At 40.6% G+C, this 144,179-nt stretch overlaps 3 protein-coding genes and 2 long non-coding RNA genes across 11 annotated transcripts; 3 read left to right on the top strand and 2 right to left on the bottom strand.

Moving 5' to 3' along the window:
* Positions 1 to 16,178: 16,178 nt before the first annotated feature.
* Positions 16,179 to 31,682, top strand: LOC124261341. Its single transcript, XM_046695650.1, has 8 exons — positions 16,179 to 16,484; positions 18,896 to 19,181; positions 23,540 to 23,897; positions 25,137 to 25,342; positions 28,349 to 28,488; positions 29,049 to 29,334; positions 30,565 to 30,636; positions 31,043 to 31,682. The coding sequence occupies exons 1-8, from the start codon at positions 16,212 to 16,214 to the stop codon at positions 31,675 to 31,677; spliced, it is 2,256 nt and encodes a 751-aa protein (XP_046551606.1). The 5' UTR covers positions 16,179 to 16,211; the 3' UTR covers positions 31,678 to 31,682.
* A 7,657-nt stretch (positions 31,683 to 39,339) lies between these two features.
* LOC124261331 (follistatin-related protein 1-like) lies at positions 39,340 to 84,910 on the top strand. Its single transcript, XM_046695642.1, has 11 exons — positions 39,340 to 39,592; positions 52,638 to 52,715; positions 53,848 to 53,863; positions 62,769 to 62,984; positions 64,510 to 64,664; positions 66,574 to 66,698; positions 69,225 to 69,340; positions 71,340 to 71,403; positions 72,381 to 72,454; positions 80,368 to 80,546; positions 82,461 to 84,910. The coding sequence occupies exons 2-10, from the start codon at positions 52,638 to 52,640 to the stop codon at positions 80,544 to 80,546; spliced, it is 1,023 nt and encodes a 340-aa protein (XP_046551598.1). The 5' UTR covers positions 39,340 to 39,592; the 3' UTR covers positions 82,461 to 84,910.
* A 2,327-nt stretch (positions 84,911 to 87,237) lies between these two features.
* On the bottom strand, positions 87,238 to 90,814 carry LOC124261332. The gene is made up of 2 exons (XR_006894293.1): positions 89,020 to 90,814; positions 87,238 to 88,705 (listed from the first exon to the last, which is right to left on the bottom strand). It is a non-coding gene; the product is annotated as an uncharacterized LOC124261332 (long non-coding RNA).
* Positions 90,815 to 94,380: 3,566 nt separating this feature from the next.
* On the bottom strand, positions 94,381 to 138,873 carry LOC124261329. Of its 7 annotated transcripts, none has more exons than XM_046695639.1 (11): positions 138,680 to 138,834; positions 119,429 to 119,518; positions 118,183 to 118,488; positions 117,542 to 117,675; positions 115,482 to 115,635; positions 113,281 to 113,455; positions 100,144 to 100,194; positions 99,386 to 99,433; positions 98,404 to 98,501; positions 98,192 to 98,331; positions 94,381 to 96,885 (listed from the first exon to the last, which is right to left on the bottom strand). In XM_046695639.1, the coding sequence occupies exons 2-10, from the start codon at positions 119,502 to 119,504 to the stop codon at positions 98,213 to 98,215; spliced, it is 1,161 nt and encodes a 386-aa protein (XP_046551595.1). In that variant the 5' UTR covers positions 119,505 to 119,518; positions 138,680 to 138,834; the 3' UTR covers positions 94,381 to 96,885; positions 98,192 to 98,212. The 7 variants fall into 7 exon arrangements, with proteins under 7 accessions (XP_046551595.1, XP_046551596.1, XP_046551594.1 ...); XM_046695640.1 differs by having other exon boundaries at positions 98,192 to 98,295; XM_046695638.1 differs by having other exon boundaries at positions 98,192 to 98,501; positions 138,758 to 138,873.
* LOC124261333 lies at positions 121,441 to 129,712 on the top strand. The gene is made up of 3 exons (XR_006894294.1): positions 121,441 to 121,590; positions 121,900 to 121,905; positions 129,702 to 129,712. It is a non-coding gene; the product is annotated as an uncharacterized LOC124261333 (long non-coding RNA).
* Positions 138,874 to 144,179: the final 5,306 nt, after the last annotated feature.

Below are 144,179 nucleotides of genomic sequence, written 5' to 3'. Positions count from 1 at the left end.
AAGCTTCACACCATGCCATTCACTCAGCCACAGTGTCATCGACTCACCCACAGTGTCATCAACTCGCCAACAGTGTCACAGACTCCCCCCACAGTGTCACTGACTCCCCCACACAGTGTCACTGGCTCCCCCCAGTGTCACGACTTCCCCACACTGTGTCACCAACTCCCCACACTGTCACCGACCCGCCCCCAGTGTCACTACTCCCCCACACAGTGTCACTGACTCACCCAGTGTCACCGAATGACCTACACAGTGTCACCGACTCACCCACACAGTGTCACTGACTCCCTCACAGAGTCACCAACCCGCCCACACAGTGTCACTGAATAGCGGACTTGCCCACACAGTGTCACCAAATCACTCGCACAGTGTCACCAAATCGCCCACACAGTGTCACTGACCAAATCACCCACACAGTGTCACCAAATCACCCACACAGTGTCACCAAATCACCCACAGTGTCACCAAATCGCCCACACAGTGTCACCAAATCACCCACACACTGTCACCAAATCACCCAGACAGTGTCACTGACCGACTTACCCACAGTCTCACTGACCGACTTGCCCACACAGTGTCACTGACCGACTCACCCACACAGTGTCACTGACCGACTTACCCACACAGTGTCACTGACCGACTTACCCACACAGTGTCACCAAATCGCCCACACAGCGTCACCAAATTGCCCACACAGTGTCACCAAATCGCCCACACAGTGTCACTGACCGACTTACCCACGCAGTGTCACGACTCTCCGAAACAGTGTCATCAAATCGCCCACACAGTGTCACCAAATCACCCACACAGTGCCACTCACCGACTTACCCACGCAGTGTCACGACTCACCAACACAGTGTCACCAAATCGCCTACACAGTGTCACCAAATCGCCAACGCAGTGTCACCAAATCACCCACACAGTGTCACTGACCGACTTACCGACACAGTGTCACTGACCGACTCACCAACACAGTGTCACTAAATCGCCCACACAGTGTCACCAAATCGCCAAGACAGTGTCACGACTCACCAACACAGTGTCACCAAATCGCCTACACAGTGTCACCAAATCGCCAACGCAGTGTCACCAAATCACCCACACAGTGTCACTGACCGACTTACCGACACAGTGTCACTGACCGACTCACCAACACAGTGTCACTAAATCGCCCACACAGTGTCACCAAATCGCCAAGACAGTGTCACGACTCACCCACACAGTGTCACCAAATCGACCACACAGTGTCACTGACCGATTTACCCACACAGTTTCACTGACCGGCTTACCCACACAGTGTCACTGACCGACTTACCAACACAGTGTCACCAACTAGCCCACACAGTGTCACCAAATCGCCCACACAGTGTCACCAAATTACAAACACAGTGCCACTGACCGACTTACCCACACAGTCTCACCGACCGACTTACCCACACAGTGTCACCAAATCGCCCACACAGTGTCACCAAATCGCCCACACAGTGTCACAAAATCGCCCACACAATGTCACCAAATCGACCAGACAGTGTCACCAAATCGCCCACACAGTATCATGCCTCACTCACACAGTGTCACCAAATCGTCCACACAGTGTCATCAAATCACCCACACAGTGTCACCAAATCGCCCACACAGTGTCACCAAATCACCAACACACTGTCACCGAATCACCCACAAAGTGTCACTGCCCGACTTACCCACACAGTGTCACCAAATCGCCCACACACTGTCACCAAATCGCCCACACACTGTCACCAAAATACCCACCCAGTGCCATTGACCGACTTACCCACACAATGTCACTCACCGACTCACCCACAGAGTGTCACTGACCGACTTACGCACACAGTGTCACTGACAGACTTACCCACACAGTGTCACTGACCGACTTACCAACACAGTGTCACCAACTAGCCCACACAGTGTCACCAAATCGCCAACACAGTGTCACCAAATTACCAACAGTGCCACTGACCGACCTACCCACACAGTGTCACTGACCGACTTACCCACACAGTGTCACCAAATCGACCACACAGTGTCACCAAATCGCCCACACAATGTCACCAAATCGCCCAGACATAGTCACCAAATCGCCCACACAGTATCACGACTCACTCACACAGTGTCACCAAATCGTCCACACAGTGTCACTGACTCACCCACACAGTGTCACCAAATCGCCCACACAGTGTCACAGACCAAATCACCCACACAGTGTCACCTAATCACCCACACAGTGTCACCAAATCACCCACACAGTGTCACCAAATCGCCCATACAGTGTCACCAAATCACCCACACACCGTCACCAAATCACAGACACAGTGTCACTGACCGACTTACCCACACAGTGTCACCAAATCGCCCACACACTGTCACCAAATCGCCCACACACTGTCACCAAATCACCCACACAGTGTCACTGACCGACTTATCAACACAGTGTCACTGACCGACTTGCCCACACAATGTCACTGACCTACTCACCCACACACTGTCACCAAATTACCATCACAGTGTCACTGACCGACTTACCCACACAGTGTCACCAAATCGCCCACACACTGTCACCAAATCGCCCACACAGTGTCACCAAATCGCCCACACAACGTCACCAAATCGCCCACACACTGTCACCAAATCACCCACATAGTGTCACTGACCGACTTACCCACACAGTGTCACTGACCGACTTGCCCACACAATGTCACTGACCGACTCACCCACACAGTGTCACTGACCGACCTACCTACACAGTGTCACCAAATCGCCCACACAGTGTCACCAAATTACCAACACAGTGCCACTGACCGACTTACCCACACAGTGTCACTGACCGACTCACCCACACAGTGTCACTGACCGACTTAGCCACACAGTGTCACCAAATCGCCTACACAGTGTCACCAAATTGCCCACACAGTGTCACCAAATCGCCCACACAGTGTCACTGACCGACTTACCTACGCAGTGTCACGACTCTCCCACACAGTGTCACCAAATCACCCACACAGTGCCACTGACCGACTTACCCACGCAGTGTCACGAATCACCAACACAGTGTCACCAAATCGCCCACACAGTGTCACCAAATCGCCCGCACAGTGTCACCAAATCACCCACTCAGTGTCACTGACCGACTTACCGACACAGTGTCACTGACCGACTCACCAACACAGTGTCACTAAATCGCCCACACAGTGTCACCAAATCGCCAAGACAGTGTCACGACTTACCCACACAGTGTCACCAAATCGACCACAGTGTCACTGACCGATTTACCCACACAGTGTCACCAAATCGCCCACACAGTGTCACTGACCAAATTACCCATACAGTGTCACCAAATCGACCACACAGTGTCACCAAATCACCCACACACTGTCACCAAATTGCCCACACAGTGTCACCAAATCGCCCACACAGTGTCACTGACCGACTTACCCACGCAGTGTCACGACTCTCCCACACAGTGTCACCAAATCTCCCTCACAGTGTCTCCAAATTGCCCACACAGTGTCACCAAATCACCCACACTGTGCCACTGACCGACTTACCCACGCAGTGTCACGACTCACCCACACAGTGTCACCAAATCGCCCACACAGTCTCACCAAATCGCCCACACAGTGTCACCTGTATATTAATGCAGACTTGTTTTCGTCACTATATGGCTTGAATAATGCCGATGTGACGTAAAGCCCAACTCAACTCAACTCACAGTGTCACCAAATTGCCCACACAATGTCACTGACCGATTTACCCACACAGTGTCACTGACCAACTTACCCACACAGTGTCACTGACCGACTTACCCACACAGTGTCACTGACCGACCTACCCACACAGTGTCACCAAATCGCCCACACAGTGTCACCAAATCGCCCACACAGTGTCACCAAATTACCAACACAGTGCCACTGACCGACTTACCCACACAGTGTCACTGACCGACTCATCAACACAGTGTCACCAAATCGCCCACACAGTGTCACCAAATCGCCCACACAATGTCACCAAATCGCCCACACAGTGTCACCAAATCGCCCACACAGTGTCACTGACCGACTTGCCCACACAGTGTCACGACTCACTCACACAGTGTCACCAAATCACCCACACAGTGTCACTGACTCACCCACACAGTGTCACGACTCACCCACAGTGTCACGACTCACCTACACAGTGTCACTGACTCACCCACAGTGTCACTGACTCACCCACACAGTGTCACCGACTCACCCACAGTGTCACCAACTCACCCATACAGTGTCACTGACTCACCCACACAGTGTCACGACTCACGTACACAGTGTCACGACTCACCCACAGTGTCACTGACTCACCCACACAGTGTCACTGACTCACAGACACAGTGTCACCAAATCACCCACACAGTGTCACGACTCACCCACACAGTGTCACTGACTCACCCACACAGTGTCACTGACTCACCCACACAGTGTCACTGACTGACCGGTTGGGTAGAGCAGTTTCTCTTGACGACTGACTGAAGGAAGCTTTGAAACGAGAGTAATGTCATTTCTTTCGATTGAAGGATGAATAAGACAGAAATTACTTTCTCCTAGTGGTGTAGAGCTTTGATGTAAGTAGAGTAGTCTGCTCCAGTAGGTGGCGCTAAACAGGAGTATTTTAGGGGATTTAGATTTAAATTGTTCATTCTCGCTCTAGTGCAAGCACGGCCATGACGTCATATTTAATAAGGACACGGACGCCAAACTGCAGCTGGATGCAATACTTCAGCAATTAGAGTCCCGCAAAGCACAATTCGAACTGTCGCATAATGACCGCATCGGAGCGTTGAGAGAAGAATTTCAGCAGACTACCAAAGACGTCAAGAAACTGCGTGCTGAAAGAGACTAAGTAACAAAATTCAACATAATTTCAATGAAGAGACTATAGATTCACTAAATCAAATTCTGGCAGCTATTCAAAATCAGCGTATCGAGGACTGATACGTTGATCACGTCAGAAATCACAAGGCTTCAAAAACGCAATAAACTGATAAAATTAGCAGATTCGTCTGAGGGCGGTTGGGAGACAGTTCGGAACTAATGTTTCCAACGAACTGGCGGATGATTCCGATGACGATCGGAAAACTGCGAGGGCCGACAACAAGGCTGTGCGTAAATTACGCCAGAAACGTGCACGCCAAACGCCCTATGGAAGTAGGCCAGCTAGGCGATCGGCAACCTATACCCGTCACGTGCAAACTGCTTTTTGCCTGCTTCTTCTGTTCAACATATTCAACCAATCACCAGTCAGCATTTTCGAGTCAAAGGTCAAAAGAAAGGCGCGTGTTTCACATGCGGTGACTTCAGTTACTTCAGGAGAGACTGTCCCCAAAACATGTCAACCCAGAGATTGTCGACGGTCACAGCTTGAGAATCAGCACAAGGGAATCAATAGTTCACAAGGCTTGTCAGTTGAGTATAGTCATGACGTTGTCGATGATTTGAGTTTTTCCAAGACTCTAACAGATGATTATTATGGGCATGAACAGGGTACATCAGAAATTGTGGTTGAAAGGCGTCTCAGAAACAGTTAAGGCTTTTCTTTTTTAGCTCATCATCAATGACTTGTGATACAAAATCTTTGTGTTTGAAAGCTGACTGATTATTTTTTACAAACATTAGAGGTGGCTGAAAGCAAAATGGGATTTTATAACCATTAGCAATCAAATCTACAACAAACTGTGAAGAACCAATGTTTATCCAAAATTGCAATATGCGAGTGCGATACTCCTCCCACTGTCGTCAGTCCACTGTCTGTTTCAGTCCAGTCTTCTGGGAAGAAGATATTGATCCTGGATCTTCATGGAAGTAACAGCTATGTGTACAAACAGAGTGTAAAATATGAGGATTGGCATACAGCTTTGAATTACATCAGAAATAATGATTGGCTCATAAAATTTGATATCCATTCCGCATATCACCACATCAATATTTTCCACCTTCATACAGATTATCTCGGATTCGCATGGTTTGATCAAGCAGGAGTCGTTCACTACTATAAATTCCTTGTACTCCCGTTTGCGTTAACATCGGCTCCATATGTGTTCACCAAAGTCACAAGACAGTTGGTTAAGAAATGGAGATATAAATAGTAACTTTCTTAGATGATGGCATTATTTCAGGTTCTAAGCAGGACGAAGCTCACATGTCAGGTGCAGCTGTTAAACAGGACTTACTTAGGTCAGGTTTCGTTCCCAAGGTTGAAAAGTCTCTTTGGTTGCCGTCGCAGTCAATAGAGTGGTAAGGTTTCAGGATTGACACAGTATCTATGATCATGAGTGTTCCAGACGGGAAAAGGAATAAGGTACTGAAGGACATTACTGTGTTATTGCAATCTAAACACAGGCGTTTTCCAGTTTAATACATAGCTTCTGTTGTTGGTCAGATAATATCTATGAAAATTGTGATGGGCCCAATGTCACAGCTGATGACAAATTTTTTTAGTATTGACGTGGTTGCAGCTCCGTCATGGCAGAGCTTTATTGAGTTCTCTGATTCGAGTATTAAACAGTTGAAGTTTTGGTCAGATTGCATAAATAAGTATTGTTCCAGATATTTATTTCAGATAACAGTATCGAAGAGACTTGTATATTCAGATGCCAGTGATACTAGATTCGGTGGTTACTGTGTGGAACTGGATAATGTCCCTTCTCATGGGCTGTGGTCAAGGGATGAGGCATTGCGTAGCTCGACGTGGCGGGATCTGAAAGCAGTGCATATGGTTTTGCTAAGTTTTGTGACTAGTCTATCACACCAAAATATCAAGTGGTTTACAGACAACAAAAATGTTGCTACAATTATTGAAATATTTGACTTGTGTGTGAAGAATGGGATTAACCTACAATTACAGTGGATTCCACGTTATGAGAACCAAAAAGCAGATGACCTAAGTCGGATGGTCGACTATGACGAATGGGGCATTGCCAATAACATGTTTGATAATGTAAACGCCAAATGGGGCCCTCATGAAGTTGATAGGTTTGCAACCTATTACAATACCAAACTAGAGGTATTTAATTCTCGTTATAGCAGCCCCGGTTGTGCTGCTGTTGACTGCTTCACTGTGAACTGGAAGGGAACAATGAACTGGATTGGTCCCCCTATATGTCTGATTCCCCAGACGATCAAGCATTTGGCACAGTGTGGTGCGATTGGGACGCTTGAGGTCTACGAGTGGCATTCTGCATGCTTTTGGCCTTTATTAAGTTCAAATTCAATGTTTATTCCACAAGTTTAGTAGGATTCCAGGAGGAATGTTGGAGAAACTGATCTGCACTTTAACATGCTTGTTCTTCTTGTTGATTTCCGCTGATTGAGGTTTTCAATGCTACAGATGTGTTCCTGTGTACATATACTGAGTCAAAAAAGAAACTTCACATTCTTTCTTCAGGGCACTATAAAAGAACAAGAGATGGTTAAATTGTTATTATTTCATTGCTGAGATCTGTGTAATGTACTCGATACACTGACAGTGCCATAATCAGTTCCATTAGGCTACACCGCCGTTCCAAAACATGGGTATACAGAATGTCAAGTCTCAAGAATAAAAATGTGAAATTTCTCAGTTCAATATCGTGTATGGCCGCCCCGCGCATTCACCACTGCCAAACACCGTCTCCTCACCGACTGCCTGATGCTTGTGAACACGTGGTTGGGGATTCTGCGTCATTGCTCTTGCAAGGCAGCGCCAAGTTCCTGCAAATTCTGAGGTTGGTTCCTAAGACCAAGAAGCCTTCTCCCAAGTGCATCCCAAACGTGCTCTATTGGATTAAGGTCAGGGGACCTCGATGGCCAGTCCATGACGTTGATTCCAGCGTTTTGAAGGAAATTTCATGTCAACATCGCGGTATGCGGCCGAGCATTATAATGCTGGAACTGTAGACCTGGGCCATGAGCCGCCATGAAAGGAACGAGTTTAGGGGGTGAGCACCTGGTCGCGGTAAGCAGCTGTGAGGTTTCCACGGATGACCAGAAGTCGGGAACGGTTGTTCCCACAGAAAGCACCCCACTCCATGCAACTTCCGCCCCCGAATCTGTCGACTTCCTGTTCACAACATTGGGCATACCGTTCACGACGTCGTCTCCAGACTCTATGCCTGCCGTCCGCGAATCTGAGGGTAAACCTGGATTCATCGCTAAAGACGATTCGATTCCAGTCACTCTGGGTCCATCGGAGGTGACGTTGGGCCCACAGCAGACGCTGACGCTGATGAAACGGCGTCAATATTGGCCCACAATATGGACGTGGAGAATGGAGATTGGCAGCCCGCAACTGATTTCGAATGGTCTGTGAGGACAGTCGACCTCTAAACATCTCAGCCCTGGTTCGTGTAGCCGGCAGAAATCTGTCACGTAGGTGACGTAGGACGATTTGACGGTCTTCTGCTCGTGACGTCACACGTGGACGACCCGACCTTGGGCGATCAGAAGTGGTGCCAGTTTGTTGTAGACGACCTCACAAGTCATACACAGTACGACGGCTGCATCCCATTGCTCTTGCGACGTCAATAACTGATCATCCCGCTTGCAACATGCCAATGGCACGTTCTCGTTGCACATTTGACAATCGTGGCATTTCAAGTACCGTTAGAACTGTGGTTTAAAAAGTGTTTTTCAATTCTTGAGGCCAATGCAAACATGTGCATATGAAGAAAACTTTGATGCGAAGATCACGTGATCGACTGCACGTGCAAAACCTGATTTGGCACTAACGTCATTTGCACGACGAATGGATGGGTTTGGGTGGGTTTTGCTAACGTTTTTCTAGAGTCGAAAGATAGGGATCCCATTTCGGATACATAGATGTATCATCAGAGAAAAATTATTCATTATTTTTCAAATTACATTTTGTGAAGTTTCTTTTTTGACTCAGTATATAAGAATGAACTTGATCAACTTTCTGTTGCTGTACGCCAGTTGGCTAGCAGTCTGCCAGATTTATTGTCGGAGTCGAGAGCCGAGTCCACTGTAAGGAAGTATACGTACGGTTTTGCTGCATGGCAAAGTTGGGCAAAAATGAACAATATGCCTGATGTGTTACCGATTTCGCCCCTGCATTGTGCCATTTATCTTTTATCTGTTGTCCAACAGAGTGATACAGTGTCACCTGTCATTTCAGCCTTCTGTAGCATAAGGCATGCACATTGCAGTGTAGGGGTTGGGAGTCCGACTGAAAATAGTCTTGTAAAAATGCGTTGGAAGCAGCTAAACGGAAACTAGCAAAGTCCGTGGTTAAGAAGGAGCCAGTTACTGTTGCTATTCTTGAGAAGTTGTATGATACAAGAATTGTAAATGCATTCTTGTCTGATTTGAGAATGCTAGCTATGTGTTTGTTGGCTTATGCTGGATTTTCAAGGTCTTCTGAGATGATTAACATTTCTCGTTCTGATTTAATCTTTTATAAAACTCATATGTCTGTTCTTATTGAAAAGTCTAAAACAGATGTGTATAGAGACGGAGCTTGGCTTATTATAAGCAGAACTCAATCGAAACTGTGTCCGGTTGATTGTTTGGAGAGATACCTAAAACTTGCATGTATTCCATCAGATTCTGATCAGTTTGTGAAGTCTCAGCAAATGTTCATCTGATTACGTGCTAAGAAGAGGCAACAATCATCTGTCTTACACAAGATTAAGGGAACTGTTCTTGGATGCATTGTCTCCATTTGTTACACATATTAACAGTTATGGTGTGCACAGTCTACGTAGTGGTGGTGCTACAGCTGCAGCAAACAACGGCATACCAGACCGCATGTTTAAGAGACATGGAAGATGGAAAAGTGAGAATGCTAAAGATGGTTATATTAAAGATAGTATTGACAACAGAATGAAAGTTTCTTTTTCTCTTGGAATTTGACTTTCTTTGTAGCTCTCGGCCGTGCAGCGCACACTGTAAAATGTGTTATGTTGCGTAACGGTTGGTATAAGAAATGTCATTTCTTTCGGTTGAAGGATGAACAAGAAGGAAATCACTTTCTCCTAGTGGTGTGGAGCTTTGCTGTAAGTAGAGTAGTCTGCGCCAGTAGGTGGCGCTAAACAGGGATATTTGAGGGGAGTTAGATTTCAATTGTTCATTCTTAAGAACGGCCATTACGTCATATTCATATGCAAAACATGTAGTTTTGAGTATTTTAACAATGTGTTGTATGTTTCAGATTTGTGGCAATGGGACTAAGATCTGTTGTAATCCACGTGTGTTGCTGTCGCTGGGTTACAGGGCCAGTGCGATACTAATGTGAGCTACTGTATGTGCAGACATACGATGATGTATGTTGCTCTGGGCTGAAGAGCCGTGATATTACTAATGTAAGGTGCCTTACGCGCAGTCGGTATATATATATATATTGTTTGGACTGTAAAGCTGTTATAGTAAATAGAGAGGTTGTGTTTTAATATTGTATGTCCACGCATGTTATTGTCAGTACAAACGATCTGATTAAGTGACGCAGTTTTAAAATAAACTATATAGTATATTATTTTAGTTACTTGTGTACTGTATTTAAAGTGTGCAGGGTATGTGTACTAGATCATGTATACTGTAAACCCTCCCGTATAGTTTGGCATGAAATGCATGTAGACCCGTTTTTTTTGTAAATATCTCTTCATCCAATGATCCAATCGATCTCAAACTGTGCAAGTGCATGTTTTGTCAGACAACCTAATCTCATTGTAAATCACCGATTTTATGCATTTGTATTAAAGAATCTGTCTATGTAACTGTCAACAAAATAAACAGCAGAACGCAGACAAGTGTTTCTGAATATCTCGAAGACATTGGCAAGCAGGAGCACATCCGGTTTCAAGTAGATAAATTCTGACAGCCTAGTTTCTCCCACACGTTAAGGGCGCGGGCATAATCGTCCTCGGTGATATTGGATTCGGCTAAGCGAATAGAGAGGGTGTCAAGCTATTTTGGAAAGACCTGCACATTTCTGGACCCATCTGCCAAATGGCAAAACCTGATATGCTTGCAAAATAATGAAAATGCGAGGGAAAACTTACCATTACTCTTGCGTCACATGTTCTTCTTTCACTGTCCAGCGGGGAAATGGAATTGCTTTTGCGGCAGCTCCACATTTCGCGTGGACAGCGCTTCCACCCTGTGGACTGTAGCTCTGATCAGACTAATAATGTTGAAGGAAGTATGAATTTACGACTACTGTCCTGTACTTTTACCTACTTGTACTGGAAGCGAATAAATACCCAAGATAGTGTTATTTGTAACGGTGAAACTCACTCCCTGCTTGTATGATTTTACGTACCCACCAAACCGTTTACCACTGGTACCAAACAAACAGAAATAATACCAGTCCCTAGAACGTACAATAACAATCCCCAAAATCCCATGTTCCAGGGAATGTAGTTTGTTTGTTTGTTGCTTATGCCACACTCACCAATAGTATAGCCTGTTGCCGCAGTCTGTAAATAATCGAGTCTGGACCAGACAATCCAGTGATGATCTGTAAAGCGCCGTTAAATCCTCTTTGAATTCATTTAAGTGCAACAATATTGTCAGTGAATATCATATTAGTGAGTGAGTTTAGTTTTACGCCGTTTTCAGCAATATTCCACCAATAAGACGACGGGCGACACTTGAAAATGGGCTTCACACACTATACCCATGTGGGGAATGGAACCGGGTCTTCGGCGTGACAAGCGAACGCTTTAACCATTAGGCTACCCCACCGCCATTAATATCATAGCACGGGATACAGGAATAAAACAGGACCGGGTTCACAAAGCGACCGTAGTGCTAAGACGGTCGTAACCTTAATATAGACTTACGATCGCTTTGTTGAACTGGGCCTAAGATTTTAATGTTAATGTATGGCACTTACTCTTCTTAGCGCTAAGATAGTCGTAAATCTAGTCTGTGGTGTCAAGCATGGCAAATCGACGCTTGAACACAGGTAGCCAGCAGCCCCGCATCAATAATATTAAATAACAACGACATAACATTTACCCACACAAGTGCTTGTATATAATATTCACGACGTATCAAAGTAAAGGATTTGGCGTTTTCTGGAGGTAATGGTACAAACGCATAAACTGTTGCTACTAACAGTGCTATTTAGCATGCTGTTTGGGGCGACAGAAAGCTCAGTTTTGCAAAACAATCTTACGGCCGACAATTTTGTGAAAATCTGTGTTGGGGAATACTGTACATCTCACAGTTTCTACAAACACAATCTATTTTTTCACGTGTCTAGTGCGAGCGCATTATCACCATCTTGAGAAGATCTTGAGAAGATCTCAGTTATGTGAAACACATGACGTAATATTCAGGGGGCTGCGGAACCAAAGGGAATTAAACCCTTTGACCCCAGGTTTCTTTCATCTTCGCCTGTCGGTGACCCTACATCCAGCTGCTATCTCATGGTATGACTGTAATACCGTTATGGGCAGCACAATGTGAGTGAGTGTGGTTTTACGCCGCTTTAGCAATATTCCATCAACATCACTGCAGGGGGACACCAGGAATGGGCTTCACACATTGTACCCATGTGGAGAATCGAACTAGGGTCTTCGGCGTGACAAGGGAACGCTTTAACCATTAGGCTACCCCACCACTCCTCACACAATGTGATCAGCTTGCTTAAGGAACTAATCATTCATAATAGGGAACTAAGCCCTGGAATCCAGTTTCCTGAGATAATATTTTTGAAAATTGGAAACAACTGTTTTATCTTTCCTTTTTATCAGGGCGTTTTGTGTTACAAGATCAATGTCTGGGTCAGTTAGAATTGACTTGAATTTCTTAACCTGTGTTTTTTTTAGGTATGAATCGAAAACCCTATTTACAAACTGAATGAAACCGCGTACGTTATTCAGCTGAATACTGACGACTGTGGATTTATACAGCGATAACTATTGCCTCTGTCCGAAACCAAGTTGTCGGTCAGAACATTATTGGTCTTGTAAGAGCTCTCCGATGGACAGGCTTGTCTCAATATATGTCTCGGATGGACAGGGTTGTCTCAATATATGTCTCGGATGGACAGGGTTGTCTCAATATATGTCTCGGATGGACAGGGTTGTCTCTGTCTCGGATGGACAGGGTTGTCTCAATATATGTCTCGGATGGACAGGGTTGTCTCAATATATGTCTCGGATGGACAGGGTTGTCTCAATATATGTCTCGGATGGACAGGGTTGTCTCTGTCTCGGATGGACAGGGTTGTCTCAATATATGTCTCGGATGGACAGGGTTGTCTCAATGTATGTCTCGGATGGACAGGGTTGTCTCAGTATATGTCTCGGATGGACAGGGTTGTCTCAATATGTCTCGGATGGACAGGGTTGTCTCAATATATGTCTCGGATGGACAGGGTTGTCTCAAAATATGTCTCGGATGGACAGGGTTGTCTCAATATATGTCTCGGATGGACAGGGTTGTCTCTGTCTCGGATGGACAGGGTTGTCTCAATATATGTCTCGGATGGACAGGGTTGTCTCAATATATGTCTCGGATGGACAGGGTTGTCTCAATATATGTCTCGGATGGACAGGGTTGTCTCAATAATATCTCGGCAAAGTCACGATAATTCACTTGACCTCAATATCGAAATTGTAATGATTAACCTATTTCCGTCTGCCTCCAATGCACTGGGGCCGCGGGGTAACCAGTGGTGGAAATGTATACTTGACAACACCCTGGTTCTATTTCCAACTTGGGTAAAATTTGTGAGGCCCATTTCGTATGTCCCCCGCCTGGTATTGCCGGAATATCGCTAAAATCGGTATTCATGAAACTCAATATTCCTGGTAACGTACTGCAACATGTTTTGCAAAGGAATTATCACGAAGGTCGCTAAGAACAACGTTATAAGAAGAACTTTTTATGTCCCTTCCTGCCAATTAATCTTTTGAAAGTTTATAGCTAGTGAGTTTAGTTTTACGCCGCTTTTAGCAATATTCCAGCAACATCACGACGGGGGACACCAGAAATGGACTTCACACATTGCACCAATGTAGGAAATCGAACCCGGGTCTTCTGCGTGACGAGCGAACGCTTTAACCACTAGGCTGCCCCACCGCCCTGACATTTTATACTCGAGGCTACACACATGGAAATGTAATCTTAGTGAGGTCATTCGATTAGATAAACATGTTATTTGACAAGAAAATGCCAATATCCTTAATTCATCATGGCAATCCTTAATTCATCATGACATTATTTAAAGGTCACATGCAACGTAAAACACAACTTTGCAGATTCTGATACCTTTCGGTATGGAAACAAATCGTCAAAAAATGCAAATTCAACTTATAAAGTTGAAAAATAACGCGATGAAAAAAAACGCGCGAAATCGGAGTTCAAACGTTTCACTAATTTTCCCCAGACTTTTCTGGGGGAAAACGGGTTTCAACAGCTGGGCTCCGCTCATAGCACGTGCGCAAGTAAATAGGTTCGCGCAGCTTGGAAGCGGGTTGTCGGGTGAATACTCGGTGAAGGCTTTGGTGTGAGCTATTTTTCTAATGTTTTGTTGATATCTCACAGGCGCGAGCTTTTTATATGTTATGACAGTAAATTAACTGTTTATATAATTTCATTTGTCTATTTCACCACACGTTCTTCTTACCGAGACACTTTCTCAGTTCGATACTTAAAAGCAATGTCATTATTTAGCGTTGACAGAATTTCTAACTGTGATATAGATATGTCGTTGTCACAGACAAAACTCAATGTCTTGTTTTATTGACACCTGTGTGTCTGCCTGCCTGTCTGCTAATGACAATATTCAATCCACAGCTGCTATCACTGACCACATGCAATTTGAACTTAACACCAATCAGGCTATACACCATAAACAAAACGCATTGATTTATGGCCCGAGTTCGGTCTCTGTCACATTATGTAATTACACAGACAGGCAGGTGTGATACTTGAACACATGACATGTTATGATGTCTGTTGATTGCAAAATGTTATACACAAAAAATGAGCATGTATTTACAAAACCCAACATCTCTATATAGTCTATACACACACAATGAGCCGTGAAGGCTGCATCTGCAAATGAACCAGCCGTTACACTTGAGTGCACACCCACCCGCTCTGACTGGGTTCGGTATCCCGGCTGCTTCGTTTCTTGGGAAGTAAACCGAAGTACACAATATTGCACTTTTGATTAGCGATTGTACGCTTATAATTTTGTTTATATGTTTTTTCATAACCAGCAATGTATATTATATGTCATGAATAAGTGATAATTGTGTTTTAATTATGTTTGATTTTTTGGTTGCATGTGACCTTTAAAGAATCTTTACTACATATGATCATGAAAAATAGGCATTTCGGTTCCTGATCATTGCCATGGGCTCCAACTCATGGCCACTTGTGCCACCATGGCCAAGCCGTAGGCTACCGAATCCTACTCGGTGTGTGGGAAATTCAGCAGCCGGATTGTCAGGCTGTTTTTAGCCGAACAGTTGGATGAGCTCATGTGATCACGTGACACTAGAGGTGCAAATCAGTACATTCGAAACAGATGTCACGTGGTCGCAGAAGTTCCGCCCAATCATGAATTTTTTGTAAACTAAAGAAGAACACAGGTTTAAGAGCTCTCCTTCCTGAAAGTTTGACCTGAAACTAAACATAACTTAACCCCTTTCAGGCAGCCAGCGGAAAATCACCGGTTGTGCATTCTGAAAAACTGAAATAGTTGTAATGTATTCGATAACACGCAGACTTAATGGGTGAATTTAACCAGAGTAGATAAGGAACCCCAGTTAAAGGAAACATCCGTAATCCACTGAACTAATTTTAAGTAATTTAAACAGCTCTGTTTAGGATATATTTTTAAATGAAATAGTCCTCTGTAATCGTATCAGTCAATTAATTTTCTTACTAAATATATATTTATATAACGCAAGAAATCTAAAATGATTGCTTCATATATATTGTTTTTCCATGACAAAAGCTATTTGTCGTTTCAACATGATATCATTCGAATCACGTACCTTCCAGTTCAAAGGTCACGCGCCTTGTCCATTAGCCGAGGAGGGGCGGTAAAGGACCCTTCACACAAGACTGTCGGGTATATTTATCAACAAGCCCCTCAATTGCCCATGAGCTATGCATGTGACGTCATTGATAAGAAATGTAGAAATCTTACACCTTATACATTGACAAGCTCGTTTAAGCGAGTTAAGATAGAGAATTCGTATGTCTTCGACAGTTAATTTAAACTACACGTTGGTAATGTACACCAGGCTGATTCTCTTCTTTCTCTACGTGGGCGAAAGTGTGCGTGCAGATCAAGCACTTTACGATGGCGCACGTGGTAGCGAGGTCGTAACTACCGTGGTAGATCGTATACGTAATGCGTGCATCTTCCGTCGAGATAACTTGTTCTTACGACGCCTGGCCTACGTGGAGAGCGCAGATGGAACAGACCCGAAGACGTATAGACCGGGCTACTATGGTGGAATCTGGCAGGTGAGGCAAACAATGGTGTTATGACAAATGTACACTTGTCAGTTATCATCCACCTGAACAGGGATAAAATAGAAGACCGCAAGTTGTCATTGTACAAACCAGCCTTAGTGAAACGGCTGTCATGTCAATGTTAAGGTACTGGAGTTTCGATCACCTTAGCGATGAAGTCGCTTTGTATATGGACACCCAGTTGTCGTAGTACAAAGCGATCTTAGTACTAAGACTGTCGTAAGTCAATGTTAATGTACAGGGCCTAGATTTTCGAAGCTCTCTTAGCGTTAAGATAGTCGTAACTGCCATACACTAACATTAACTTGCGACTATCTTAGCGCTAAGAGAGCTTCGAAAATCTAGGCCCTGGAGTTTCGATCACCATACAGATGAAGTTACTTTGTATATGGACACCCTTCTTAATACAAAACCAGTACGACATTGGTGTAGTGCTCAGGACTGTAGTATCTTTAATGTGAAAGATCTTTGGCAGTAACCAAAACAAGACATTTGTATCTACAGTACTCCCTTGTCATAAAACTGTTCCCAACTGTTTTAAGAGATAATTCATCGTGTTTGGGTATCGTTCGTAAACCGGGACGGTGGGGTAGCCTAGTGGTTAAAGCGTTCCCTAGTCACCCGAAGACCCGGGTTCGATTCCCCGCATGGGTAAAATGTGTGAAGCCCATTTCTGGTGTCCCCCGCCGTGATGTTGCTGGAATATTGCTAAAAGCGGCGTAAAACCAAACTCAGTCAGTCAGTCAGTCAGTCATATCTACACGAACGGGAAAAGCAAGTACCTATTGTTATTCAACGGCAATACATTTGAACGGGTATTCGACTTTATATTATTGGTGTTTCGCAGTCTTCAGCCGGGTAGCTCCGATACCTCGTGATCGTGCCACGCCCACCAATCGTCACATGTTAGAGGACAATACGCAATTAAAGCAAGCGAAACCACTTTATGTATGTGGATAGTAATTCTGTGTATCTATATAAAATCGAATGGACCTGACCCAAGGCACGACCAAGGAAGACCGTGATAAATAAATAGTAGTAAAATAAATAATAGATAGCAATAAAATACATAACAAAATAATTGTTTCTCGTCAGATATAACGTATCTCACCCCGTGTGCAAATCACTTAAGTATTAACTTTGCCAAAACATTGTGCCAAGCATCTCATTGGGGCTGGATATTGGGTATATTGCAGAGATAATAATTCAAGAGATATTGCAATACATATTGTGATATATTGACTGCAAGGTTTCTGTCCAAGTGCGAACATCAAAAATTCATAATAGCTCTCTGTGTGCGACATCATCTTCTCAGTTGCTGTTACACCATACTTTCAGGCTCCCTGTCCCCATTGTGTATAGGTGTATGCCAGTGGTGTACAGATAAATGATATAGAGCCTTAATGTGGAACAAGGTTTTGCGAACATAATGATAAAGGTAATAGTATAACATGATTTTCATGGTCAGTGCTGTTTGCTTCAACAGAATGCATTTCAATGCAGTATGTAATTATTGTCACTGTTTGTCAGTGATTCATTCAGATTCAACTCCAATATAAACATGTGTTAATATGAACGGTTGTAAAATGAAACAAAAACATGATTTAGGTAAACTACTTGAGCTTAAAATCTCATGTGACCTCCAATAACTAAGATCCTTGACTAGAATGTCATTATACAGTCCTACAAAATGTATAAAACTTAGTTAATTGATAACATATGCCCCATTAGGAAACAAAATAAAAATAATAAATAATGTGAATTGTGAAATGGTCACTCAGGGCCAGTAGCTCTACTTATAACTCCAAATAAAAGATTGGTTAAATCTTTGAAGGGCATTTAGAAGTGGAATGCATGAGAAAAGCAAAATTTATGGATGTCAACTTCTTTATTGTGAACATTCATTACCTGATGAAGGAGCAAGCATACACTCCGAAACGTTGTGGTATTCACAACAAGAAGTTGATATCCATTACTCTTGGTTTTCTTAAAAGATTGGTCCATTTGAGGCCACTTAATTCCTGCAAAACGTCACATATGAAACCATTCAAACCCCAAAACTTAAAACATTTGGTAGAATATTTGGCACTTTGGGAGCCACTTATAAAGACACTTCAACTTGTACAATGTTACACGAAACAGAAAAGAAACAAAAGTATATTTGGCACTTTTAGAGCACATTTTGTTGCTATGGAAATCAAGGGAAGATAATTCACTACGGATGACCCAATATATTGCAGAATCTGAACCATATCGGGAAAATCGTATTGCGAGATACTGTACCGGTATATATCGGTTTACCGGTAATATTGCACAGCCCTATATCTTATTGGACATATCTATATCTGTGCATGGGTCGTTCACTATAAACATTTTCATAATCGATTTTGAATAACTTTCAGATAGACGAGCCCAAGTTCCTCGCTACAACTAACTGCACAGGCCGTTTGTTCCCCAAATGTTTGGACATCCTTCGCGAGTTCTCCATCGACTGGAAGCGGGTGCCATGGCGCGCCCTTCTGAAGCCGCTCTACTCAGCCCTGGCTGCCTCTCTGTACACGCTGCTGACGGTTGGGCCGGGCGGGGTGCCCCCCGACCTCACAGGGCAGCAGGTCTTCTGGAAGGACGGCTTCCATGACGGCATACTACCCTACAGCTACGTGGACACAGTGCACGACATGCCTAACGGTAAAACTCCATTCTATCGACATAAGCTCTGTTGTCAATCACTGGCTGGTCTCCTTGCAATCGTGTCTGAAGAATAAGGCAAGATAGTCATAGGCAGGCAATTTGCCCATGGCAAAACAATTTAGTATGAATCTATAAATACATCATTACAATTCTTCACTCCACAATCCGTTCTTCTACCATATATATTATAATTCAGACTCATTCGGGAGCGGTGGGATAGCCTTTAAAGCTTTGGCTCGTCACGCCGAAGGCCCGGGTTTGATTGCCCACATGTGTCTCACTGACCTACTGGCCGGGTGATGTATATCTTAATTTGTCCTGTCTGTATGTCCATATGTTTGTATACCGCGAGACACGAAAATAAAATACTTACTTACTTACTTGCTCACTGTGTACAATGTGTGGAGCCCGTTTATGGTGTCTCCCGCCGTGATATTTCTGGAATATTGCTAAAAGCGGCGTAAAACCATACTCACTCAGAACTATTCGACAACTGATTATCAATAGTAAGATTGCCGTGACTTTAGCATCAATCACATTGAGACTTTTACATTAAACATAAATGTTTCTATTGTCATGAGAAAATTTTCCATTCAGAATTAATATTCAATGTCATTTTGACAATTTCGTTCCACCAGCGCCGAAAATATTCTGTCCCCTATATACATCTTTCCTCATCCAAAGACTAATACGGGTTAAAATTGGTCTTCAGGAACCTATGCTTGTCGTAAGAGGCGCATAACGGGATTGAGTGCACGTGGTTAGGCTCGCTGACCTGGTTGACACATGTCTATGTCATCGTATCCCAATTGCAAGATCGATTCTCATGCTGTTGATCACTGGATTATGTGGTCCAGACTCGATTATTTAGAGACCGTTGTCAGACAACTGGAGTACGGCGTAAAACTAAACTCACTCACTCACACACTAACCCGGTTAGCCACATTTTCTCAAATAATTTAAGATGACTGGATTTTATTACAAAATGAAGTTTACTTCGTCATGACATGAACATCATGTGAACACAATGTAAATATGCTTTTGCTCACGTGAGTAAATATACTTCATAAATAGATTTATTGCATAACTATATTTTTATCAATGTGAATGAGACGACTGGTGGATTATTTGCAGATGTACAAACGCAACGTAACTGTGGTCATACTCTTAGCCATAGCAATTCACATCTTGTTGTTAAAGGAACTATGCTGATCTGAAATGATCCCGGCCGGTGGGCTTTCACACTCTCTTTTTTTAAATTCAGCAGAGCTAATCTTACATTCCTTCCACAGCATATGGTAAAATGTCCGTTTGTTTTCATTCCTTATTCGAGATGAACAGTCAGTGAACAGAAGTTTAAGAGGGCAAGAACATCTAATTTCTTCTTCCTGTATGTCCAGGGACGGTGGGGTAGCCCAGTGGTTGCAAAACCGTTCGCTCGTCACGTCGAAGATCCGGGTTCGATTCCCCACATTGGTACAATCTGTGAAGCCCATTTCCGGTGTCCACCACCGTGATATTGCCTGAATATTGCTTAAGCGGCGTAAAACCATATTTACTCACTCACTGTTTGTCCGTCTTTACATGCTGTTTCGAGGTGTTCACAGCAAAATGGCTGACTGTCTTTTTTGCCGTTTAACGCCGGGCTTCCAATATTCCAGCTTTCAAAAATGGAATTTTTAACTGACAATTTAGACTTGCACAAATCTCTACGGTAATAATTGATAGCTTAAATGATAATTTCTCAAAAGAATAAATACATTTAACACATGGTCTCTCTAACAGACTGGCATCTAGACTTGCCTCTTTAAAGGATAGAATTACTATACATTCATAGGCTTAGCATATCAGCACAGCCTTGGAGCAAGGCCACATGTTACAGACAACCAGTGAGGTCATTACTTGCTCTGAATACCTTTATTGTAAACCAAACAGTCGGTTTCCACAAAGTTATTATACATGTATATGTCCAGTTATCAATAAAATCATACGGTTAATTATGTTTGCTTTCAAGTAAACGTACTTCCGGACCGAAGCAACGATGATAATGGCACCCTCGTCTCTGCTTGTGTTTGATTGTTTAGTTTGGACAGGAGAATTTGATAATTAAATATATTCATCGAGTTATACTAAAAGTCTTGAAGACATAGTCACTTAATTAAATGTATCTCGCAAAACAAACATTTATTAGAGAATACACGGTAGTGCCCCGAGATTCGCCTTTTACGGGATTGCTATTCCTCTTCCCTTGGGATACCCAAATGTTTGAGTTTATTCTGAAACCAATTACTAAACCATGCTTGCATGAATATTGGGAAACAATACATACTAGTAGTTTATCGTACTTTAACGCGGAATGAAAATGGGTATGTTGAGACGTTTACGCTCTTCGATGACAATGTTATTGGCAACAATGCTATTCGCACGACTTTGATTTCAAGTGACATTGTTGGGTATATTGCAGTAGCAGAAATGTTAAGTCTCATTTTCACGTCACTACCTGCAGTGACCACTAAAAACGCACACCTTATTGCCTTGAGTATATTTTAGCAGCCTTTGGCGTTCCTTGATGGCTGACCGCCTCCGTGGTGTAGTGGTTAGAGCGTCCTCCCGGAGAGCGGAAGGTCGCGGGTTCGACCCCCGACCGCGTCATACCAAAAGACGTTAAAATATGGTACTTGTTGGTCCCTGCCTGGCGCTCGGCATTAATGGGTACAACAAGGACTGGTCGGCTCGGAGTCAGTATACTGTGTCTGAGTGGGGTATTCATGCTTCACTGCGACATGGTATCTCAGTGGGCTAGCACTATAAAAACAGCTTCAGTCTGGGCTAGTACAAGCAGCCGCACTTACAGATACACACGCATGCACGTCGTCATATGAGCGAAATATTCTCAAGCACGACGTAAAACCCAATTTCACCTCACCTCACCTTTGCTCACAATATCCATCACTAGGTCCAGACTCCATTATATACAGCGGACGCTCTAACCACTACACCACGGAGGCGGTTTGTGAGCAAAGACAGCCAACACAGTGTAACTCATACCTAATGTAACTCACCTTCACTGCAGTGTTACGGTTACTGCATGCTCGGGGATATGGTCACCCTGCTAGTTATATTTTTGTATGTTGTTTAACGCCGCAATCAGCAATGGTCCTTCTAAGCGTAGGTGGTCGGTAAATAATCCGAGTGTGGACCGGATAATACAGTGATCGATGTTATGATCTGAGTTTTCGATCTTCACAGTACGATACGGATGTCCCCGTCCTATCACCGAACCAGTTCCTTTGAATTTACGAATAGTAGCTGACTAATGGGATGGATCACGGATGTAGCAGTGTCCGAAATTTACGCTGGTCCTGTGGCCCCTGACTAGTGAAAATTCAACAGGACAACTAAATGATAAGTAGCCTTGGTGGAAAGTGAGTTTCTCCCCATCAAATAATTAAAATTGTCTTTAAATTAAACAGTGAGATCGTATAGGATTCAAATAAAGTAATACTCGCAAGTCGAAGTAACTTAAAGTTAAAGTAGATGTACGAATGGTATTTTGGGCCAGTGATGTACAGACAGGACCACTAATCATTGTCCACGCACTGGTCATGTGGTCGAGTGGGAAATTTTGAAAGGTTTCTAACACTTCATAGTGGCTTGTTGTGCTGTACTTAGATCAAATGTATACTGGGGCGGTGGGGTAGCCTAGTGGTTAAAGCGTTCGCTCGTCACGCAGAAGACCCGGGTTCGATTCCCTACATGGGCAAAATGTGTGAAGCCCATTTCTGGTGTCCCCCGCCGGGATATTGCTGGAATATTGCTAAAAGCGGCGTAAAACTAGACTCACTCACTCAAATGTATACTAGTACATATAGTAGCTTCCTTCCGATCATGCGCAGAAAATACGTTTAGTGGTACCGGTTAAAGTAAATTTACCCCACTTTTGTATTCAGGGCGAGATGTACAGATCTTTTAACAAACAGTCATTTAAATAAACTCAACAGTGTTAATCGCAACATGCTAGTGTCATATTAGACTGACATCTAGTCTCTGACATGAACATATTTTACAGAAAAGGGTTTTTAAGTTAAAATAAAATACAATCAAAATGACCTCAGACTTTCATCGTTTTCCTGAAACTGAGGTGATCTAGACTTGCCACACATTCTAGACCTGCATGTGCTGCATTGGGTATGTATACCATATGTCATATTTGAATACTTTTAATGAAGTAGTCCTCGTTTAGTGAACATTGATATTGTGCATATTTTACATTCTGTCCATTTTGGCATCTGCCAGGACGGCTACTGCCTTGTTTACAAGGGGTTACTCTGTACTACAGTATTGGGTACTTATAGTGTGCTCCAGTACCCAGCTGGACGTGGCATTCGTGCTGGACAGTTCAAGCAGCATCGACAGCATCGACTTCTACAGGACGTTGGACTTCGTCAAGGACGCCGTCACAACTCTCTTCCAATCAAGTCCGGGCACCAGGATCGCCGTGGTCAAGTACAGCAGTTTCGCCATGGTGGAGTTCCACCTGGATCGCTACCACACGGCCGCACAGGTCAGCAGCTACCTCGACAACATGGTCTACATTCCCGGCGGTTCCAACACCGCTGAAGCCATCAATGTCACCATCCATGACGTTTTCAGTGCTTCACATGGCGCCAGGCGGGAGGCGTCTAAGATCGCCATTCTCATAACAGACGGAAGGTAAAGCGAGGGAGAATGATGAACACGCTTTGAAAAGTATTTCGCTGATATGACGGCGTGTCAGCCGAAAGAGGCAGGAAGGCCCGAAGTGATTCGTTTCGCAGGCGCAAGTCGATCATAGGGGGCGATTATGGTACTGACGAACCAAGAATCAGGTGGTATTCGCTAGTGGTGTTCCGATTATTTGAAATAATCGAAGATTGGTCGCAGTGACCAAACGACCAAGCAATCAATCACATTTTCTCATAATCGAACGCAAACGATTTTGTCACTACTGTTTTTGTGTTTAAAACACTTGACGATGCAACATATCTTAGAAGTTGTCAGGGCTTGAAAACATGTTTAAATCTTAGAAAACTCATTTCACTTTCTGAAAAGTCATGACTGCTTATTCTTGAAGACTCCAGGAAGTTTATGTCCATGATATATTAGCAAGTTGCATCGTTTTACATCAGATGTGAAGTTTGCAAATGCAATTTGCACAGTTTCTAAATATAAAAACAACAACAGAGAACCACGTTATAATTTTCTGAAATAACAACCTGAATAGAACAATCTGAAAATGACGCCAACCATTTTTTAATGATTGCTCGTTGGTAATGAACCAATCATCAATTGTGAGATTTCAACCAATTTCCCAGCACTAGTATTCGTATTTATGCTCTAAGGATTCTGGCACGCGGAAGACGAACAACTCTGCATGTATTTGTGGCGTCATTAGAAATTAAGATCTCTGTTCATGGGGCGAAAAGTCACCCAGATATGATGAACTGATGTTCTGAATGCTGAATCAGCGAATGAGCAATATCACTGCATGTTAGTATCGGAAACTAACAAACCAGTTGAGTGAATGAGTTGGGTTTTACACCGCTTTTAGCAATATTCCAGGAATATGACAGCGGGCCCCATCACAACCAAACCAGTGGATGATAGCATGAGGAACGATGCAGTTGTTGCGATTTCACGATGATGTCATGATGTCCACCACACGTTTGTTGGGTGTAGAGAGGGTTAGCCTAGTGGTTACGCGTTCGCTCATCACGTCGAAGACACAAGTTCGATTCCCAGCATAGGGACAATGTGTGAAGCTAAAATATTGCATAAAACGTTATTCACTCACCCACTTATGGGTATACAGTGGGCAAAGGTCACATGATCACTGCTGCTAAAGACCACAACTGTGCCCGAATTTTTTATATTAGGACTGGTAATTTGTTTCAGTCTGTTATTCTAACACAGGTCGAAGAGCTCTAACGCCACCATTGCTGTCGGCCAAGACGCTCACAGAGCCGGGATCACGGTCTTCACCGTCGGGATCGGGGCAGTCAACACCCGTGTGCTGAACGCACTGGCGTCGGTCCCCACGTGTAACCACGTGTATGTGCTGCCCACGTTCGCTCACATTAGCGACATCGTGTACGACATTCTGCAGGGATCCTGTGAGGGTATATAACATTGAGTATATTCATTTAATTCTATAAACGTAAAGGTCACATGCAACGTAAAACACAACTTTGCAGATTCTGATACCTTTCGGTATGGACTTACAGATACAAATCATCCAAAATGCAAATTCAACTTATGAAGTTGAAATATAACGCGATGAAAAAAACCCCGCGAAATCAGAGTTCAAACGATTCACTAAATTCACCCCAGCGCTTCGGGTGAAAAGTGGTTTCAACAGCTGTGCTGCGCTGCGCTGGGCTGCGCTCATAGCACATGCGCAGTGAAATAGGTTCGCGCAGCTTAGAAGCACAGGCCCTCGTGTAAAATGTTGTTTTTGAGATGATACACCATGATGCATTGTATTGTGAAGCATTTCGAGTGGGGGGTCATCTCAGATTTTTGTATATATTTTATAAAATCTTTAATCCTCGCAAAGACACGAGGGCCTGTGCTTGGATGCGAGATGTCCGAATTATATAAGGTCGTGAGCAGGAATAGTCTAATCAAAACAAATAGTAAATAATTACATAAAAGAACCTTGTTCGGATCTAGATCTACTCAGCTATGTGTCAACCAGTGAGGCGTTCGACATTTCAAGACAGAAAACCTTCGCTGGCGGTGAATACTCGGTGAAGGCTTTGATGTATGCTATTTATCTAATGTTTTGTTGATATTTCACAGGCGCGAGCTTTTTATATGTTATGACAGTAGATTACCGATTTAACTGTTTATATAATTTCATTTGTCTATTTCACCACACGTTCTTCTTACCGCGTCACTTTCTCAGTTCGATATTTAAAAGCAATGTCATTATTTAGCGTTGACACAATTTCTAACTGTGATACAGATATGTCGTTGTCACAGACAAAACTCAATGTCTGTTTTATTGACACCTGTGTGTCTGCCTGCCTGTCTGCTAATGACAGTATTCAATCCACAACTTCGATCACAGACCACATGCAATTTGAACTTAACAGCTATCAGGCTATACACCATAAACAAAACGCATTGATTTATGGCCCGAGTTCGGTCTCTGTCACATTATGTAATTGCACAGACAGGCAGGTGTGATACTTGGACACATGACATTGACATTTCATCTCAGTTAAGAGGCTCACAGATCGAGTATTGGGGCCGCGCGCTAATCTGAAGTACGGTAATCCGATGTTTTCATAGCAATTCGCTTTCGCGAAACTTCTAGCACAACTTTGATTTTCGCTTTACCGGGAATAGGGAATATTGAAATTTCGCTTTCCCGGGCCGACACCGAGAGCACAGCAGCCAGGGTGCCTGGACTTCGGAGTATATCCGGTCAAACTGTACGGAACAGGTAGAGAGAGATTGGACTGAGATCCAGGAGACCCGACGTCGGGACCCTGCTACGTCGTCACCATCGCGCTCAACGTCTCTGTTATTTAAAATTATCCACTTGGTTGTATAGACATTATTTTCTTCTAAACTAATTTAAAAATTCATGAACTAAAGTCTATTTGTGGACGAGTTATACATGTTTGAAAATACAACAGTTCGTTATGCGTTTCTTTTTTTATTAGTATATTATACTTAATGGAACGCTGATCATAATGAAAACATCAGACCAAATCTGTGATTTTGTTTGTAGAATTTATGTCCTAAAAATAAATATAAAAACTTGTTTAACAAACTAAGCCAGGTGTACGTGAAGCACGTGCACAAGCAGTCTAAGTAAACTTAGGCTCAGTATCAGTATAGCAGTGTAACGAATAATACTGAGCCTAAGTTTACTTAGACTGGAGCACAAGTGCCGACAAAGTTATTGATTCATTTACCTGTGCTGTGCCGCCTCCATCCTTTCTCGCACACCTGGCTGTTCCTCTCTTTGAACTGTATCTAAATTTTAATGATAATTTGTTATTTTTTGGGACATAAATTCTGCAAAATAAATCACAGAGTTGGTCTGATGTTTTGAGTATGATCAGCGTTTAGTACCGTTGCGTGTAATAGCATATATATTAAAAAAACATGTTGATTGAAGCCATTTTGTCCCTTTTTCATACCCCCTTGTTTATCTTTACAAATCAAATTAAATACACTAATGTTGACAATCATACATGAAATACATTTACACGCGTGATCTCCGTTACGATGGCGTAATGCACTCGTTCTGTAAGTTGCATTCTGACATATTATTTTGCTAATGTTGGGTGAGTAATAAATAAAATACTAAACGATGTCTTGTGTAATACCATATTATATAACTCGTGAATGGTATTGGTATCTATTACACCCAGTGATCGAAATAATTTGCAAACTCAACCATACAGTCGGGCAGGTGACCAATAAATGTTGCCTTCCCATCTTGAAAGTTGCCTGCCCGCACTTTTGACTCATAAATTGCATTTATCATTGTTTCAAATGTGAATTAATTCAGAAAATTAAAAACAACAAGCATGAAATTAAATACTCAGACATCCTCAGCCTGTGACATTTGAAAAGAGACTGTTAATTTTGCAATTCCCCTTATCGGTTTACATCATCAAAATTATATGTTTTTAGAAAAACTTTGATTATGAAATTTTAGAGCGATACCCGCCTCAAATGTATCTTCTCGCGTGTTATTCATACGAAGCTTCCAAAAGGGATGTATTTAAAAATATCTGCCAGACATTTGGGCTTGTGGAGATTTTTTTCAGGCAGCCCGACACAAAAGCTGCCAGCCTCGGGCAGGCGGGCAGGCCGCTATTTCGATCATTGAATTACACCGGACATCGTTTAGGATTCTCTGAATACCAAGTTTTGGTTTTCTTCGCCGTGAGTAAACACGGCACAGCATAAATTCTACTCAATATGTTCGTTTTCTACCTTTTACAACAATATGAACCTGTATTATATGTTTATTTTCTACCTCTTACAACAATATGAACCTGTATTATATGTTTATTTTCTACCTCTTACAACAATATGAACCTGCATTATATGTTTATTTCCCGACTCATGTCATGGGTACATGTGTTGTGTTGTTGCAGCTCCGGCTGTGCGGGTGTTGCACTGCAACACGACGACGGAGATCGTGCGGTCAAGCCTGCCTGACCAGGGACTCAAGAAACACTTCTATCTGAAGAGAGACGACATGAACAACTGCAGCGACACCAGCAACTACTTACAGGTTTTACTCTCACTGTTTGTTGCTTAACGCCGTACTCAGCAATAGTTCAGCTAAATGGAGGAAGTATGTAAATAATCGAGTCTGGACCAGAACATCCAGTGATCAACAGCATGAGCATCGATCTCCGCAACTGGGATACGATGACATTTGTCAACCAGTCAGCGAGCCTGACCACCCGATCCTGTTGGTCGCCTCTTACAACAAGCATGGGTTACCGGAGACCTATTATAACCCGGACCTTCACAGATTTATATACCAAGTCACTAAATATGACAGTTCATCCGCCATGTTGCCTCTCGGGTAGTGCCGTCTGGTGTTCATGGTGTAGGCTTCACGCATGTTGCACCCATGTAGGGAATCGAACGCGGATCGTCGGCGTGACGTGTGAACGCGTTAACCACTAGGCCACCCCACCGTCACAATGGCAAACCGAGCAATCGTCATTGAAATTATCAACTTTGTTAGGTCACTTAATCAGAAGTGATATAAGCTGACAAGATGAGTCAAATGCCCTGTAAATACTACGTAAGACTATAACTTTCACTTGTTTCTTTCGTAAGGTGACTGTCGACTGCGGAGTCGTCCGCGTATACGGCTCCTACAGCAGCCCACGACCTAGTGAGGCTTTCAACGACTTCTCCTACATGGTCACTGGGCCTCGTCAAAAGCAACTCCTCCTCCAACACAACCAATCATTCTACCTGACTGTAGAGGCGCTGAATCTCGCCACCTCCAAGATGGCGTCGTGTCCGTCTGCTGACTTCACCCTGGCTGTGAGGAACCAAGTTGACAGTGGTTTCAACGACTCTATGCCGACGAGTTTTCCTGAAGTCTCAGTGTCACCAGGTAGAAAGTAGCCCCATACATTATTTATACTATCAATATTAATACAGTGTCATAAACCGCTGTGTCGAACAAACGGTTATGTCGAAGTAAAACTTGGTCCCTGCCTGAACGCAACGGTATTTGCTTCAATGTTTGTTAGCTGACTGACTGACTGAGATTGGTTTTACGCCGCTTTTAGCAATATTCCAGCAATGTCACGTCGGAGGACACCAGAAATGGGCTTCACTCATTGTACCCATGTGGGGATTCGAACCCATGTTTGTTAGAGTTGAATATACAGAAATCCGAAATATAGACGGTAGTTATAAGATTAAAACCAAAAGAGAGTCAGGCAAATGTACACAACTGCCAGTAAGGATGCGTTACAAATAATGTTTTAATAACAGACCCGTGAAGGTCCGGGTTTGAATATTGACCTTCAGTAACCCATGCTTGTCGTAAGAGGCGACTAACGGGATCGGTTGGTCCGGCTCGCTGTCTTCGTTGACACATGTCATCGGTTCCAAATAGCGCAAATCGATGCTCATGCTGTTGATCACTTGACTGTCTGGTCCAGACTCTATTATTTACAGACCGCCGCCATATGGCTGGAATATTGCGGCGTAAAACTAAACTCACTCACTTAATAACAGTTACTTTATAAAACGTGAAGTTACATAGCGGATTCAACTACATACAATATGGTATAACGCCATTCAGATCACATCACTGCTCTGTAAGCCAGGTTTTACTGTGACAGTGTAAATGAGTTGAACATTTCGACTAGTGTTTCTACTGCACTGTGGGCGGTGGGGTAGCCTGCTGATAAAGCGTTCGCGCGTAAGGACGAAGGTCTGGGTTCGATTCCCACGTGGACCGTGGTACAATGTGTGAAGCCAATTCCTGGTGTCCCACGCCCTGATATTGCTGGAATATTGCTAACAGCGGCGTAAAACCATACACACACACACACACACACTCACTCACTCCTACTGTACTTTATTTCATGCCATATCAGAGTTACTTACCAATATCTTATTCAGTACGACCCGAGAAGATCCGGGTTAGAATTGGTCTTCAGTAACCCATGCTTGTCGTAAGAGGCGACTAACAGGATCGGGTGGTCAGGCTCGCTGACTTGGTTGACACACAGAGTGCGTAGATCGATTAAGTACTCATTCGTCGTTTACTCTCAGACCTACATGTGTCAGTTTCTAGTGCTGTTTGTGTGATGTGTTTTTCTGCAATCAGATAAACATGGGTGTCAAAGTAAGGCCGATGGTTGTCCGCAGGTACAGAAACAGCTTTGTACACCAGAACAAGGTAAGTATGGCTACAATGAATGTGATTCTACAACCTAATGTGAGATGTGTGTGTGTGTGTGTGTGTGTGTGTGTGTGTGTGTGTGTGTGTGTGTGTGTGTGTGTCTGGATGCTGGATAGTGTGTGTGTGTGTGTGTGTGTGCGTGCGCGCGCATGTGTACGTACGCCAGTTTTCAATGTACTATCAAGCATTGCTATAGTTTTGCATGCATAACAACACGTGAAATCCGAGTGAATTCCAATCTAGTTTGCTTTATTAATTATGCCTTACACAGGCAAATGTTCTCCGTCAGTTATGACACAACCCGCTTTTCAATTCATATGAACTCTTCAGGTTCAAGGTGGATGGAAAGTTAAACTCTCCTTTCCGTGCATATTCTAAAGAGATATGTACCAATGTTTTTCAGACACCAGTCTGCCTGCCAACCCCTGCCCAAGGGAAAACATCCATGGCCACGCTCTGTCCTTCACCCACCCTTTTGATAAAACCAGGTTTATTCAGTGTGACCTGAGCGGGAAGATGTACATTACCCAGTGTCCTCCAGGAGAAGAATATGACGTCATATCTCATGGCTGTGGGTCCGCCATAGCCGCCACGGAGCTTCCAGGCCGTCATATCCTGAGCGAGAACATATCCAACCCTTGTACTGCGCGCGACATCAGGAACGGACTGTTGTACTTCACCCACCCTAAACCTGACAGATTCATTCAGTGTGATACATGGGGCAACCCATGGGTGCAGCTCTGTCCGAGCTCCTTTGTCTGGGATCAGACCCAACTCACTTGTGTCAGTTCCCTTCTTCTTTCCTCCAAAACGACGACAGCTACGTCGGCTAGTGTCAAATCCACTGGAGCGCAGATCCAGACGTCGCCAACGACGACCCTAGATCCGGACATCTGCCAGCACCCTGACGGGGTTGGGATATACGCTCATCCCGACCCCACGAAGTATATACAGTGCCTCCTAGGACGGAAGCTGGTGCAGCAGTGCCCCCCGGGGCAGTTATGGCGCGAGGCTCTAATGGCATGCGTTATGTCATAAGTTTGTGATGTTCATCGTTTAATGCGGTAATGAAAATGTCGTAATGTAAGATAATAAAATTGAAATGTAACTGACGCAAACAGTCTTAATTTTTTATGTGGCAGTACCCCTGTATTCCACCAGTGAAGATCCGGGTTAGAACTGGTCTTCAGCAACCCATGCTTGTCGTAACAGGCGTCTAACGGGATCTGGTGACAAGCTTAAGGCTCTCTGACTTGGTTGCCACGTCATCACCCACTTGGCGAAGATCTATGCTCATGAAGCCAGTCACTGGGTTGTCTAGTCCAGATTCGCTTATTTTCAGACCGCTGGAACAATGCTGTGCGCGGCGATATATAAAAGAAAGCTAAATCTTTTATCTTGATAACAAAGCTTCCCAAAATTGATGCAGACTGCCGAGAGGTTTTAACCATTTCCATCAAATGGCACTATTCCCGCCGTTCCTGGAACACTGGGTTCTCCGTATCCCAGGGGCGTGTCACGCTTAGAAACGGCGTTAGAAAGATATATAGGTATACAGACCCTACCCTAGTACTATATAAAAAAGGAAAGGGACGTAACGACGGAACCACCCCCTCCTCAATCTAAGTTAGATTTCGGCACGTAAACTATTTTTAAGGCCCCCGTCGAGGCCTACGGATCAAAAGCGAGATGATTTCCCTACAAAATGAGCTATAAATGGTCACAAACGGATCATTATTTCAAAAGTTACACGCCACGACTCACCGAAAACAGCTACCTCAGCAATTCCAAGCCAAAATCATGGATCACCCAAGACAGTGAAAACTCACCTTTTAAATTCGTTTATTAATTCCAGCCACGTTGACAGCACCTATGAAGGGCTAGATTCGATCGGCAGCGCCATTCCACGGGTCTAAAATCTTATTGCAACATCTACAAATCATTTCCTGGACAGTAAGCAGACATTATCTCCAAAACCATCGGCAATCATACTCACTTGTCGGCTATAAATGGCCTTGACATTCAAGTGATCTGAGTAGTAAATTTGTAAGAATAATTTTAGAGGTTAAATATTTATAAATATGATTTCCTAAAAATGAATCAATATCGAATGCATTTTTTCAACCTTTAAAACTATTCTTAACAATTTACTGTTCCGTACATCATCCAAAATATAGGATTATTGCAAAGTTCATTTTTCGCGCCCATTAGCAAACAGTCAAAATCTTACAGTATATTATACTTTCCACCAATCGGATTGCCCAATTTCGTTTCTGCGGATCTGCTCAGATCACTTGAATGTCAAGGCCATCTATAGCCGACAAGTGAGTATGATTGCCGATGGTTTTGGAGATAATGTCTGCTTACTGTCCAGGAAATGATTTGTAGATGTTGCAATAAGTTTTTAGACCCGTGGAATGGCGCTGCCGATCGAATCTAGCCCTTCATAGGTGCTGTCAACGTGGCTGGAATTAATAAACGAATTTAAAAGGTGAGTTTTCACTGTCTTGGGTGATCCATGATTTTGGCTTGGAATTGCTGAGGTAGCTGTTTTCGGTGAGTCGTGGCGTGTAACTTTTGAAATAATGATCCGATTGTGACCATTTATAGCTCATTTTGTAAGGAAATCATCTCGCTTTTGATCCGTAGGCCTCGACGGGGCCTTAAAAATAGTTTACGTGCCGAAATCTAACTTAGATTGAGGAGGGGGTGGTTCCGTCGTTACGTCCCTTTCCTTTTATATAGTACTAGGGTAGGGTCTGTATACCTATATGTCTTTCTAACGCTGTTTCTAAGCGTGACACACCCCTGTGCTCCGTATCATGTATCAACAGTCGCACTAGTAGACAGCGTGGCCACTACAAATCACAGTGAGTCGTACATGTAGTGACAGTATCATGGTGACATCGCAGATATATTGACTAAACCTAAAATAACCTTAAAACTAGGTGGTTGTACGCAAGAACACATCAGAAACAAATACAAGGCCCATGATGGTTAGGCTTAGCAAACAGCTACGCGTATGCATGCTTCTGACTTAAGCACATTCAAATTGTATTTCCTCACAGTTAAAATGTGTTCCTACATTTAGAGTTTGACGGAACATTCTTTTGAAAATTGTTTAAAACATAAATCAAAACCATCCTTAAAAGTATATTTACTGAAACCGCGCTTGTGCTGTTTATTTAAAACAGTTCTTTAGTTACTACCCGCGGCATTGTTTTATAAGAAAAGAAGAATAGTATGTATTTAAATAATGTTCTAATTATACTTTCAATCTTGATGTAACTCATGAGTAAAGCATGAAAGTGATTGTGTTTCCTATGAAAACAAAATTAATTTAAAATATTACCCAACGGACGAGACCTCTGAATGCCTTTATTAAAAAGCGTCTGTAATTACTGGAGGGAGTCTTCTAGTTTTGTTGGCTGATATTTTTTTGTCTGTTTGTATCTTAGAAAACTAAACCGCTTTTGATATGACGCACCTTTTCCTGACACTGGTACGAGATTGTTATATTTCAGATAAGGAGGGCATAACATAGACGATATATACGGCACACGGTAACAGTTTGGAAGGATTCTGCGGGGAATATGAAGTTTTACCATCTACCCATATATTACATCGTAAACGGAGGGTTAGTTAAATGGGGTTTGCTGTCCTTAAGAAGCACCATTAGAAAACAATAGACATTCATTCTCTAGATCTGTGCCACTGCCAAGAGCAGATATATGAACACATGTGATCAGGCTTCCTGACGACCTCAGCTCAAACTTCAAATGCCTTTCTACGGTAACTGGGGTATCATTGGGTGTGGACAGCACCCGCAACTCATTCTTACACTTCACCATACATGCGGAATGTTATACTTTTCCCGCTACTCGGAATATTTTGACAAGTAAAATACACCCCCTATATCTACTGACAACATTCTTCACAGGGAAAGTCCAATATAGCATGGCTTTCTCAGAATGGAGCCCACATGACAACGGACAGTTGTAGCGTGTAACCCATGTCCAGGCACCGAGGTCGTCAGGATATCACTCACTGGGACAAAAGGGCATGTTTACATCCTACACAGTCAGCGAGACTATTGGAATGCATGTAAGCACGTTCACAGACAAAGTTATTTATTCATTAACCTGCATCATTGTCTGTGAACGTGCTTCTCGAACACCTGGCTGTCCCTTTCTCTGCACTCCTCCCTCGTAACAAACAGTGAACTGCGTCAATATTTTAATGATAGTTTGTTAAACAACTTTTTTATTTTTAGGACAAAAATTCTGCAAAAAAACTCACAGAGTGGGTATGATGTTTTGATTATGATCAGCGTTTCATTGAGTATTTTATGTTTATTAGTTTTCGAGTTAGATTGCAATTCATCGGTCCGCTTTTGAGCCAAACGGACTATAACATCCACGGACACGGAAGGGCAGAAAATCGCATTGCAGGAAACCTTATGGACCGTTCATAATTTATGGCTGAGGGGCTTAAATATATGAACAAAGTAAGGTATTACTTTTGAACGGTCCCTCACACGGCATATCCTTGCCGAGCGGACGTCACAAATCTAAAAATCAAAATGAAGTTCATAGTGAATACACAGAGATTATTACACGAGCAAGTGTGTCATATACGAAACGACTTATACGAAACGAGTGTGAAATTTTGTATTGCCCGAACGACGTAATAATTTTTTTATTATCCATTTTATTCATAAACATTTGTGCAGTAAAATACGGTAAGCAAGTGTGACTGCCCTGTTCATTGTTCAGTTGTTTAAGTGACGTCACAGACGACGAAAAACAGAAACAATGGTTGCTAGGCAAACGTGATATGTACACATGTGTACATATGATATATATGACACTGGTTATGTTTCACCATATGGATAATAATCTTCTGTATCTTTTTATTATATGGGTATATATAGCGCTATAGTCCATCCCACATGCATGCATGTATAGACACGAAAAAAATCATCTATGGTCATATTTGAAACGAATTCTCACCAATTTGTTGGAGCTAATTTGACGGGCACCTGTATAATTTGCTCACGTCTGCTTCTTGGCATCTGAAGTTAACGCGTATTAAAACCTCGTGCAACGGAAATGAGCCTCGATTGGTTGAAATCGTAACCATGACATCACGTGATGTCCAATGTTGGCGACACCTGTGTGAAATTGACAACACCTGAAAGCTGATTTGACATTTGTTAATTATGTAAACAGACGGAAACGATGTTAATTCTAAAGTTTGACTGGGGTGGCGGGGTAGCCTAATGGTTTGGGTGTTCGCTTGTCAGTTCGATTCACCATTTCCGTTCAGTATGGAAGCGACGTCTCCGTGTCTATTTGCGTTCAGTACTAAGGCTCAGACTTTCCGAAATATGATGAGTTTGAAATTATCAGTTTCGCGTCAGAAATAAGATAATTCGTTTGTTTCTTTGTTCATTTGTCGACCCAAATTTCACAACCGTGGCAAATACACGTCAAGAGGGTATTTACATCGACGAATCTAAAAAATTAAAACAATTGTTACCAGCACATGTTCGTATTCCAGATTAATATGTGTAAAATGTTATGCTTGCAATATATATTCTTTCCGTTTCATACTGATACCGGATTGTTCAATTCCATAATTTTAATTTACTCGCCGACTCTTTACTTTTTCTTTTTAAAATACAGCGCGAAGAACTAAAGAGACGATTTAACAAAGGAAGATTCAGAGGCCACGGCTCGAACATTAAATTAGCGCATACCACATAGTGACTTCTTTGATGGGCATTTTAGAAGTTGAGTTGATGAAGAATGATGACACTTTTTATGGATACAGCTTCTTTTATTGTGAAAGGCGACGTTTCGACGTAGATTCTAATGTCGTTGTCAAGCAAGTGGTACATGAGAAACAAATTGAGAGAATATATACATGAGTTGTTATTACAACAGATGTCCTCCCACTTTGCCATTTTCATTGTCAAGCAATTAATTAAAGTTAATGGTGCAACAAGAAGAAGAAGAAGTTTATTCAGTATTTGAGGCCACATGGCCAAGAGTACAAACTTATAAGAGCAATATTGTGCGGATGGACAGACAAAAACAATGTAATTAGTTCATTTTCATACAGGCAAGTTACGCTTTAGAAATAATGCTATTGACTTCAATAGATGTGCATTTGTTGTTGTTAAAAGTTGTTTAAATTTTAATCTTGATTGAAATGTATGGTAATAACTAGGTAAGTACAGTTTTCTGTGTACAGAATAGAATGGACACACAAGTAAAAAATGAAATTCATCCTGTGTAACATTAAAGTAGTCCGTCTTTGCAGCGGACCAGACAATCCAGTGATCAACATCACGAGCATCGATCTACGCAATTGGCTACGATGACATGTGTCAACCAAGTCACAAATTTTGTTTGTTTGTTATTCAACGCCGCTCGCAGCACTATTCCAGCTATATGGCGGCACTCTGTAAAACCTCGGGTCTGGACCAGACAATCCAGTGGTCAACATCCTGAGCATCGATGTACGCAATTGGCTACGATGACCAAGTCATAGAATCTGACTGTCCTATTTGTTAAGTTGGTTGGTTGGTTAGCTTGTTATTTAACGCCGCACTCAGCAATATTCCAACTATATGGCGGCGGTCTGTAAATAATCGAGTCTGGAACAGACAATCCAGTGATCAACACCATACGCATCGATCCACGCAATTGGGATACGATGACATATGTCAACCAAGTCAGCAAGCCTGACCACCCGATCCCTTTAGTCACCTCTTACGACAAGCATGGGTTACTGAAGATCAATTCTAACCCGGACCTTCACGGGTCGAGAAGACGAAGAACAACACCAACTTTTTGTTGCTACATAATAATAAATAACATATCTTTAACAAACATTGGTCGTTTTCTTAATTAAAACAATTTGATAATTGGTTTTGTTTGATTGCACATGTTGCCTTATAAAGAATTCATGTCAGCCCCGACAATATCCATCAAAGCGCCTGTAAAAGAATCAACTATTACATGTTCACGTGTTCACTGGATGCATATGTTCAAAAAGTAATCCTGAAATATTCCACATTCACCAGACAAACGATATGGCTTTCATCTGTTATTGCAATTTTAAAATCTAAGGTTGAGATATTTACGATAATGATGAAATCTTATCCATGGACTGATGCACACGAACAAACGAATAGTTAAACCAACGTCAGTGTTCGCAGCTAGGGGTTTGGGGAATGTTGCTGAAGGTAAGTGAGTGAGTGAGTTTGGTTTTACGCCGCTTTTAGCAACATTCCAGCAATATCACGGCGGGGGACACCAGAAATAGGCATCACACATTGTACCCATGTGGGGAATCGAACCCGGGTCTTCGGCGTGACGAGCCAACGCTTTAACCACTAGGCTACCCCACCGCCCTGCTGAAGGTTAAGCCCAGCGACATAATTTACAAAAGTAAACCCTATTTACTGAAAGAGTGTGAGTTTTTATGCCGCACTCAGCAATATTCCAGCTATATGGCGGCGGTCTGTAAATAATCGAGTCTGGACCAGACAATCCAGTGATCAACAGCATGAGCATCGATCTGCGTACTTGGGAACCGATGACATCTCTCAACCAAGTCAGCGAGCATAACCACCCGATCCCGTTAGTCGCCTCTTACGACAAGCATGGGTTACTGAAGGTTCATTCTAACCCGGACCTTCAGGGGTCATTTACTGAAAGAAACTGTCACTAAGTAAGTTTTAATTACTTGACTAAGGATATAGATTTGACTATGTGACTGTCCACCAGTCATTTGTAAAACAGAGGAATTAATTAATTCACCAATATTAAACTAAACATAGTATTTTTAAAAAGGAAAAAAAGCAACTTTATAACATCTCACGACAGAAAGGTATATTTCAGTAATGTAAAATAATAATGATAACGTTCAAAATGAAAGTTTCACAGATAAAATGAGCAGAAAACTGTCCCGCTTTCTGGATTGTATTTCTATGTTACCCATCTAACCACACACACACACACACACACACACACACGGCGTGAATAATATCGATTTGTCTTACTCCAGTTTTACCCATCGCTGTGATGAAATTCCATGCCCTGATGTGTTAAAAATATAGTCTGACCCTTGCACACTTACAAACAGTTCTGCTTGATCTCACTTCATCTGCATTTATTAAAAAAAATTCCTGAATTCCTGACTTCATCTGCATCATGAATTAAATTAAAGACTATTTAAAAACATATTTATAAGCAACACAAATTAGGGACCGTTCATGATATATGGCTAGGGTGGTGGTGATGATTTTTATGGAGAAGCATGTACGATGTGAATGCAACGGTCCATTAGCGAAAAACTTGCTTGCATTTTTTCAAAGGCATTATCTTTACATTGTTTAATCATCAACAAGAAAGCTGATGAAAAGTTTCTTATTCACAAAGTTTTTTTGAATAGTGCAGACACATCGTCCTTCACAGAAATTAAATTCCCTTTGCCATAGCAATAATTTAGGCTACACTTTCGCATTCATGCGACAGAAATTCTGTGGCGACAAGAATTCTGTTTTAACGGGTGGCAACTAAACACCAGCGTGGTTTACTCCCTTGATCAACAAAAACAACCGGCTATTCCCTTAGCCTCCCTTTAGTAAGCTGTACCTTTAAATAAAATATATTAGGCATAAATACAAAGTGTCCAATCTTAATAGTAACTAACAAAGACTTACGTCGACATATTACACCAACTTGAGCAGTCGTAAAGACTCTCAGATCACAAGTGAAAACTTTATACCAAACAAGGGTGAAGAACGTAACAGCCGTCTCGAAACTTTCGTCGGTCGCTGAAACTGAGAGAGGCGAGTGATTGATTCACAGCACTGAGCATACTGTGGATAAGTCAGAACTGCACCGCTGCACGGGACGCCTGTTGGATTTATTTCACAGTAAGTTTGTGTTTGTTCTGTTTGTTCTATAATATTGTTTCCGATCAGTTTCGTTATTCAGAAACAAAACCAGCTGCTTCTCAGCGCATTCAGAACCAACTGATGATAACCTTATGTTATAAACAATGAGAGCTGTCACTGTCAACGTTCAGGAATTCACGTCCCCAAAGAGGATTCGCTGTGACGCTCTGACGTTGAATATATTAGTGTGTCAGCCCTGTTGTTTGATATTAGATACTTATACAGTTTATTATATCAGCAAGATAAAAGTAATTCTATGTTCATCAAAGTGAACTTAGCTTAAATTTCACTAGGTTCTCATTCAACATTTAATCGATTATTAGATAACAATATTTAAATTACTTGCTCATTAAAATGTCACAAGCATATTCAGTTCACAAGATTATTATTATGATTCTGACAAGCATATTATATTATCAACATTGCACAAGAAATCTTCAATGCCAATTTTATTAAGTTTTGAATATTTCACTCAGTATTTGAATAAGGCCCATTGATTGATGTTTTGTGATTCTGCCAGATGTCATCCAGTGATTTTTTTCTGTAACTGTCAGTGACAATTAATCTCTCAAAGCCAATACATCTTGTTAGTCTTGATGAACAATTAACTTTAAGGAATCAATAAAACCAGTATTAATCATTTGGCTCAAAGCTAGAAATCAGATTTTCCACTGTTCAATGAAATTTCAGTCATGCTTCATTAAATGCTATAGAACCTGGTGTGCAGTTTGGCAGAGAAATGTCATTTATTGATAATACACCTTGCACAAAGTGAAATCCCTGTTCAAACCCTTTCTCCAACATATCTGAAGGCAGCTTATAATTAAACAAATCTAACTTTAATATTCAATTCTAATAGAATTAGTCGAGCACCGTTGTCTCGATATTCATGGGACCAAGAAAAATATCGAGTTACAGTGTCCATCTTGAATGATACGTCATCTCGCCCTTCATCTCTCGATTCCACAAATCTTGTGAACGCATCTGCCGTTCTCAATTGTGATTACACAAAACCCTCATTGGATTCTCAGTATATTTTGTTTCGAAACTATAATCCGTTATAAGTAGTGTTTAGTCGTAACAGTGAGTACTTCCTAATTAATTCCTTCTTAATTAATCCTAATTAAATAACAAACAAGTGACACCTTCAATTAATTAACCCTAATTAGTTTACACTATCGCATCCCTTTGATTCATGCCGCACCGTGTCTAAACGTGTGGAAACAACTCAGTTCAGAGGGATACTTGCCCATGAAAGATAGGTGAATATCGAGTTGCTTTGTAAATATCCAGTTAAAAGGGTAATTTTGCTTGTTGGGACCATGAAATTATATCGAGATATCTGAAATATCGAGACATCCGTATCGAGTAAAAAAGAGCTTGAATAATGATAAATTAAGAAGGATTCTGCCAAGACCGAGATGCTATATCGAGACAACCAAGATTTCGAGTTATCAGAGTTTGACACAACGGTGCTCGACTGTATATAAAGATTATGTTGTGACTATCTTATCACAATCAATAGATTAATTGTATTACGGTGCTCGACTGTATGTATAGATTATGTTGTGACTATCTTATCACAATCAATAGATTAATTGTATAAAGTGAGTGAGTTTGATTTTACGCCGATTTTAGCAATATTCCAGCAATATCACGGCGGGGGGACACCAGAAATGGGCTTCACACATTGTACCCACGTGGGGAATCGAACCCGGGAATTGTATTAAGAGTCATATAACAATAATTAGAAATAAGAGGAATTATCATCTTTCTCATTAGGCTGAAATATTCTGTGATGCATCTCTGATGAAATTAGTTATATATGCCTGTGTTGCTTTTGAACAGAAATCTTATACCTTTGAGATGATATAAAAGTTAAAACTAGCAATTCCTCGTATGAAAGTGGTCATGATGTAGTTAAAATGAAAATGCGTTCATAATGGCCTAGTTAAAATATTTTCTTGGTGTTGTAAGTCATGACACACTCAGAAGTAGTGTTGGGAATTGGTTGAAATCTCACAATTGATGATTGCTTCATTACCAACGAACAATCATCGAAAAAAATTGGTTCGCGTCATCTTTCAGATGTTCCTATCCAGGTTGTTATTGCAGATATGTATAAGATGATGCAACTTGCTACTTTAAAGTGATGACTTATATATCATGAACATTCTGGAGTCTTCCACAGATATTCAGTCATGACTTTTCAGTTAGTGAAGTGAGTTTTCTAAGTATTAAACAAGTTTTCAGGCCCTGACAACTTCGAAGATATGTTCCATCGTCAAGTGTTTCAAAGACTAAAACAGCAGTTCCAAAATCGTTTGTGTTCGATTATGAGAAAACGTGATCGAATGTTTGCTTGTTTGGTCACTTCGACCAATCTTCGATTATTTCAATTAATCAGAACACCACTACTCAGAAGATATTAAGTAAACAAACATGGAATATTGTGATTCAATGTGAACATGAGGGTATTCTCTGTGAACAGAATTACCGAATTCCAAATTCAAATTTTCACTTTGGACTGAAAATTATTCTGATTCTTTTGAGTGGCACACTTAACTGGAGTGCCCTGTGGCACAATTGAAGCAAAATACTAGTACATTATTACTTGTATTCATGTAGAAATTTTGATGTTGTAGCTAGGTGAGAGGTCATTTAAAATTTTGTTCATTAAAATTACATTGAATAAAGTGAAACGAAATATTAAAGCCTTTCCATGTTAGTTTGTTCCGATTCTAGTGCAATATATGTGAATCGATCCCAGCTATCACATTGCTGAACAAAAACGTTAAGGATCATGACTAGTTTTTGACGTGATACTTTCTTGTGAAGACACAGCCTCTGTCCTGTGTGTTGTGAAAATGTTTCATGATCCGTAACTTTTTACATTCAGTATAAGGAGGCCGAGGTCTATATAAATCCTGAGATCCTTGGCCCCATTTTGGGGATTGAAAAATGTATTATTTTGCAAAAAAGTTAAAGTATTGGTTTTGGTTCGAGTTGTTTAGAGCTCAGATGAAACAGACTTATTTTATTGATTGTATCACTGTATTCCTGGTAGGTGCATATTTTGTTGAAGGTTGTAATGAAGTTGAACTCAGAGCTCCAGATAAGATTTAGCTAATGTGGGTACTGTACCCACTGTATTTTTTTTGAGTGGGTATTATGAATGATGAGTGGGTATTTCATTTTCCGTTACCCACTGCTTTCAAATATGTACGTATTTCAGTCATTTTACACACCTAAGTATTTTCATTAAGTAAGTTTACTAAGCAGGTATGTTCTGCCTTATGTCATACCTTATCAAAACCAACTTAAATGTAAGGGAAATGATTTCATAAAAAATCAGTTATCCTATACTGAGAGTACAACACTTGATAGCAATCGATATCTTTTTCATTACGCTTTTTATAAATATATTCTGTACGCATTTGTTTTAAATTTTAAACTCTTTGCGTAATTATATAAATGCTTAATTGGTACGCAACAATTATTTTTCAGTGCGTAATTGGAAATTTTCTATGCGTATTTTACCCGGATACGCAGCTTATCTGGGCCTCTGTGAACTTTAAATTAATCGCTGATATTACAAGTGATAAGCCTAAAGGCTGTCTGCATAATTTATTTACGATTGTGTATTCTGATGAATGTTATAACAGTGTATGAAATAAGGCCCGGCTGACCGCCCGAGATGGGCTAGGTTTCTGATGGACGGTCAAAATTGACAGCAAACCAGCCCGATGGTCTCGTAAAATTTTTAGATGTTCCATACACCTGAGTAAATTCACCATATCTGGTCTGGTTAAATTCCATTTGGGCTGGTAACATTTTGAAGTTACCAGCCCTGATCTCTGGCTGGGTTGCTGGCTTATTTCATACACGGGTTATAGAGATCAAGTGTTCACGTATCTATGGTAACAGGTAATGAGAATGGTGTGCACTGAAATACAATCTAATAATCACCGCTGTTCCTGAAACTGAACAACAAACAAAAACACGACATTCACTGGCTTCAGCAAACTTGAAAATAATAGTCTTGCGCTGACTTTGAACTGATGTGAGAGAGTGTTTCCTTCAGTGAAAGTATTTAACGGTAACCTGAGATGGAACAAACGGTGTGAATCAGGATGATATTGGCTTGGGCTCAACAAGATTCAGGTTGCAAATTGCTCCTTTTAACTCTTGACTCAACTTAAGATTCAAATACCTGACATTAGTACCCAGAGGCCTCCACTGTCTCATATGTAACATTGAACCGACAACTTGTTATTTTGTATGACAGTGATAGCTAACCTTTGTTAATGTGTGTTTGTTATTAATGTTAACATGTGGAAAGTATCTCCCGAAGAGAATGTGCAGGCAGGTTTTATTTACCATTATCTAAATGTTTTGCAGGGATAGAAATGCAATTTTTTCGGACAGTTCTCTAGAGCACCAGACAGATAATTTAGTTGTTCCCTTGTGAAAATAAATGTGCCCATACCTTTTGATGATTCAGTTAAACATTACATCATTTCAATGTATTGTTTAAAAAATCAGCAAACATCATATTAGCCTGTAAACTTGAGAGCTGGATTTCTTGACCAATCGGGACTAGGGCTGGGACGGGTACTCGGGTACTCGAATTCTGGGTCGGGTACACCCGGAATCGAGTCTTATTTCTAGGAATCGAGTACCCGGAAAGGGAGAGAACTCTGTAATGACAAGGGCAGATAATAACTTGTCTTTTTCATAATTGTCTTTTTCATAATTGACGTAACACACGTATTTACATCATTTGTCCGATTAATGAAGGTTATTATTAACGACTGTAATTTATCTACGCATGAGCGGCGGGAACACAAAGTTCTGTGTTTTAACGAAGAATGTAAGTAATGCTGTTGCTGTTTATATTGGTTAAATAGACGTAAATTGAATAGCCTAAAATCTGTTTTAATGTCTGAATGCCATCCTTTCAAGTTTTCTATAATAATCTCTGCCAAATCGTGATTGAATATTCAGAAAGTTGACGGAAGCGCTGTATTCCTTACATTCTTGGGTACTCGATTCCAATTCGGGTAAGTACATGCGGGTACTCGATTCCATTTTTTCCTACCCGTCCCAGCCCTAATCATGACTGCAAGACTATAGTTCAGCTTCATTTGTCCTGGACCCGTAGACTAACCAAGACTCTATGTTATCATCCAAAACAGGATATCCTGTTATGCGCACCGGCATACAAAATGGCCACGCCCATGTTAAGCTCTGGGATTGAGAGTGTCAGCGATAAACAGTTTCATGGTTTGCAAAAATAGGTTTTTATTCATTTGGATTGTCAAATTTATCACATGTTCCATTAAATGAATCATGGTGAGTGTTAGTTTTTAATTTTTGTCATTCCACCAGGGCATAGTGAAACAACCAATCCAATTTTGGCGGAGTTACTCCGATTTTCAAATACAAAATCTACTCTCAGATTTCTCTTTAAAAAAGTCCGATTTTTGAGAAAAACTTCTGAATTTAATTTTATGGTATACATTTTCGTAAGTCACCGGTGATTTATTTGAGTAAACACTGGTAAAAGCATTCAGAAGCTTAGCGTGTGATCCTTTGGGTGTCGATTGTGCACATTGCGTGTTATTGACGATGAAGTTTCAGAAAGTTTTTCCCGAATGCATGTCATAGTCCATATGAAACTGAAACAAAATGGCAGAGCTGACCACGAGCTCATCCCCATGTAGGTGTGATCTAACACTGGTTATCGCCTGTCGAAGAAGGACAAACCTGTCTAACATGTCCGGGGGCAGTCTGAGGTAGCCTTGTGGTTAAAGTGTTCGTTTGTAGGGATGAAACAGTACAGCTCTTACCATGGTACGGTACGTATTGCGATACAAGGCCTTTGGTTCGGTCCGTTTCTGTTCAGTTTGTGAGATAGGATCATAATGCAGAAAAGAAAAGAAACGCATAGATTTTGACAAAATGATTCAATTTCTAGACATTTTAGAAAAGGTTAAAAAGGTTAATAAATGACAATACGAAAACCCAAAATACTGATTTTGTGGATTGCATTACAGTATAATGAACTGAAGGCAGAATACCGTGGTTCTGCTGATATCGCGGTAAACCGTTTCATCCCTATTCGTTTGTCATGCTGAAGACCCGGGTTTGATTCACAATGGGTGCAGTGTGTGAAGCCCCTGGTCTCCCCTGCTGTGATATTGCTGGAATATTGCTGAACTACGCTCCGCTACTGTCCAATGGCTTTCACGGAAGCATTCACAGATTCAGGATGTGTTGAGGTGCATTTATCACAGGCCTAATAAAATAGACATTATCAAACAGTTTTTGTGTGTATTAATTTTACCGTGAGAATGTAAAAGAAGGAATTTGAAAGTCTGTGCATTCAGTGTCTTCAGTAACCCCAGTTTGTCATCATCAGTGCCAGCGAACTGTGGCAAGGCGGAAATGTCAGAGATAATGAGGATGCATGTAATTGTGGGATTGATGTAGAGATACAGGCTACATATGGCCAGCTGACTTCACTGTTCTCCCCTACAGACACAGGGGCATATTTTGTAATGCAACAATCACCCATTCCCTTCTTATGGTGGTGTGTGGTCCTCTGCATAGAGCCCAGGTCACAGATCGGTCCAAGTCAATAACACTGTTGGTCACGGACAGTCCTTGGATGGGTGACCGCGTGTGACAGCTTAACTCCTGAGAGTTTAGACTTTAGTCCTGCCCCACAACGAAGCAGTCTTGACACATGTGGTCTCACAAGTGAGCATGTTGATAAATTGCCTCTGTTCACCCAGCAGTGAATGGGTACCCGGTTGGATAAGTCATTATGACTATGACTAGGCTGTATCATAGTGCCTCGAAACCTTATAGTTATGCACAAGTGCCTCGATAACTCAATCAAACTTTGAGTTGATGGTTTCTCGATACTCATAGGTTCTCTGATAGCGTTATTATATATTGCATTCCTGTATTTTGGCGACTATATTTTACATCTCTGACCTTGTGTCAACTTAAATGTCAGATTCCACTTAGTAACCATGGTGATCTTTAGTAAGTGCATCAGCATGCATCAGAAGCCATCTGGTCGGGTCGCATGCACAAACATGTGCAGGGCACAGGTGCAGTGATTGTGCATACGCCTCAAAGGGCATGCCTCAAAAAGGGCATATGACCACAGTTAGATACAATGTTCTATGTTATGTTGTTGACAACATGCAGACCAACAGCAATTTGTTTGGTTCTCAAAGTAGATAACTTGAAATAACTTTGCTTTAAGAATCAATTAAATATGATTAATTACACTTTCTTACTTGCTTTACCAATTCAACAAGACAGATGTAATATTACTTATCATATTTAGTGTTTTTAACATATTTTAGGAATGGAAAATGTTATTTTCTTGTTAATTGAAAAATAATTAAATCTTAACTAACCACGTAATTTGTAAACACTAACAGTGGATTCACAAAACCTTGGCAACTATTTCTATTATGTTCTTATTTCATCAAACTTTTAATACCATTGTGAGGCAAAATGTACAGATTTTGGTGTTTGGAGCGCTAAGGTAATGACTGTTATGTAATGACATTGTGATGCATTTTATAAATCCTTGTCGTAGTCATGTTCTCTAATTCCAAGCACTACATTACATGATACTTTTGTATCATTTAAGACATAACAATGTATTATTTGTTGCATTCTATATGGGATAACCAGTGTTATCACATGTGTGGTAGTGACACATGTCATCACCAAGAACGACAGTTTTGTTATGTAATGACCGCTGGTGTAATGACAATTTTGTTCAAATTCAACTCTCCTGATCTTCCATATAGTTCTTTTAGATATATATTTGTGAAAAGTATTCAAACAGGCATCTCATTAAAATACAAAAGACTTAGTACAATTCATATATACTATAGTTAAGTGCATTATGTAATGACACACATTAAAAAAATCACACTTCATAATGAAAGAAGAATGGAGAATTCCACTCTAAGTCCTATGATATGACATGCCTCCTTTAAGCACATGGTCAGCAATGACGCATGTAGTGGAAGCTGATCACAGGGTCTGAAGGGAGACTATCCATATTTTTTCAGTGCTAATTTTCTGTATGTTGCGCGTAATGACAACATTTTCAGGGACATTTTTAAATCTAAATTTTTCAGATATTTACTTCATATATTCATGTAAATTGAGAAATAATTGTACCATTCATGCATATTCTTTAAAACTGACTGAAAGATACATAATGATATTCAATTTTGAAGTTTTGACACCCAAAAATGCAAAAGAGGTTGGAGCTTGGGACATGCCTAATTAACGTGATTGCCCATCTTCATCTGTAATTTTCCAAAATTAAGCCAGGAAAATAATATCTTTTATTTAGTGATTAGTATGCTTAGTACCATATATCTATAAACAAAGGCAATTTTCAGTAAATTATTTCATGCAATAACAAAATTGAGCGTAAGGTCAGTGGGGACAGCAAATTGCCATTTTCTGTAGAATGACCCGCATAATGCCTGTATTGTGTTGGGTGTACAATGTAAATATCATCATGAGCATAATTATAATATGGCAGATGACTAGATAAAGGCTAATCTTGGCTCACTTGGACAAATTACATCCCTTGGTCAAACTAAAACACTCCGTTAAACTACATCACTTAGTCAAACTAAAACACTTGATCAAACTACATCTCTTAGTGAAACTAAAAGACTTGGTCAAAATGCATAGCTTAGTCCAACTAAAACACTCGGTCAAAATACATCCCTTGGTCTAACTAAAACACTTGGTCAAAATACATCACTTAGTCAAACTAAAACACTCAGTGAAACTACTGTTGTACACATATAATATTGCTGATGCACATATGTTCATATGTAATATTGCTGTTCTACAAATATGATATTGCTGTTGTGCATTTGTAATATTGCTGTCGTAGATATGTAATATTGCTGTCGTAGATATGTAATATTGCTGTCGTAGATATGTAATACTGCTGTTCTACATATGTGATATTGCTGTTGTGCATTTGTAATATTGCTGTCGTAGATATGTAATATTGCTGTCGTAGATATGTAATATTGCTGTCGTAGATATGTAATATTGCTGTCGTAGATATGTAATATTGCTGTCGTAGATATGTAATATTGCTGTCGTAGATATGTAATACTGCTGTCGTAGATATGTAATATTGCTGTTATACATGCGTAATATTGCTGTTATACATACGTAATGTTGTCATGAAACAGATGCAGTATTGATGATGCTATCAAATTGATGAATTGTGATATCAATAAATATGACTCTGATATTGCTCAAGCTTCAATATTGCTGAGGTTGGGATGTAATATTGCTGACATTGAGATGTATTATTGCTGACATTGAGATGTGATATTGCTGAGGTTGGGATGTAATATTGCTGAGATTGAAATGTAATATTGCTGAGATTGAGATGTAATATTGCTGTGGTATGCACTAGTGGTGGTACAATTAATTGAAATAATCGAAGATTGGTCGTAGTGACTAAACGACCAAGCAATCGATCATAATTTCTCATAATCGAACACAACAAATTCTGGAACACTTGTTTTCATTAAAAATATTTTTCCCATGGTTGGTTTTGTCTGTTACATTTCATAAAGCACTACAAGCTCATTTCAAGTCATGATTGAATTTATCTTAAAGATTCCAAGAAATTTATGTTCCTAACATACTAGTCATCCTTTAAAGATGTGAAATTTTGCCAAACCCCCAAAAGAACACCATTTTTTCCCCTTATTTTTATGTGCATCAACAAATTTCATAAATAACGCTAACCAATTATTTTCGATGATTGATCGGTAGTAATGAACCAATCATCAATTATGAGATTTTAACCAATTCCCAACACTAGCATGCACCCATCCTACCTCCACCCCAGTCAGTATGTACAGCTTGCCCCCCATGTGTCAGATTATGTCATGGTGTGTGTTGTATGGTGTGTGTTGTACTGGCACAGCGCCAACACCGTGAGATTCTAGACGCCATGCCCTGCACTTCAGGAATGGCAGTGGGCCTGTATAATGTCAAGTTTCTGCACTGTTTTCTTCAGTCTTCTGAAGAATATGGTAGTAATATACCTGTTAAACAAAACAGCAGCGGAACTGGGCGACGCTTTGATCAACATGTGCACCTTTCACTGCGTCATAAGCATGATGTAATTGAGGTATTTGAGAGCATAATGCACGCATGGGTGTAGAATTTCCTGATTCATTTGGAGAACTTGGTAACTGAACTATTTGGTTCACAAATTTAGTTTGAACAAAGCTATGGTTAGGCTGCCCCGTAATATTTTCTGTGTCCCCATCTCCCTCCAGCCGTGAATTTTCATTCATATGCCAAACAATAAAATCTTTTCTTCAATAATTTTAAATTTAAAGTCTCATGTGAGAAAGAATACGCTTACTCTTGCACCGGTCAACTCAATCTTCCTATATCTATATTTTTAGAAAATATGTTTCCAAAGCAAGACAACCAGTTTTGCATCATAAATCAATTTAGAGACATATACCAAGTGAAATAATAATAATATTTACACAATAAGTGGAAAACATTGCACAAATTAAAAATAAAACATATTATTATACCAATTTTTTATTTTACATATTTTTGTCCCAAAACCTAAAGGCAGGAGGGAAAAAAATAAATAAAAAAGATCCCAGTCAAAGCAAAATGCACATGAGATTCCATGCTAACTCTTTTGGTTTGTTTATATCAACTAAAATTAAGTTGATTGTGTTTAGGTTTCACCCTGAGTTCAAGAATATTTTACTTATATCACATTAACATTTTATTTTTTGTGTGGGGAAAATTAATTTTTGAACATTGTTCTGCTTAGGTCTGTGTTCAAGTGATGCTAAAGTTAAAGCACAAAGAATTGTAGTAACTGAAATACATGTACCTCATGCAGTTATGGATGGCCATGTACCGAACGGCAGTGGGGTGGCCTAATGGTCATCTAGGTTTCTTGTTGTGCTGAAGACCCAGGTTCGATTCCATTAATGGATAAAATGTGTGAAGCCCATTTCTTGTGTCCCCCATATTATATTGCTGTAATATTGCTAAAATCAATGTAAAACTTTACTCCCTTCGCATTTGGGCATATGTGTTAACATGGACAGACACACAGACAGAGTCCGACTGACCGACAGACAAAGGCCTCTGACCTACAAAAGCATGATGATGCTTTTTGTAAAAACTCTACAGTGAATACGATGAATACTGAAGATTTTTGTTAGGAAATTATTTCAAGGCTCGAATAAATTCCAGTGCATTTCTCATGTTCGTGATGTTACCCGAGAGGTTATATTTATTTAGTGTAGCTAGGGTGTAATATATGGTACCTGTCAGCTACATCCCATCCCATCATGCATTGCTGCCATAATAAAAGATGACATTATTCGCTTTGGACCATGATGATGTCACAGACGATTTTAAGTGATACAATTGAAACTTTGTCATGTTAAGGTAGTTCAGTTTAAAAATATTAATTAAAAGTTATTTTCAAGTAAGCTATTTTGAACTTATTTTCTATACTTTTTAGGGAATATTGTGTTATGGATATATTTGTCCGCGCCGCAACACGGAACGGGGGACTATGTATGCAGCGGCGTCCGTCCGTACGGTTGTCCGTATGTACGTCCCAATTCTTAACCTTATCTTCAAGGTCACCAAGACACTTTGAACACTTTTCAAAGTGTTGTTAACATATGACATCTCACGAACTGTTGTATCCAATGTCTTCAAATTTGGTGACAGCCTACATTGGGGGGATTACGCAGACATCAGTCGACTTGAGTGACCCTGACCTTATTTTCAAGGTCACCATGACACTTTGACCACTTTTCAAACTCTTGTTAACGTGATATCTCATGAACTGTTGTACCCAATGTCTTCAAAATTTGGTGACAGCCTACATTTGGGGATTACACAAACACCAAGTGATTTGGGTGAGCAAAAAATAAAAAGTAGTAAATATGTTATGAATATTCCATTCTTTAGCGGCGGGGGACATTGCCATATTAATGGCAAACACTTGTTAAGGTTTATGCCCTCTGTGGCACTTCGCTCTGAAAAGAAAGTGAATTAACAAATATTAACACATAGCACCATGTGTATACATTGTTCATTACATACAATTCTTATCTGTGTGAGATGACAATGGGATCGTGTGTTAGCCTAATGGTTGTAGCATTAGCTTGTCATGTTGAAGACCCGGGTTTGATTCCCCACATGGGTACAATGTGTTGAGCCCATTTGTGGTATAAACTGCTTCTATTGTTAGAAAATTGCTAAAAGCAACATAAATCCGACTAACTCACATACATCATTATGATTATGTAAGACACTAATGGCCACTTACCCACTGACAGACAAAAATAAAATGTAAAAAATATTAGAAAATGATTTGGTTACTAATACACAGGGCTCCAGATAATTTTTCAACATGTGGAGTACATACTCCTTATTTTTTCAATACAGGAGTACGGAAAAAAGTTAGAGTACATTTAGAGTACTGAATGGAATTTAATGGCGTACCAGTAATCTTGTGTTTCGTTTCATATATGCACCACAACATTGCTACTCTTGTGTAAACAGGTCAATAAACAATAAAACATAACTTTTTCAGATAAATACGTCTGTAAATGATTCTAAGACCGTACACCATTGCCGTGGTGCGTATCTGCTACGTTTTCTAAATTATTTCCTTTCGTATCGTGTATATTTTTTATCCGTACATACGCCAGTACGGCCCTTATCTGGAGCCGTGATTCATTTTAGCTCACCTGGATGGCAACAAGGTGGTGGGGTAGCCAATTGGTTATAGTGTTAGCTCGTCATGCCAAAGATCTGGGTTTGTTTCCCCACTTGTGTACAATATGTGAAGCCCATTTATGGTGTCCCAACTATAACATTGAGGTTTGTAGTGGTACGTGGGAGCTCACCTGGAACTGTTGGTTTGTTTCAGATGAAGGACTGTTTGGTGTTGATGCTTGTGGTGCTGGTGCTGGCGGTCGGTCTTCAGTCAGCAGAGGCAGACAAGAAGGTAAGGACTGTCTGATATTCAAGATTGGTTTGTACATCACACAATACAATACTGACAAGAATTTAGTGTTTCCAGATATTTTTTTTTTAATTTCCGATATTATGGGATTTTTTATAGCGCACATATCCACACAACTAGTACATGCTCAAGGCGCTGGAGTGTCTTTTTTTTCTGGCATTCTATTTTTTTGGACCAATTCAACTTCCTGGGGAGTATTCACAGCGAATTATCACACAGCCTCATCCTCACAAGGTATCAAATAACTCCAATACAGATTTATACATCACTTGATAAAGTATTATCAAGGACTTTAATGTCATCAGCTCTATTAATCACTTAAAATGTACTGATAGTGACTTTAATGTCATCAGGTCTATACATCAGTTGATTAAGTATTATCAGGTCTATTGGAGCGGGGGCGGTGGGGTAGCCTAGTGGTTAAAGCGTTGGCTCGTCACGCGCCGAAGATCCGGGTTCGAATCCCCACATGGTTACAATGTGTGAAGCCCATTTCTGGTGTCCCCCGCCGTGATGTTGCTGGAATATTGCTAAAAGCGGCGTAAAACCAAACTCAGTATATTGGAGCGGAAGGGTAGCCTAGTGGTTAAAGTATTCGCTTGTAATGCTGAAGGCCCGGGTTCGATTCCCCTTATGTGTACAATGTGTGAATCCCATTTCTGGTGTCCCTCGCCATGATATTGCAGGAATATTGCTACAAGTGGTGTAAAACTATATTCACTCATTCTCAGGTCTACTCATCACTTAAAATGAATTGACAATGACTTTAATGTCTCTAACCCATGAAGATCCGGGTTAGAAGTGATCTCCAGTAACCCAAGCTTGTCGTAAGAGGCGACTAACAGGATAGGGCGAACTAAACAATTATGTTTTTGCCCACAGTGTGTTATTTCAAAGAACATGCAGTCCACTGAATTAAACCTTATGTTTTGTCACACAGCACGATAATATTTCCCCTGCATGTTTTGGAACAGGGAAATTTCTTTGAAGTAGAAGTAGCCTCCACAGTTTTGTTTCGTCAGTGTAAATCAGTTTCCAATAATTTGGAATGTAAAAAATTGAAAATGTAAATGTATCTTTGTAACTTAACATTTATGTGTATTTTATGTTTCAGTCTGGCGGACATCGAAGTAAGTGAGCCCGACTTGTATTCTGACTCTTTTTGTTGTTTGTTTATTAAAAGTTTCATTTGATTGCCGGTAGTGATTAACAGGCTGTGGATCAACACAAACAATTCAGCAGTGCTGTATAATTTCCCAGTGCTCAAATATAGAAACCGATTGTTTTTAGGACATGTATGGAGTTCAAGTTACAGATTACACATAAACATTCGTTTTCCTTAGACTTCTTCAGAAACGTTATATGTTTTGGTTTTTTAAAATCCCTAAAGAAGCAAAAAAATGGTGACAACAGGGAACAAAATACTGCTTAATTTATGTGCCATAGCAGGGTAAATATTGAAATGGTACAGATCAATTATTTTCAGTGATAGATAGATATTCTTTACATTACGACATCACGACTAAATTATAAAAATATTACTCACCATTATATATTTAACAGAAAATGCAATAAATTTGACCAACTCAAATGATTCAAAACCTTTTTTTGCTCTTCACGAAACTGTTTATTCATGGCTTTCTCAATCTCCTAGATTAACATGGGTGTGGCCATTTTGAATGCCAACGCGCATAACAGGAAATCATGTTTAGTATGATAACATAGAGGAACTATTCTTGCAGTCTCAATAGTATTTAGGAAATCCAGCTTTCAAGTTTACAGGTTTACATGATGTTTACTGATTAATTAAACAATAGAATGAAATGGCATAATTGTTGTGATGTTTTAGGTTAATTGCTTCATTGATAGGTATGGGCACAGTTATTGTCACAAAGGCACACCTAAATTATCAATCTGGTGCCCAGTGGCACACTTCGGAAATATAGCATTGCTAATCCCTGGTTGTAGTTTGTCCAAGATGTGTAGTTTGATCAAGGGTGTAGTTTGACCAAGGATAGTAGTTTGACCAATGGTTGTAGTATGACCAAGGGGTGTAGTTTGATCTAGGGGTGTAGTTTGACCAAGGGTTGTAGTTTGACCAAGGGGTGTAGTTTGACCAAGGGTTGTAGTTTGACCAAGGGTTGTAGTTTGACCAAGGGGTGTAGTTTGACCAAGGGGTGTAGTTTGATCAAGGGGTGTAGTTTGACCAAGGGGTGTAGTTTGATCAAGGGGTGTAGTTTGATCAAGGGGTGTAGTTTGTCCAAGCTGTGTAGTTTGATCAAGGGGTGTAGTTTGATCAAGGAGTGTAGTTTGTCCAAGCTGTGTAGTTTGATCAAGGAGTGTAGTTTGATCAAGGGGTGTAGTTTGTCCAAGCTGTGTAGTTTGATCAAGGGGTGTAGTTTGACCAAGGGGTGTAGTTTGTCCAAGCTGTGTAGTTTGACCAAGGGGTGTAGTTTGATCAAGGGGTGTAGGTTGACCAAGGGGTGTAGTTTGTCCAAGCTGTGTAGTTTGATCAAGGGGTGTAGTTTGTCCAAGCTGTGTATTTTGATCAAGGGGTGTAGTTTGACCAAGGGGTGTAGTTTGATCAAGGGGTGTAGGTTGACCAAGGGTTGTAGTTTGACCAAGGGGTGTAGTTTGATCTAGGGGTTTAGTTTGACCAAGGGGTGTAGTTTGATCAAGGGGTGTAGTTTGATCAAGGGGTGTAGTTTGTCCAAGCTGTGTAGTTTGATCAAGGGGTGTAGTTTGTCCAAGCTGTGTAGTTTGATCAAGGGGTGTAGTTTGACCAAGGGGTGTAGTTTGATCAAGGGTTGTAGGTTGACCAAGGGTTGTAGTTTGACCAAGGGGTGTAGTTTGACCGAGGGGTGTAGTTTGACCAAGGGGTGTAGTTTGACCAAGGGTTGTAGTTTGACCAAGGGGTGTAGTTTGATCAAGGGGTGTAGTTTGTCCAAGCTGTGTAGCTTGATCAAGGGGTGTAGTTTGACCAAGGGGTGTAGTTTGACCAAGGGTTGTAGTTTGACCAAGGGGTGTAGTTTGACCAAAGGATGTAGTTTGATCAAGGGTGTAGTTTGATCAAGGGGTGTAGTTTGTCCAAGCTGTGTAGTTTGATCAAGGGGTGTAGTTTGTCCAAGCTGTGTAGTTTGATCAAGGAGTGTAGTTTGATCAAGGGGTGTAGTTTGATCAAGGGGTATAGTTTGATCAAGGGGTGTAGTTTGACCAAGGGTTGTAGTTTGACCAAGGTGTGTAGTTTGACCAAGGGGTGTAGGTTGATCAAGGGGTGTAGTTTGACCAAGGGGTGTAGTTTGACCAAGGGGTGTAGTTTGATCACTGACTGACTGACTGAGTTTGGTTTTACGCCGCTTTTAGCAATATTCCAACAACATCACGGCGGGGGACATCAGAAATGGGCTTCACACATTGTGCCCATGTGGGGATTCGAACCCGGGTCTTTGGCGAGTAGTTTGATCAAGGGATGTAGTTTGACCAAGGGGTATAGTTTGACCAAGGGGTATAGTTTGACCAAGGGTGTAGTTTGATCAAGGGGTGTAGTTTGACCAAGGGGTGTAGTTTGACCAAGGGTGTAGTTTGATCAAGGGGTGTAGTTTGACCAAGGGGTGTAGTTTGATCAAGGGGTGTAGTTTGATCAAGGGGTGTATTTTGATCAAGGGGTGTATTTTGATCAAGGGGTATTGCTTGACAAAGGGGTGTAGTTTGACCAAGGGATGTAGTTTGACCAAGGCATAAAGTTTAGCATTCTTTGAAAAACTTGCATTCCTATCCCTGGACAAACTTTACCAGCTCCTTTTCTGAGTACCTGAAGCTAAGCACACAAACCCCTGTTCGGCACCAAATGTCACGTCATAAAAACATTTTTGGTCACATAAAGCTAAAGTTATTATGTTAAAAAACCAGTACTAAACACTCAAATACATGGTCAGTTTTATTTACTAGATTGATAAACACAAAAATGGCACAGAAAATCTTACACACAGAACCGCACTCACTTTGTTAAATAAACAGTATAATGTTAATGAATATTATGGTCATGAATTTTATTTCTTTGAGTGGCATTTTAGAAGTTGGAAAGTACAATCTTAAACAGACTTTATGGATAACAACTTCTTTTATTTCGTGAGTGATTGTCAAGCTTGACAGTGGTACAAGAATCTATATCGAGACGTTTTTTAATAATGAATTATATTTTGTTCATGAATTTTATAGTGTTCATGAATTTTATTGTGTTCATAAATTTGATCACAGCCGTGATTATGTGACTGCATCTTAACAACAAAGGACTCAAGTAAAATAGTTTTAAAGAAACACTATGGCTCTTATTCAAGAACTCAAAATCAATGTGGGATATTTACATCCAAGTGTCCTAAGGTATTCAGAGGGTAAGGCTGATCAATCATAGTTATTCTCGAATGGATTCATGAGGGACGGCATAATGAGACATAATCGGGGCACTTGTCAGATCTCGTTTCAGATCATTGTTAGACATTAGAACCGTCAAAATTCTTTACATTGAAAAATAAAACAGGTAATGTTTTAGATTACAGTTTCTTAGAGAAGTAAAATTCAAGTACTTTTGTAGCTCAGATCACTGTGAGAGAATTTGCTGTGACTACAGGCACTATATTTTGGTGATGTTTTGTTCACTGAGAACCAAACTATTCCAATCCAAAGGTCCACACTGTTACCATCAAAATTCTTTTCTTTGAAAAATAAAAGAGGTAATGTTTTGGATTACAGTTTCTTTTAGAAGTAAAATTAAAGTACTTTGGGGTGTTGATTCCATGTTGGGATTTAAACCCATTATTTCTCAGAGTGAAGCACCTAATTCTCACGGAGAGACCCATGAAGACCCTTCATCGTATCCCAGTTGCGTAGATCGATGCACATGCTGTTGATCACTGGATTTCTGGTCCAGACTCGATTATTTACAGACTGCTGCCATATAGCTGGAATATTGCTGTGTGCAGCGTAAAACTCACTCTCCCATCTGGTGTGGAAATAGGGCTATGACTAGTGGTGGTGTTCCGATGATCGAAAATAATCGAAAATCGATCGAAAGGAGGATTAAACATGATTATCGATTGTAAAAAAACATATTTTCGATTAATTGGAATTTTGTTGTTTTAGTTTAACACACTTGAATGAAGTAAGCTAGCGATTAAATTTGACGAATATCCATGTGCTGAACAGCGTTTAAAGCCATGCGCATTGTAAAATTTTAACTGCTTTTATTGTTTGATTACAATTCCAGTGTCTTTCTCGCATGCATGATTTCATTGCATTACAGTATTAGTTATAAGAAACATTTATTAGAAAAAACTTAGGGAAAAAAACTTCAAATTCGTGATTTCATTAAAAATGTATATATTTCGATTATAATCGATAATCGTTCACCACAATCCTCCGATAATCGATAGTGGGTTTGCTTTCTGATTCCCAACACTAACGACTGGTGCCTCAACACCAAAAATGCCACAAAACTCTCAAACCCAGCTCACTCACTCACTCTGATCCTGTTTTAACACCATAGCCTAAGTTTTAACCCAAGGATGAATGCATCCGAAATACAAGCCCCAGCAAACGTCAGACGATTCAAATTGATCAGCACTCTACACAAGATGAACGTCAATTAGGTACAGATATTACACATCGATTGGGTTTTCAGTCAACATCATTTTGCAATTATCTCAATCAATCCGAGAACCACAGTTATTGTTTGCATATTCAATCACACCAAGAGCTGAGCTCATATCATGCATATTGTGGTTTTCCCATACTCAAATGAAAGGCAAATATGGCCGCAGTCAGACAAGTTTATGCCGCAAATCAATAACATTGGTTAGACCTTCATTGCTGTGTAATTTCCTCGATCTCGTTTTGTAGCAAGATCTTTTGATTCAGACCCAAAATCTATAAAGCATTCCTAAGTCGTATTTTACCGATGATTTATCATGGTGGGACTATTGTTTTAGCCTGGCAGAAATATTATCAGTATTGGCTCTGTGAATTAAGTTGATATAAGTGCTTAGGTGAATATTATTAAGAGGTCGATAGATTTCTGAATAAAGCCGATTTCATGGGGGACTTTGTGGAATGGTTTTGTGGAATCGTCTGTTCCAGAACATGATTGTGCAAATACTTGGGTAGAAGTAATAGGATTACAACAGTTGGACTTCATTTATCAAGCTGTTTTGATGTTGTTTTTATTTTTCATTTTTTGGGAAAATTACAGTGTTTTATCATAGTTGGACTATAGTGGGGTTTGGGGTTTGTTTAGATTTTGTTAGGCAGGCCAATGGTATTTTCCTCTACAGATATATACCAAATCTATTAGGTTTGTGAAAATTGTTAAACATGAAATATTTGATTAAAATTATGCAGACAGGTACTCTGATAATTTATTCAGTAGCACCCACCAGTTGGTAGTTAGATTAACAGGACATTGATATTTGAGTCATGTATTAAACTACATGTATTTCATGTAAAATAAGTATCAACAGGCAAAGCATACGACTCTATGGTTAACAATATCTAGTATTTTGCTTAGAGTAAAGTTTTTTATGTAGATTCTTACACCGTTATCAAGCTATATATTGAGCATATTCAGGAAAGCAGATCAAACAAATTAAATAGCACGTCCCTCCTAACATGTTACCTCTTCGTGATTGTATATAAGTAGAATTGTAATATGCTATGCCTTGTAAAACAGGGGTGGAAGTAACTTTAAAATTGAGAGTGTACTCCGGTATGAGTCCAGTGGGTTTTTTTGTCGGGCAAGCAAATTTGTATATCACACTGTACTTAAGTCAGGAGGCAGAGAGTTCAGCTGCATACCGAAAGGACATGGCACCACTTTCTCAGAAAACGGCATTCTGTATTCATGGCAATGTTTATTCATCTTATCCTCACTTTGCACTCTTACTTCTGCATGCCTCTCAAAGAAGAACATATTGGTTTCTAAGTCACAGACTTTATCACAGATCTCCTTTTAACTGAGTCAAACCACATTCTCACGAAAAAAGATTTTCATCAACAATATATCTTGTGAATAGACTAACAGTACAAGTTTCAGTTCAAGTGTTATGTTAACCTTGAAGGCTATTCAAAGGTATGAAAGCTGTGTGAATATGATGAATGCATTCCAGGGTTACCTAGCGTTCTAAGGAACTATATACAAAGAGTAACTGAAGTGTGACCCATATTTCATCGTGGGAGTGATTGTCGTACAACTGACACCTTACAAATCTGTATAGTAGAGTAGTTGATCTTAATATGTTAAGCTATTCACATGGACACTACGCTAGTGTCACTGATTTGGTTTCTAGAGTGTGTCTGGAATTTTGTATTTTATACTGGTGCAGAAAGTGTATTTTATTTTTTAGTGATAGTATAAATCATTGCAGGAATTAGAATGTCAATAGTATTAGGGTCATTCTGGATGGCTTACTGCTAGTGTAAGTTTGTTATTTAGCATTGCACTTAGCAATAGTTCAGAAATATGGTGGGGGAACAACAGAAATGTGATTCATACTTTATACCAATATTGGGACTCAAACCTGGACCTTTGGCATGATGAGTGAACACTTTAACCACTAGACTACCAAGTTCATGAGACAGAATTACAGAAAGTATAATTGTATTGTTTTGTGCCGATACAAGAAATGGTGTTAAGATATATGTACCGTTTGATAGCCTCTCAGTGCACTGAATGCACGATGAATCTTGACATCCAAGCGACAGTTACGACAATAATCTTGACGGTATTGAATTAAATGCTGTGTTGAAATACTAGTAAGCGGATAAAATGCCACTGATTGAACTTCCGACTCTAAAAACAATTTTCTTTTAACAATTTTCCTGGCAAGGACACTTTTTGATGTTTTAATCCTTAGGCCAGACCAATTTTATTTCTTGTTTTATGAAGCCGCTAGTCATATTTTTTCAAGAATAAGAAAATATAATAGAAATAAAGTTTCCCCACTCAAGAAATAAAATCCTGATGTTAATGTGATATATAAGTGAAATACTCTTGAAATTAGTGTGAGACCTAAACTCACTCAACTTATTTTTAATTGATGTAAACAAACCAAAAGAGTTAATATGGAAACTCATGTGGAATTTTGCTTTGACTGATGATTTCTCGTTTGCTTTTTCCCCTCCTGCCTTTAGGTTTTCTGAGGACAAAAATCCTTAAACCAAGAAACAAAATTGGTCTGGCCTTAGGTAAATATCTTTAAGTGATCAACAAGGGCTCAAGTGAAAATTTATTCTGCTAAGGAACCCTTATTCAAAAAGCGATCATTTCATTTATGGTATGTCTACATTGAAGTGTTGTAATGCCGATTGTCAATCTAATATCATCCAATTAAGACCAATAGCCTGTTAATCCAATGTTTTCTGCATAATTTAGCCTCCCTCAAGGTTCCCTCTTTATTGCTTCCATTTTGTGCCAAGTTCCTTATTCCTTATGTCACCTGGTTGTAGTCATAATTACCATTGTGTCATATTGGTTTGAGTGTGTTACAGTTGTCTCCCTTTCCTCCAGTTATCTCCCTTGTGTTGCCTTCTCAGATTAGTGAATGCAGTGTTCAGGTAAAAGATCTGTGATGAGACCTGTAGTTCTGTACTTTATGATGATTATTATGAAAAGAACTATAATCATGATAATCCTGATATAGTATAACATTAACATGGCAATTATATTCAGTGTGCAAAATTTACGCTTGTCCTGTGGTCCCTGGCTAGTAAGAACTCATCAGGACCACTAATTGATAAGTATGCAGTGGTCGGTGGCCAGTGAATTTTGTATTGTTAGTTAAGTAAATCTACGAGTGTTGTTGTTAAGATCAACAGTTCTATTCTGTATCAGAGATGTCCTACTGTTTATTCACTAATGATCATTTTGTTTGATAGAAGTCTGATAACAGTTTGGCAAAATATTCCAATATTAGTGTTGTTGGTTTCCAAAATTTCAACCCGTGAAGATCCGGGTTAAAATATTGATCTTTCTTTTTTCTTTTTTTTCTTTGATTGATCTTCATGCTGTTGATCACTGGATTGTCTGGTCCAGACTTGATTAATTACAGACTGCCGCCATATAGAGGGAATATTGCTGAGTGCAGCGTACAACTCAACTCACTCACTCACTCTAAACTTTCACTTTGTATTGCATAAATCACTTCTATTTTCCAGTAAATTGTGTATATCATTATTGAGGTCTATGTTCATCTTTCAGTTTCTGTGATATAATATACAGTCTGTTGAAAGTTGTATTGAATACAAAAGACAAGTTAGAACCATTTAGTTGTAACACTGCAACAAGAAGGAATAGAATATCTGAGTTAATACTTTAACGCACATCGTCAGTATTTCAGCCATATAGAGAATAACTGAACACTGCCTTGTCCCATTAGAATACGTCTTTGTGTTATAGTGAAACCTCATTAATCTGGACCCTGCCTATCTGGACAGACAACCTTCTGGAATATTACCTTGTAAAACAGCCTTGACATTAGTTGATACAAAGCAGGGTTTTACACGACAAATGTGTGTCCAGTACATTGAAATGTCGAGAATGCACACAGAAAACAATTCACTAATGGATGCATAATATTATCTACTGTACCCACAACACATCTATGACTTTTAAAGTGTTTGGTTGTTTCTTGCAGAGCAGTTACGTGCATCATTTCATCCATCACTCCACATTATCAATGATTCATTCCAGACTTACTAAAGAAATTATCGAAACGTACAGTTCTCTACACCATTACTTCACAGGGCCCTCATAGTGCCTGCAAGCACCCCTAAAACTAATACTTAGGGTCCTATGTTTGTGAGTCGAGGTAAAACCCTGTATAAAGTAATCATGATTCCTTATTTTAGAAACGCAGGAAACTAAAGTGTCTGGATTAAAAAAGGTTTTACAGTTGTTGAGTTTTGTTTGATATTTATTTCATTTTTGTGTGATTTTATTTTGTTATTTGATTCTTTTTGTTTGTTTTTCTGCACATGTGTATTTAGGTCGCAAATGTGGCACAAAACGGTGTCGAGCAGGGCAGCAGTGTTCCACGGGGCCTGATGGAGAGAAAACTTGCATTTGCCGCAAAGTTTGTAGTCAGAGAAAATTACTCACGTGTGGAAGTGACGGACGCACGTACTACAACAAGTGTGAACTACACAGAATCGCTTGTGTTGAAGGACGCAAACTTAAAATTAATCACAAAGGAGCTTGTCCAAGTAGGAATCCATTTCACGGTCTTATTTCTGAAAATAAAGATGATTTGCCTTAATTTCATATCTATCTGGCAAGGTATCATGTTGGTTTCTAAGTTAGCATGTGTGCGAGGTGGCCCGGTTTTGTTGGTGATGCATGTTGCATCTCACTGTGTGCTTGGCCTGTAATCTGATCACGTTAATGAATGTTGATGGGATTTCGGTGTGCCAAGAGGTAGTGAATGATATTTGAAACCTGTGCTCTACATGTGGAAAAGTTCAAAATATATACACTGAAGATTTTGTAATTAGTGTAAGTGGCTGACTAAATATTTTTGGAGGAAAGGCAAAATAGTTTGAGCATTAATAATCTTTGTTCTTCACTTGTATTGATTTTGAGTTGTGTGACATGTGTAAAACAAGGATTGATAATCATGTCTGTCAAAACACATTGATGACTACTCACAGTATAACATCAGACAATCCACAGTATGATATCAGACAATCCAGAGTATGACATCAGACAATCCAGAGTATGACATCAGACAATCCACAGAATGAAATCAATCGACAGTATGACATCAGACAGTCCACAGCATGACATCAGACGACAGCATGACATCAGACAATCCACAGTATGACATCAGACAATCCAGAGTATGACATCAGACAATCCAGAGTATGACATCAGACAATCCAGAGTATGACATCAGACAATCCACAGAATGAAATCAATCGACAGTATGACATCAGACAGTCCACAGCATGACATCAGACAACGACAACATGACATCAGACAATCCACAGTATGACATCAGACAATCCACAGTATGACATCAGACAATCCACAATCTGACATCAGACAATCCACAGTATGACATCAGACAATCCTCAGTATGACATCAAACAATCAACGGTATAGCATCAGACAATTAACAGGATGACATCAGACAATCACCAGTATAACATCAGACAATCCACAGTTTAGCATCAGACAATCAACAGTATAACATCAGACAATCCACAGCATAACATCAGACAATCCACAGTATAACATCAGACAATCCACAGGATGACATCAGACAATTAACAGTATAACATCAGACAATTCTCAGTATGACATCAGACAATCACCAGTATAACATCAGACAATTAACAGTATAACATCAGACAATTCTCAGTATGACATCAGACAATCAACAGTATAACATCAGACAATCCACAGTTTAGCATCAGACAATCAACAGTATAACATCAGACAATCCACAGTTTAGCATCAGACAAACCAGTTCAGTCAAAGAACACATTTATTCATGTGAAAAATTAAGTTTAGTCGTTTGAAAGAAATTGGGGTTCTTAACATTCTTTCATGTAGTATATCTATGATGTGTGCAGCATTTGGTAAGTATATTTGAATGATTGCATATTGTGTTATAAATATAAGCAGTACGGGTATATGCATCTGTTTGGCATTACAATATGACTAGTGATGACACTTGAAACAACTCTTCTCATGTCTGTATAACCAGAGTTATCTCCCCTCTCGTAGGCAACAACGATGTTCCTGTGAATGGTGTTGAGAAGAAGTCTGGGAAACAGAATCCCCCCCTGGTGTGTTACCAGGTCCAGAGAGATGAACTGCGACGTCTGCTTGTGGACTGGATCAAGCACAGAGCAGTGTCTGAAGGTACACCATTGACGCTGGTGGAAAATATACAACTGATGCAAAATTATGTTCATATATTAATTACAGGAATACATCAGATCTGGGTTAGAACTGATCTTCAGTAACCTATGCTTGTAGTAAGAAGCGACTTGCAGGATGGGGTCATCAGACTCGCTGACTTGGTTGAAACATGTCATCGTATCCCAACTGTGGAGACTGATGCTCATGCTGTTGATCACTGGATTGTCTGGTCCAGACTCGATTATTTACAGGTAGACCAAACAATGCCCCTCAATAATGCTGTTGTATCGATGGTTGCAGGCAGACCCTTCACTGCCCTTCAGTAATGCTGTTGTATCAATGGTTGCAGGTTGACTATACAATGCCCTCAGTAATGCTGTTGTATCGATGGTTGCAGGTCGACTATACAATGCCCTCAATAATGCTGTTGTATCGATAGTTGCAGGTAGACTATATAATGCCCTTCAGTAATGTTGTTGTATCGATGGTTGCAGGTCGACTATACAATGCCCTTCAGTAATGCTGTTGTATCGATGGTTGCAGGTAGACTATACAATGCCCTTCAGTAATGCTGTTTTATCAATGGTTGCAGGCAGACCCTACAGTGCCCTTCAGTAACGCTGTTGTATCGATGGTTGCAGGTCGACTATACAATGCCCTTCAGTAATGCTGTTGTATCGATGGTTGCAGGCAGACTATACAATGCCCTCAGTAATGCTGTTGTATCGATGGTTGCAGGTAGACTATACAATGCCCTTCAGTAATGCTGTTGTATCGATGGTTGCAGGTCCACTATACAATGCCCTTCAGTAATGCTGTTGTATCGATGGTTGCAGGCAGACTATACAATGCCCTCAGTAATGCTGTTGTATCAATGGTTGCAGGCAGACCCTACAGTGCCCTTCAGTAACGCTGTTGTATCGATGGTTGCAGGTCGACTATACAATGCCCTTCAGTAATGCTGTTGTATCGATGGTTGCAGGCAGACTATACAATGCCCTCAGTAATGCTGTTGTATCGATAGTTGCAGGTCGACTAAAAATGCCCTTCAGTAATGCTTTTGTATCGATGGTTGCAGGTAGACTATACAATGCCCTCAGTAATGCTGTTGTATCGATGGTTGCAGGTCGACTATACAATGCCCTCAGTAATGCTGTTGTATCGATGGTTGCAGGTCCACTATACAATGCCCTCAGTAATGCTGTTGTATCGATGGTTGCAGGTCGACTATACAATGCCCTCAGTAAAGCTGTTGTATCGATGGTTGCAGGTGGACTATACAATGCCCCTGAATAATGCTTTTGTATCGATGGTTGCAGGTCGACTATACAGTGCCCTTCAGTAATGCTGTTGTATCGATGGTTGCAGGTCGACTATACAATGCCCTTCAGTAAAGCTGTTGTATTAATGGTTGCAGGTAGACTATACAGTGCCCTTCAGTAATGCTGTTGTATCGATGGTTGCAGGTCGACTATACAATGCCCTTCAGTAATGCTGTTGTATTAATGGTTGCAGGTAGACCATACAATGCCCTTCAGTAATGCTGTTGTATTGATGGTTGCAGGTAGACCATACAATGCCCTTCAGTAATGCTGTTGTATCGATGGTTGCAGGTAGACCATACAATGCCCTTCAGTAATGCTGTTGTATCGATGGTTGCAGGTAGACCATACAATGCCCTTCAGTAATGCTGTTGTATCAATGGTTGCAGGTAGACCATACAATGCCCTTCATTAATGCTGTTGTATTGATGGTTGCAGGTAGACCATACAATGCCCTTCAGTAATGCTGTTGTATCGATGGTTGCAGGTAGACCATACAATGCCCTTCAGTAATGCTGTTGTATCGATAGTTGCAGGTCGACTATACAATGCCCTTCAGTAACGCTGTTGTATCGATGGTTGCAGGTAGACCGTACAACGCCAGACGGTGAAGCAGCTGTTCCGGGAGTGTGACCACGACAAGAACAGCATTCTGGACGCCGATGAGATGCTGCAGTGCCTGGAGGTGTCCAAGACAGATATCAAGGACACTGATGCACACATTCTTAGGTACGAAAAAAACTACAAGATAGTATATATTTTTCCCACATTTTATGGTATTCAAGCAAATTCAGAGGTGGAACACAAGAAAACGATTTCATGCACAGTACCCATGTATTTGTATGAGCCAATAAGTGAACGCTTTGACCACTGCACTAACCGGCCACTGTTGAATATATGTGTCTCAGAAATCTTATATAGTTGTGGTTTCACTTCTCAGAAAGGTAGCATTTGCCAATTAATTGGTAACCAATATATTATTCTTTAATGACAGGATCGGGTGGTCAGGCTTGCTGACACATGTTATCATATCCTGAGTCAATGCTTGATGTCAATCACTGGATTATCTGGTCTAGACTCTCAGCCATTCTCAGACATCATATAGCTTGCATGTTGAGGAGTGTGTCATCACATGATTAACTAGCAAAGTTGTGTCCCTAATTACGTAGATCAATGCTCATGCTGTTGATCACTGGATTATCTGATCCAGATTTGATTATTTACAGACTGCTACCATACAGACGGAATATTGCTGAGTGTGGCGTAAAACAACTCAGAAATCATACTGGATTTCTGTCTTCTTCATATTTTATTTCTTAAATGATTTGATGATGTATTATGTGGTATGACTGTATTAAACATCATATCACTGAAAGCTCATGTTTCATAGGGGCGGTGGGGTAGCTTAATGGTTAAAGCGTCTGCTCGTCACACTGAAGACCCGGGTTCGATTGCCTATAAGGGCACAATGTGTGAAGCCCATTTCTGGTGTCCCCCAGCCATGATATTGCTGGAATATTGCTAAAAGCGGCGTAAAACCATACTAACTCATATTTCATAAATCTGCTCATAATGTCCATCACTTAATGTCAGGCGCAGATTTGATCAGTCAATTTCTCTAAAATTGAACATTGAGTGCAAATAATAACAGACAAAGCATCAATACTATTGTATAGTTGATGTCATATATAAGCCAAAGTCTTATCTTAAGCAAAACATTTTGATCAAAATGGTATGTCTGGTAAATAAGCCAGAGCACACTAACATCGTACATCTTCTTGTTGTGATCAGTCATCGAAAATAGAATATCACCAAATCTGCACTGAATTATGCAAGTTAATCTTGTTGTTACACTATCTTGTATCAAAACATGGTCTTTTCATGCCCAAACTTATATATACTATTTTATAAATTTGCTCAAAATGTCTTTCAATAATGTACACATTAAGTGCAGCAAATTCGTGTGTACTTTCGTTTACATCATTCACAGCAACCACTGTCATATTGCCTCCACTTAAACAACTCGAAATGAAATGACTAGTTTACAGAAAATGGACATGTATATGTAATTTTTTTCATTAAAATTCATGTTTGTAATAGCATGGCCAAGATTGTGCTAAACCACAGTGGTGAAAGGTCAAATAGTTCCAAACATAAAAAGCATGCGACAATAGACCAGAGTGCTCCGCCATGACCTTAGTTATTGTTATCATTATTTTACATTTATGGAGCAAAACATGAAGTTGAAATAACGCAATGCTGGAATATATTTCTTTTGGCGAAATAATAGTCTTGGATTCTATTTTTTCTGATTACTGCATCAAAATTCTATATTGTTGAGGTGAATTTCAGATGAATCACCGGCAGATGCGGAAATGTGTGCACAACTCATTGCTATTTCGGGCAAATACAACAGTAATCTTAATCCCTGCATGCAATACAATGCCTAGCAAAAACAAATCAGAACTGAACTGGTAAATTACTTTGTTTTGTGATGTTAAATTGCTAATTAGACATCTTCACTGATAAAACCGTTTTCTCTTATTCGAAGTGACACAGTGTTGTGGTTTTTTAACACTAGAGAAAAGGTTTGATGAAAGTGTAACCTTCAGATAAACTGATAGGTATGGCTTATGTATAGGATAAAGCATGACCCGTGGGCATTATGAAGAAGGAAGGATGTTTTCGCTGGCCAGGCTTTATCCATCTTATAAACCGACCGGAGACATACGTTAGATATAATTTCAATGTTTGGTATTTACTGTTGAAAGCAACTGGGATGAGACTGACAGCCGATGCCTAGCCTTGCACTCGCAATTTCACGTGCTCTGCACGCGCTACCCGTGTCCTGCACGTACGCTGCCTGCACTACCCATTTTGGGAGGAACACACGGTTCATGCCGACAAACAATCTCATTCTTCACAGTGATCCGCCGTAGCCTAGTGGATAAAACCACCAAGCTAGTAAGCAAAGGGTTGCGGGTTCGAAACCGGATGTCGGCACTACATGTTGGAAGTTTTCAATAATGTCATATTTTACGATCGCATTCAGTGATGGCAAGACAAAGTTGTATCAATCTTTAAAACAAGTAATAATTCAAAGTCAAGGGCTATTCCTCAGAAAATCCCCCGGCAGAGGGACGATATGAAGTAATGCCCCCTAATATGACAAGAAATACTGCCTCGCTAGAACAATAGAGTGACATCACTGGAGGTTTATAAGTGCGGTCACTATGCAGTTTAATTGTTTTGCAGAGCTCTGTGTATTGATGCCCTAATCAGCGCTGCCTCCGTCAAACAGAACTGGGTCCTCAAAGAACCCGAGCTGCGGAAGCTGCTACAGCCCAACAACTTTGTAGCTCCACCAAAAGGTGGGCACTGATGTCTCCCTTTGTGATGGATCCTGTGTGGTGTCTCACTTTGTGATGGATCCTGTGTGGTGTCTCACTTTGTGATGGATCCTGTGTGGTGTCTCACTTTGTGATGGATCCTGTGTGGTGTCTCACTTTGTGATGGATCCTGTGTGATGTCTCAATTTGTGATGGATCCTGTGTGATGTCTCACTTTGTGATGGATCCTGTGTGATGTCTCACTTTGTGATGGATCCTGTGTGATGTCTCACTTTGTGATGGATCCTGTGTGATGTCTCACTTTGTGATGGATCCTGTGTGGTGTCTCACTTTGTGATGGATCCTGTGTGATGTCTCACTTTGTGATGGATCCTGTGTGATGTCTCACTTTGTGATGTCTCACTTTGTGATGGATCCTGTGTGATGTCTCACTTTGTGATGGATCCTGTGTGATGTCTCACTTTGTGGTGTCTCACTTTGTGATGGATCCTGTGTGGTGTCTCACTTTGTGATGGATCCTGTGTGGTGTCTCACTTTGTGATGGATCCTGTGTGATGTCTCACTTTGTGATGGATCCTGTGTGATGTCTCACTTTGTGATGTCTCACTTTGTGATGTCTCACTTTGTGATGGATCCTGTGTGGTGTCTCACTTTGTGATGGATCCTGTGTGGTGTCTCACTTTGTGATGGATCCTGTGTGATGTCTCACTTTGTGATGGATCCTGTGTGATGTCTCACTTTGTGATGGATCCTGTGTGATGTCTCACTGTGTGATGTCTCACTTTGTGATGTCTCACTTTGTGATGGATCCTGTGTGATGTCTCACTTTGTGATGGATCCTGTGTGGTGTCTCACTTTGTGGTGTCTCACTTTGTGGTGTCTCACTTTGTGGTGTCTCACTTTGTGATGGATCCTGTGTGGTGTCTCACTTTGTGATGGATCCTGTGTGATGTCTCACTTTGTGATGGATCCTGTGTGATGTCTCACTTTGTGATGGATCCTGTGTGGTGTCTCACTTTGTGATGGATCCTGTGTGGTGTCTCACTTTGTGATGGATCCTGTGTGGTGTCTCACTTTGTGATGGATCCTGTGTGGTGTCTCACTTTGTGATGGATCCTGTGTGGTGTCTCACTTTGTGATGGATCCTGTGTGGTGTCTCACTTTGTGATGGATCCTGTGTGATGTCTCACTTTGTGATGGATCCTGTGTGATGTCTCACTTTGTGATGTCTCACTTTGTGATGTCTCACTTTGTGATGTCCTTCACTTTGTGATGGATCCTGTGTGGTGTCTCAATTTGTGATGGATCCTGTGTGGTGTCTCACTTTGTGATGGATCCTGTGTGATGTCTCACTTTGTGATGGATCCTGTGTGATGTCTCACTTTGTGATGGATCCTGTGTGATGTCTCACTTTGTGATGGATCCTGTATGGTGTCTCACTTTGTGATGGATCCTGTGTGGTGTCTCACTTTGTGATGGATCCTGTGTGATGGATCCTGTGTGATGTCTCACTTTGTGATGGATCCTGTGTGATGTCTCACTTTGTGATGGATCCTGTGTGATGTCTCACTTTGTGATGGATCCTGTGTGATGTCTCACTTTGTGATGGATCCTGTGTGGTGTCTCACTTTGTGATGGATCCTGTGTGGTGTCTCACTTTGTGATGGATCCTGTGTGGTGTCTCACTTTGTGATGGATCCTGTGTGATGTCTCACTGTGTGATGGATCCTGTGTGATGGATCCTGTGTGATGTCTCATTTTGTGATTGATCCTGTGTGATGGATCCTGTGTGATGGATTCTGTGTGATGTCTCACTTTGTAATGGATCCTGTGTGATGTCTCATTTTGTGATGGATCCTGTGTGGTGTCTCACTTTGTGATGGATCCTGGGGGGGGCTGGGGGGGGTGTGTGTGTTGTGAGGGGGTTTAGTATCTGTGTGGGGTTAATAACAAAGCAGAATTGAAAGTCTAGTGAACTCCAGCTTACTGACTCAAAATTGATTTTTGTTTCTGCCTACAGATTGTCAGCTGGAAGACAAGCAGTACAAGGATGGTGATGAGACGCAGGTGGACTGTAATGTGTGGTATGCAGTAGTAGATTAGTAGATCTGGCTTGGTCTTCAGCAACCCATGCTTGTTGGGATCTCATGGGATCAGATGGTCAGGCTCACTGACTTTGTTGACACTTGTCATCGTTTCCCAATTGCATAGACCGGTGCTCATGCTGTTGATCACTGGATTGTCTGGTCTGGACTGTGACAGCTGGAATATTGGAATATCACAACAAACAAACAACAGTCAGGGGCTATTCCCATCACACCAAGCATGATCACCAGCCAAAATTAGTTTTCAAAGTCAAACATACAATATTTTCTCATGAAGATTTGTTGCAATCAGACCTTCACTGTGATATGATCGTGATGATATCTGTACGAAGATCTGTCTACTATGTGGAGATCTGACAACTACGTATTGAGATCTGAACTTTCTTTTTGATGAAACAAATGTCAATTTTTGTTCCATGATTTTGATTCGATAGACTTGTCAATGCAGCCAAACCCCTAAATTCCATCTTATACTACCCATCAAAAGTTTAGACTCACTTAAAGCACTCACCAAATGTTATGTAAATATATATGTTACATCAAAGATGAATTTCTCCACTAACTTGGGGAACCAACTGCAAACTTTATGCAGATGAATTGCACGATGATCTTGCATCAAATTGCTGAAAAGCATGTGCAGATATCGTGCATGTGAACAGCTGTGTTTTGGTGTAAAGATTTGTTGAACTCACAACAATAATCTTTTCAACGTTACGAATTTGTTTACAATATATTAGTTCATGTGTAAACAATACCTTTAAACTTATGGAATATTTTGCAAAATCTAGTTTAGAACAGTTGCCAGAAGTAAGTGGCTACATTTACACTAGTGAATCTAAACTTTTGATGGGTAGTATAGTTCGACAAGGGTGGAGACTGGACTTTCAGTTACCTCCTTGCCCCTGGCAGATGCTCACACATCTTGAGGTGTGTAAGAAGATGTTTTGTTGTTTCAGTGTCTGTGCGTGTGGAGACTGGGTGTGTACCGGGGCGCCATGCGGGAAGGACAAGAGAAATACAGGAGTACCTGGTAAGACTTGCTACAAATATACATACAGTCAACTCTCAGGGCTTGATGGGGCGGTGGGGAAGCCCAGTGCTTGAAGCGTTCGCTCGATCCTGGTTCGATTCCCCTCATGGGAACCGCCTCCGTGGTGTAGTGGTTAGAGCGTCCGCCCAGAGAGCGGAAGGTCGTGGGTTCGATCCTCGACTGCGTCATACCAAAAGACGTTAAAATATGGTACTTGTTGGTCCCTGCCTGGCTCTCGGCATTTATGGGTACAACAAGAATTGGTCGGCTCGGGAGTCAGTATGATGTGTCTGAGAGGGGTATTCATGCTTCACTGCGGCATGGTATCTCAGTGGGCTAGCACTATAAAACCAGCTTCAGCCTGGGCTAGTACAAGCAGCTGCACATACACATACACACATGTCATGCATTGTCGATGCTCATGCTGTTGCTCACTATGTCTGGTCCAGACTCTATTAATATTCTCAAGCATTTAGTCATATAGACGTTAAACCCAATTTCACCTCACCTCACCCCACATGGGAACAATGTGTGAAGTCCATTCCTGGTGTCCCCGCTGTGATATTGCTGGAATATTGCTAAAAGTGGTAAAACCAAGTCACTCACTCAGGGCTTGAAGTCAATTTTGCTCCAAGTCAGTTAAAATTCCTCATCATGCTGTTTTTCCAGCTGAAGTCTGTGTTCATTGAACATTAAAATATTAACAAGTCATGGGTGCAGCTTGTTATGAATATGATATTGTATTTTGCAGGTAAATTCAGCATTGAGTGTGAATAATCTCACTACTGCATTGTGCGTGCGTGCTTGCATGCATCAAATACAAACTTCGCTTGTTAGATGCATTTTAAAGGAGTTGTAACATATACTGCACCTGGTCAACATGAGTGCAATAATCTGATCAGGTCCTGTGTTTGTCTGCCCTCACAGTATAACTAACACTGTCTGATCAGGTCCTGTGTTTGTCTGCCCTCACAGTATAACTAACACTGTCTGATCAGGTCCTGTGTTTGTCTGCCCTCACAGTATAACTAACACTGTCTGATCAGGTCCAGTGTTTGTCTGCCCTCACAGTATAACTAACACTGTCTGATCAGGTCCTGTGTTTGTCTGCCTCACACACATATAACTAATACTGTCTGATCAGGTCCAGTGTTTGTCTGCCCTCACAGTATAACTAACACTGTCTGATCAGGTCCTGTGTTTGTCTGCCCTCACACTATAACTAACACTGTCTGTTCAGGTCGAGTGTTTGTCTGCCCTCACAGTATAACTAACACTGTCTGATCAGGTCCTGTGTTTGTCTGCCCTCACTGTATAACTAACACTGTCTGATCAGGTCCAGTGTTTGTCTGCCCTGACACTATAACTAACACTGTCTGATCAGGTCCTGTGTCTGTCTGCCCTCACAGTATAACTAACACTGTCTGATCAGGTCCTGTGTTTGTCTGCCCTCACACTATAACTAACACTGTCTGATCAGGTCCTGTGTTTGTCTGCCCTCACAGTACAACTAACACTGTCTGATCAGGTCCTGTGTTTGTCTGCCCTCACAGTATAACTAACACTGTCTGATCAGGTCCTGTGTTTGTCTGCCCTCACAGTATAACTAACACTGTCTGATCAGGTCCTGTGTTTGTCTGCCCTCACAGTATAACTAACACTGTCTGATCAGGTCCAGTGTTTGTCTGCCCTCACAGTATAACTAACACTGTCTGATCAGGTCCTGTGTTTGTCTGCCCTCACAGTATAACTAACACTGTCTGATCAGGTCCAGTGTTTGTCTGCCCTCACAGTATAACTAACACTGTCTGATCAGGTCCTGTGTTTGTCTGCCCTCACACTATAACTAACACTGTCTGTTCAGGTCCAGTGTTTGTCTGCCCTCACAGTATAACTAACACTGTCTGATCAGGTCCTGTGTTTGTCTGCCCTCACTGTATAACTAACACTGTCTGATCAGGTCCTGTGTTTGTCTGCCCTCACACTATAACTAACACTGTCTGATCAGGTCCGGTGTTTGTCTGCCCTCACACTATAACTAACACTGTCTGATCAGGTCCGGTGTTTGTCTGCCCTCACAGTACAACTAACACTGTCTGATCAGGTCCGGTGTTTGTCTGCCCTCACAGTATAACTAACACTGTCTGATCAGGTCCTGTGTTTGTCTGCCCTCACACTATAACTAACACTGTCTGTTCAGGTCCAGTGTTTGTCTGCCCTCACAGTATAACTAACACTGTCTGATCAGGTCCAGTGTTTGTCTGCCCTCACAGTACAACTAACACTGTCTCTTCAGGTCCAGTGTTTGTCTGCCCTCACAGTATAACTAACACTGTCTGTTCAGGTTCAGTGTCTGTCTGCCCTCACAGTATAACTAACACTGTCTGATCAGGTCCTGTGTTTGTCTGCCCTCACTGTATAACTAACACTGTCTGATCAGGTCCAGTGTTTGTCTGCCCTGACACTATAACTAACACTGTCTGATCAGGTCCTGTGTCTGTCTGCCCTCACAGTATAACTAACACTGTCTGTTCAGGTCCTGTGTCTGTCTGCCTTCATACTATAACTAACACTGTCTGTTCAGGTCCTGTGTTTGTCTGCCCTCACAGTATAACTAACACTGTCTGTTCAGGTCCTGTGTTTGTCTGCCCTCACAGTATAACTAACACTGTCTGTTCAGGTCCTGTGTTTGTCTGCCCTCACAGTATAACTAACACCGTCTGTTCAGGTCCTGTGTCTGTCTGCCCTCACAGTACAACTAACACTGTCTCTTCAGGTCCAGTGTTTGTCTGCCCTCACAGTATAACTAACACTGTCTGTTCAGGTTCAGTGTCTGTCTGCCCTCACAGTATAACTAACACTGTCTGATCAGGTCCTGTGTTTGTCTGCCCTGACACTATAACTAACACTGTCTGTTCAGGTTCAGTGTCTGTCTGCCTTCATACTATAACTAACACTGTCTGTTCAGGTCCTGTGTTTGTCTGCCCTCAAAGTATAAATAACACTGTCTGTTCAGGTCCTGTGTTTGTCTGCCCTCACAGTATAACTAACACTGTCTGTTCAGGTCCTGTGTTTGTCTGCCCTCACAGTATAACTAACACTGTCTGTTCAGGTCCTGTGTCTGTCTGCCCTCACAGTATAACTAACACTGTCTGTTCAGGTCCTGTGTTTGTCTGCCCTCACAGTATAACTAACACTGTCTGTTCAGGTTCAGTGTCTGTCTGCCCTCACTGTATAACTAACACTGTCTGATCAGGTCCAGTGTTTGTCTGCCCTGACACTATAACTAACACTGTCTGATCAGGTCCTGTGTCTGTCTGCCCTCACAGTATAACTAACACTGTCTGATCAGGTCCAGTGTTTGTCTGCCCTCACAGTACAACTAACACTGTCTGATCAGGTCCAGTGTTTGTCTGCCCTCACAGTACAACTAACACTGTCTGATCAGGTCCTGTGTTTGTCTGCCCTCACAGTATAACTAACACTGTCTGATCAGGTCCAGTGTTTGTCTGCCCTCACAGTATAACTAACACTGTCTGATCAGGTCCAGTGTTTGTCTGCCCTCACACTATAACTAACACTGTCTGATCAGGGCCAGTGTTTGTCTGCCCTCACTGTATAACTAACACTGTCTGTTCAGGTCCTGTGTTTGTCTGCCCTCACAGTATAACTAACACTGTCTGTTCAGGTCGAGTGTTTGTCTGCCCTCACAGTATAACTAACACTGTCTGTTCAGGTCCTGTGTCTGTCTGCCCTCACAGTATAACTAACACTGTCTGTTCAGGTCCTGTGTTTGTCTGCCTTCATACTATAACTAACACTGTCTGTTCAGGTCCTGTGTCTGTCTGCCCTCACAGTATAACTAACACTGTCTGTTCAGGTCCAGTGTTTGTCTGCCGTCACTGTATAACTAACACTGTCTGTTCAGGTCCTGTGTTTGTCTGCCCTCACAGTATAACTAACACTGTCTGATCAGGTCCTGTGTCTGTCTGCCCTCACAGTATAACTAACACTGTCTGATCAGGTCCAGTGTTTGTCTGCCCTCACAGTACAACTAACACTGTCTGATCAGGTCCTGTGTTTGTCTGCCCTCACAGTATAACTAACACTGTCTGATCAGGTCCAGTGTTTGTCTGCCCTCACAGTATAACTAACACTGTCTGTTCAGGTCCTGTGTTTGTCTGCCCTCACTGTATAACTAACACTGTCTGTTCAGGTCCTGTGTCTGTCTGCCCTCACAGTATAACTAACACTGTCTGTTCAGGTCCTGTGTTTGTCTGCCCTCACAGTATAACTAACACTGTCTGTTCAGGTCGAGTGTTTGTCTGCCCTGACACTATAACTAACACTGTCTGTTCAGGTCCTGTGTCTGTCTGCCCTCACAGTATAACTAACACTGTCTGTTCAGGTCCTGTGTTTGTCTGCCTTCATACTATAACTAACACTGTCTGTTCAGGTCCTGTGTCTGTCTGCCCTCACAGTATAACTAACACTGTCTGTTCAGGTCCAGTGTTTGTCTGCCCTCACTGTATAACTAACACTGTCTGTTCAGGTCCTGTGTTTGTCTGCCCTCACAGTATAACTAACACTGTCTGTTCAGGTCCTGTGTTTGTCTGCCCTCACAGTATAACTAACACTGTCTGTTCAGGTCCTGTGTTTGTCTGCCTTCATACTATAACTAACGCTGTCTGTTCAGGTCCTGTGTCTGTCTGCCCTCACAGTATAACTAACACTGTCTGTTCAGGTCCAGTGTTTGTCTGCCCTCACTGTATAACTAACACTGTCTGTTCAGGTCCTGTGTTTGTCTGCCCTCACAGTATAACTAACACTGTCTGTTCAGGTCCTGTGTTTGTCTGCCTTCATACTATAACTAACACTGTCTGTTCAGGTCCTGTGTCTGTCTGCCCTCACAGTATAACTAACACTGTCTGTTCAGGTCCAGTGTTTGTCTGCCCTCACTGTATAACTAACACTGTCTGTTCAGGTCCTGTGTTTGTCTGCCCTCACAGTATAACTAACACTGTCTGTTCAGGTCCTGTGTTTGTCTGCCTTCATACTATAACTAACACTGTCTGTTCAGGTCCTGTGTCTGTCTGCCCTCACAGTATAACTAACACTGTCTGTTCAGGTCCTGTGTTTGTCTGCCCTCACTGTATAACTAACACTGTCTGTTCAGGTCCTGTGTTTGTCTGCCCTCACAGTATAACTAACACTGTCTGATCAGGTCCAGTGTTTGTCTGCCCTCACAGTACAACTAACACTGTCTGATCAGGTCCTGTGTTTGTCTGCCCTCACAGTATAACTAACACTGTCTGATCAGGTCCAGTGTTTGTCTGCCCTCACAGTATAACTAACACTGTCTGTTCAGGTCCTGTGTTTGTCTGCCCTCACTGTATAACTAACACTGTCTGTTCAGGTCCTGTGTCTGTCTGCCCTCACAGTATAACTAACACTGTCTGTTCAGGTCCTGTGTTTGTCTGCCCTCACAGTATAACTAACACTGTCTGTTCAGGTCGAGTGTTTGTCTGCCCTGACACTATAACTAACACTGTCTGTTCAGGTCCTGTGTCTGTCTGCCCTCACAGTATAACTAACACTGTCTGTTCAGGTCCTGTGTTTGTCTGCCTTCATACTATAACTAACACTGTCTGTTCAGGTCCTGTGTCTGTCTGCCCTCACAGTATAACTAACACTGTCTGTTCAGGTCCAGTGTTTGTCTGCCCTCACTGTATAACTAACACTGTCTGTTCAGGTCCTGTGTTTGTCTGCCCTCACAGTATAACTAACACTGTCTGTTCAGGTCCTGTGTTTGTCTGCCCCTCACAGTATAACTAACACTGTCTGTTCAGGTCCTGTGTCTGTCTGCCCTCACAGTATAACTAACACTGTCTGTTCAGGTCCAGTGTTTGTCTGCCCTCACTGTATAACTAACACTGTCTCTTCAGGTCCTGTGTTTGTCTGCCCTCACAGTATAACTAACACTGTCTGTTCAGGTCCTGTGTTTGTCTGCCTTCATACTATAACTAACACTGTCTGTTCAGGTCCTGTGTCTGTCTGCCCTCACAGTATAACTAACACTGTCTGTTCAGGTCCTGTGTTTGTCTGCCCTCACTGTATAACTAACACTGTCTGTTCAGGTACTGTGTTTGTCTGCCCTCACAGTATAACTAACACTGTCTGTTCAGGTCCTGTGTTTGTCTGCCCTCACAGTATAACTAACACTGTCTGTTCAGGTCCTGTGTTTGTCTGCCTTCATACTATAACTAACACTGTCTGTTCAGGTCCTGTGTCTGTCTGCCCTCACAGTATAACTAACACTGTCTGTTCAGGTCCAGTGTTTGTCTGCCCTCACTGTATAACTAACACTGTCTGTTCAGGTCCTGTGTTTGTCTGCCCTCACAGTATAACTAACACTGTCTGTTCAGGTCCTGTGTTTGTCTGCCTTCATACTATAACTAACACTGTCTGTTCAGGTCCTGTGTCTGTCTGCCCTCACAGTATAACTAACACTGTCTGTTCAGGTCCAGTGTTTGTCTGCCCTCACTGTATAACTAACACTGTCTGATCAGGTCCTGTGTTTGTCTGCCCTCACAGTATAACTAACACTGTCTGTTCAGGTCCAGTGTCTGTCTGCCCTCACAGTATAACTAACACTGTCTGTTCAGGTCCTGTGTCTGTCTGCCCTCACAGTATAACTAACACTGTCTGTTCAGGTCCTGTGTTTGTCTGCCTTCATACTATAACTAACACTGTCTGTTCAGGTCCTGTGTCTGTCTGCCTTCATACTATAACTAACACTGTCTGTTCAGGTCCTGTGTTTGTCTGCCTTCATACTATAACTAACACTGTCTGTTCAGGTCCTGTGTCTGTCTGCCTTCATACTATAACTAACACTGTCTGTTCAGGTCCAGTGTCTGTCTGCCCTCACAGTATAACTAACACTGTCTGTTCAGGTCCTGTGTCTGTCTGCCCTCACTGTATAACTAACACTGTCTGTTCAGGTCCTGTGTTTGTCTGCCCTCACAGTATAACTAACACTGTCTGTTCAGGTCCTGTGTTTGTCTGCCCTCACAGTATAACTAACACTGTCTGTTCAGGTCCTGTGTTTGTCTGCCCTCACAGTATAACTAACACCGTCTGTTCAGGTCCAGTGTCTGTCTGCCCTCACAGTATAACTAACACTGTCTGTTCAGGTCCTGTGTCTGTCTGCCTTCATACTATAACTAACACTGTCTGTTCAGGTCCTGTGTTTGTCTGCCTTCATACTATAACTAACACTGTCTGTTCAGGTCCTGTGTCTGTCTGCCTTCATACTATAACTAACACTGTCTGTTCAGGTCCTGTGTTTGTCTGCCCTCACAGTATAACTAACACTGTCTGTTCAGGTCCTGTGTTTGTCTGCCCTCACAGTATAACTAACACTGTCTGTTCAGGTCCTGTGTTTGTCTGCCCTCACAGTATAACTAACACCGTCTGTTCAGGTCCTGTGTCTGTCTGCCCTCACAGTATAACTAACACTGTCTGTTCAGGTCCTGTGTCTGTCTGCCTTCATACTATAACTAACACTGTCTGTTCAGGTTCAGTGTTTGTCTGCCCTCACAGTATAACTAACACTGTCTGTTCAGGTCCTGTGTTTGTCTGCCCTCACAGTATAACTAACACTGTCTGTTCAGGTCCTGTGTTTGTCTGCCCTCACAGTATAACTAACACCGTCTGTTCAGGTCCTGTGTCTGTCTGCCCTCACAGTATAACTAACACTGTCTGTTCAGGTCCTGTGTCTGTCTGCCTTCATACTATAACTAACACTGTCTGTTCAGGTCCTGTGTTTGTCTGCCCTGACACTATAACTAACACTGTCTGATCAGGTCCTGTGTCTGTCTGCCCTGACACTATAACTAACACTGTCTGTTCAGGTCCTGTGCACAGTGGACGTCTGCCCGTGCAGGAGCAGAGGGCGAGGTTCCTTCAAGGGTTCAAGGCTGCCAAGGAGGTGAACGTCCGTGCTGTGCAGGATGAGATCGCCAAGAAGCAATATTCACAAGACATCGCCCAGCAGTTGAACAGCCTGAACAAGGAAAACACACAACACTAGGTATGTCAGATTAACCTTGTACTTGAACCTTTATCTCAGAGATGTTGTCTAGAAAGCATTCTACTGGAACCTTTATCTCAGAGATGTTGTCTAGAAAGCCTTGTACTTCCAACATTTATATTTCACAGGCTCCAGATAAGGGCCGTATCGGCGTATGTACGGATATAAAATATGCATGATACGGTAGGAAATAATTTAGAAAACGTAGCAGATATGCACCACAGCAATAGTGTACGGTCTTAGAATCTTTTACAGACGTATTTATCAGAAAAAGTATTGTTTTATTGTTTATTCACCTGTTTACACAAAAGTAGCAATGTTGTGGTGCATATATGAAACGAAACACAAGATTACTGACACTCCATTAAATTCCATTCATTACTCTAAATGTACTCTTATTGTTTTCCAGTACTCCTATATTGCAAAAATAAAAAGTACGTACTCCTGATAATGAAAACTTACCTGGAGCCCTGTTTCAGAGATGTTCTCTTGAAAGCATTGTACTTGAAACTTTACCTTAGAGTTGTCTAGAAAGCATTGTACTTGAACCTTTATCTCAGAGATGTTCTCTAGAAAGCATTGTACTTGAACCTGTATCTCAGAGATGTTCTCTAGAAAGCATTGTACTTGAACCTTGATATCCTCAGAGATGTTCTCTAGAAAGCATTGTACTTGAACCTTTATACAGAGATGTTCTCTGGAAAGCATGTTCCTCTCAGAGATGTTCTCTAGAAAGCATTGTAATTTGAACCTTTATTGTGTTCTCTACTTGAACCTTCATATCTCAGAGATGTTCTCTAGAAAGCATTGTACTTCAACCTTCATATCTGAGAGATGTTCTCTGAATCTTTATCTATCTGAGAGATGTTCTCTAGAAAGCATTGTACTTGAACCTTTATCTGTAGATGTTCTTCAACCTTTATCTCAGAGATGTTCTCTAGAAAGCATTGTACTTCAACCTTTATCTCAGAGATGTTCTCTAGAAAGCGTTGTACTTGAACCTTCATATCTCAGAGATGTTCTCTAGAAAGCATAGCTCTTTATCTCAGAGATGTTCTCTAGAAAGCGTTGTACTTGAACCTTCATATCTCAGAGATGTTCTCTAGAAAGCATTGTACTTCCAACCTGTATCTCAGAGATGTTCTCTAGAGATGTTCTCTAGAAAGCATTGTAACTTTTATCTCCTGTTCCATATCTCATCTCAGAGATGTTCTGTAGAAAGCACTTGAACCTTCATAGTGGATGTTCTGTAGAAAGCATTGTACTTGAACCTCCATATCTCAGAGATGTTCTGTAGAAAGCATTGTACATCAGTGGATAGAGTATGCTTGCCTGAATCTCAAAGCGGTTCTCAAGTAGCTTTGTCGTCAACCCATGATGTCGTCATGGCAACCTTCACCTCCCTGGCAGCCACTCTGTCCACTGGAACACAGTACATTACAACTGATCTACAAACCTGTGTTAGGGCGGAGGGGTAGCCTTGTGGTTAAAGTGTTCCCTTGTCACGCCGAAGACCCGGGTTTTATCCCCAAAACGGGTACAATGTGTGAAGTTCATTTCTGGTTTTCCCTGCCGTGATATTACTGGAATATTGGTAAAAGCGGCATAAAACCTCACTCACACTCTCTCTCTCTCTCTGAAAGACACACACACACACGTGTGTTATGTTTAACCGTGAAGGTTCGGGCAAAATAAATCATTAGTAACCCTTGCTTATCGTAATAAGATGGTCAGACTTGCTGGCTTGGTTGACACATGTCATCGGTTCCCAGTTGCGCAGATCGATGCTCATGCTGTTGATCAATGGATTGTCCGGTCCACACTCGATTATTTACAGACTGCCGCCAAATGGCTAGAATATTGCTGAGTGTGGCGTAAAACTAAACTCACTCACTCACTGTGTTATGTTTACAGGGGCAGGATGAACCATTCCGGTGCCAGACTGGATGACTTTTATCATGACATCAACAATTCCCATATGAAACCAGCGGCCGAACATACCGACTATAATCTCCAGGTTAATTACCTCTACTCATTGATACAAGTCAAGACAACGTATACCTGTGGAATCATTACGTATTCCATCTCAGATCAACTTAAGTTGTTACGAGCATGTACATGTTTCAATAGTTGGTATATTTTGATGTCTGTACTTATAACTGTTCACTGTTGAATTATCATGTTTATGCTAAAGCATTGTTTACTATTGTTAACTGAAATGTGAGATATTTATATGATTTCATCATTTTTCATGATATTGTTGTCTTGAAAGTATACTAACCTGAGAATCCTTTAGCGTTAAGTCTGTGGCTTACCACATATGAAACTATTTGCACGGAAATTGATAGTTTGATTCTGCATTCCATTATTAAGTTTAGATATTTAAAAATATAAGTGTCATATGATAGGTCTCTGGAAGTTTCTTAGTCTGTTGATGGGATTTGAACCATTTGATTGGATTCTGAACTGTTGTTAGATGCTTTGTCCACAAGACCAAAGACCAAGATCACTTGTAAGAGGGGTACACAAACTATGTGATCTAGACTACCTTGTGTCCAACTTCCATTTTTGTGGAACCACAGTGGCGGAGCGGCTGTGTGTCCGAGTGGCTTAGATCGCCGACTTTGTGTGCTGGCGATTAGGTGCTTGACTCTGAGAGTGATGGTTCAAATCCCCGATGGAATTCAACCTAAGAACAGGACTAGAATCTGTACTTTACTGATAAATTGTAATCCCAAATATAACATATGTTCCAAGACCAAAGATGTTCAGCTAAAGATGTCATTTGAGGGATGACTTCCTGTTCTGGCTGCACACATAATGAGTATGATAATTATCTATTTCTCAATGCTTCTCATTTGGCAAAGATGACAGATACAGAATTCAAAATGGCATTCAAGGGTCTATGTTGTGCTTAAAGTACCTTTCTGAAATATATGTTACATTGTTTTATATCTGTTTATTGTTATCATTCTTGGGTTAATGTATTGTTATCATCACAGGGTTCTGTTTGGGTTATCACTCTATTGTTTGGCAGATAACTTTTACCCGTCTGTCGCTGCACAATTACTGCACAATCCTAAGCAATTTCATTTTTTATCACAAGTAGTCATTACGAAAAAGGAACATGATTTTGTCATGTGATGCTGTAGATCTGGAAGCCATGGGTATAGTGCTTGATGACAACCTCAAAATGTGTATTCTGAGTACACAGGGTAGTTATTGTGTATCAGTATCAGGTTCGTATCGTATATACTGGTCAATAACAATACATATTGTATATCCTGCATACTGTGTATATTCCTGTGGTTCAACCATTCTATTTATTCTTCAATATTTCACATATTCTATACAGATCTGATTCCGTGTGTCGTTTTACACACTTAAATGCAAAGGAAATTATAAACGTGTTTTGTCAGTTTACCACTTTGTGTTGTCAAGTTTTCAGAGATAGGGGCTTTCTAAGCTAGATCAGTTCAGCTGAAGTACTGGGGTAGCCTACAGGTTAAAGTGTTCCTTCATCATGCTGAAGTCCTGGGTTTGATGGGGCCTATTTCTAGTGTTCTGCTAATGTACCGAGAACATCGCTGTAAATCATGTACCACCATTCCCACTTACTCATTCAGCATCAGTGTCAGGAGTGAAAGTCAATGGAAACTAGTATACTGAGGGAAACAAATAAGGGAACACCACTTCATGGCAGTGTTACTTTGATTATTCTCAGATTTCCTCCCACAGCGCGCTATTCAAAGCTAGTGATGAAAACTGGGAAATATTAAAGGAACGCTTGAATTTTCCTGTGTTCCTTTATTTGTTTCTCTCAGTATATTTTCAAAACCTTTATCTTTTCTGCATGCTAATTGTCCAGTGATAAACACTAAACAAACTTGAACAAGGCTACTACCGCAAATACATTTAGAGACAGTTTGTCTTCTTCCTGTATAATGTCAATGATTTCAAACACTTTTAGTTGATAAGAATGGTATTGTTATTTAAATCCAAACAGTTTTGTTTTATTTTAGATGAGTTGAGAAGAAATAGCATGTTTTGTGGTTTAATTATATACCTTTATTGATCAATATTCCTGAAACTTACATTTATATTTTTTTAATTGTTTTCGATCTGTAGGCAAAATGATCGAACAAAAATGGGTTTAAATCACAAATTTGCCCCTAGATAAAATCTAAACAAGCATTGATATATCTCTGCTTTTGTTGATACACACTTAAAAACACTTGTGAATGAGGAAGTGTGGGGTAGTGTTTTAATTCTGTTTCATTTTAACACAGTGTATGTATCGGGTTTGAGCCCATTGTCTGAGCTTGATGTATTTAATTTTTACCAAATAAAAGTTGTAATACATAGTTTCGTGGTCTTCTGTGAAGTTCTTCCCATTTCAGATACAGAGAAGTAGTGTTATCCAGAGCTCCATATAAGATTTAGCTCATGTGGGTACTGTACCCACTGTATTTTTCATTCTCCGTTACCCACTGCTTTCAAATATGTGGGTATTTCAGTGATTTTACTTGCCTAAGTATATGTCATAAAGTTTACTAAGCAGGTTAAATGAATAAAAAATAAAGAAAAGAAAAGAAAAAAGTTTACTAAGCAGGTATGTTCTGCCTTATGTCATACCTAAGCAAAACCAACTTAAATATAATGGAAATGATTTCATACAAAATCACTCATCCTGTACTGACAGTACAACACTTGTCCTATACTAACAGTACAACTTGATAGCATTCAATGTCTTTTTCATTACGCAAGCAATTTTTATAAATATATTCCGTACACGTTTTAAACGTTTTGTGTATCTAACACTTTAAATGCGTAATTGGTATGCAACAATTATTTTTCAATGTGTAATTGGAAATTTTCTATGCATATTTTACCCAAATACGCAGCTTATATGAGCCTCTGGTTATCTAGAAAACTGATCTTGAAATTTATGCATGTTGACATAACACATAGTTTCTCTGAGATAAGAGATTACTTCATGTAATCATCATTGTTATTCTGAAATTTCGTTGTAAGACAAGGGGTAGCCTATTGGTTAAATGTCACTTGCTCGCTAAAGAACCAGGTTTGATTCCCCACGAGCCAAGTCCATTAGTGGTATTGCTGGAACATTGCTAAAAGCGTCATAAAATCATATTCGGTCACTCATCTCACAAATATTGCTGGTTTTCGTAGAACTTGTACGTGTATATAACTTCCGATGGTCAGTGATTTATCAGTTGGATGAAACCTGGACAGTAACGTCTCCAAATTTAGCTAGCCAGTTAGGCTATGCCTGAAAGTTAGTAGCCCTAAAAAAAATTCCCTAGCCCGAAATTTGAATGAAGACACAGGTTTCATCATTAAGCTGCTAATATACTACTCACACTTTGCTAAGGATCACAAAAACACGCAACTTTACTTAAACGTAGATTTATAATTTGAAATTGTATCCATTTAAAACTGGATAAGTAATGATATGGTAACACATCTTTAGAAAAGCAGCCACTTAATCTAACTGTATGCACTAACCGAGTAACCATAAGAATGTTTTTTATGGCACCAATCAACCATTTTGCAAATCATGGCACGCATCATTGACAAGTACACATCGCCTGTCAATAGCAGGTATGGGATCCACAAGATGCAGTGACATACTGAAAACATGGATCCATGCTTACAATAGGCTTAGATATTTAAACCAAATTTGACCCCACATCATAGTTTTCTGTTAAATCAATTATTTGATCCTTAGCAAAGTGTGAATAGTATATGATGAACATTTTTATCAGGCCTTAATCTTGCATGATTTAGAAGTATATTATAACTTAACAAGTCGGAGAGAGTGATATATTTACAAAATGACCCCATGAAAAATCACTAGCCAGTCGGGTCAGTGACGGTGGAGATTTACTGGCCCGACTGTTGTTTTACTTGTCATGGGCAAGCGGGCCAGTGGCTATTAATCACACACTGTATGGGCCAAAAACTAACTGCCTACACATATTGTTTCTACTCGTTTCAAAGCTCCCATCAGTCAGCCATCAAGAGAAACTCCTCTACTCAACCGGGGTAGAGGTTGTGGGCGAGTCAGTGACACTGTGGGCGAGTCGGTGACACTGTGTGGGTTGGTCAGTGACACTGTGTGGGTGAGTCGATGACACAGTGGGTGAGTCCGTGACACTGTGTGAGTGAGTCATTGACACTGTGGAGTCGGTGACAGTGTGGGTGAGTCAGTGACAGTGTGGGTGAGTCAGTGACACTGTGTGGGTGAGTCGGTGACACTGTGGGTGAGTTGGTGACACTGTGTGAGTGAGTCAGTGACACTGGAGTCAGTGACACTGTGTGGGTGAGTGAGTGACACTGGGTGAGTGTGACACTGTGGGTGAGTCTGTGACACTGTGTGGGTGAGTGAGTGACACTGGGTGAGTGTGACACTGTGGGTGAGTCTGTGACACTGTGTGGGTGAGTCAGTGACACTGGGTGAGTGTGACACTGTGGGTGAGTCTGTGACACTGTGTGGGTGAGCCTGACACTGGGGGCGAGTCGGTTACATTGTGTGGAGTCTGTGGCACTGGGTGGGTGAGTGTGGCCTGGCATTCATGTGGAACGGAGTCAACGGAAGTCAACTTACTCCACTATCGGGGAGATTCCATGTAGCTTTGTCCTGACTCAAATATGATCAACTCTCAGAAGATTTTCCTTCCTTTTTAATAGAAGCAAAGCATTTACAAAAATCTTGTACAAACAGTAGGCACATGCCAAATACAGTATAGCTCAAAGCATACATCAACGGGTACATGGTATACATACAATATACATCAACGGGTACATGGTATACATGCAATAGGAAAACTGGTACATGGTATTACACACCATCGTAGTATACTAGGTACATGATGTCAATCAGGACATAAAAAGACCATCCACAATAAGTTATAATATGCTTCTCTCGAGGGTAATATGGTCTGATGTACGTCTACCGGCTCGGGTGACACTGTTACAAAGAGGCGTACATCAGACCGTATTACCCGAGGGAGAAGTTTAAAACGTATTTATCTTACCCCCAAGTTAAATGTAAAAAATATTTTATTTTATTTTGAAGATCGATAAGCCCGCTACCGACTATATGACATGTAAACAAAATGGTGTCTGCCGCTCAACTGGATTTTAAAATCACTGAAACAAATTCTGACAAGCTTAAAATTGATATAAATATGGTTAATACTTTTAAGTTGAATGTGCAAACGATTTAATGTATCAAATAGTTTAAATAAAGCAGTGAAAGTCTGTAAAATTGATGTGTACGTAGTGAACTCAAAAAACAGCCCATCAAACAGTTTTTCAAATCTGTGCACTGCATGCATCATATCATAACGTTATACGATTGTTAGCGAAACAGCTTCTTGGTGAAGAGTTTGGCGGTTACCATGACAGCAGGTAATATTTTTTCCAGTTGTCACCCTCCTGGGACATTGACCAATGAAATTAAAGTATTTTACATGACTGACTGACTGAGTTTGGTTTTACGCCGCTTTTAGCAATATTCCAGCAACATCACGGCAGGGGACACCAGAAATGGGCTTCACATATTTTACATGAAGGTAAGATAAAACTTGCAGTAATATTGCGAATAGGCCACAGAGTTTATGTTCAAATATATTACATGCACATAATGAAATAATCAGTGGCCGCATACATGTCGGGCGTAGCTAATGTTAGGCGTAACACACTACGTCAGGCTTAGCAGCACCCTGCTCTTACACGTCATGCATACCTCGGTTAAGCCTATGCGTTATTCTGCCCGACTTAACGGATTTATGTCGAGGTGCAGTGTGCTATTTTTAGAATTTCGACCGTGTTTAAACCACCGGGAAAAGGCGCGAAACAAATGATCCCGTAGCATTAAACCGTAAGGCTACAAGTACCTGCATTTCGGGGTAAGGGTGTAACTGCGGTACGAGCCATAATCATTATCACCTCTGAGTGTATCCACTATCTTGAAAATGTCAAATCTTTCTGAATCTAAATCTTATGTTCAGATGAAGGTCGTCATATATTTCTAAAGGGTTTGACCTTTCTCTAAATGTACAGTTTCTGTAGAACTGTTGTCTGCGATATTGCTATATGACTTCCGCCATAACAGGGCTACGCCCGGCCTGCTGGGTTGGTTGGCGTAAATACAGCGTGCTACGCCTGGCATAACTTAAGCCTAAGATATGCATGCCGGTTTAATGTTACGCCCGGACTAGAATTTACGCCCAACATATGCATACGGCCACGGATGCCAGCAATATCCAAAGGGAACATGAACCAAGGGAGACGTCTGTATTGTCAACAAATGCTGCATCAGCACAGTGATATTGTTTGATAGTGCTCATAGCAATATTCCATCAATATCACTAAGGGGTACACCAGAAATGGTTTCACACTGTTCACCTTGGCAACTGAACCAGGGTTTCACCATGATAAACACCTGAACAACTAAGCTACCTCATCACCCAGGCTACCTCATCACCCAAGCTACATCACCACCCAGGCTACCTCATCACCCAGGCTACCTCATCACCCGGGCTACCCCATCACCCGGGCTACCTCATCACCCAGGCTACATCACCACCCAGGCTACCTCACCACCCAGGCTATATTTACTAGAATCTCTAAAGAGAAAACCTTATTCAATATTATTCCAGTTGATCCATGTGGGTAAATCTTCACTTTCCACCAAATCTACCTGTCTGGATGATCTTGTTTGTCAAATGAATACTTTATGCTATCATCCTGCACAATCACATGGGTACTGAGGTTACAGGCAGTCATCAAGTTCCAGCGATGGGCTGGAAGACTCAACATAGCACATGTCCCCTGAATGACTTATCGACCCCTAAACGACAATCCACAAAGAGAGGGTACTGTATATATATATACTGAGGAAAACAAATAAGGGAACACCACTTCACGACAGTGTTCCTTTGATTATTCTCAGACTTCCTCCCATATCGCTACTCAAAGCTGGTGATGAAAACTGGAAAATATTACAGGAATGCTTGAATTTTCCTGTTCCTTTATTTGTTTCTCTCAGTATAACTGCTTTGAAACTATTACAAAAAAAAAACCCCAAAGAACATAATTCGTTTCATTGACTTTTGAAGCAATTTGTTGACTACTGCACGATTGCCGAAAAAACAATTTAAACCCATTTTCTTCGGTTTTCTTATAATCCCTTTTTTCAATTTTAATGCGCCACAGCTTAAAACTGATTACATCAGTGAATACTGTTTGTCAGAATGAAATTCCCTTTTTGCATATGAAATCAACATGGTGTGATTAGATGCATCTAAAAACACAAATAATTTTATTTCAACAAGCCTTGTGTTGTTTTTCTGACAGAAAGACTACAATCAAGCTCTTTTTGAAAGAAGCAGTTTAAATCGATTTCTATAATGCTTAAGTACAGTAAATTGAGAAAAGGTAAAAATAAAACAGCAGTTCTGTGACTAGGATATGTTCAGCCTGTGCGATGACTAAACTGAGTCATGGACAGAGTAAACAGGCGGTGGCCGATTTCTCATCGCCAACATAAACATGTGCCTCACTTTGGTATAAACTTAATAGGACTATATGGAATGCTTAATTACAAAACAGGCTGTTAGCAAAATGAATAAATTCAGCACCATCTGTTAACCTTTTGTCAACAAAAACCATCTTTTGAAATGTTAATGTGTTCATAAATAAGGAAGCTAAGCATGTGGTTTGATCTGTAACAGTTTGGTCTCTGAAATCGATGCCCATGATGTTGGTCACTGGATTGTCTGGTCCAGATTCGAGCACTCTCAAACTGCCGTCATGTAGCTGGCACATTTCTGAGAGCAGCAAAAGACAAATGGATTTGTCTCGGACCTTTTGTGGGGTGTGCCTTGTGAATATGATGGAAACATTCCTATACAATGTAATTAAAAGAGGCACTATGACATACATGATTAATACTGATCTATGGACACAAGCAAAACTTTCTACGATGTACACTGAAGGAAGAGAGTTTTTAGGGATGTATTCCTTTACCTATCAACACTATTTAACTGTTAAGTGTTGGCTTCTATTCAGCGCTAATTAACTGTGAAGTGTTGGCTTCTATTCAGCACTATTTAACTGTTAAGTGTTGGCTTCTATTTAGCACTAGTTAACTGTTAAGTGTTGGCTTCTATTTAGCACTATTTAACTGTTAAGTGTTGGTGTTGGTTTCTTCTATTAACTGTTAGCTCTATTTAACTGTTAAGTGTTCTACATCTCTTCCTTATGTGTATCACTTCTACATCTCTTCCGTATGTGTATCACTTCTACATCTCTTCCTTATGTGTACCACTTCTACATCTCTTCCTTATGTGTACCACTTCTACATGCCATTTAAGACCTTTCATGTGCACTATATACATGCAAATATATGTGGAAACATTCATTACCTGATGAATATTGCAAAATCAAATAAAGGTTGACATAATCATAATAAATAACAAACATAAAAAAAGAACAAATCTCTTCCTTAGCACTGAACAGTTGTTCATTAAAACTTCTACATCTCTTCCTTATGGTTGGGTCAAAGGGTTTCTACAAAAATCTAACACCATCTACTTCTACATCTCTTCCTTATAATACCTACATTCCCTTCATACTTGTCACTAATTTTTGATTATTATCATAATATTGCAAAAAGGCATAATAAATAACAAACATAAAAAGAGAACAAAAGAAGCACTGAACAGTGTTCTTAAAAGGGTTGGGTCATATTTTCACAATCAAAATAATTTTTGATGGGCCCATGTTCTTTCACATATTTTCACAATCAAAAGGGGGAAAAAAACACTTTCTGTTATGAAATTCAAAGGTCTACTTTTTTTAGGATACTTCCAAAACATTTATTTTTGTTCATGACTCTCCCAAAAAGACTGTCTTATTTATTAAATAATGATAAAATGTGTTATTCATCTGGGACATAATACACTATTTTCTGGAAAATTATGCAATATTTTCTGCATTACTTGGAACATTATACAATATGTTCTAAATTATCTGGAACATTATACAACAGTTTCTGCATTATCTGGAACATTATACAATATGTTCTAAATTATCTGGAACATTATACAACAGTTTCTGCATTATCTGGAACATTATACAATATGTTCTAAATTATCTGGAACATTACACAATATTTTCTGTATTGTCTGGAATATTCTACAGACCTAAACTGGTCTATCAAATGTGTTTGAATGCAATAAATCTTTGAATAAACATGGTACTGAGATTCTGTGAATATGCAAATGAGCTTGCCTTGCTTGAACTTCGTTCATCTTGCCTTGCTCAAACACACATCAAAGTGATGCCTTCGATCTCAATACACTATTGACAAACATTCCGAATAGGTTCCAGTAGGGGTTTCCAAGTGTGTCACAAACATGGATAGAAATCATTTGGCACTGTATTGAACTGTTTTGTATGAAGTGGGTGGTTCACTCAAAAATTGTATTCATACATGATTTCTAAATGATATACTTCACTGAGTACGTTTACATCATAAACATCCATTATTTAAAAAATGTCAGTATATAATAATAGAATAGAATAGAATAATACTTTAATGCCTTTTCAGGAATTTGTATTACATCAGCAGAGCTACTGACACATTAGAGAGATACCAAACATATTTACATAAATTCTTTGATTTAGGTATCTTCACATTTGTTTAAGAGAGATATGGTACTTGGAATAAAGGATGTACGGTCTCTCTTTGTTTTCACAATTGGAACTTTGTAGCGGCGGCCTGAAGGGAGGAGGTTGTATTCTGAATTTAAGTAGTGAGTACGGTCAGATATGATTTTGACAGCTTGATTCACGGTTTGCCGCTCATATATTGATGATAAACATTCAAATCTGACTCCAGCGATTTTACTTGCAGTGTTAACAATTTTGTCTATTTTGTCTATTTTTGTATATTTTGTATAAGAGATCATTATTCATGTGTATATGTTATTGAGTAAAATTACAGAAGTACTAGAATCTGTAATATACTGAGAAAGTGTAATCCCAAATATAACATGTTAAAATTACATCATAAACCTGCATTATTTAGAAAACGGCATCTCCTCCCCTCTTTCTGTGAAAGAATGTCATTGTATCATTTTATTTCCCAATATTTACGATACAGAAAACAGTGAGAAATCAATGCACCAATGAGTGGAATTGTACCTGGGTGTTTGGTGCGATGAGCCATTGCTGTATCCACTAGGCTACCCCATCTCTCAATCAGTGAGAGACAGCTCTGTTTTAAACAGTATTTCAGATGTCTCCCATATTTTTAATGTTTTGAAATATATAATGGACGCTCCCAATCCAAAAGTCACATAAAATACTACAAGTGAGTGAGTTGGCTTTTACGCTGGTTGTAGCAATATTCCAGCAATATTATGATGGGGGACACTGGAAATAGACTTAACACAGTGTACCACATAAAGTACAATAGTCCTTCATATTTATATTATTTGTCATCTACATTATCTCTGAAAGTTTATGTCTGGATTTTTGTCAAAACGCCAGGATCTGTAACACAAAGAAACAGCTCTCTTAATGTCTGTGAAGTTTAAATTCTATACATGTATATGACAAATGTTATGAAATATGTACAATTTTTTTTTAAAAATACATACATACCATCTTAACATTGGACTATTTCTAAGAGGCATTTTGTATGCATTCTTGTGAACTTGAAACATTTATTTACCTGGATTGATCACGAAGTCTCATTATTTTGTGGTCACAAATGTGGACAGAAACATGTTGGTCACAGACCAGCAGCGTGTGGCTGGAGACCTCCTACCCGAGGCGTGTTCAGAACATGAGTACCCGCGAACGCTAGCGAGCTCTCGATCCTGAACGCCTGTCCCCGTTCGAGCACCCGCGAACCATCCTCATAGCTACCTCGCCAAGCGAACCAAGATGGCGACCATGTTTCATGTCATTCGTCACCACTCGCCCCTTTCCTTAACCTCCAACAAGAAGACAAGAAGCTATTCAGCTCATCCCAGAATAACACGAGATGGTCACGAATGGTTCAATGAAACCAAGCGCTCGCGTCCGTTCAGGGCCAATGCGAGCACTCACAGGAGGCAATAGCGCGGGTGCTCGTGGTTCTGAACACGCCTCTGGACTCACCAAGGGGAGACAACTTGTACACCAGTGACCAGCCATTGTATGTAACATGATCTACATAGTTAGATACAACAGGACAACCAGCTTTAACTACCTGTTGTCCAAAACTGTCTGTCTTCACCCTGAAAGATTCCACAGCAACATCTACTTTGCACACATTGGAAGCTTTTCCTCTATTTTGAGATACCCTCCCATGTATCCGTTGAATTCTTGTTAACCTCTAAGGGACCGTTGTTTCATTCATGGGTGGTGTGCAGAGATGCCAACACCTACAATTTTATCGAATTCCTTACGAGTGAGTGAGTGAGTTTAGTTTTACGCCGCACTCAGCAATATTCCAGCTATATGGCGGCGGTCTGTAAATAATCGAGTCTGGACCAGACAATCCAGTGAGCAACAGCATGAGCATCGATCTGCGCAATTGGGAACCGATGATATGTGTCAACCAAGTCAGCGAAACTGACCACCCGATCCCGTTAGTCGCCTCTTACGACAAGATAGTCGCCTTTTTATGGCAAGCACATGGGTTGCTGAAGACTTATTCTACCCCGGATCTTCACTGGTCAATTCCTTACGAAAAAACAAAACAAACTACTCGACTACGATAGCAATAAAAATATACGAATTTAAACAAAAATACATTGAATTAAACTATCAAATAGCATACGTATCATACACAATATATTTCAACCATACTTTTTTCAGTAGCAAGTTATATGTGGATACTGATTAAGGTGAGTACACTGTTAATAACAATCTCTTAGAATATCTGTATATATTTTTTATAAATATGAAAACCCTTTGGAAAAGTTAATGCTAATTTTGGCCACAAAATACTAATTTTTGTATCAGTTTGGGCCAAAATACTACTTGGGCCAAATCATGGTTGGCATCTGTGTGTGTGTGTGTGTGTGTGTGTGTGTGTGTGTGTGTGTTTTTATGGATAAGCTATGTACAATGTGAATGATACCCCTAAAATTTATGTAAAAAGTAAGTGAAAAAAAAAATGGGTGACCTCCCTTAAGATCATCATCACCCTCCAAGCCATAAATTATGAACGGTCCCTTAGAGGGAACAGACAGTGTGAAGAAATTACATATGAACACATTTTTCAACAATCTCCAAGACATACGTGTACTCCTCTCTCAAAAGCAGGTTCCATCCCATCCCAGAATGATCAAATATTCTCTTCATCCATGAACATTTTAAGAACTACTTGTAGTAAATTGTCATTGAGCAGAACAAACCCATTGCATGCTTGGAGCTAAATACAAGTGAGCATGTACATAAACATTACAAATGTAAATACTGAAAATAATAATAGAGAAATCATTGAATTAAAACATCCATGATATCAAAGAACTGTTTCCTATTTTGAACAGAAGAAACATTTGTGTTTACCAAATTGAAAAGTGACTACAAAAGAATGAAAATTCAAAGTTAGTGCACATGTGCAATAAATGCTGAATACTAACATGATCTCAGGCCTTGACAAGAAAAGCTGAAATACTGATGGTAAAATGTTCCCACTTATATAAAACATTGCTCAGTCAATATTCAATGGTAAGGCTGAAATAACAAAGTCTTTGAATTACATATACCACAAGGCTTTGTTCACTGCAGAACACTTTTACAGTACACGCAACTGTAGCAAAATGAAAAGCTTCCCTCCATTTCAAACTGATGCTTCACGTAGGGCTGGGACGGGTAACCCGGATACCCGGGACGGGTGGGTAATGAGTTGGACATGGGTACCTGTCTCCATTTTGATCATGTGACCAACATATCATTATGTGTGCTATAGATTAAACAATGTAATATGCTATTCTTTCGTGATTAAAAGGTGGTATTGTTTTTGAAGATTTAAACATAATTTACAGTCACTTCTTTTGAATATATTACATGGTTAAAATATTGAAAAAACAAATTTTAGTCTCTGAGCCAAAGAATATATTGCCATTTCTTCCAAATTTGATGTCAGGAATTAACATAACGCGAATCAGGGTAGGGTAGAGTTATAGGGGTGGGGTACCCGTCCCAACCCTAGTTTTAAGATTTAAACAACGACGCTCCACTTGAAAATCCTACATTTTACAAAAACAACAACCCAACTTCCCTGGACACGTTGGTGAAAAGTACTAAGTTTCCAATCAAAAACAACCATATCTTTTTTTCAGTGAAATAAATGTAAATCTTGATGCACTGACTAAAAGAAATATAAACACTATTTTTGTTTCATATATATGGTTGAAGATTTGGGATTTGTTTAAAAAAATTAACTCTTTCACAAAATCCTATGAAACTTGATTGTTTTATAACAACAAAAATCTTTACTGGACATATTTGTGAAAGGTTATTTGTTGCCAATTAATAAATTGTTTGTATCTTCTTATATGGGAAAATTAATGTAAATCTTGCTGCAGTGACTTAAAGAAATATTCATCTCAATGTGGCAGCATTGCCTGCCCACATCTCGAGTTTTAAACAATCTGTCTTAGACTACGCGAACACAAGGGGTCAAGTTGGTGACAATGGATTTCACATGATAATGCTAAAATGTTTATTTTTATGTATTTTAAAATCATAAGATGTGCAGACAATAACAACAAGTATATCCATGAAATATACAAAGTGAGGCATATTATTGAGTCCAATATATCTATTCAAATGTTTTATCGTGTAACACTTTCTTTAACCACCTCATGAATCAAGCAAATTTATCCAATAAAACAAAGATATTTCACTAGAGAATGTGAAACAGTGAACACTTATATTAATATTTTGAGGAGAGTTACCTTCTTTGCCCTTTTCAGGAAACTGTTTCTATCCTCTCTTATAAGTAAAACGTTTCACACAAACAGTAAACCAGTTTGAATACATCAGTAAGGGACATAACTCTGTACGGTACAAACTGCATTGATAAAAGACAGTTAACTGAAACTGATATTGGATAAAAATTTCAAAATGATTCCGTTAAAACAGTAATGGCTGACTGCTTATGTCTACTTGAGAACTGGGCAACTATGTCCAGCAAACAGTCAGAACCAGTTCACAAGTTGACGTCTGCCCTGGATGTGAACAGACACCCCAGTTGAGGATGTTCATCTTCTCACCACGTCAGTCTCCATGTTTCTCCGGCCTGCAATACAAACCAAAAACAGTGAACTACGAGAAACCAAAATCAGTGAACTATGAACAAACAAGGGGTACACACACAATAAGCAACAGCAAAAACGAGCGGGATGAGGAAGTTCTCATTCTCAACAACATAAATATGTCAAAATAAATGTCTGAAATTTAATGTTTCCTACATAAGCCCAACCCCGGCAATGGGGTCCTAATTGCGTCCAACTCAGACCACAGACAACAGGCAGTTACCAATAATTATAACTTCAGACTGCATTATTCACAGAATTCACAATCATATTGTGTCTACTCACACCTCGAAATGAAGTTGAGTTGACAGAAAATGGATAATATATTTTGTTTAGCTAAATATCATACTTATTGAAGCTGGACAATCACATGTCAACAAACTGGCTTGCTTTTTTTACCCTATTCCACATGTGTACAACTGCCGCTTACCATGTTTGTGAGGGTACGTTTTTCACTCCAACTGCGATAGCACCAATTTCCCATCATATTATCAACAATCACGAACTGATTACCGCCTCATTATCCATGGAACACTAATTTACAGTAACATCGGTGAAAACGGTGTGAAATGGCAAACTTATTTCACCCCATTCCATGTGCGTACAACTTCCGCTTACCATGTTCATGAGGGTCCGTATGACCTTATAACATATTTTACATTTATAGAGCATAACCTGTAATTAAAATTACACAATGCTAGGATATATCTGTAGTTTTAGGTATTATATTTTACTGATCACTGCGTCAGAATTCATCCCGTTATATCATTGTGTATGCTTTAACTAAATCACCGGTAGATCACCGAGACACGTACGCACAGCTGATTGCTATTTCCGGCTCTATATACAACACAAATACACACAGTAATCTTAATCCCTGTATATAATACAATGCCCAGCTAAAGCAAATTAGAACCGCAAAAGGTAAATAATCTTGTCTAGCAATGTTTAATTGCAAATTTGGTGTCTTCACTGATAAAGTTGTTTTCTCTTGTTCTTTCACGCGAAACGATATGATGTCGTTTTCTTACTGCTCACCAGAAATAAAGTTTGACCAAAGTGTTACCCGTAGATAAGCTTCTACAGACTGCTTTTTTTGGTCTTCAAAATTCGGATTATCTACGGTAATATAGGGTTCTCATATGGTTTCCTGATAATAAACTGTTCTTCACCAAATCAACAGAAATGAATGTACATAGTTAAGTTATTTATCCGAAGTCAGATGTCTAAAGTCAAAAATCTGTTTCATGAAACAATGGTAAATGAGTATATACCAGCAAGATAACTGACCTTGTCTCAGAGCAGAAGTATCTACGTTGCTTGTTTGTTTTCAGATTGGACGACAAGGACAGCAGGCCCTTTGTCTGGAGTTTTGTCGCCAGTGGTGTCAGCACCTTTGTCTGGAGTTTTGTTGCCAGTGGTGTCAGCATCTTTGCCTGGAGATTTGTCGCCAGTACCATCCACACCTTTGTCTGGAGATTTGTCCCCAGCGGTGTCAGCACCTTTGTCTTTAGACTTGGGTTCAGTTGCACCTCCATCTTTGTCTTCAGGTTCGAGTTCTTTTGCCTTCTCCGTTTCATTCTCAACAGTCATTTGGGAACTGTAAAATGGTCATGTCAGCTGTATCACATCATTTCTCAAACTTAAGCGTTAAAATGAGCTTTTTAAAAAAAACATAAGACAACAAATTCCCCACAAAATCTACACAGTTAACTCTAGCACCTCTGACATATGGACCACCCATCCACAAGCGACACAAATCTACACAGTGAACTCTAGCACCTCTGACATATGGACCACCCATCCACAAGCGACACAAATCTACACAGTGAACTCTAGCAACTCTGACATATGGACCACCCATCCACAAGCGACACAAATCTACACAGTTAACTCTAGCACCTCTGACATATGGACCACCCATTGACAAGCGACACAAATCTACACAGTTAACTCTAGCATCTCTGACACATGGACCACCCATCGACAAGCGACACAAATCTACACGGTTAACTCTAGCACCTCTGACATATGGACCACCCATCCACAAGCGACATATGGAACTCTACACCTCATATGACATATGGACCACCCATCGACAAGCGACACAAATCTACACGGTTAACTCTAGCACCTCTGACATATGGACCACCCATCGACAAGCTACAGAAATCTACACAGTTAACTCTAGCACCTCTGACATATGGACCACCCATCGACAAGTGACACAAGTCTACACAGTTAACTCCAGCACGTGACTTAAGTATTATGATATAAAGCAATACATGGGAAAACATATCATGATCTTTAGGCTCAGAAAGACTTCAATACCTGTTGCTTTAACCACTAGGCTACCCTACTCCCCCGAGGATTATAGAGATACTTGCAACATACAACTTGTAGCACAATTTCTTTCATTAATATAGAAGCCTCTCTGATGACTCCCAATACAATCCAAGCACCTGCTTTAATAGAGACACTTACTTGCTTTTTGTTGTCTTCATATCCAGGAGCGGCTTTGTCTCAGGTGGGCTGAAAGTAAAAAAACATCACGTCACGGGCTGCCGCGCACTGTGTCTCAATACCTGTAGCATGTCTCACCTGCAGCAGCACACTATGTCCGTCCGCAGATCATTGTAGCATGTCTCACCCACAGTAGCACACTGTGTCTCAATACCTGTAGCATCTCAATACCTGTAGCATGGCCTCACCTACAGCAGCACACTGTGCACACTGTGTCTCAATACCTGTAGCATGTCTCACCTGCAGCAGCACACTATGTCTCAATACCTGTAGCATGTCTCACCTGCAGCAGCACACTGTGTCTCAATACCTGTAGCATGTCTCACCTGCAGCAGCACACTGTGTCTCAATACCTGTAGCATGTCTCACCTACAGCAGCACACTGTGTCTCAATACCTGTAGCATGTCTCACCTACAGCAGCACACTGTGTCTCAATACCTGTAGCATGTCTCACCTACAGCAGCAACACTGTGTCTCAATACCTGTAGCATGTCTCACCTACAGCAGCACACAATGTCTCAATACCTGTAGCATGTCTCACCTGCAGCAGCACACTATGCCTCAAGTCAATACCTGTAGCATGTCTCACCTACAGCAGGACACAGTGTCTCAATACCTGTAGCATGTCTCACCTACAGCAGCACACTGTGTCTCAATACCTGTAGCATGTCTCACCTACAGCAGCACACTGTGTCTCAATGCCTGTACCATGTCTCACCTATCTGTTTCTGCTGTCCCTCCTTCTGTCTTCGGTTTTTCTTTTTCCGAACTGGTGATGGAAGGGGTAACAATTAATAGAATAAAGAGATAAAACTTCACACCAGCCCTCAAAATATAAACAAATAAAACACAATTTTCACTGATATATCAACCTCGCACAGGCGGTTGAATCTTAGCACTAAGGCAATCATGAGTCTATGACACTTGCAGCAGTTGGGTGACTGGGCCTAGAGATCTATTCTGATGCTTGCCCCATTCCACAATAGACCAATCCAGTCTGTCAATCAAGACTGGTGCATGCGTCAATTTTGGCCAATTTTGGCGCGCTGTGTGGATTTGTCACACTTATTTACGGGGTCAAACGATGCCTCAGATGCGATGTGCTTCGAATTATGCCATTTACACTCGCTATATCTATTACATATTGCTGCAATTTGATGTGTGCCTTTAACAAAACCATTATGGTCAAGACAAAAGGAATTGAGGTGGATCAAGGAGCGCGATAGGCCTAAGGATCAGTTAAATGTCTGCACCACCGTTCACGAAACCTACGTCTGCCTGCAGATGAGAATTTGCACGAATTTCCACACTTTTGCACATGTGCAACATCATTACCAATTGATGACAACAAATAGCAGTTTAAGACTTTGCAAGGGCTATAAACACGGACAATTCTTGTAACTACAAAATTGTTTTTGCTTAAGGTTTTAGTCGCTACTGGGCATTGAGCTGGTACGCCATAAAGCTCAAATGAGACGGTGAGAAAGCCGTGACACAATGTAAACAAATCTGACAGCGATCTGATTTCGGTTAAGGTCGACCGAAATAGCAAAAGTTGTTACATTAAAGAACAATGTGGTTGATATTGTTGCCTTCGTTCTTAGATATTCTTTAGGATGTTTTACAGTTTCAAAAGCACAATCTGAAGGCCTACTGCAGTACAGTATCTGTTAATAGTGCAAAATATTTGAGGAGTAATATTTTTGTATTTAAACGGAAATATTGTCAGTGTCAGCAGTTGACTATCACGCAATATCCAAATAACAAAATTAATTCAAATGAGAGTCTATAAAACCATGCCTTAAATATTTCAGAATTTCTATAAGGAGATGGGACCTTGAATTGAATTACCTTACTCCATGTGGATCGGAGACGAACACTATGTGAGAAGAATAGTGACTTTCTGGAATATTGGACAGATTGAAATAAAAGTGTATTTCTTAACTGTGAGAACATTATTTGTTTTGAATTTTTGTTACAACATAATTTTGTTACAATTAGGGGTGAGGTGAGGTGAAATTGGGTTTAACGTTGTGCTTGAGATTATTTCGCTCATATGACGACGTGCATGCGTGTGTATGTGTATGTGCGGCTGCTTGTACTAGCCCAGACTGAAGCTGGTTTTATAGTGCTAGCCCACTGAGATACCATGCCGCAGTGAAGCATGAATACCCCACTCAGACACATTATACTGACTCCGAGCCGATCAGTCCTTGTTGTACCCATTAATGCCGAGCGCCAGGCAGGAACCAACAAGTACCATATGTTAACGTCTTTTGGTATGACGCGGTCGGGGATCGAACCCGCGACCTTCCGCTCTCCAGGCGGACGCTCTAACCACTACACCACGGAGGCAGTCTACAATTAGGGGAGGTACATTGGTACACTTTAGGAGTAATAACATAACTGTCATTTTAATCAGTTCACTGGAAATGATAGCAAGGTATGTTTTAAGAATCTCGCTTCCTTTGTAAACGTGGAAAGGTAATAAAATACATAATATTTTTTTAATCAATTATAAATAATTACTTAATTGACTGGCATTTCAAATTCATGTGATTTAAAGGCAGAACAAGTGTTTGCCATTGATATGGCAATGTCCCCCGCCGCTAAAGAATGGAATATCTATATTTACTACTTTCTATTTTTGGGTCACATACAAGATGCCTGAAATGACTGGTGTCTGCATAATCACCCAATGTAGGCTGTCGACATAACTGAAACATTGGGTGCAATGTTTTATGAGATATCCGCTTTAAAAAGTGGTCAAAGTATCGTGGTGACCTTGAAGATAAGGTCAAGGTCACCCAAAATCAACTGGTGTCTGCGTAATCCCCCAATGTAGGCTGTCACCAAATTTGAAGACACTGGGTACAACATTTCATGAGATATCGCGTTAGCAAGAGTGAAAAGTGTGAAAAGTGTCGTGGTGACCTTGAAGATAAGGTCAAGGTCACCCAAAATCAACTGGTGTCTGCGTAATCCCCCAATGTAGGCTGTCACCAAATTTGAAGACACTGGGTACAACAGTCCATGAGATATCATGTTAACAACAGTTTGAAAAGTGGTCAAAGTGTCGTGGTGACCTTGAAAATAAGGTCAAGGTTACCCAAATCGACTGGTGTCTGCGTAATCCCCTAATGTAGGCTGTCACCAAATTTCAAGACATTGGGTACAACAGTTCATGAGATATTGCGTGAACAAGAGTTGGAAAAGTGGTCAAAGTGTCGTGGTGACCTTGAAAATAAGGTCAAGCTCACGCAAATCGACTGGTGTCTGCGTAATCCCCTAATGTAGGCTGTCACCAAATTTGAAGACATTGGGTACAACAGTTCATGAGATATTATCGTTAACAAGAGTTGGAAAAGTGGTCATGATTCAGTGACCTCTGTCAATAAACTCTCATCATCTCAGTGCTAAGATCATAATGGAATGGGCAGTCAACCAGCATCTGAATAAATCTCCAGGGCTCAGTTATTCGCATGATTGCAAGCGTTAATCATATTATGGAATGGGCCCCGGCAACCGCATCAGAGTAGATCTCAGAGTCAAAAGTGCAAGTGTCATAACTCGCCCCGCCCTTAAGGGGGACCTTTGAAACATGCTCACGCACGAAATCGACTGGTGTCTGCGTAATCCCCTAATGTAGGCTGTCACCAAATTTGAAGACACTGGGTACAACAGTTCATGAGATATCATGTTAACAACAGTTGGAAAAGTGGTCAAAGTGTCGTGGTGACCTTGAAAATAAGGTTAAGCTCACCCAAATCACTTGGTGTTTGTGTAATCCCCAAATGTAGGCTGCCACCAAATTTGAAGACATTGGGTACAACAGTTCATGAGATATTGCGTGAACAAGAGTTGGAAAAGTGGTCAAAGTATCGTGGTGACCTTCAAAATAAGGTCAAGGTCACGCAAATCGACTGGTGTCTGCGTAATCCCCTAATGTAGGCTGACACCAAATTTGAAGACATTGGGTACAACAGTTCATCAGATATCGCGTTAACAAGAATCGGGACCTACGTACGGACGGACGGACGTACATACGGACGGACGGACGCTGCTGAATACATAGGCAAACAAACACTATATACTTATCATGGCAGAACAATCACTTGGTACTTATTAACTAACTTGTTGGCTTTTTAAGATATCTTTGGTATTGTAAATAATATATTTACTGATAAGATTATTCTGAAAGTGATTACTAGTATCATAACTCATAATAAAGTTACTTCAACATCCAGAGAACCTAAAAAAAAAACCAAAGGCTATGTTTTGGTAACACCCTGGTCAGGCATTATTCAGTCTTGGAACAGAATAACTTACAAAATTCTCAGCTGACTTTTCATGTAACTGGAATGAATAATGAAACATATATTTAACCCAGATTTGATGTAATACTTCTTAGAAATCGTCGGCTTTTGGGGGAGGTTACCAATATTTGAAGACTCAGCCAAAGTAGTGTTTATTAAGATGTTGGTTTTGGACAAATTGTTCAAGGTTTGTTGATGGTTATTTGGAAAATGAGCTTCATATTAAATTACACACTGGTTTGCAGGAGGTTTCACCTTCAGGACATTTTCATGTGTGTTTTCCTAAACTTTCGTTATGACTGTTACCAGATTTTGAAACAACTTTAATATATTTCTGATGACACTAGTAAGTATCTGAGAAGAGGAAATAGATCAAAATTAGTTTTATGTCCCTTAGGGATATGGTCTCAGATCCAATAAAACAAAGAGTATCATTGTTTAAGAAGCAATAATGTCAGTATGTAAATTTATTGACAAAATGCTTTGAACTTGGGATATATTCTTGGCACTTTACTTACATTAGTAGTTAGCAGTTGAATATCTTTGAAGAAAAAGCAATATATTTGTATTTTGTGTAACATTCTATTTCAATCCTAGTTAATTGTTTGGATAACTGTCGATCCACTGTTCAAAGATTTTGCATCACAGGTTTCCTATTTCTGGAAGATGGGTCAGTGTACAGGTGCAGACTGTATCCTGGATCTTCTTTGTGTTCTGGTGCTGTGACATACCTGTACATAAATGCTGGCAGTTCATGAAGTCCAGTACTGTGGAAGTTTGTAAATTAGGATTCCACAACAAAGTACACATAGAAAAATAAATTGGAAAGGGTGATTGAAAAAATGGAGTTCCTTATATTCAGTGTCATTTTTGGATGGTGTACTGATTTTGAAGAGGGAAATTTTAGTAGTAGTAGTAGTAGTAGTAGTAGTCGTAGTAGTAGACGGGAAAATGTAATTTTTAGAGTAAAATTGATATTTTATACTTATCCTGACTCATGCTCTTTTGCTTGTCTTCTTCTTCTTGCGAACATAGTGGAACACTTGTATCTCCTTATTTGAAGCTCCCTTCAAAATAAAATCACTAATTGGTACTCACCACGAGTTGCTCCCCTTTGTCTCCCCTGGCGGGAAAAGGTGTCGCCACCCTCTGGCCATGTGCTCCCACTCTCTCCTGATTTGTGAGCCCAACACTTGAATTTACAGGAAATCCAAAGTGTTATGTGGGGAGGATGGGAGGAGCTAACCTCATGAGTCAGGATAAGTATAAAAATATCAATTTTACTCTAAAAATTACATATTTTTCCTTATCCTGACTCATGCTCTTTACTTGTAGCATCCCTACGGACGAGGAGGTGGGTAACAGAATACTTTGGATTTATAATTAGTGATTTTTGTATAGATATACTGTAATATCCCCTCTGAGAACTTCATGAAGCCTTAGATTTAGGATGTTTCCTGTATAAAACCATAGGTTATATAAAAGCCATTAAGAGAATTACATTATGAATATATTGAACAATACATATAAATTATATATATATATATATAGGTGACTCTGATAGAGGCACTGAAATTGACTATATCAGGAAGTATATGCTTAAAGTAGAATACTTAAGCTGAACATATATACATAGCCCTAAAACTCCTTAGGGTTATAAGCTAGATGAGTATGTATAAAATACATATTAATCTTGTGAGGCTAATATTTTAACATCACGAGGGACTGTCAGTTGCTGGCGAGCTTTTGGACCAGTGGTCCCAGAGAAATGGTGAATGCCAGAGACATCTTCTGTAGTGATGTCTCTTAGGTGATGATTAGCAAATACCATGTTAGATTTCCAATAGCATCCTTCCATAATCGTGTTCAAGGAACAGTTACACGTGTAGAAGGCGAGGGTAGAGGCCAGTGCCCTGATCTCATGTGGGATTTGATGCTGTTGGTGGGTCCAAGCCTGCTGCCTTGTAGGCACGGGAGAATGACAGTCCTTATCCAAATAGATATTGTGGTCCGTGACACTTCTGTTTTGATTCGTGGCGATAATGGGATGAATAAACGTTTGAGAAATCTTCTCCTTTGTTTTGGATGGATTCAGTAAATAAACTTTGAAGCTCTTACGGACACAGTGATAGGTCTTGTGTATCTTGTGATCCGAGAATAGAGGATAAGCATAGGATGTGGAATAATCTGTCTGGTTGACCTGGCAGTTGATTCTTTGCAATGAAATCCCATCTTAATCCGAGAATGCTTTCTGTGTTATGATTGTCATCAAACTGTATCCTCTCGTAATCCAGAGCGTGAATTTCAGACATTCTTGCTGCTGTGGCTAGCGATAGTAGAAACAATGTTTTCTGTGAGAGAAATTCAAAGTTTGTCGATTCAAAGGGATTCATAGACCTCACTCTAAGCGTGAGGTGTTGTAACACTACATTCAGATCCCAAGCTGGGCGTGAACTTCCGCTTTTGGTCCTCCAATGGAAAGCTTCGTGAAGTAAGGCCAGTAACTCTGGAGATCTTGTCAATTTGACACCCGTTCTCATGGTGATTACAGAGCTAAAGCTGGCAAGATATGTTGATATCGTTGAACCTTTTAAATGTTTGTTTTGCATGTAGGTAACACAAATAGTCTGCCACTTGAGGTTGTGAAGCCTCTCTTGCTGTAAACCCTTTCTTTGTTGCATAATTTTTGAAACTGTGCCACTTTGTCGCCGTACAAGTTACGAGTTGAATATAACGTAAGGCAAAGCGTGGACTACTTTTGCCGCCCTGGCAGAATATCCTCTTGTTTAAACACATTTGTATACAGTCCATACGTGTAGTTGGAACATTGCTGGGTTTCCGTGCACTTGTTTGGTGTGAGGATGAATTAACAGGTTTGGCGCTTGGGCAGCTCCAGTGTTGGTTGACCGATTTCTTGAATTAGTATAGGAAACCGTTACTTTCTGGCCGACCAGTAAGTAGCGACCAAAGTGAGTTGTGGCTCTGTGTTTGTCTGATTTTCTGTAATACTTGAGGTATTATTGCTGGCAGCGTGCGCGTGCACGCATGAGAGGCCTTCCATGATAGACTTAAATCCGTTGCCCAAGCTTGGGGTCTGGGACTGGTGACCTACGAATGTCGGTAGCTGATTGTTGAATCGCGTGGCGAATAGGTCTATTAGCGGCTCCTAATTGCTTGATTATCTGTGCAAAAATTTCCGGTTGATCATCCACTCTGTCGGTGATGGTAGATGAGGCCGAGAGAAGCGTCTGCTAGTATATTTCTGGCTCGAGGAATGTGCACTGCTCTGACTTTATGTAGATTTAGATCTTGTATTAATCGAACAGTTGAAAGCTTAGGTTCAAAAGGTTCATCGATCTCGTTGAGCCTTGCTTGTTTATGTAGAAACGCCACTGTCAATTGTGTCTGTATGGATCATTAGGCGCCATTTTGTAGAAATGTATGCTCCAATGTAGAATGGCATTGATTACAGCTTTCATTTCTAGACTGTTTATATGGAGTTTGCATTCTTGCTGATTCCATAACCCTGATATCGTGTGGTTGGTGAGATGAGCTCCCCAACCTTGGAGTAACTGGCGTCTACATACAGATGGGTTTTGTATTCCTGCTCTGCTAAACAAATCCCTTCGCCAGACATTCGATTTCTTGGTCCACCATAGTAGATGTGGTCTGAGATGTTTACGTTAGACTGAATGGTTGTACATCGTTGAGATGTCGTTGATGAGGACCTGTAGGGGCGTTAACTGTAATCTGCCTGTGACAGTCATGTCTTGGGCTGATGTGAGAAGACCTAGTAGGCTCTGCCATTGTCGCGCAGTGGTAGCGGAGAGAGTAGAAGCTGGTGGAATAGTCTGTTGTATCTTGAGCCAGCGGTCTTCTGGTACCATAATACGGTTCGCGATTTGTGATGAATCGAATACCTAGGAACTGTAGGTCTTACTGATGATGGTACTAGGTCCGACTTGCGTAAGTTTACTAACCAACCTAGTTGTGTTAGTAGCTTTATGATGTAATTTAACTGTAGTTTGAGGCACGCAGTGGATCTTGATCTACTTGTATCCCGTCGTCGAGGTAAAAAGCGCCTCGCGTAGCCCTTAGCGATGTAGAAATTTGATAATCGGTTTACGTTATCCTGCATTGAATAGCCAGGGGGCTGATGATATTCGAATGGGAGTACTTTCCACTGGTAATGTAGCCCTTCTAGAGTAAATCGTGGGTATTTCCTGGAATCGGGATGAATGGGGATGTGCAAGTAGGCATCCTGTAGATCTATGCTGCCCATGTAGTCCATAGGGCCGAATCATCTGGCGTAACTGAGGTAAATGTATCATCTTGAAACTTACGGTGGTTTCGCGTAGATAGTTCTTGTTGAAAAAGCTCATGTTGTAGATGAGTCTGTATTTCTCCGTGGAGTTTTCTTGGGAACTAGGAAAACTGGGGAGTAGAAACCTGGTTGACGTTTGCTTGATCTATTACTTCTATGGCCTGTTTGGATAGGAGTGATGAGACAGCCTCTTTATCTTTGGTAGTTGTTAAACTTATGCAATCGAACTTGGGGGTTTGATTGTCAGCGGAGGCTTGTCCTGTAGGGGATCACGAAATCCGTGTTGAATAATGTTGGAGGCGTAAGGATCTTGCAGTATTCCCCAGTTTTCCAGTGTAGTTGGGCGTCCACCCACTTGAGCTGGTTGTACTGGAGCGGCTGGGGTGGAAGACTCCAGTCGTTCGAACCTGTGTTTCAGCGTCTATAATTGCGGGAACCTCTGGGTGTCCTGCCTCTTCCTGATCCTCCTCTATAGTTGCCATATGGGCGGCGAAAAGAATCTTTACCTCTAGAGCTGGCTATCTTCCTGTCTCTTGCTCTTTGTAGGCCCGTGAACTTAGATCTGCCTGAGTATCTTTGTGAAGTCTGACGAATGGCAGCTGGCTAGTGTGTCCATCGATCTAATCATAAGGACTTCCCTGGAATCCTTAGAGACTTCCTTGGCGACCTTGTCGATTTCTCCGTCAAAGATGGATGTTGTGCGACCAGGGGCTGTATAAAAGTGGGGCTGTAAAGTTCTCCCCAATTACAGAGGAGGAGGAGGCCTTGACTGACGAGCTAAGGTCAGTGCTGCTGAAACAGATGTAAGATGATCCGTTAAAACTGCTGATCTTTCTTTTGCATAAGTAAGGCAGAATAAATCATTCTATCATCTTCCGTACGTGGAATCCGGAATCTAGTAATAAGAGTCTCATTGATCGTCCTAGATCTATTTAACCCAAAGAACATCGTCTGCGTCATGGTTTCTATATGAGCCAACTTGCGATCATCCATCTTGTAAATCTTGTTCTTTACATAAGCTGATGATCTTATAGTTCTCATCGATGTCCTGGGCCTTGTAGAAGGAGTCCATGTTATCGTGGAGAACTTCTTGGCTTGAAAGTTGGGTAGATGTGGTATCTGAACTTTTCGTGCTTTCTGGAAAGCTGCATCTAGATTCTGTGGCACTGCGCAATCCAGATCGTCGAGGTAGAAGTGATTGCATCTGGATCATCTTCCTTCATCAAATCGTCTGAGCTGTATTGCCACTTTTAGATGGTGATGTGAGATCTAGGTTATTGACCATCAATACCGTATCTCTGCATCAGAAAATATGATTCCTCCATCATCCTCAAAACCATCATCATTAATAAATTGTAGATGCTCTTAGGGACTGCGTGTAGCTGTCTGTATATCTGATGAGGTTTGTGGCGATCTAGTTGACTTGTGCGCTCTATGTGGAGATCTGATGGGTGATCGACCTGGTGATGAGCGGGTGGAGATGCGTCTATGGGATGATCTTCTCGAGACTTGTGAGTGAATGTTGATAGCCCGAAGCTCTTCGGCAGTCCCTCGATGTTCTTCTAGACGATGAAGATCTGGAATCATATGTCCTTCGCGAATGCCTTAGCGAAGCTTCATTGCGTCGGTCGAGGATCGATGATATGACCTTCGCGAAGGCTTCGTGATGTCTGATGGTCTGAGTCCATATCTAGAGATGAAATCGAAGATGGTGATGATCTCTCCGCTGCCGGCCTTAGGCGAAGAGCTGTACATCTAGGTCCTTCCGTCAAGGTGGTGCGGGACTTCGCCGCGAAGGTGACATCGTCTTGGCTGCTCGTTGGCGGGGGTGCCTCTGGGGTGCTGTTCACGTTGGAGCCTTGGAAAACTTTCGGACCCTGCTTGCGCGGTTTGTAGTGGTCCTCCATGATGTTCATAATCTGCGCATCATGTCTTCTGGGATGATCTGTGGCGAAGTCGTCGGCGTCTTTTCTGCGATGGGGTTCACATCAATGGCGTCTGGCGATCGGTGTAGAGAGCATCAGGCTGCATGGAGATCTCTGCAGAAGTCACAGTCGCTGACACCGATTAAACTTCTTCTGCCGTAAGTGGGGATGATTATCGGCTGATCATCGTAGAGGCCCAACTCTGCTGCTGGAGCGATCTCGGCTGAAAAGTTCTTGCTGTCTTCGTGAATTTCCCTTTGGAAGTCTGCGCTGCCCTGGAATTGTCCTCAATCTGCGTTGAGGCGGCGATGAGGCCCTCTTAGACTTAGTCTGCAATGGCGGGATGTCTGGGGAGGCGGTCGTTTCTTCCGAGTAGCGGACTCGTCCCCACGTTCCTCTGCCGCAGGGTCTCTAGCAGAACACCAGGCGGGAGAGGTCGATCGCTAGCAGCTGACTGGAAGGAATATCTGGACTCTCTGCCATGTTTTGCCCTTGTTTGCGTGATCTATCTGCAGCACGTCTTAAGACATAAAGATGATATTTATTAAATGCAGAATGAGATAAATTAATGCAGTAACTGCAGCGTGAATTAAGCACACGCGTAGAACAACTAGGGCATATTACATGTGGATCGGAGGCAGAAAAGCGTAATCTACAAATCGTACAGATTTTCATGAGCGTAAAGCTAGCTGAACAATCACGAATACATTGAATAAACGGTAGAAATCGATAATTAATCAATACAAATAGTAAAGGATACTAGCTATACCTCTATAGTAACCTATGAGAGGTAAAAACTAAGAGATTATCAAAGGATATGTGTGTAAGGAGACACAAGGCGCTCTCACATCCTGCTCACTGGGCGAAGAAGGAGAGAGTGAAGCACATGGCCAGAGGGTGGCGACACCTTTTCCCGCCAGGGGAGACAAAGGGGAGCAACTCGTGGTGAGTACCAATTAGTGATTTTATTTTGAAGGGAGCTTCAAATAAGGAGATACAAGTGTTCCACTATGTTCGCAAGAAGAAGAAGACAAGCAAAAGAGCATGAGTCAGGATAAGGAAAAATTATTTTCTTCTGCTTTGTTCATTAAAAGGTAGAGTTTTCACATTATTGATTTGACTAAATTTGAACAAAGGACAAAATAATGCAGGCGCGGTGTAGACAATCTCTTTATACATGTGTAGATACCGACACGATCTGCAATTTGAACATGTGGTTGTGTTCACGGTTTTTATAAAATTACGATGGGAATCTTTGAGAGAAAAATACAACCAAACAACATAATTCAGTTACCCTTCCCCTGCTAATATCTTAGGCGGACGTGAATTGCCAGAAACATTATTTGGTTCGAAAGAAAATACGCTTCCCACTCTGAGCATTTGGCTGAGGCGATTTTTCATCAGGGATGTAACTCATTTTCACTCGCCAATTGCAATCTGTCAACTAAAATATATTAAAAATAAAGTACGTATAAACATTCCTCTTTAAATATCATTCACAAACGGAAGATACCAAAGTACCACAAGCAGAATTCATCAACAACGTTCACAATCATGTACGTTTAGCCGGCGCCGGCGGTGACGCCATTGTGATTAGTCAGTGGTTGTCCCCCCTAACGTCAAAAACGAAGTGGGCGGGGCTTATGAGTCTATGACACTTGCAGCAGTGAGGTGACTGGGGCTGGAGATCTACTCTGATGCCGGTTGCCTGGGGCCCATTCCATAATATGATCGTAACGCTAGGCAATCATGAGTCTGTGAAAGTGTACGAGAGTTATGACACTTGCTGCATTGAAATAACTGAGCCCTGGAGATTTATTCAGATGCTGGTTGCCTGGGGCCCATTCCATAATATGATCTTAGCACTGAGATGATAGAGAGTTTATGACAGAGTACTGGAATCATGACACTTTCAGCACTCCAATCAGGTTGTGGAGTGGGTCCTCCAACACCTGCTCTGATGATTTCCAGGCAACATCACATGACGAGAATATTGCTGTTAAACAACAAAGAGATATGAGTGAATGAGACCCATGCTGTGTAAATAATCAAGTCAGGACCAGACAAGCCAGTGATGGTCATTGTGTAAATAATCAAGTCAGGACCAGACAGTCAGCCAAGTCAGGACCAGATTGTGTAAATAATCAAGTCAAGCCAGTAAATAATCAAGATGGTCATTGTGTAAATAATCAAGTCAGGACCAGACAAGCCAGTGATGGTCATTGTGTAAATAATCAAGTCAGGACCAGACAAGCCAGTGATGGTCATTGTGTAAATAATCAAGTCAGGACCAGACAAGCCAGTGATGTCATTGTGTAAATAATCAAGTCAGGACCAGACAAGCCAGTGATGTCATTGTGTAAATAATCAAGACAAGTCAGCACCAGACAAGCCAGTGATGTCATTGTGTAAATAATCAAGTCAGGACCAGACAAGCCAGTGATGTCATTGTGTAAATAATCAAGTCAGGACCAGACAAGCCAGTGATGTCATTGTGTAAATAATCAGTGATGTCATTGTGTAAATAATCAAGTCAGCACCAGACAAGCCAGTGATGTCATTGTGTAAATAATCAAGTCAGGACCAGACAAGCCAGTGATGTCATTGTGTAAATAATCAAGTCAGGACCAGACAAGCCAGTGATGGTCATTGTGTAAATAATCAAGTCAGGACCAGACAAGCCAGTGATGTCATTGTGTAAATAATCAAGTCAGGACCAGACAAGCCAGTGATGGTCATTGTGTAAATAATCAAGTCAGGACCAGACAAGCCAGTGATGGTCATTGTGTAAATAATCAAGTCAGGACCAGACAAGCCAGTGATGTCATTGTGTAAATAATCAAGTCAGGACCAGACAAGCCAGTGATGGTCATTGTGTAAATAATCAAGTCAGGACCAGACAAGCTAGTGATGGTTATTGTGTTAATTATCAAGTCAGCACCAGACAAGCCAGTGATGGTCATTGTGTAAATAATCAAGTCAGGGCCAGACAAGCCAGTGATGGTCATCATGAGTATCGATCCTCACATGTGGTGACATGTGATCAACCAACAACCTGATTCATCTAGTCGCCTTTAATGAAAAGCAAAGGACAATTCTAGCATGGATTCCTGCCCACAGGGAGCACTTCAACACAAATATTTTAAACATTTTAATATATGTCAAGTTTTGTTAAAGCTGCATTTTGTTGAGTTTAGTTTGACAAGCACTTATTGCCATTGTAGCATGTGAATTGGTTTGTGGTACAGGTTCATACGGCAAGTTTGCTGGAAGACTGATGCTATACATACCCTGCAGTTGTTACATCAGCTTTCCTGGACTTCAGCTTGGCCTCCACGAAGTGAATGACCCCTTTATCCTTTGGCCTGCAGCAGAAGCAATCTACCAAAACAATGATGATGATGATGATCACTATCGCAAAGACAATGAGAGCGATGCCCCATGGAGGAACCGGAGGATGTGAACCTGAAAAAAATGAAATGTATATTTTTATAGATATAACGGACAGAATTATAATTAAAACGCCCGAATGTTTTCAGAAATGAGTGGGCCACTGTGACTTGATAATGCCCCCAAATTGCTTGACGACGGGCCATTATCACGCCTGTCATTAGGTGACGTCATAAGGAGCTCGGCATGTTCTACAGCGTGTTTGAACTTGGGTTTAATATTGACGACATTTCTGACTCACATTCTTCATATGTACCTATTTCCAGTTCTGGTGCCATTATGCACTTTCTTGCCGGTGCCAACCTCAAAAATTGTACCATAACTTACAACATGCAACAATGAAAACATCAACTTGAACTCTAATGTTGTTGAGCACTGAAAAATATGGCGGCTGGAAGTATGGGCAAAGGCCAAGGTCGAATGTCGTCACGCTCAATCTGTTTTGTTCTATGATGTTCTATTTTGTCTAGGAACTGCAAGTTGCCCAACACCAGGCCAGGCTGACCCTCAAGTTTCAGTAAAATATACTTCAAAGGATGGTACAAAACAAGACTTGAGTTTTGATTGATGTTTTAAACAATTTCCACAAAACAATGTTCAGTCAAAGTGTGAAGGTGGGAACAAAATAATTTTAACAAACACAATTGGCATATGCTTAAGCCAGAGAACATATTGGTAGCTGTATGCTAAGCCTAACCATTATGGGGCTTGGTGATTCGTTTCTGGTGTATTCTTGCGTTCAACCACCTAGTTTTAAGGTTATTTTAGGTTTAGTTAATATATCTGCGATGTCACCATGATACTGTCACTACATGTATGACTCACTGTTATTTGTAGTGGCCATGCTGTCTACTAACGCGACCTTTGTTACATGATACAGAAAACCCAGTGTTCCAGGAAGGTGAGGTGAGGTGAGGTGAAATTGGGTTTAACGTCGTACTTGAGAATATTTCGCTCATATGACGATGTGCATGCGGGTGTGTGTATGTGCGGCAGATTGTACTAGCCCAGACTGAAGCTGGTTTTATAGTGCTAGCTCACTGATATACCATGCCGCAGTGAAGCATCAACACCCCACTCAGACACATTATACTGACTCCGAGCCGACCAGTCCTTGTTGTACCCATTAATGCCGAGAGCCAGGCAGGGACCAACAAGTGCCATATTTTAACGTCTTTTGATATGACGCAGAGGGGATCGAACCTGCGACCTTCCGCTCTCTTCGCGGACACTCTAACCACTACACCACGGAGGCGGTCTATGTGTTCCAGGAAAGGCCAAAGTACTCCCAAACTTCCTGATCACCTTCTTGTGTAAACAATTTGAGAACTTCTGTAAATAAAGTGTTATATTTATTTAATTATAGTAAAAAATGATCCTAGCTTTACAGTAAGTAAGGCTATCTATATCTATGTTGTATTTTGAAAAAAATTGGAATGAATTTGGCTTTGTCGGAATGGCGGGAATCCACATGCATTTTGATAAATTCGGGAGGGTTGGCATCTCTGCTGGCGTGCATCAATGAGAAAAGATTCCTCCAAGCTCCTGTAATCTGCCCCCAACTCTGTGGGACAACTGATACAGGGGGGATAACGACACACCCTGGGTTGTACTGATAGTGACCCCCATCTACCCCTCTTCTCCCCCGACCCCCATCCACACCTGAGTGAATACTTCAGCTGCCAGTAAACATGGTAAACCTGTATTTCAATATAGTCAAACACAATTGTGTCAAACACTCATGAATCAAACATACAGTTGTCTTGAGGTGAAAGCTTGGCCCATTTGTAACTGCCTGCCTGTTGTATGCATGTTCTTACCACGTTAAGAAACATTAAATTCATCCATGAAAAGTGATCCATGAGTGAGTGAGTGAGGAGCTTTTAGGAACATTCCAGCAATATCTCGATGGGGGACACCAGAAATTGCCTTCACATGTGGGGAATCAAACTGGGTCTTCAGAGTGACGACATGAACGTTTTAACCACTAGGCTACCCCACTGCCCGGATACAGCCCTAATGCCTACACTTAGCTACTTACATATTTTGGTCTTCTTATTGGAGGGTGTGTAACACTGGGCGGCTGGCCCGGTGACACTGCATTCCAGTTCCCCACCTGTAGGGGCATCATCAAGTTCTACCTCATCATTTTCTTTGTACTGGTCAGATGTGAAACTGTAGCTGTTCTCGGCCATCTGAAAATATCCACATAACAGGTGACATAATTGACTGAGTGGTCTGGCTCAGAGAATTTGTTATCATACTCTGAGTGAGTGGGTGAATTTAGTTTTACGCTGCTTTTAGCAACATTCCATCAATATCAAGGGGAACACCTGAAACGGGATTCAGATATTGTACCCATGTGGGGAATCGAACCCTGATATTCAGCGTGACGAGCGAACACCTTAACCACTCAGCTACCCTACCGCCCTTATCAACACTATCTATGCAAACATGGTAAAGGTTGAAATTGTCTGCGTGGTATTCACAACAAGAAGACAAAGTCATCAATATCCCCCGCAATGGCAAAATACTCTTCATGAATATATCTACGAGTTATGATTATGTCAAATATTTAGGTGTGTATATAGAAAAATGGAAGGAGAGTATTGAAAGGTTTTTAAAGTTCTGCTCCAGAAAGGAGCACTATCACCAATTTCAGTCTATGTCAAACTTGTTGCCATGGAAATGCCAAAAATATTTCATTCAGAATTCCAAAACTACCAAAAAGGAACCAGTACACCACCAGACCAATCTATGTGTCAAGTTTGGTGAAGAAATAGTGAACGGTTTTAGAGTTCAGCTCAGGAAAAGAGCACTACCACCAATTTCAGGCTAAGTCAAACTTGCTTTAAGCAATATTGTAGCAATATCACGGCAGGGGACACCAGAAATGGGCTTCAGACATATTGTACCCATGTGAGGAATCGAACCCTCACAGCTTCTCAACAATCAGACTCACACATGGGGGAGTGGTCCAACACAAGAACAGCATCTGAACAATCAGACTCACACATGGGGGAGCTGGTCCAACACAGGAACAGTATCAGAACAATCAGACTCACACATGGGGGAGTGGTCCAACACAGGAACAGCATCTGAACAATCAGACTCACACATGGATGAGTGGTCCAACACAGGAACAGCTTCTCAACAATCACTCACACACAGAATAGTGGTCCAACACAGGAACAGCATCTGAACAATCAGACTCACACATGGGTGAGTGGTCCAACACAGGAACAGCTTCTCAACAATCAGACTCACACATGGGGGAGTGGTCCAACACAGGAACAGCTTCTCAACAATCACTCACACACAGAATAGTGGTCCAACACAGGAACAGCATCGGAACAATCAGACTCACACATGGGGAGTGGTCCAACACAGGAACAGCATCTGAACAATCAGACTCACACATGGGTGAGTGGTCCAACACAGGAACAGCTTCTCAACAATCACTCACACACAGAATAGTGGTCCAACACAGGAACAGCATCTGAACAATCAGACTCACACATGGGGAGTGGTCCAACACAGGAACAGCTTCTCAACAATCAGACTCACACATGGGGTGGTCCAACACAGGAACAGCTTCTCAACAATCACTCACACACAGAATAGTGGTCCAACACAGGAACAGCATCGGAACAATCAGACTCACACATGGGGGAGTGGTCCAACACAGGAACAGCTTCTCAACAATCAGACTCACACATGGGGGAGTGGTCCAACACAGGAACAGCTCAACAATCAGACTCACACATTGGGGAGTGGTCCAACACAGGAACAGTATCAGAACAATCAGACTCACACATGGGGGAGTGGTCCAACACAGGAACAGCATCAGAACAATCACACTCACACATGGGGGAGTGGTCCAACACAGGAACAGCTTCTCAACAATCAGACTCACACACGGGGCAGTGGTCCAACACAGGAACAGCATCAGAACAATCAGACTCACACATGGGGGATTGGTCCAACACAGGAACAGCATCAGAACAATCACACTCACACATGGGTGTGTGGTCCAACACAAGAACAGCATATTTGACTCTTTGATAAATATGTATATTTGACAGACATAATTTGTCTCACCCTGATAGTAATGTTGACATTTGCATCCTCTTGAAAACCTTCACATAATGTTTGCGGACGGAAAGTTTTCGGGATGTGGATGCAGTTGTCTGAGTCAGGCGACGGAGGTGCAGGAGTTGGGGACTGTCTTACATCTGAAATTAGGAAAAATCAAACTGAACCATGAGCATTTCTAGAAATATATTCACAGCTATAAGTAACACTAAACACACACACACCTAAGTCTCTGTAACTACCTAGAGTCTAAAGGAAGTTAAGTCACCATGTCATGTGATCTTAGAGTGAGTGAGTAAGATATCATACTGCTTGTAGCAATATTCCAGCAATATCACAGTAGGGGAATCCAGAAATGGGCTTCACACATTGTACCCAAGTCGGGATTTGAACTGAGGTATTTGGCGTGACCATCAACTGCTTTAACTACTAGGCTACCCAGCCACCTTGTGACTCTAGATGGTAGTTGCCTGTGAGGTGCAACAAGGTTAATCTGTTAACACTCCCACAATCATCTCTGACATTAAAAGAATTCTGTTACAAATCTGTTCCAGTTTGTGTGATTCCTGTCACAATTCTGGTCTGATGGGAATCATGTAATAGAGATGAAAGTTTTGTAAGAATAAAGTTATCCATGAGAACATTACCATATCCTTCGATGCTACAAGTCTTCAAGAGTGGCTTTGTTCCATCACGACAATTCCACGTTCCAACATCTGTCTTATTCAGACTCTTTATACGCATAATGTGTTTGTCATCTGAGCGTAACACCACCTCATAACCTTGAACATTAAAATAGCATTTATCTTTATTCTTCAGGCACGTTACTACTTCAATAGCATCTCGCCGCGAAAACCCGATAGAGTCGTATTGGCCAGTTATGTCACAGGTGATGTTGACTGGCCGCCCAAAGCAGGCTACTTCAGGGCATGATGTACTGGTTTCTGCTGCATCTGATGAGAAAAGCAAGCATTATGTTACCATGACTACCAGTGTTTGAAACCAAACATGAAAACCAAGAACCCTTGTCATAATCTGAACTTGTAAAGTACGAGATGCGGGAAAAATATATTAAAATCTCATCCTTCACGCATGCTCAATGTGCTTGAAGATATGACATCCCTATCATTTCAACTGAAGGTCATATCAGTAACCCACGCTTGTCATAAGAGACAACTGAGGGAATCAGGAGGTCAGGCTCACTGACTTGGTTGAGACAAGTCATCATATCCAAATTATGTAGATGGATGCTCATGCTGTTGATCACTGTATCCCAGGCTCGATCATTTAGAGACGCTGCCATAGAGCTGGAATATTGCTGAGTGGAGTCAGTGCTGTGTTCAACAACAAACCAAACAAACAACCTGATTGGAAAAAAACTAGGGTTGATTTGATCAGGAAAACAACACCAGGGCCAGGCCAAACTGAACAGGATCTACTGATCCATGTTCATATTTCTCTGGTGTACCTAGGAGACGATACGCCCTATATTTCCTGAGGTGGGGATGAAGCTGAGACTCTGAAGCCCCTTAAAGCTTGAAGTGATCAGCTTGTAATTTTGTTGGTGCTGACAACCACAGATATATCCATAGAAGCCTCCTCATTGTTAACCACAGATCAGAATCAGGGTCTGTACCAACAGTCAGCAGATCCTGGCGTGACTAAGGGGAGGGAATTGAACAGAGAGTGAGTTTAGTTTTATGCTGCTTTCAGCAATATTTCAGCAATATCACAGCAAGGAACACCAGAAATGGGCTTCAGACAGTGTAACCCTGTAGGGAATTGAACCCGGGACTTGAGTGTGACAAACAAACACTTTAGCCATCAGGCTACCCCACCGCCTGAATTGAACAGAGAACTATGAAATGCCTCATGACGTTGAGAGATTCTTACCACTGACAAAGATGGAGACGAAGCAGATCAGCAGAAAGAGAGAAACCATGGTAACTTGTCTCGGTAACGTCTCCATCAGGTCACATCGATCTGTAAACATCAACAGATATGGATCTGTAAACATCAACAGATATGGGTCTGTAAACATCAACAGATATGGGTCTATAAACATCAACAGATATGGTTCTGTAAACATCAACAGATATGGTTCTGTAAACATCAACAGATATGGGTCTATAAACATCAACAGATATGGTTCTGTAAACATCAACAGATATGGGTCTGTAAACATCAACAGATATGGGTCTATAAACATCAACAGATATGGTTCTGTAAACATCAACAGATATGGGTCTGTAAACATCAACAGATATGGTTCTGTAAACATCAACAGATATGATCTGTAAACATCAACAGATATCTGTAAACATCAACAGATATGGGTCTATAAACATCAACAGATATGGATATGGGTCTGTAAACATCAACAGATATGGTTCTGTAAACATCAACAGATATGGGTCTGTAAACATCAACAGATATGGTCTCTGTAAAACATCAACAGATATGGTTCTGTAAACATCAACAGATATGGATATGGTCTGTAAACATCAACAGATATGGTGGTCTGTAAACATCAACAGATATGGTTCTGTAAACATCAACAGATATGGTTCTGTAAACATCAACAGATATGGGTCTGTAAACATCAACAGATATGGTTCTGTAAACATCAACAGATATGGGTCTGTAAACATCAACAGATATGGTTCTGTAAACATCAACAGATATGGTTCTGTAAACATCAACAGATATGGTTCTGTAAACATCAACAGATATGGGTCTATAAACATCAACAGATATGGGTCTGTAAACATCAACAGATACTGATGTGTAAACATCAACAGACATCAGCATAAAATCTAATGAACATCACTGCAGCAGAAGCATAAACATAAAGGGTTAAACTTGACAAACATACAGGGTTAAACTGATACAAAATACTGCTGCCTTTCTGCTTATAAATTGAGAATGGATGCAAATAATTCATAATACGTGTCATCAGGATGACAAGTGAACTCGTTGAATCATTCAAAATAATCAAACTGTTAACTGCATGCATGTTGCATGTTAATAGCATTCAGTTTTTAAACATATTTATCGTGCTGGAGTGATTGATCTATCGATCAATCGATTTGTTTCGTCAACACGATGTTATGATTGTGTCCTGTTAGTGCCAACATGAGTTTTGTGGTTAGGTGTACAATTACAATTCATCTTCCGCTTGTTGATCGATAACTGAGCTCTGGCCCGATTTCTCGAAACAAACTTAAGTTTTTACTCAAATTTCAATTTGAAACAGCTGAATTTTAAACTCAACTGCATTTTTTAAATAAAAGAGCCCAAACAAACTTCAGTAATCTATCCACCAAACTCAAACTGTCTTCTATGTTTGTGTTTACTATCGATTTTGGGGACGGCGGGGTAGTCTAGTGGTTAAAGCGTTGGCTCGTCACGCCGAAGATCGGGTTCGAATCGCCACATGGGTACAATGAGTGAAGCCCATTTCTGGTGTCCCCCGCCGTGATATTGCTGGAATATTGCTAAAAGTGGCGTAAAACCAAATTCAGTCAGTCAGTACTATCGATTTTAGTTCATTCTGGGGAATGCATTTTCTCAAATTTGAGTAAAATCTCTAACTTAAGTCAAAACTCAGACTTAAGTTTGTTTTGAGAAATCGGTGCCTGATTATCGACCTCCATATTGAGAATGATAACCCGCACTACATATTTAAGTGACACTTTAGTGACTATAGTGATCTGGTGCAGTGTTTCTGCTGACTTAATTATTCATTATTTATCTGACACTGTGTCAGGCGACCTAAAATTCTACCGATCATGAATGAAATTTGCCGGTTGTATCCTATTGCCATACTGTAAGTACTCATTTTAAAGTTATTTTTAGCCTGGGTATTTCCAAAACATAACAATTTTGGGGACCATGAAAGCACAGCCAAGACTGTCATTTCGCTTACCCATGATTTTTTATTTTAATACATGATTATTTACCGGACAGAGTGTCCGGTTGGGTTTCAATTTACCGGTCCCCAATAAATTTTACCGGTGATTTTCCGGTATATACCTAAGAACGGAAACACTGTGGTGATATGAACTACACTCAACGAGCTCTGACAATCAGTGACTGTTATTATTCTAATGACCCGGGAACATCCGTGTTAGAATTGATCTTCAGTAACCCATGCTTGTCGTAAGAGGCGACTAACAGGATCAAGTAGTCAGGCTCGCTGACATTAGAGCTGGGACGATTTACCGATACATCGCGATACATTAAAGTTTGATACAGCTATCGTATCATCGACTGGTGTATCGATACAAAACGATACACAACTTTTTTTCAAAACAGTATTATCTTAAACATGATAAAGTACATTTTTAGAGAAAAAGACAAAGTATGATGTAGTTTCTTGTCTGTTTATTACAATAGTATTTTTGTTAAACACAAATACCTTGAAATAAATCATTTTAAATCTTAATACTGTGTCATTCTTTCAAGGTTTATGTATCGTGATACATATCGGATCGCAGGTAAAATATCGCGATATGTATCATATCGTGAAATAGTGTATCGTTCCAGCCCTAGCTGACATGGTTGACACGTCATTGTATCCCAGTTGTGTAGATCGATGCTAATGCTGTTGATCACTGGATTGTTTGGTCCAGACACGATTATTTACATACCGCCGCCATATAACTGGAATATTGCCGAGTGCGGCGTAAAACAACAACCAAACCAAACCAAATCTGATTTGGTAGCTGATTTCATTGTACTCTAAAATGTCAACAATAGACAAGGCGAAAAGTATCGTAACACCCTATATCAACGTTATTTGTTTGCTGATGTTGTTTTGCAGAACCAGACCCCATGATGATAAATGATGAATGATTCTGTTTAAATTTTGCATTACTTTATTTATAATCTCAATTATCTTACCTTCATGTACAATACTTTAATATCATTGGTCAATGACACTTTAACAAGTTTGCATGTCACCCCTCCCAGGAGGGTGACAACTGGTAAAAATATTACCCGCTGCCACGGTAACCGCCAAACTCTCCGCCGAGAAGCTGTATCGCTAACAATCGTATGACGTCACAATATGACACATGTACAGATATATTTTACCGACTATCACTGCTTTATTTAAACTGTTTTATACATTGAATCGTTTGGACACTCAACTTAAACATAATAAACCATTTAAAAAAAAAAAAATTATGCTTGTCAGAATATGTTTCACTGATTTTATAATTCCAGTTGAGATGCAGACGCCATTTTGTTTACATGTCATATAGTCAGTAGCGATCTTCAAAATAAAATAAAATGATATTTTGTACATTTAACATGGCAGTAAGATAAATACGTTGTACGCTTCTCCCTAGGGTAATACGGTCTGATGTACGCTCTTTGTAGCAGACCCGTGAAGATCCGGGGTAGAATAGGTCTTCAGCAACCCATGCTTGCCACAAAAGGCGACTATGCTTGTTGTAAGAGGTGACTAATGGGATCGGGTGGTCAGGCTCGCTGACTTGGTTGACACATTTCATCGGTTCCCAATTACGCAGATTGACGTTCATGATGTTGATCACTGGATTGTCTGGTCCAGACTCGATTATTTACAGACCGCCGCCATATAGCTGGAATATTGCTACCGGCCTACCGGCCCGGGTGACACTGCTACAAAGAGGCATACATCAGACTGTATTACCCTCGAGAGAAGCATACAACTTATATTATATGATTACAGCTACACTACTGATTTATGAGTACACAAACATTAATGTTTGTAACATTACTAACAAGTCTTGAGGAGAGAAACATCATTTCCAGTCACTTACTTCCCAACTGAAACACATGACAGCTATCAGATGTTGGAAGATTTACTGTTACCTACACCAGGTGAAAACTGTTACTCACAGTAACCTGCACTAGGGGTGAAACGGTTTACCGTGGCTGTAGTAGAGCCATGGTTGTAGTAGAACCGTGGAATCGTGGTTGTGAGTAGAACCATGGTTGTGGTAGAACCGTGGTTGTGGTAGAACCGTGGTTGTGGTAGAACCGTGGTTGTGGTAGAACCATGGTTGTAGTAGAACCGTGGTTGTAGTAGAACCGTGGAACCGTGGTTGTAGTAGAACCGTGGTTGTAGTAGAACCGTGGTTGTGGTAGAACCATGGTTGTAGTAGAACCGTGGTTGTAGTAGAACTGTGGTTGTAGTAGAACCGTGGAACCGTGGTTGTAGTAGAACCGTGGTTGTAGTAGAACCGTGGTTGTAGTAGAACCGTGGTTGTAGTAGAACCGTGGAACCATGGTTGTAGTAGAACCGTGGTTGTGGTAGAACCGTGGTTGTGGTAGAACCGTGGTTGTGGTAGAACCGTGGTTGTGGTAGAACCGTGGTTGTGGTAGAACCGTGGTTGTAGTAGAACCGTGGTTGTAGTAGAACCGTGGTTGTAGTAGAACCGTGGAACCGTGGTTGTAGAACCGCGGCCTTCGTGGTTGCAGTAGAACCGTGGAACCGTGGTTGTAGTAGAACCGTGGTTGTAGTAGAACCGTGGTATTTTGCCTTCGGTTCGGTGTACCGTAATGCAATCCAAAAATTTGGTCTTGTTCATTTAAAATAACAAAGATTCCGGTTATTTTTTCCCGTCGTTATTAAACAATGTAAGGCTTGGCTCTTGTTGTCAATTTTCTGCATTATGATCATATCTCATATACCGAAACAGACCAAAATCTCTTGAAGTCTAGATAAGTTGAGCATCTGCGTAAAATATGCATTGATATGTCCAAAATATGCACTGAAATATATCTATAGTGTCTCAAATTAAAAGGAAATTACAGAAATGCTTTGGTTAGTTGTTGACTTGCATACCCTGACTTAGAAATAAAAAGAATCAAATACTAACAGAAAGCTGCTAACTATAAAAAACTGGGTAGATTATCAATTGAATTTAACCTACAGAAAGAAACAATCGCGCAAACACAGCTAGGGCTGCGCATTATAACCGGTTTACCGGTATTTACCGGTTCAGACATGAAAACGATACGTATTGCAATACGCTGATCTAAAACTGGTATTTTGACTTGCATTCAGAAAACTTCGTAACACTCGGAAATGTTCGGATATGTCCTTGTTTCATTTGTGCCAAATATTATTCACATTTTTATTTCATCATGATTAAAAGTTGTTATTAAAGCTTAATCAAGCATAGTGATTTTGTTGTGTTTTTGCTCTATAAATCAAGAAATAACTCGATTATAAGTAGTTCTTGTTTAAAATTACTTCATGCAATATATTGCAATACATATCGCAATAGATGCTTTCGCATCGCAATGTATCGCAATATGAAAATTCTCTGCAATACCCACCCCTAAACACAGCTAATCTGATGAAATGAGACGGTCGGCAAAGATAGGTTTGTCCCTTGAGTGGGTTAGTGATGGTACACCAAGAATTCAGATTGTCTAACCTGATCAGACATAACGTGGATGTATTTCTCATTAAAACAACGACTGTGTTAATGTCGGAAGTACAAACCATTGGCTATAGTTATCTTTTTAAAAAACATTTAAATTACTGACATAGAAAATACCCACATTTTAAAACAGGGGTTGGGTATCGGAAAAATTGAGTTCCCACTGAAGATCAGTAGTACCCATTTATAACAGACACCATGGGTAAAATACCCAGATTGGAAAAAGCTTATCTAGAGCTCTGAAACTGCAATACGTACCGGACAATGGTAAGAGTGTATCGGTCACACCTAACTTGCACCAGCAATTGTTAACAATAACATGCACCAGTGCAGGATGTAAATAGGGAAATCGAATCCTGTACTGTGTTCTAGAAATTCATCAGACACATCCGTAAACAAATTAAATATAATTTCAGTTTCTTTAGCTCATGTTTGCAACTTGGTACCCATTTCACATTAATACACAGCATTATGTCTGAATGGAGACTTTGTCAAATTATTGCAGTGTAAGTTTTACATCATGACTCAATCAAGATATCCTTGCAACATCAGTGAACATAACCATAGCTGGTAGGGATGCCACATTCAAAACTGTATCGATATTCAGTTTTGAAAGTATACCATAGGTTTAAATATATTTATGTATCGTTTACATTTTGCAATTGCATCATGTTTTTTTAATGTTATGAAAGTTATAAATGGTTATTTTTCATGTACAAAGATGGGAAATTGGAACTTTTTAATCTCTTAGAATAACAAATGTTAATCTTTTCATGGATAATTATAAAATATGTAACATTAATGTTCAAAATGTAACTAAATTTACGCAATAATGCCGCGAAAATAAATATCGTGATACATATCGAATCGTGACATGGGTATTGTGATACGTATTGATTCATGAAACCTATGTATCGGGACATCCCTAATGGTCGGTCTGTCAGACAGTGCTTGGTTCTTTGAAGAACAGCAGGACCTCGGACCAGGAAGTTGTGTACTAGCATCATGACCTGGATGTTTAGTCTTCCTGGTAGGGGTGTCACGATACACCAATCTCATGATACGATACGTATCACGATTTTAAGGTCACGATACGATACGTATCGCGATACATAATTTTCGCGCCTTTTCATAGCATTAACTTACCAGCAACATAGGTTCTAGCTGATTGGTCCATCAAAATAGTCTAGCCAATCACAAAAGCTGTTAGTTTCCAACCTATTTTTTAAGTAAAGCTAGCTACATCTATCTATCGGAGCCGTCTCGTATAATTTTACTATCAAGACTTTGAAGGATATAGCATACAAATTTGAATCGATAAAGTTTTAAAATAGGAATCGATAAACTTTAGCATGTATCGCGTGTCGTATCGTCAGTAAAAATGTATCGATGCATCGATACATTCGCGTATCGCGACACCCCTACTTCCTGGCAATATTACAATGAACAACGCTAAGTCTCAGCTGGGCTCCAGGTAAGTTTTCAACATCCGGAGTACATACTTGTTATTTTTTCAATTCAGGAGTACTGGAAAACCTGAAAGAGTACATTTTAGAGTATTGAATGGAATTTAATGGAGTATTAGTAATCTAGTGTTTCGTTTCATACATGCACCACAACATTGCTGCTCTTGTGTAAACAGGTCAATAAACAATAAAACAATACTTTTTCAGAGAAATACATCTGTAAATGATTCTAAGACCGTACACCATTGCTGTAGTGCATATCTGCTACGTTTTCTAAAATATTTCCTAGCATGAAGTTTTTTTTAAGTCATTTAGAAGTTGGACGAACATGAATACATGGCACGTTTTATGGATAACAGGTTATCATGTTATCCATAAAACAGGTGCTGTATTTCCTTCCGTATCATGCATATTGTTTAGTTGTACATACGCCGATACGGCCCTTATCTGGAGCCCTGTCTCAGTACATTATGTCCAGAGTCTAAACTAAGTCATGGAATCAGTGCAAGTAGCTCTCTCACCCGAGTTTAGTTTTACACCACTTTCAGCAATATTCCAGCAATATCATGGTGGTAATAGGCTTCACACATTGTGCCCATGTGGGCAATCGGAACCAAGGTCTTAGGCGTGATGATAACTTTAAAATTGCTAGTGTACTCCGGTACAGTGGCACATGTAAAATCACTTGCCCTGATAATTTTTCCACTATACCGGCCATTTTCTTGTTGATATTTTAAATAAACAACATAATTGATATTGGAAAGTCAACTGGACACCGGTACAGTGTGATATACAAATTTGCTTGCCTGACAAAAAAAACTAATGGACTCGGGCGTCGGGCAATGGGTTATTTCCACCCCTGTACACCTATGAAGAGCTCGTCATGCAGAAGGTCTGGGTTAAATTCCTCATATGGGAACAACATGTGACGCCCCATTTCAGTGTTCACAAATGGTGTTTCACAGTAACAGGACATTGGGTCCTGTAAGTTTCAGATGTCTGTCTGACCCATTGAAAATTCACTGGACCCATGGAATAAAATTAAACACACATTTCAGATTTAATATTTCTTATAATTGACATTAAAATTATGAACAAACATGAGATTTATAAACAGCAAACAAGTGTCACATGTCACATAAAACAACTTCAGTCAAAGTTATTGTGAAATATACAGTCAGACACTGGGGCCGGCGGGTTGTAGACTTCTGTCTGACGGTCCCGTTGGTGAATCTGCCGGATTTGTCAGATGGTCAGACGCTATTCGTAAACACTGCCATTTCTGGTGTCCCCCGCCATGATATTGATGGAATATTGCTTAAACTTAAACAAGAAAAAATTGTGTCCAGGGACACAGATGCCCCCGCTGCTGTACGAAGAGTTCCCTACACTGAGAGTGGTCTGGTGATTAATTTCTACTAAATAAATATCATGGTTGATTATAAAATACATATATCCCAAGTGTCCAAGGTAAATACTTATTTGTAAATGTATGTCACAATGAACTTACCACAGTACAATTAAACCTTTATCATGAAGGTTCATGGTACAAGGGTAAATAAACTAGCAATAGCAATATCACTGTGGAGGCAAGTGAAAGCAATAGATTGCTGTAGAAGCTAAAGTGGTCAGTTTTGGCATATTCTGGAACATATTCAATATGGCAGGTTTAGATAACACAACCTTCTATCATATAAAGATCAATAATTGAAAAAAAATCACAAACAAGTTAAATAAACATCTATGCAACTATGAGATGCACACCTTTCGAGTCCCAATGAAACACATGTATAAGCTTAATCAATTCTGTTGAGCAGTTTTTGTGGAGAAGTGGATAGACTTAATCCCCAATTTCACTATCATCAGAGAGAAATTCAACAAAATTTATCTAAGTTCAAATGTCTCTGAAAATACAAAAAACTATAAAATACAAAAACAAAATATGAGATGCACACCTTTAGAGTCTCTATAAAAGACATATGTAAGCTAAATGAGTTTTGTGCAGTGGTTTTTGAGGAGAAGTGGATAAAGTACATCCCCTGTTGTATGGGACGAACAGTATGACTTCTTTGAGTGGCATTTTAGAAGTTGGGAAGTACAATATAGAACAAACTGTATGGATAACAACTTCTTTTTATTCTTGAGTGCGACGTTTCGATACAGATTCTTGTACCGTTGTCAAGCATAATGAACAGGATGAATAGAACCAAATTCAACTAAGTTCAAACATCTGTAGAAGTGACAAAATTAAGAAATTGGATGAACAAGGTATGAGATGCACACCTAAATTAGAGTCCCAATGTTGAGCAGCTTTTGTGGAGAAGTGGATAGACTTCATCCCCTACAACACTATATTCAGAGAGAAATTCAACAAAATTTATGTAAGTTCAAATGGCATTAAAATTGGAAAAATAAATAAAATACAAAATCAAAATATGAGATGCACACCTTTAGAGTCCCGATAAAGCACATGTGTAATCTAAATGAATTCCATAAAGCAGTTTTTGAGGAGAAGTGGATAACGTAACACCCCCTGTTGAATGGAACGAACAGGATGAATAGAACAAAATTCAACTAAGTTCAAACATCTGTAAAAGTGACAAAATTAAGAAATTGCATAAAAAATTATGAAGTGCACACCTTTAGAGTCCCTACAAAAGACATGTAGAAGTTCATTCAATTCTGGTGAGCAGTTTTTGTGGAGAAGTGGATAGACTTCATCCCCTATTACGCTATCATCATAGAGAAATTCAGCAAAATGTACCTAAGTTCAAATGTCTCTAAACTTACAAAAAAATCAATAAAACACAAAAACATAATACGAAATGCACACCATTAGAGTCCAAAGAAAGCCCATGTATAAGTTCATTGAATTGCACAGAGCGTTTTTTGTGGAGAAGTGGATAGAGTACATTCCCTGTTTCGTACAGACGTACACGGAGGGTAGCCCTATATGCCCCCAGCCATAGGTGAGGTGAAATTGCGTTTTACGTCGTACTTGAGAATACTTCGCTCATATGACGACCTGCATTAGTGTTGGGAATTGGTTAAAATCTCATAATTGATGATTGGTTCATTACTACCGATCAATCATCGAAAATAATTGGTTAGCGTCATTTATGAAATTTGTTAATGCACATAAAAATAAGGGGAAAAGAATGTAGTTCTTCTGGTTTTATTAGGCAAAATTCCACATCTTTAAAGGATGACTAGTATGTTAGGAACATAAATTTCTTGGAATCTTTAAGATAAATTCAGTCATGACTTGAAACGAGCTTGTAGTACTTACGAAATGTAACAGACAAAATCAACCATGTAAAAAAAAAATTGTTAATGAAAACAAGTGTTCTAACTTCTAGAATAGTTTGTGTTAGATTATGAGAAATTATGATCGATTTAGTTACTACGACCAATCTTCGATTATTTCAATTAATCGGACCACCACTAACGTGCATGCGTGTGTATGTGTATGTGCGGTTGCTTGTACTAGTCCAGACTTAAGCTGGTTTTATAGTGCTAACTCACTGAGATACCATGCAGCAGCGAAGCATGAATACCCAACTCAGACACATTATACTGACTCCGAGCCGACCAGTCCTTGTTGTACCTATTAATGCCGAGCGCCAGACAGAGACCAACAAGTACCATATTTTAAAGTCTTTTGGTATGACTTGACCGATCGAACTCCAGCGACCTTCCGCTTCTCTACGGGCGGACGCTCTAACCACTACACCACGGAGGCGGTGCCCCTAGCCATATATGGCGGGGGCATAAAAAACTCACTCACTCCCCATGTGTTTCTGGTTCACTAATTTGAAAGTGATTCAGTTTACCTTCCCCATCCACTGCACAAAGTTACGCGGAATATTTATCTGGCACATTCAAGCCACAAATAGCATTTTCTGGGTGACAAGGTCTTTATTTTTTATTACAGATCTGTGCCATTTCAATATTTACTGTGCCATGGTGCACAATTTCGGCACTATTTCAATCAATGGAATGCTTTCACAATGATAAGAGAGTGAGTTTAGTTTTACGCCGCTTTTACAAGAAATGTGCTTCACACACTGTACCCATGTGGGGAATCAAACCCGGGCTTCAGCATGACGAGTGAACGCTTTAACAACAAGAAGACAAAGTCATCAATATCCCCCGCAAAGGCAAAATACTCTTCATGAATGTGTCTACGAGTTATGATTATGTCAAATATTTAGATGTGTATCATGGGACCCTCTATTATCGCGGTAGTTAATGTTGTCACCATCGGGATTATGAACGGCTACTGACATTTAGCATTTTATATTTTCAGTTGACTGATGTTTAATCGTAATTTCTGTCACAAATAATGTGACACATGGTCGCAACTCGTTTAATACCATTGCGGCAATTCCGATTGTCTCGTTTGACCCGGAAATTGAAGCAACTCTCTATTATCGCGGTATTGCTATTTTCTTACTATGGCACGCGGTACAAGCAGATGACACCGTGAAACGTTTACTAAGACAAGTAACAAATCTAAATAGTTTGATCATTAAAAAATATTTAGGAATTTCATTCACATTAGTAATATCATCATGCTTTTAACGCAAACATCAGAAACTTCTATTCATTTGGATACAAGGTAACAATAACGTTACAAAATATTGTTTTTCCGGCTTAAAACGTACCATACAAGTTGCTGCCCTGTGCAGAGTAAAGTTACATAATACGTCACTTCCTGTTATATTTTTAGCACGGAAAATATGCAAATGGCCTTACAGTTGTCGCAGGATTGAAGTAAGTTTTGATTCATGCTAGATGTAAGGGCAGTAGGGATCATACTAGTTTCAAAATGTTCTAGAACTTACTGAAAAGATGAATGCTTTAATATTTCTCCGATCACACATAACATTCCAATGAAATAAATGACTTTTTCAAGAGTGATGAATGTATTTTACGTAATTTGCATATGTAAACAGCAGATGCGGGGCGTAGTGTTTCTGGTTTCCCGATGTTTCCGCGTGCCGCGATAATAAAGAGTCCCACCCTATATAGAATAGTGGAAGGAGAGTATTGAAAGGTTTTTAAAGTTCTCTTCCAGAAAGGAGCACTATCACCAATTTCAGTCTATGTCAAACTTGTTGCCATGGAAATGCCAAAAAGATTTTATTCAGAATTCCAAAACTACCAAAAGGCACCAGTACACCACCAGATCTATGTATGTGCCAAGTTTGGTGAAGAAACATTAAAGGGTTTTAGAGTTCTGCTCCGGAAAAGAGCACTACCACCAATTTCAGTTTTAGTCAAACTTGTTGCCATGGAAATGCCAAAAATATTTTACTCAGAAATCCAAAACTACCAAAAGGCACCAGTACACCACCAGATCCTTCTATGAGCCAAGTTTGGTGAAGAAATATTGAACAGTTTTAGAGTTCTGCTCCGGAAAAGACAAATGTGCATGGACGGACGCACGCACTGACGGAGTCCATTTTAATACCCCCTGCAAAACGCGTTGCGGAGGAGAACTAGGATATCCTACCACTCCACACAATGATAAAAAAACAAATGGAACATGCTTTATGATTTCCTGTGTGTGACTCCTTTGAAAATATGCCGTTCCATTTATTACAAAGGAAACATCTATGTCAACTGTGGGTGGTATTTCTATTGAAATATATTCCACAGTGAGTTTGACAGTCTTCTGCTGGAGTTGTATTGCCTGTATATTTCCATTCTGTAATCACGATCTTGATAAATGAGGCAGATCCAGAGGGGAAGTTCAGGGGGTTCACCCTACACACGGCAGCAAATTTTATGGTACATTTTAAGGCGGAATAAAATTAATTTGTTGTGTTATTGTTACCTTGTATCCAAATGAATAGAAGTTTCAGATGACTGGGTTAAAATCATGATGATATTACTAATCGTAATGAAATTCTAAATAATTTTAATATTAAAACTATTTATATTCACAACTACTCTAAAGTAAACAATGTCATTTGCTTGTACCATGTGCCATAGTAACACCGCGTGACGAGACAGGATGAGATGTTTGTATATATTTATAGTTTTTATTCTTTAGTTTTAACTAAATTAAATATCCAATTAAGTATACTTTAAACATTATCAGGGCTCGATTTAGTGCTTTCTTACTTGCACTGGTGCAACCCAATATTACAAAGAGCAACCCAGTTATTAGTTGAACTTGCACCAGGTACAAGTCAATTTTTGAGAAATAAATCAACAATAAATCTAACGCTATAAGCATAAGTATGTCAGCTCATTTTTCTTCTAAATTTTGGATAGCTGTGGCACCGAAACATTGCTATTTACAGACACGTTTCAGCTATGACAGCTCTTGTAAACAGGGATCAGCTGCAACTCTGTGTTGCTATGGTTTCATGGGTACTACATCACAGAAACATGTTTATGTGCACCGAGACACTACATTGCAACTGGAACTTGGCTGGTGCAACTAGGTTTACATCTTAGGTTGCACCTGGTGCAAGTACGTTAACTTCTCTTAATTCGAGCCCTGATTATATACTTCACTCTTCAGCTTTTCTAAATCTCTCTCTCAGCTTACTGCCTCTTTTTTGCCTCAGCCACAATCACCTAGAGCACTACCACACAACAGACTGCCCAAGCGTGCCATCTCTCTGTTCCCACAGAGGTTCCCTGTCACATCTTCCTCCGAACCTCCAGGCCATATAGCCCGGTTCTTGTAAAATCCCCTAGCGGCAAAAAATCGCAACACGAATTATCTCCCTTCTTTCTATCCAATCAGAACACCTGTTACATCGACTTAGATTCAGCTTGACTAATACAAGCAAATGTGGGGCCACAAATATCCTTCCTCTGCTGGGGACTTGTGTTGATGTGACACACAAGGCATTTAATGGCTAGCTTGTCCGTTATCAACGAGGGCGATGGAGACGCCATTGATCCGCTATTACATGACTGAGTTCCGTCTAGAAGAAACGTTTGCACATCACGGAGGGGAAGAGGTTCTAGTTTTCCCGAAGCATACGGAAATTACCGAGACCTTGCGAATGATCACGTTTGAAACAACGTTGCTGCAAAACTAAATCTGACTGCAACCAATTACGAACACTCGCACCATGAACATGATAAAGGGCCGTATTAGAACAGAGGTTTGTAGGAAGATATGACAAGTAACCTCTGTAGGAAGAGAATGGCGGGCCACTTACTGTGTCTTTGTCTTAAAGATCACATATACTCTAGGGGGGTACAAATTCATAAATCACTAATTGGCAACGTTTTAAATGAAACCCTGTCATTAAAACTACTCATTTCGATCTTTAATTAACTTAAATTGACCTTTTTGACAACAGTGCACAATTCTCCCCTGCGAACGAAATTTCAACCAATCAGAGCGACGCGTCTCTGTGACGTCATATGAGGAATAGCTATGAGGGCTGATGCAGAATTCAAGTACATTTCAGAGGGTAAATTATGTTGTTTACAGGTTTGTATAAACCTGAAATCGTGACAACTGTTGTGAAAAATGAAAGCAATAGGTTCTCACAATCTACTGTCATTTGAGTTTGTCTTCTGCTTTGCCTAGTTTCCAAGTTACAACTTGTTTTCATAGACGATTCAAAAATCGCTAGGCCTTATTTGTTCGCGCCAGACGCTAGTGATAGTGAAAACGATGATCAGCCTCGCTCATCACGGTTACGGTTAATTTCTTCAACCTAAACAGTTCGACATTAAGAAGGGTGGATGCCCATCAGATGCAGTTATTTGAAAATATCCCCGGTAGTTCTTGTCTGATTGTAATAAAGTATCAAAGCAGTGTGGGCTTTTTCATGTTTACTAATGCCTGGATGTTATAATGACTGATCCAAATTGATCCCATTTCTGTGTTTTATACCTCGATATTTAATCATGTCATGTAAAACTATGATGTCTCTTACGTATGATATTAAAAATTGACATTTGATTTATTTGAATCTGTAAACTAAACAACCCTACTTTGCCATCGCTAGAAGAATCTGAAAATTTACTTAGGTAAATAGGTACAAACAGTTTTAGCACACAGAAAATGCCTATATGTATTTCTTATGCAACAATGAAGTTCTGTTTGTATTCTCAAAACAGTGTCGGCCCATAAGTTTTCACATGCAATTAAAATTGCATGCAATACAGCAATTAATACTCCCTTGTTGTAACCCGTGTTAAGTGCTATAAACCTACACATGTTATTAGTCATCATTCACTTGATGGTCAGTTAATGAAATTATAACAGGTATAACACCACTTAGATTACCCGACAAAGGTTCCCATTTGGCATTTCTTGTGTCTGGAGTAAATGTTCAACATTACAAACATCGATCAAAGGATTAACCGATAACAGGCTGATTGATTAATTACTTTTATCTTGCACAGCGGATTTGTCAAAAGGTAGTGTTTATGTATGTAGATTTACTAATCTATACTGAATACACTCTGTCGTGTCTGTGTCTGCGAAAAAACAACGTCCTTCTTTCAAAGGATTAACCGCCAATACATTGATTGATTACTCATTATTGCCTAACTAAATTACTTTTTTCAAAGAAAGGCGGACATTATGCAATTAGTTGCCAGGTGTGCTATCTTGGGTGACCAATGAGACCATACACCAATGTGAAATACCTGAAACGATATGTCAATTTTTCGTATATTAGACACATCACTTGGAACAACTGCAGATGCATGGCATATCACTTTCGTTTTGTGGATATTGATGGATACATTCCTCGAACAAGGTAATAGCCTGACATTGTTCCTATAACTTTAATCTGTTTCAATTTTAATATTTGCATTTTGTTTTTATTCATTTGTCGTAGCATTCAACAGAATCATTGTTTTCGCCATGAAGTGTAATGGGACAGACAACATACACCAGGGAGTGTGTGCAAATTATGATTCACATTGGCAAACTATAAAATGTCTAGATATTACAGTCATGTTATAAATTCACCATAAGAATCAGCAGATCGTCTGCTTTTTATTTAGTTTCAATTTGCATACAAGAATGATAATAAACTAATTAGGATTATAAGACCAAATATATAGACATACATTGACTAGTATCTACATACTGATGAGTGGACGTTAACCACGTGAATGTAGCAAGAAATTTATCGCTCAGTATTGTCACTTCGACCCCACCTCGCTTCAGTGGAAGAAATCGTTATGTTATAAGTTGTGTCATGCAAAATCCTTTTGGTCATGATTCAAATACATATTTAACAACGAGTAGAAAGTAGTTTTGATTTTCTAACTTGATGAAAACAAATCATAATCTCATTAATTCTAACAGACTTAAGCCCGTGAGTTTACAATTTAAAAAAATGGCGGCGCCCTGTCGCGAGCATCCGCCAGTCTGAGGATAAATGCTATTTGGGTTTGTTTTCACCGAGTTACAAAATCAAAACTACTTTCTACTGGTAGTAAATATGTATTTGATTGATAATAATTGCATGACATAGCTTATAACTTAACAATTTCTCTCGTGGAAGCGAGGTGGGTGTCAATATAATACTACTTACAATATTATTTTCACTTCGACCACAACCTCGCTTCAGAGGAAGAAATCGTTATGTTACAAGTTGTGTCATGGAAAATCTTTATGGTCATCAATCATATACATGTTTTACTACAACTAGTAAATAGTTGTGATTCTTTAACTTCTGTGAAGCGATCTGAACACAAGTAAGATATCGTTTCAGGCTTCCACAACACTCGCTTTGCACTCACAAACATAACCCATTTAGCACGAACTGCGGGGTCCTGTGGAAATCTGTGCATGGCGACACCATGGCCCGAACCCTAGGAGCAATTGACCACAACGCAACGATTCGGCATGTCTTCGTTGATGTCGAGAAATCATCAAAATGACAAGCTTGCTACACACTTTCTATACAACTAACTGCAAATCCTTCCTCATATGATGTCACTGCAGTGCTCTGGCGACAGAGTTACGTAACCTGTATGTGGTTTCGTTGGCGGGCGAGAGTGAAGCAGGTGACTTTTTGGCAACTTTTAATCGCTCGGTATTAAGTAACCACAAGTTTTTTAAGAATAAATTTGGTGTTCCGCATAAGACTTACCACAAATCTTTCATATGTAATTGTTAAAAGAGTACAAAAAAACCAAAGTTTATTTGTTCTTTAACTATGTTCGCCTACTGTCCCCTGTTTTAAGTTTTGAGTTTCAGCACAGCACATGACATTTCTACTGTCAGCTGGCCACAAAGCACTTGAGGAGGGAAGATGTCAGCCTCTAACCCCCATATTTTTTTGAAAGACTTCCGTCCGTATCCCCCCTTAAATTTCATTCTAGTCAAATCATTTCACCTGAATATATATTCCTCATCTGGTAAGGATGACTTTTAACATGTTTCTTTAATTGTATCTGAAATTGCATATTGACAGACATATCCTACGTCCAAAAATGCCACTCATCACTAACATTTAGGGGGGATACGGGCGGAAGTCTTACCATTTTGTTTAATCATTCTATGCCTAAGAATATAGGCCTGTGGTTTTTTTTATAAAAAGCCTAAACCTAACCCTTAAACATTAAACCTAACCCTAACCACTTGAAATAATCCTAATAAATAGAATACATTTCAAGCGGGGGTTACAGGCAGAACCCTAACCCTTGTGGATACTGGAAAAAGATATTTGGATTTTGACATTTATTTTGTAGCTCTTGGGATCATTTCCGAAGCTTAGTCTCTGTCAGTACTTTTGTAGTTTGTACCAGGGAGACTATAAGGGGAGTGGTCACTCCTCGGAAAGCCCCTTAGCATATGCCTCGGCTGGTCACGTGACCAGTGTAGCCAATATGGCGGCAGCGTAGTTTTTAAGATTGAGCCCGGTTTATATTCAACAGCTGATTACATACGCTGAGTGTTGTGACAACTGAAAACCTAAGTTACCTATTCTGTCACTTCATTTTAAGTCAAATAATTGTTATTTGTGTCAGTATTAGTACAGTAGATTTGTAGTGATAGTTTTATAACTAAAAATAAATTGTTAGGGTGTATTTGAGGTGTGTGAAAAATATGACATATCGCTGATCTGCCATTGAAATACTACAGGGCGTTGTTTGAGTGTTTCTAGTTTTTGTTCTAAAACATCTTTCACATACACCTTTAATGTTTATGAGGAGAATATACCATCAGGTGAAAGGTGTTTGCAAGTAATAGTGATAGTTTACTGTTAAACGCAGCCGAAGTTGCGCTGGGAACGAACCAAGTCACTGTGTGTGTTGAACCATGATGAGGCACACGCTAGTTAGTACAAATGGTAAAGAAAGCAAGCGAGTGACCTATCCCTGTTGTAGAGTATCCCTGTTTGTACATATTCATGTGATGTGTACAGATATTGATAATTTGGTTGCTTTGTCATATTATAAATATTGAGTAGTTTATCAGCAAGGTGCGAGAATTATGGAATTAATACCGTGAAAGATAATCTGTCACTCATTAGTTATTGTCTAAATATGCCATCAATGCAGTGTTGAGGCAATATAAATGAAAAAGGTTAGCAATTATGATATTTTGTAAATGGTTACATTTAAAGATGATATTAATTATTGATATTATCCTGCAGCATATATTTGTTTTGTCTAAAGAATGCTTTAATTGTTTCAGGGGTTTAAAAGATTTGTCTGTTCATATCTTTAATTAGTTCCTGCTTCAGCGAGAATGATATATGATAGGTTTGACACTATTTCCGGGTCAAACAATTCAATCCGTATTGCCGCGATCGTATTGAACGAGTTGCGATTATGTGCCAAGAGAAATGAAGATAAAACAGCCCATTAGTCAACAGAAAATATATATAATGTCAGTGAGAGTTCATAATCCCGATAACGACAATAGAGGGTCCCATGATGATGACTGTAATACATGTTGCACGAACAGGAAGGCGGCGCCACACAGTCTCAGTGCCAGTGCCACATTATGGCACGAGATGAAGTAAACCTCATCATCAAAACATTCGCCACAGTTCTGACTGGATACACTCTTTCACTTCGAATCATATGGCGTTGTCTGTTTATGTGAAAATTACATATTTTCAGTAACAGAACCTCGAACGATCTTGCTGGTTCAACAGCAGCCTTATCAGGACGCAATTATCATCAGAATATTATATCGTTCACTTGTGTCATGGACCATAATATATAGTAAAATGCCTGGCTATTCCTTTGCTGGGATATCGGAGGAAAATTAGACTTACCAACAACAGAAACAACCGCTATCTTCTAAGATCAAACGCCTACCTCAAACATACAGGGTATCCCAAGTATTTTCTTACTTTTGCTTTCTATGAGTAACTTCCTCCGGCGCTAAGCTAAATCTGGTACCCGGCTCCCTTTGCGCCGTATATTGCGATATGCGAGACGGGGCCCAGCTATGACTAAACATTCCGCATGGAACTCTGGGTAGAGGTGACCGGGATTTTACCAAGCTCCTCACAGCGACAGCCTCCAATTACACGCGCAGGAATGGAGTTTGCGCTCAAGCGTTTTGTGTATGTTAAAGTGCCTTTGTTGTCAACAAGTCAATGTTCAGAGTACAATGAATAACAAGGAAAGAAGAGAGAGAGGGGGCAAGAAGTGGTATATATTGAGTGGAAAGAGTGTGAATGTGTCCTGTATGTGCGATGAATGTTATGTCTGTTTTATTATTGTATATAATTATATGCTACACAAAAGGTCTGCCATAAGCAAACCCATGTGGGTGGCCGATATAACAATAAAAAAAATATAATAATTATACAAAATAAGTTGTATGTGCTTTAACAATACACAGAATCGGGTAATACTCACTGTCTAGTAATTCTATTCCTTAAAGATGCAAGTCTAGATAAGCGGACGGTACATCTAAGGACACCAATCTGTATTTATTTAGATTTTAATTTAAACTATTATAATCACTACCTTGTGAAAGTCTACGTCTACATTATCCCATGATTGGAGTTTTCGTTTGTTTGTGAACCCGTGCAGGATAAATACACAAAAGGACATAATCTTTTAAATTTTTGTATATTTTCTCAGATGAAAATCACATTGATAGACTCTGTGAGATGTGAAGTTCACCGCTGACTATCCAACGTATAGGCAACCACGCTTAATTTTGCCATCTACGACCGTCATGCAATCATTCCGTGTCGTTGTCAAGCAAGTGATACATGAGTAACAAATTGAGAGAATATATACATGAGTTGTTATTACAGTAGATAGGGAATGAGTTGTTTATACAATAAATGAGGTTGATGTACAACGCTTGTATAAGAGATTGATAAGTTGATTGGAAGTCAGAAGGGTGATATACAATGACTTAATTAGAACTTATACAACTGATAGGAAGGTTGTATCCCATTACCCCTACATCCCATTACCCCTACTTCCCAGTACCCCTACAATTAGTTAAAACAACACACGGCATTTACCTGTCTGGCATAATGAACTTACCCATGGGAGCGATTAAAGTGTTGTGTATACAACCTACAAAGGAATAAGGTGTTCTTGGTTAGAGAAAGTTTGTTAAGATGAAATGAAGTAAATGTTGAAATTGACACTGAGATGAGACAAGTAATTTGAGATGACTTAGTATTGTAAAGTGTTGTGTATACAAATTAGAAAGGATTAAGGTGTCCTTGGTTAGAGAAAGTTTGTTAAGATGAAATGAAGTAAATGTTGAAATTGACACTGAGATGAGACAAGTAATTTGAGATGACTTAGTATTGTAAAGTGTTGTGTATACAAATTAGAAAGGATTAAGGTGTCCTTGGTTAGAGAAAGTTTGTTAAGATGAAATGAAGTAAATGTTGAAATTGACACTGAGATGAGACAAGTAATTTGAGATGACTTAGTATAGTATATAAATGTTGGAAACAAACTAACATGACATCAACATGGCTGGTCTTCGCAATGTTGAGTTTGTTATGTCACGGAGAGGTAGCACCCAGGTCCTATTTGAGGGTTATCTACACACTAAGAATGTCTATATGGATGGAACCTATACTGCCTGCCCTGGTCTGTGGAATCAAGTGTACATCCTACATGCAAGACGTGGAACCACAACCTATCCCCTCATCTTCACCTTAGTCCCCAACCGTCAGACTGAGACCTACTCCGGACTCTTCAGACTCATCAAGAATGAAGTTCAGCAGAGACTTAACCGGCCGCTTGCCCCATCCTGTGTCCAGACAGACTTTGAGCTGGCGGCAATTCATGCTATAGAGAGAGAGAGTTCCGACTGCTGAAGTGAAGGGTTGCTTCTTCCACTACTGTCAGGCCATTTGGAGGAAGGTCCAGGATCTGGGACTTGCTGTTGCTTACAGAGAGGATCTGGAAATATCCAGATGGGTAAGAAGAGCGGCTGGATACCCCTTTTACCCCAGAACAGTATCCAGGACACGTGGGTTGACGCCATGGACGACGCTCCCGATGTACCAAGAGCGGCACTTTCAACGATTACATGGTGACTACCTGGGTCTATGACGACGCAAGATTCCGCCTGCCACTGTGGAACCATCACTCAACAACAGGTCCAAGGACAAACAACAACCTAGAGGGATTCCACAACCACCTGAACCGGGGACTCCCACATCGACACCCCAACATCTTCCGATTTGTGGAGGTGGTCAGGAAAGTTGAACACGCTGAGAGAGCGAAAATTTGCCAGATAGACTTTGGAGCAGCACAGAGAATCAGAAAGAGAGTGTACAGGGAGATGGAGCATCGTTTGTGTCGCCTCAAGGAGCAGCTCAATCTTGGGCTGAAAACACCAATGCAGTTCCTTGACGCTGTGGACCATCTCCTCAAATTGGCGTAGAGACTTGTTTAAAAGACAAAAATTAACGTAAAAAAGTTAACATGACCTGCTGCTCATATTCATGTCACGACCAGGATGATATCTGTGTATTATATTCATTTATTTGTTTAATTAAATCCATAAATTAAAACATTAAGTCTTGTGTTCATGTGTTTGGGCTAGTCCATTGTCCAGGTAACAGGTAACAGGAAGGGGATTAGCAGTGCATTGGATCGTGAACTTTGTTGTTATAAGCTGTAGGGGTAATGGGATGTAGGGGTAATGGGAGGATACCGCTACAGCTGGACGTTGTCGCATAGGTTTTGAAATGCTGATTGGTGACACGTGTATCCAATTAATCTTTCGTAACGTTTTCGTTTCCAGAGGAGGATTTGAAACTCGTTAAATATATTCCTGTATCATTTTGTTTATAACTTGGTCAACTCATGTCAAAACGATTCAAATCGAATGAGAGCAATAGGTGACATTCACTGGGGTGCAGACAAATAAACCTTTCTATACATCTACAAAACGTTTATCATGTGTAGCTTAGCCCAGTGAAAAACAGGGCTCACAAAACAGGACTCATAAAATACCTAAAGGTATTTAAGAGAATTTATGGACGTCAACTTCTGTACTTGTGGAACACGATGTTACGGAGTATATTCTTATCCTTCATCGGGTGAATGAAGAGACTAGAAACTAGGAAACAGAAAGCTGAAGATGTACATTTGAAACAACGGTGATAAGATAACAAGGGAAGCCAATACTTAACTAAATTAGCTTAAATTGGTAGGGTGGATGGACAAATGGAAACCAGAGATTGTTAATCCCGGCATGAATAATGAGATAACAATGGTGGCATTTAACAAAGGAAATGACAATAAGGAAATGTAAGCCAGGAATTAATCCAAGCCTAATTAGTGATGTAACAATAAATTAAATGATTGTTATCCTTTTACAGACTTTTAAGAGCACTCATTTATTTCAACGAAAACACACTCGGTTTCTGGAGTTATCTTTGGATTATTGTTTGGACAAGTTAAAGGATTAATTACAAAATGCCAAAGAATTTGAAAGCATTTTCATTTTGTTTCTATACGACTTAACCAAATGACAATAAAGCCTCCTGTTTGATTAAATCATACCAGGCAAGACCTCATGTCAAGACCGGACAGAATCATGTGAAATATCCCTTTCTCGCTCTATCGCTTTCTTGCACTATCGCTTTCGCGCTCTATCGCATTCTTGCTCTATCGCTTTCTTGCTCTATTGCTTTCTTGTGCTATCGCTTTCTCGCTTTCTCGCTCTATCGCTTTCTCGCTCTATCGCTTTCTTGCTCTACGCTTTCTTGCTCTATAAACTCTCCTCTATCGGTATATTGCTTTCTCGCTAAGTCTCTTTCTCGCTTTCTCGTTTTCTCATCTTGTGCTATCACTTTCTCGTCTCGTGTTATCGCTTTCTCATCTCGAGTTATCGCTCTCTCGTCTCGCGTGTTATCGCTTTTCGTCTCGTGATATTGCTTTTTCACTTTTTCACCTCCGAATTTTACCCAAGGCTAGAAAGCGATGGCCTTAATCAGCCACCATAGGTTAGCTGTGTGTAGGGCTCGAGGCAAAGCCTAGGACTAAAAATATCAGTGATGAACACTCCCAGTAGTATATACACTGGGGTGCGAGATCACTTTGTCAAAAGGCCTCTGTAAAGCTTTATTTCATAGATAAAGCCTTTATCAGGCCCCGATCTCTCCCCACCAGTGTATATACCACTTTGAATCCCCCAACCAACTTCCTAGTCACTATGGCCTTAAATCGCTACTTCTTGGGTGGCAACATGATGCCGTGAGGTATGACCAACAATTCCTCTCTGAAGCGAACTCCCTCGGGCGCCCATCTTTCAAGTAGTACAAGTTCGGCTCTGTCGTCTTTGATGTCCACTTTATCTATGCTATAAGTCTTGACCGACCAGGTCGGGTCGGTGGCTCGTTTCCGAGTGTCTCCTTCCGTGTTACCCTGGCTGGTAGAGGTACCTCACGAGAGCCCTGTCGGGTATCTGTTTCTCCTTCCCAGCGATGGTGCAGCCGGTTCGGGCTGTCACTGATTTCAGTTCGATAGCGTCGACCGGTTTCTTGCCGGGTGAGACGAGTGGTTTTCGTGGTTGATAGCCGACAGCACTTGAGGTAGCCGCGACTACCCATTCTGTCGATCGTCTCCCCAGGTTGGCCATCTCTCTCGCATACTGATGCCCGAATAAGCGCTCTGCCAAAGTCCTATTGAATCTCTCGACTATGGCTTTACTATGATGAGCCCCAGCCGCGCCACACATGACTTGGACGCCGTGCTTTGCTAGCAGTTGTGACAAGGCAACCATGAACTCCTGTCAGGGATTGACTGGCAGCTCTGTGGGCCATGTCAGCAGACTGCGCTTGTATATGCGCTCGAATCCACAGGCTACCTGGACTGAGTCTTTCATGGTTAATGGTTTGGCTTCTTTGTTGCGGCTGGCCACATCAACGACAGTTAGGGCATACTTGTACTTCCTGTCATGGGGTAGGAACAGGAGGTCGACCTGGTGGACGCTATTGGGCGTCGGCACACTAAACTTTCTTCTAGGCATGTAGTGTGGTGCCAGTAGGTAGATCTGACACAGGGCTTGTTTTTCCAACCAGGCTTTGGCCTTGTCCGGGGATACTCTCGCCATTTTGGTAAGCTTATGTATGGCGCTCACGCTCCTTTCCAGTGCCCACGCGGGCTGTAGTAAATAACCCTCAAATTTTCTCTGGTTCCGTGGACATCGTATACATACGTCTATGTCTTTGGTTCAATTTTCTCATGCCTGTAGGCGTACGTGTTGATCCCATCGGCGGCTATCCAACGCTTCACATCCATCGGCGACAGGGACGTCTTGTTTATCGTCAG

This window comes from Haliotis rubra, unplaced genomic scaffold (genome assembly GCF_003918875.1).
Source record: "Haliotis rubra isolate DU_JTF1 unplaced genomic scaffold, ASM391887v1 Scf797, whole genome shotgun sequence".
NCBI classification, from domain to species: domain Eukaryota; kingdom Metazoa; phylum Mollusca; class Gastropoda; order Lepetellida; family Haliotidae; genus Haliotis; species Haliotis rubra.
Note: the sequence above shows the minus strand (reverse complement) of the source record. Positions and strands in the feature narration are given on the sequence as shown.

What these genes read in the sequence shown, in the direction of transcription:
- LOC124261331 (XM_046695642.1), top strand. Translation starts at nt 52,638, where the DNA reads ATGAAGGACTGTTTGGTGTTGATGCTTGTGGTGCTGGTGCTGGCGGTC. An exon ending in CAGGTGGACTGTAATGTGTG is followed by an intron (nt 71,404 to 72,380) that starts GTATGCAGTAGT and finishes TTGTTGTTTCAG; the next exon opens with TGTCTGTGCGTGTGGAGACT. An exon ending in GAGAAATACAGGAGTACCTG is followed by an intron (nt 72,455 to 80,367) that starts GTAAGACTTGCT and finishes CTGTCTGTTCAG; the next exon opens with GTCCTGTGCACAGTGGACGT.
- LOC124261329 (XM_046695638.1), bottom strand. Translation starts at nt 119,504, where the DNA reads ATGGAGACGTTACCGAGACAAGTTACCATGGTTTCTCTCTTTCTGCTG. An exon ending in GCTGATGTAACAACTGCAGG is followed by an intron (nt 100,195 to 113,280) that starts GTATGTATAGCA and finishes TTCCATCACCAG; the next exon opens with TTCGGAAAAAGAAAAACCGA. An exon ending in GGGACAGCAGAAACAGATAG is followed by an intron (nt 99,434 to 100,143) that starts GTGAGACATGGT and finishes TTTTACTTTCAG; the next exon opens with CCCACCTGAGACAAAGCCGC.
- LOC124261341 (XM_046695650.1), top strand. Translation starts at nt 16,212, where the DNA reads ATGTCTTCGACAGTTAATTTAAACTACACGTTGGTAATGTACACCAGG. An exon ending in AGTGCACGACATGCCTAACG is followed by an intron (nt 19,182 to 23,539) that starts GTAAAACTCCAT and finishes GGGTACTTATAG; the next exon opens with TGTGCTCCAGTACCCAGCTG. An exon ending in ACACCAGCAACTACTTACAG is followed by an intron (nt 28,489 to 29,048) that starts GTTTTACTCTCA and finishes TTCTTTCGTAAG; the next exon opens with GTGACTGTCGACTGCGGAGT.